The sequence below is a fragment of the Melospiza georgiana genome, chromosome 7, assembly GCF_028018845.1.
Source record: "Melospiza georgiana isolate bMelGeo1 chromosome 7, bMelGeo1.pri, whole genome shotgun sequence".
NCBI classification, from domain to species: domain Eukaryota; kingdom Metazoa; phylum Chordata; class Aves; order Passeriformes; family Passerellidae; genus Melospiza; species Melospiza georgiana.
In genome coordinates, this window is record NC_080436.1 from 20,289,597 (window position 1) to 20,407,697 (window position 118,101).

Genomic DNA, 118,101 nt, shown 5'->3' on the forward strand with positions numbered 1-118,101 from the left:
CAAGAAAAATAAAGAAATATACAATATGCTGAACAAGAACGTACAGTTCAAACCAAGGCTGCAATTTATATTTACTTTCCAGCATCATTTACTCCTTTTTTTTTTCAGCAATTGCAGACCGTAGCACACGAAACTGTAACAAAGCAGGGAACTGTAACAAAAGGCATCAGAGGAGCCGAGGACCAGGAGGAAACCCTTCACATTTTTGTCGTGTAAGAATGTTTCCTGCACCTCCAGCTATACTGTACCATATTAGATAGATCTAATTCCCTAGCTAAAGCACTACTTAAATAATTTCAACGTAAATTTATCTACATCAATAAATAGCACTGCTGGTCTGTGCTATCAGAATTTCTGTCCAAACCAGACTTTCATTTAGGGCGAAAGTAAAAGGGGTGTGGGGAAACCTAGGGTCATTAGGAGCAATTAATGTACCTGAAAGGATTTTTTCCTATTTAATGGACATTTTTGAATTGCATTTTCTCTCTTGATTGTTTAGTTTAAGGAAACCTGGGAAGTGTTGAGATTGTTAGCTCAGTCTCCCATGCTTGCTCTCCACACTGGGCCATGGCCTCTCCCAGATTCCCTGGGCTGAGCACAGTGCAGTCACCAAGCTGTGACTGTGTGTCACCAGAACAGCCTCTCTGGCTCTCAGCAGCGCACACACATCGCCTCCAAGTAAACCACAGGCCATTAACTCTACACAGGGCCTCAGAACTCAGATCCACCCTAGCTGCTGCTTCACTTTACAACATTTCTACTTCAGGACACTTAGCATTTGCTCTCATAAGGTTCCTTATACCCAGGTTTCTCTTGTGACAGATGTGAAGGAACCTCATTCTCACCAACAATGGCTGAAAAATACCTGTGCTTCCAGAAAGGCTGTCAAACAAAGCATAACCTCCCTCATCTCACCAGTGGTGGGAGCTGGCAGCAGCTGCTGAATGATCTTTGCAATGAAAAGCAACTACAAGACAGGTTCTCTCCCCACTTTTTATTTTTGATGCTCCATGTCCCAAAAGCACACTAATCCAGCATTGCAGAGCTCAGTACAACTACAGGTAAAAGCACTAGCAACAGTACCCTGGCCTGACATCTCCAGTACCTCTTCTGGCTGCAGCAACTGTTTTCTGAGGGAAAAGGTCAACATGTTTAGGTTTGTAAGTGGTTTGCCATTTACAAAATCCACGTCTTCTTGCACGTTATACAACAAGCTGTGACTCACTGGGAGGGGCAAGGGAGCTCCAGCAAGGCCAGCTGTTGCACAGGTATCAGGGAACTCCAAGTTATGGCAGGAAAAACATTTCCTTGTGGATCTCAATATGTAAAAAGCAGAATGTGGTTTCTGTACAGGGGAAAACAGAAGCTACATTTCAGCAGTCAGGCTTAATTAGCAAGTTAGTTAAGCCTGACATCAGCCAAACTGTTCATCTCATTCATAACTTTTCTTCAGAACTGGAAAGAAAAATAGAAATCAAAAGCTAGACATGAGATTTCAGAAACTAGAAAAACAGATGGGGATAAAACCAATGGTACTTAAGAGACTACCATACTCTCAACTCCCATGCATCAGCTACAATGTAAAATATACTAACTAGCGAGTATGCCAAAGAAATAGTGCATATTATACTTACTACTGAGTATGTCAAATAAATAAACTATCTCTGTTTGCAAGGAGAAAGGGTGTGTGTCTTCTGCCTGTGCTACACACACCTGTGCTGTAGGTACCCAGAAAAAAAAAAAAAAGTAAAATTCCTTGCTGTGGGTAAGTCTGCCTGTCTTGATGAAAATTAATTGCACTCACATTAAGAACATTCAAGTGTTAATTATTTTCCAAAGCAGGCTTTAGCTATGTTAGTGAATGGGGTTTTGGTCTTACAACTACAGGAAAAGTGACTTGTTTGAGAGCACACCAGCAGGTTTTGACAGAACCCTGTATCTGTATTGTGTAATGGGCACATAGATATCCTACACACAGGTATGTTTTTATTTACTGGAGGTGCTTTTCAGAGCTTTGTAATACCAATGCTGTTCTCTAGCCACACCAACTATTTAAAAACTGGAAGTTACTTCTCCCGGAAAAAATCTAGGATTACATCAAAGCATTTCAGTTCCTCACAACAAAACTCTGTGCTTGGTTTCCAATACTAAAATTGTAACATCACAACTTTTTCATAAGAATTAAATGGAAAGAGAAATAAAGGGGGAAGAAAAAGCTTTAGAGTGTTAACTCTCCACGGCAGGAGGAAGCCAGCATGGGCATTGAGCTCAGCACACTCATTCCCTTCTCCCTGCTGAAAGGGACACAAAAAGAACTCTGGCTAAGCATTTATTTTTCTGCTAATGTGAAAGTTTTCTTTTAAAGAGGAAGCAGATTGAACAGAGCACGAGAAAAGAATTTGACTCTGGCTTATTTCCAAAGGGTTTTTTTTTCCTGATGATTCACTGTTATCACTTGTATTCACATTACAACTAGCCTCAAAAAGAAATACCCAAAACCAAAACCAACCCCCCAACACACCCAACAACAAAAAAAAATACACAGCACAAAAGCACTAAGAAATAGAGTCTTTCCTACTGCTAAATTCTGCTAATAAGCTATATAAGAAGAGGATCATGTAAGATAAGAGTGCCTGTGTTCATTCACATTTGAGTAGGAACATTGCTAAGCCCCTATATCTGGAACTTTAGGGCACATCTAAAAATGGTGAACTTCCAAGGTGTTAAACAAAATGGTGGACACTGATTTGACTTATTTTACTTCAGCTATATAATAAAGGAGAAACCATCTAAATTTCTCCCAAGTCTAAAATGTTTAAATATTCATTATAGTCTTACCAGTCTTTCATTACTTTCAAACAGTTTGACTGGATATCCAGAGAGGAGACATAACTGCTAATTCCCTGAAAACATGAACAATAACAATTTTTATTCTTGGGAGACCTCTCACCCTCACTCCTAATGTCAGTCAATTGTGAAGCTTATATAGCAATTCACAAACACACCATTTTTACATGGATATTCAAGCTAAAAGGAGGTAAGGGAAAGCCAAAAGGAGTGCTGGAGTGCTGGTAGGGTTGCTTTGTTATTGTGTATGTGATTAAAAGAGAGTGAGGATGGTTGCCATAAGCTTCTGTTATCTACACCTCTTGACATAACCTAGCACATAATTTCATTCTCTGTGCCTGCAGTTACATTAAGAGACAGGAAAGAATATAATGCTAGTTTGAGTCCAAACACAAATGTATAATTTCAGTAACATTTTATATCTGCTTTCAGGAGTAGATATAAGTTTTGCCTGTGGATATATTCCAAGGGAAAGACTGTACCAGTAGGTTTCAACACAGCTGGAGCTACACTTCAACTGACTTTTTTTCTAGCCCAAGTGATCAGTACAAAAACCACTAAAGTACTACTAATAGAGACAGGTGCAATGCCTTCTTACTCCATCCTGACCATACCATGACTTCTGGTTTATTTTTTTCACATAACAGAATTTTCTGCCCTCCTTGCAAGAGCTAGATCAATTCTAGCTGGAAGAAAGCTTGTACCAAACAGCAACAAGAGCTGTTTAAATATGACAACATCTCTATGCTCTACACATATTTTCATATAGATTCAATATCCACAACTTCTTGTAAGTATCAGTCACAATAGGATTCCTAGTTCCCCTCTCATCTTCTATTTCCAGGACTTCTACCTCTAGCACTGATCATTACATTTTTGAGTTTAAACATACAATTCCCCTACCATTTTCCAGGTCCAAAGGGCTTGTGGGGTCTTTAGGAGACCCAGGCTTATTCTTTGGAAGAACACTGAGACACAATCATGCAGGTGCAGTGCTGTCCTCTCTCTTTGGCATTTGCAGCCCACACACTCACGTGTATCTACAATGAAGCTCAGCATTATCTGGGTGCTGGTGTTCAGGATCCCACAGACTGGCCAGCCTCTATTTGACAGTTCTATCTTTTTACTCACTTGCTTTAGAGGTCAAGAACCTCAAAGAACAGTAGGCAGTGTTTCCAAATCCCCCCACTAGCTCACTCCATTAGCCATGCAACAGCTGCACTCACAAAAGGCTAAGAGAACAAACTGGATGATGCCAGCAGAGGTCAGTGGGTGACTCTTGGCAAAAGTTTCAGATCCCAGTGTATTACAGATGGTTTCAAAGTCAGCTGAGTTCCCTCACCCTGAAACACTTTGAGTAATTCTTTAACCAAACGCCACCATTTTGCTGTTTTTCATTTCATTTGCCTTCCTAAGCAAATGATGATGATGCTTTGGTATGTTGTCACCATCTCTGTGCTTTTCTCTTCAAAATGTTTTTTTTAGGTTGCTGGCAGTCAAAATAAAGGTATATCAGCACATGAAGCAAGGGAGGTACTTTCCAAAGTTACTATTCCAATCCCTACACTAATATAACTGGTTAAGTAGCCAGGCATGCTGCTCTGCCATGTTTACTGTCTGCTTCAGCCTGTGAAGCAACACTGCCATGCTGGGCTTTTAACTTACATATAATGCAAAAAAGTTTAGTTGTTAAGGAAGATGACAAGTTTTTTCTCAAAATTTGAAGAGACCTAATGTTTCAATGTTTGACTTAATTAAAAAGCAAGTGGAATGGGGGAAAAGCAAACAACATATATATTAGTATATACCAGCCTAAAAAAAACCTTCTGGTAATAAGGAATTTACTACCAATTTAATCAGTATGTATAATATAAAGTCATTCTAAATTGTTATATATCAGGTTAAAAAAGTTTTCAGACCTATGCACAAGATGCCCTGGCTCTATAAAGCTGAGCAGTGAGGGAATGTCAACTCATGCAGCCTTTGTCAATTATAAATCAGTAGTCATTCTACCTCACATGAGCTTCATTCTTTTGTTCTTCCTTACACAGCGATACTTTATTTCCATGCATCTTTGGTTTTTAAAGCTGACAGGACCTTTTCCTCTCCAGTTTCCTAAATTGCTGCTCATTCGCTGCACTTATAAATTGTGAGCTCGTTAAAACTGTATTTCAGGTCCACATCAACAGCACTTAAGTAACTGTGGTAGAGGGGCCTGGGGAAAGTGGGGTATTGAGACAGCTCAAAGTCATCACAGTAGACAAACTAACATCCTCCACAATTCATAAATATGAATTTATTCTCACATCACGAGCAGTGTGATGACAGGCACATCTAAAGACAGCTTTTAGGTGAGAGTAACAGGTGAGGATTTTACCAGTAAAGAGTATCTGGGACAGTCACTCTGCTGGATCACTTCTTTCCTATTTCCTCTCACTACAGAAGGTTACAGCTTTTTGTGTAACCTTCTGCCACAGCCTCATGCAACTCCTGTCTAGACCCAGGGCACAAAAGCAGCACAAGTGTCTCCATTATCAGCATGCAATCAAGGCCCCTCAGGTAATTCTCTGCTCCAGAAAAGAGCTCCTGAGAGGCTATTTAAGAGCTTGTTTGTAAAAGAATAAATAAATAAATAAATAAATTTAAATGGCACACACATTACTCCAACTCATGTCCAAAATTTGATGCTCATCCTTGTCAACTCAGGATGTAGACATCTGGTTTAAAAACAAGTAGAGAAAAAGCAGAAGAGTAAAGCAGACAGCACATCAACCTAGAGCCTCTGTTAAGCCTGAACTAAGCACTCTGTATTCTGACCATCACCATTTAGTCACCAGGTACTGAAAAATTCACTCCAAGCAGCATGAGTATCAGAGCAAGCCTGATTCAGGAACACAGAGCCAGAGACAATAAGATGGCAGAGTCCAACTGATCCCCCAGGTATGATGGGAACAACCAAATCCTTTACTTTGCAGTATAAGTTCACCTGAAAGTGGTAAAAGAGAAGTACAGCTCTAACAGGCTTTTAAAATCCAGTTCAGAGACAAAAATATTCTAAAATTGAAAATTTTTATTTTCAAAATAAAGAATTTTGTACAGAACAGTGTAGATCTGAGGAAATCTAAATACAGCAGTCTCTGTAATATAACACAAGGGTCTGCTTTTAGCACAGTACTTTCACACTCTAGCAATCAGAAGGCAAGCCAAGCAATTAGGAGGAAAAAAAAAACCCAACCACTTTTATCTGTCAGAACATGTATTTCTAAAATGAGTTCCTTCTTCACAAAATGTACCTAGAGGGAAGAGCACTCTCCACACCTCAGATTGCACAGCTATTCACACTATAAAAACAGACAAAGAGAGGACAAGAGATTTTCAATAGGAGAGATGATTTATGAAACAGAACTGCAAGTCTGAGACATAAATATCTGTTGTTTCTAAATTCCTCTCTCCTCCCCTCCCACAAACACTGATGCAATTCCCAGAAAGGTACAAACTGTGGATCATTTTGTGCACACACAGTGCAAATACTGCACAGGCACAGAAGTTAAACCCATGGTGATTCTTCTACTGCTCAACTGTACATTATTTATAGCATTACATTCTAAACCTTATACAAAGCTTACACAGTAGTTTCCATAACAAAACTAAGCACATTTACACACTTTATGGTTCTCTGGATGCAACTTTCATGGCACCTTCTTTTTCACAACAGAGTAGAGGAGACCCCTATGTGCTCAGCATATCAGAATTCTTCAGCTCTGTTTCTGCTGTACTTACATTTCACAAATGTCATGTGAAAGAACCTTCCACAATCACAAAGAGCCAGATACAGAAACATTCATTGCCTGTTTTCCTGATAACCAAACTAAACAAGTTACCACCTTTCATCCACTCAAAGATGGCCAACAGCCACAAAAACTGTCACCCCCTACTTGACCTAGCCCTGGCCTGGAGGTATCCCTCCTCCCCAGGACCACTGCTGACTCTGCAAAGCAGTTCTGCAGCAGGAACAGGGAAAAGAGAGTCCACCAAAACAGTAGTTTACCACATGGAACATTCTGTTTTAGACAGTGGTCACTACACAATGTATACCAGTACATTCCCATCACTGTCACCAGTAGGCAATGCTAGTGCTGTGGAAACTTTCAGCAGTGACCTTCTCTCATCTGAGCACACAAAATGCCACATCAAACAGCATCTACTGCATTTTTAAATTCATACAATCTCCCTTGAAATGGCCAGTGTGAACTTTTAGTACTCTATAAAACCAAATACTAGTGCTTGGAGACTGCTCAGCTGCAACTTACAGAGCTTCCTTTTTGAACTTAAGAACATGCTGTTGCTTCAGAGAATTCTACAATTCCATTTGATCATGAAGTGGCTGTATTGCAGAAGTTGGGTGCTTTGTTCTGTGGAGAAAACCACCCCAAGTTTTCAGAACATCTCAATCTTTTTGTAACCAATTTTGGAGGATAAGTAAACCTGCAGCATAGATTGCTGCATGAGTGAAACTGATGGCTTAAAGCCCCATCTCCTTTCAGGAAGAAAAAAAAGAAGTTACTATCATGAATAAAAGGATTGATCCTATCTGATTTGCAAAGTTGTCTGAAGAGAAAACGATGGCCTGTGGGTGAAGACCTGCACTAAACAGCTTTCCCAAGTATGATTTATACTGAAATAAATGAAAGGTTTTTATCCTTTTTTACCCAAAAGGAAAAGGAAGCAGAGAAGGCACTTTGTAATCTCATTTGATTAAACAATTCATTGCAGGCAATAATATTATGTTGGTGAAAGAATATGTAATTTAAAGGCAGTCACAGCTTCAGTCTTCCATTCCAAGTTCTTGTTTCAGACTGAAAGGCAAGTAAAAACATGAGTCAGCTTGCAGCAAAACACTGAAAACTCTTTGAACCAATTAGTGGAAGCCCTGACAATACATATTGAGGTGGAGAGCTAAAAGGCAGAGTGAATATATCACTCGTTTCAGGTAAAATTCAGTGTTATCAGAAAAATCATAGGGCAAAATCTCAGATTCTGGAGGCAACACAGAGTAATCTTGAGATTTGACAAACTAGGATGTGTACATCTTTTCCCTCCCACTTCTGAGATGCTTATCCCACTTAATGCAACCGTATCACTGACACAATGGCACACTCACCTCTTTAAGTAGGCATGGACATTGTCAAAGCCGTGGTACTTGGCCAGATAGACCAGGACACCGGTGGCACATCGGCCATCTCTCTGTCTGCAGAAGCTACAGTTGCAGATTCCACGACATGGGGGGCACCTCCATGTCTACACAGAGGAGAGACAACAAGAAGCCCTTTCAGCTGAGATGCTATGCCAGATTAACTCATACTCACTTAGGAGAATGCCCTGCTCCACACAGAGTTCTGCAGTGAACATCAGCACTGCATAAAGGTGTCTAAACCAGTACAAGAGTACAAATTCCTCAGTCTGCAGAGGATTAAGCTCTCCATTGCCTGCCTTGCACATAACCACAGGAAGTATTCCACTCTGTTTTAACTCCTACATCACAGCCCACAGCAGCAGCACTTTGTCCACAATACAGTTCTTTTCCCTAGGGCATTAAGCACTAATGCAGAGATAAAGAGAACACTATTTTGATGCTCAAACACAAGAATATTTTGGCTGCTGCTCTGTTCTCATACTTTACTCCTGCAACTAAAACTACAGAAGTAGTAAATACAACAAGTTCTACACAACACAGTTGTGTGATTCAGGGTGAATCACACATGATGTAGTGCATGATGTACTACAGCACTGTAAGCAGTTGTTAAAACCACTGCTGCCAGTGACCAACAGCCCTGTCTGTGGAAGTCAAGCACCAAAAGCCAGCCCTGAGCATGTCCTACCGGGTCCAGCAGCGCTGCTCTGACATCCTCCCCGTATCTGTTGCGCAGGCAGGGCCCGCAGAACTGGCCCCGCACTCCCACGCACTCAGGGTTACGACAATTTGTCTTGGTGTCTATGGTTTTCTGGCGGCACTGATGGCAGGTGGATCCCTAGAACACAAAAAAAACAAACGAGACATTTAAGATGGCATTTTAGATAGGGGGAAAAAAGCATTGAACAAAATCTCTTTGGCAGCTAGCAGTGCTTATCCCAAAACAGAAAGCCACCTTGCAAGTTTGAACCCAGATTGTTTTGACACTGCATCTTCAGTGTATGGTAGTCACTTAGGTATTACAGTTGTTCCAGCACAAAACCAAGCTAATTGGCTTGGTAAGGGCCATTCTACAAATTCAGGCAAAAATAAGAAGGGACACTTCAAGATCTCAGACATATTTCTCCCAAAAATGACATCCTCTCTGTCCGTGAGAGGCAGTGTACCCCATTTGATGCTAAAACACAAACACAGAATAACAAAAAAAATTACTTTGCTAAGTACACATTTCACAAAGCTGGAATATACTTACCAAGGCCCTGTTATATACTTTTTCACTCGCAGATCCACAGATGTTATCCAGCTCTTCTTCTGTTATGTCCTCAACCGGGCGCACGACATGTGGAAAAGCCATGGCACCACGGTGACCCCTCCTGGGAGTACGGGCTTCATGCTGAATAGCAAAGACACAATACTCGCACTACTAGTTTCAGCAAAAACTCTACCAAAGCAAAGATCTTCACAGCAATGCTGAAGTCTCAAACACCTATCATATATTTAACCAAGACATAACAGAACTTTGTACCAATGAATGATATGGATGCAGCTTTAGCACCTTTACTTGAGCTGTCCCCCTCAGGGTGCAGTGGTGCTACTGATCCTGCTTCACTCCTGCTGGGGTGCAAGAGGAAGTGGTTTTTCAAGGACAAGGAAGGGGAAATGGAGAGCACATATAAAATGCCTTTTTGTTTCTTTTTTTTTTTTTTTTAAATTCTTGTAAGGCCATGGCATAGTGATAAACCTCATCAACTCTCTATGAATCGCTATTTTCTTGAAGGGAAACCTTCATACAAAACCACCCTCACAACCTTCAACAGGAGAACTAGATCTTCATCATACCTCCAGGTATTCATCAGACATCTTTCTTCTTCTCACCAAGATGTATGGGTCATCTTCTTCCTCTTCTGGTACAACAGTAGGAGGGCCTTCAATCAAGGACCTGGACCTTGTGTGAGGCCGAGAACTCCGGTCTGGGTTCCTCCTCAAGGCACACTGGGGCAGTGAACGCCTTGGAAGTCGCTTTGGAGCCTGCTAATGTTTAAAAGCCCCTAATTAAACAGATGAAAACACAGATAGCTCCTGACCCTACACTGAATTTCCCCCCTAAAGATGCCTTCCTCTCATCTTTTCCAAAGACATGTCTATCCCTGTCCCAGTCAGAAAACCAAAGGTAAGAAGATCCTAAGCTAGTTCATGTCAGGGATTCTGCTAGTCACTGAGAAAGAGCCAAAAGCAGCAGAAGCCGTGTCTTGAGGAGCTGCGATTTTCAGCGGTGTTCTAATCTTCACCCAAATTACAAATACATCAGCAGTGAAATTCATTACACTGCTGATTCACAACCCAACCTTCTTAAAAGTTGGGCTAAATGCCAGGTGTTTTTCAAGGCTCCAAACTCAGAGAATATTCAGGTCTGAGCTACCCTCCCTTATCTCCAGTCTTTGTATAAACACATATTTACACAGCACCTCATTTGGTTTTACTGGCCTGTGGAGACACTTAACCTTTATAAATTAATCTGTTCTGCTTTGTACCATGGCAAATCAAAAGAGAATTACACAATGAGGATACCCATTTTAGGAAGCAATAAAATTCTAACTGGACTTTGATTTGCACAGTTTATTACGTTTTTACATTGAGAATCCTGCTTTGTAATGTCAGAATTTGACTCTTAGAAATCTGAATGCAAATCCACTAAGTTTATACTCACATGACTGACAGCTGGCAACGATTTTCTCCCACCAAAGATACCAGAAACATTTTGCAACTCAGCCATTAGTTTTGCAAGCTAACGAGAGAAAAATGAAGCAGAGCTTTAAAAGGGTATTTATGTGCTATTACAGACTACTAGGGCAATTGGCTAAAAGTACAATTACTTATAGGAAATGCAGTCATTCTTCAACTCTTTGCATTTATGTCTTATTTATGTTTTAGTGACTGCAAGTAATTTGGAAATGTTCAAAACTTATTATGTCATTAGGCTTGCAGCCTATGGATTTTCATATGCCAGTAAATATAAAGTATCAGATTTATATTTTAGGAATGCAAATTCATCTTAATGCATTCACATAATTCCCATTACAGTGAATTTAAACAGAGGTCCCCCAAGAGTCGAAAGGGGGGGGTGGGAAAGGGCCAGTCCACATGAAGACATAGAGTACTTGCCATTGCTTTGTTTTCCTTTATGTTTAAAGCTCTTTTTTCTAAAAACATAGCACCATTTTCTTCAGTGTCAGAGTCAGAATCTAGAGCAGGCATTGGTGTTTCAGGAACAGGTTCCATGCCACCCTTCCTCCTCTCTGATCGTCGAGGTGGAAACTTCATGACTACTTTCAGAGGAACAGAGCATTTCTGCCCTCTCTGATCGATCTCACTTTCAGCACTTGCATCATTCTCATCTGAATCTGATTCCAATTTCTGTTAACAAACCAAAATGGAAGCATGTAAATCCAGGAGAGTTGCTCTGCAGTTAAATACAGTGGACAACATTTTGTCTTGGAGTAGTTTAAGAGGCTACCTTGCTGAAATCCAGACACCTAGTCCTAGTGTATTTTAGAGTGGGAGGAAAGGAGAGAGGATACAGGGAGAAAAAACCTCAGGGAGACCCACATGGTTGGCCAAACACACCAGAAAATGGAGTGCAGTATTTGCAGCAGTTGCAGCAGTCTTAGCTCTCACTTGTAGGTCTAATAGCAAAACCAGTTTGTGTGCACGGCATGAGAAAGAGAACTGCCTTTAAAGGGCTCCATTTTGCTACATCTAGCATTTGGCTGAAAAAAAAGCCACTCTGCAGTTGTCTGCACAAGGTAAAACCCAATTCTGTAAGCTGTCAACAACAGTCATCTCAACATATCAATGATAAAAAAGGACACTTCCTTCTAGAGCCAACCAATGAAATAATTATGAATAAAATCCCAGTATTTTCTGATCTTCAAATTCTGATGTCTTGCTTACAAATTTCCCACGAACCAATGGCTCAGTGAGTACATAATTTAGTTAAAAGCTCATTATGCAATAGGCTTTGATTTTTCTTTTTAGACACAAGACAGTCTTACTTTGATCAGCAGTAAGAATGGACATCAAATGGCCATTTTTATTTACACAGGGGTTTTTATTAAGCAGGTATGTGACTCTGGTTGTGCATTATGTGTAGTTACTGACTTCTTGTCTATTTATCTATTCCAGCTTTGTCTCCTACTTACTCTCTTAATGATTGTGTTTTAAACTCAGATGTAATTTCTTCCAATTAACCATTTTTCTTTTCTAGTCAACTTCAGCACATGCTGAGAAATATGACGAACCTGGTTTTGCCGAATGTGGTACTACTTCAGTTTCTCTTCTGAATATCAACCTGATTGATATTCAGAAGAGAATTATTACTGATCTTTTTAAGCAATAAAACAGATGTCAAAAAAAGCAGGAAGGCAGATTTCACCACCTATGACTATTTCTCTACTGCTGACAGATGCACAGCGCTCCCTGTCACACTGCCAGAGCGGAGGTCTCACTGCATGTCAAGACACACAGGAATTTTTCTGAGGCTTGCTGGAGTCCATGGGCTAGCCTAGTACTTCATATTGAGGAAACTGGTAGTGTTAGGCTCCAACAGAGCAACATCCAGCAAGGACAGGTTTAAGAGGTATTTCAAAATACATATGGAAGATTTTTAAAGCTCCATATCTTGAGTGCTTTTCATGGAGACAAAAAGAAAACTAAACTCTGGCGACTTGGACTGCTTACTAAATGAAATTATGCTTACTTCTGAAACAGTGAACTTCAAGCTGAAGCTGGCATTATTCTCCTATTAAAAATGTGTAAGAATTTAAATAGTAGCAAACAAAAATCAACTGTCTTACCAATGCATCTTGAACCTCATTTTCTGAAAAACCACAGAAAGATTCATCATCAGAGGCTTCATGAAATATTTTTGCCAGTTCTTCTTTAATATCCGACCTAAATTTGCTTTTCTACAAAAAGAAAATATCCTTTAATTTAAGTTGTACAGAAATTTTTATACATTTATGCATGCAGTACAAGCAAATAGCTTTTTAATAAAGAAAAAAAAAGTTAAGACATTTCACAAGGGGTTTTAGAACCACAGCTGTAAATTACCAGGTACATCAGGTTAGGTAACATATCAAAGGCCAGAATTGACAGCTAATCTATTTCCAACAATTACCACCTAAAAGCACATGTAAAGAGTGAAGTGAAATGACAGCATATAGCACAGGTTTATAACTACTATACAAAAACATAAGCAGAGCAAGTAGTCTTACATTATTAGCTTCACATTTTTGCAATCTTTACTAGTCCAGCACACATGATCTTATTTGTTCTTGTACTGTACTTACTGTATTTGCAAAATTATCAGAACCAAAACTGTCACAACTGTCATCAGAGGATGAGGATGTTTCCATGGGAATCAGTTTCGTATTTCGAAAGGTTGTGAAGTTTCTCCTTGCTGAACGACGCTACAAAAGGACAACAGCAACACCATTAAGAAGAGACCTACTGCAGCACAGTACCTTTGAAGAATATCTTTGTACTGAAGCTTAGGAATTTTGAACATTTTAGGGTGTTTAGCAACATTTAATGCAAGTCAGAAAACAAACATCAGCTTTGAAATAAATCTCTAAGTTAGGAATGACAATAGCTTTTACTCTGATACAGTTCTGATCATTGTTACAGATAAATTTCATTCAGTATTCAAGAACACTTTTTTAATGCAAACAGGCAAGTGGAAATAAGCACATAAATCATGCTATTCTCCAGTCCTCACAGCCAGTGATGAAAAAAAGTGCAAGTACGCGAAAAGTACCTAGAAATCTACTTTGATTCACTTATTACTTGCAGTTTGAGGCAAACACCAAATACTCTGCAGCTCTTAAGGAAGGGCCAAAGAATCCTACCCACAGATTGGAAACAACCGTTCTACACAAAGCAGCTTGCTGGTTTGTTCATTTTGCCACTGATTTAGAAGACTTTATTTTGTGGGCTTCAGGTTTTCCTCTCCCAGGAGATGTTTCTAGTGGCAGTGACCCATTTTATCCCCCGGGCTGGCTGGCAGCGAGGCCGGGGGGCAGCACCCACACTGAAGGGGTGCTCGGTTATGAGCGGGGGTGCTTCACGGGCCCACCGGCCGGGCCGAACGCCGGGCACACGGGCCTTGAGCAGCAGCTGCCCGGGCCAACCAGGAGCCCTCCGTCCCCTCCTCAGCACCGCTCCGCTTGCGGCTTTCCGCCCCACAGTTCCGCCAAGCACCGCAGCGCGGCCCGGCCGCCCCACACACAAAAGGGGCGGGTTTTGGTGCCGCCCGCCGCGGCCGAGGGCGGGCAGCCGGGGCCAGTGAGCGGCCCGGCCGCTCCCGGGGGGCCTCAGGCGCGGAGCGGCCCGGCCCGGGTGACCCGGGCTAGCCAGGGGCGGCAAACGCGCCCGTCCCGGCCAGCGCCGCTCCCGCCTCCCGCTAAAATGGTGCCGCCCCGCACACACGCGGCCGGGCCGACCCCTGTGCTCCTTCCGCCCGTCCCGTCCGTGCCGCGCGGGGCCGCTCCCCACAACACCGCCCCACCACCGGCCCGCGCCCTCGGCGAGGCGGGGGCGATGGGCGCATGGCTCCGGGCCGCCAGCCCCCGCCGAGTTCCCCACTCCAGTAAGGCGGGCAAGGGCAGCGCCATGCACGTGGGACCCGAGCACCGCGGCGGGGCAGGGGACCCGGAGCTGCGGGTCCGAGGCGTGGGGCTCCCCCGACGTCGCTCTCCCTGGGGCGCCCAAACTAAAGACCTCCTCCCCCCCACCCGACCCCACCGGCCTTCCGCAGCGCGGCTCAGTCCGGCTTGCCCAGGTTCGCAAGACCCCGGAGCGCCACGGGAGCGGCGGCGAGCACCACAGCCTCCCCCCTCTCCGCAGCAGCAGCGACCTCTCCCGCGGCCTTACGGCGAGCCCGGCGGGCAGCGCTCACCTGCGGGCGCGGCGGGGCCATGCTGGCGGCGGCGGCGAGAGCTGGAACTGAAGGTTCGCGCCAAAGCGGAGGGACCGCGGGGGGCGGGGCCGGCGGCGCCTTTCCCGCGTTGCCGCCCGCGTCCTGGCAGATGCAGCGCACACCCCGCGGGGTCCGGCACCAGGTGGGCTCCCCTGCGCCCGCCCGCCTCTGCTAAGGAGCTCGTCAGGTCTCCCGCGATGTCCCCGAAGGGGCCACTGCGGAGGTCCCCTTTTTCTTTTTCTATTCGCGGTGTAGGCTTTGTGGAGCTGCAAGGGCCTGGCCCTGTGGCGCGAAAAGCTCCCGGGCGGAACGTGGCGGGAATCGGCTGCAGAAGGGGGGCGGGGAGCGGGGGCCGCTCGTGCCTAGCCAGGGCCAGCTGGGAAGCTTCCGTTGTTTCTAGCTCTCCTTTTTTTTTTTTTTTGTTTGAAATACTTTTATATGCCAAATAAAATAAACTGAAATAAACTCCCTAAACCTGCCAGTTTTCAAGGGCAGTGTGGCTTCTCCACGAAATAAAGCCGAGGGTCTGTGTGCTGGCTGCCCCCAGCAGTGCCCGCACCCAGAAGCGCCCGCCGAGCAGCGTGGTACGAGCCCGCAGCGCGCAGGCTGCCCAGAGCCCCCCGGAGAGTGGGAGATCACTCACCAGGGCCCCACGGATCAGCGTCAGCAGTGAGACTCTGGGTGACGCTTCTGCTCCTCGAGTAACAGCAGTTCACCAGAATTTCACAAAGAAGTTGGCTGCCTTGCCCTCTGCAATCACAATACTATTTGAAGACAGGCCAGGAGAAAATAGATCAGTCATTTTAAACCATTTTTGGTAACATGTATAATAGTACATTAAATCAAGTACAGCCGTTAAACACAGCAAAATAACTGCTACGTGGTGTTTGGCAGCAGTAGGAACGGGAGAAGCCCTGAAGAAGCTGTACGGGATTTGTGGCCCTGGTGTTTGCTATAATCCTCTGCTTGCGCTGCGGTTTGAGCAGGGTGACCCCAGTGCAACTGTTGCAGCTCAGCATTTCCAGGTGCCTCCCTGGCAGCAGCGGGTGCCGCTGCAATCAGCAGGAGGGAGGCGGCCGCGGCCCGTGCAAACCTGTGCCCCTGTAAGGCAAACCAGGAATCATCTCTGAGCCAAAGCCTGTAAATAGCCCCCGGCACAATAGGGTACAAGAGCCCTCACGGAGGTGTTCTATTTTCTGTGGGCATTATTCTTCCTGCACGTGCTGCAATCTGTTCTGTAAAAGAATCTCCATTTTAAATAAGCCCATAATTACATACTTACCTGCACTGCTGGCTTCTCAGCACACACAAAAGCAGATGAACTAAACCAGTTCTCCAGAGACCAGACCAAACTCCATTCCTCTAAATCCACATTAGTGGAGGATTGCCACCCACCTGGCTTCCAGACAAGACAGCTTGTTTTTTGAATTTTGATGTACTTTTACTTCTTTCAGAAAAAGAAATCTACAAACACTAGTTTACTTACATGGAGGAAGAGATTCAGTTTATGAACAGTAAAAGCCCTTAATATCTTGAATCACAATTATCAGAATTTTACTAGAGAAGTAGCCAACCTTCACAGCTTTCAAGAGCATCACATGAAATGTTATGGAGTGCTGATGGCACTAGCTAAAGCAGAACTTCAGACTGCAGTTACTTGTCCATTTAATGCTTAATGCATTTTTCGAATCTTCAAACTACATATGTAGTCAAATGGCTTTCAGATTAATAGGCCAGAGCAGAGACTTTGTGGGGAATCCAGACAGGACATTTTGTGAACTGTATTGTCAGGGTTTTTTTAATATGGGGAAAATAATTATTTTATTGAAAATTGTCTATATCAGCTCACATATTTTACAGATGACTGGGGAGAAGAGCTCAGGACAGGGAAAAGAGAAATAGGATGTATGTGAAGTGCAGAGGCTTCCCTTCCTACAGCACACAGCAAGGGTACCAGAAAATGAAGGTCTGTAACTCAGGAGATGGTTGTTGTGACCTGCAACACTGTGATTTCCCCTGTTTTCACCTTTAAGGCCTGCATGCTCCTGCTCTGCCTTGCAGGGCCCAGGTGCCCTGGGTGGATGGACACAACAAACTTACCAACTGGTTTGCCATGATGGAAAAGGTTTTTCTGTGTTTGTCAAGACATAGGCAGCACCACTGTCCTACATCTATTCAGTACTACTATTAACAGTAGCTGAAGACATGCAAAGCTGAACACTGCATTTTCAGACACACTTAAATAGGGCTAATGTGAGTGGAGGAAAACATCTCTGCCTGTTCAGTCCCCCAGTCAGGGTCCTGCATAGCCTGTCCAGTGCTACCAGCAAGCTCTTCCCTCAGAGCTCACATGTCAGCAGTGGTCATCTGGAGTATTTTATCAGGTGTTTTCAAGAAAATAATCTGTTAAGGTCTTGTCTGTTTTTGAAATGAGTTGTGACTATGTGGTAGCAGCCCTTGGAAGACCTGCTAGGGGAATAGGCTGGAATCATGGAGGCACATGCAGTAGATTGAGCATGCAACATTTTCTGCATTTATCTGGGGGGAAGCAAAGTTGTTTACATGTTAGGAGCTTCAAGCAGCAGCAAGAACATGGACCTCCAACAACAGCTCCATTGTCAGAAACAATAGATGTGACCTTTGATCTGCTGGGACAAAGGACAAGTGCTGTCCTTTGTGTCACCCTACGGATTTCGGCTGTTGGCATTGTTACACAGCTTTTCTCTCTGGAGGCAGGACTCCTGCTGCCCTGTCCCTGGCTCTCCTACACACTTCCTATCTTAACTACACTCAACACTCTTTATGCTCCTTTCCCTCCTTTTTTTTTTTAAATTGAAGTAATACATTTTTATCTGCTGTCGTGAATGAGTGTTTTAGGACACCCAAAGAATCCCTGGCAAAGGTATCAGGTATGTTTAATATAAAAAGCATGACAAAGTTCATTGGCAAGTTCACTCTACTACTTACTAGATGGTTAAAGAACACAGAGAAAAATTTTTTGTAAGTCTAAAATGAATCTAAAACCAAAATCAACCAAAAATTATCTACATGGGAAAAGGGTAAGGCTGAGAAAGAGTAAGGATAAAAAAAAGAATAAGGGAGACCCTCCCATTGAGTCACAAGGTTCAGAATGGACTTCCTTGCCAAACTTAGCCCCACACTTGAAAAATGGCTTAGGCCTAAAAGTTTTAATGGCACTTAAACTTAACAACACTTAATGGACAGCTTAATGTAAGCAATTTAACAAAAGATTCTTATAGAATATACTGTAGCACAACAGTAACTCAGTAACAGGCCTAATTTACAAATCTAAAGTACTTAAGAATCTAGGAGAGCAACATTCATAGTATATTTGCTATAGCATGCTCACACACAGACCCAAAGGACTACATACAAGGTATATACATTTGAAAAATTCCCTTTGAATTCATCAAAGCACTCACATCAGATGCCTTTCTCATCTTTCCCTCTGCATCTTCTCAATGGGCAAAGGGTTGAGTCTGGAGGAATGGGGGTAGCCCAGGCTCCGCTGTTGGTGATCAGCAGTGGTGCCCCAGGTATGGAAACATGAGTTGGCTCTGAGAGGCCCCACTCAGGGCGAGGTGCTGCTCACAGCCTGCTGCAGCCCAGCAGGGCTCCAAGGCTCTCAGGACTGCTCTTTAGAGGGTCACTAAAGAGTTGGCTTTACTCATAGTAATCTTCCATCCTGGACACAATTTGGGTTGGTAATTTTCTTTAAAAGTGTGGTGACAAAAAATCTTGTTCCACTTGGGTTTTTATTCAGGCAAGAACAATCAGTTTTCAAGGCTGTTTGTTAAAAAACAGCCCTGCTAGAAAGCATAAGCTCCTGCAAGCAGGCAGTGCTTCTGATAAGCTCAAGAGCTTAGCCCAGGTGGTGCTTGTCAAGGCCAAGGCTTAATGAGAATTTCTGAAATCACAGTATGGCCCAAGGGTGGGGATGTACCACCACACCTGCCTAAAATAGCATGTCAATACATTAGTTATGTTTGTGTGATGCTAGTATTTATTGTGATGAGACTTGCACAGTGACATGTTTACAGATGCAAACATTTAGGAGGAAAGGGAGAGTTTGGATTCTTGTGGCCACAGAGTACCCACAGTACAATGCAGTAACACATATCTTAGGTCCATAGAAAAAAAATATTGCAGCCATTAATGACAGTAATTAAAAATTTCTGTAAGAGCTGTCCAATCACCTCTTCGTCTGAGAAAATTATAGTGTGTTATTGAACCATTAATGCAATAAAATGAAGCTAAAAATATTTTGCATTAAAATAATCAGACATTGATTTATGATGTAAATTGAAAATCGGTAACCTATAACACACGCTAATTGTTTTTCTCTCCTGTAAGGTGTGTTTCTGGAAAAGATCTGATCAAGCATATCTATTTGTTCACATGTCACCCTCCAGTGGCTCACACTACTGTATAAGACATAATAAGGTGTATAATCAGGTAACCTGCTATTGATTGCAATCCAGAAAGGACACACTTGCTCTTACGCAGAAGAAGGAGGATAGCCACTTTTGGAGATTTAATTACAGCTAGATCTCTACATGTTTGCTGTACATGAATTTATATGGAATACTTTTGTGATGTAAATACTTCAACACTATGCTCTGATAGGCAGAATCAGATTTTGTAAAGTAAATAAAAGTTTAAATATATAACATGTACAATCAGTTTCTATTAAGACCAACTGTACCAGCTCCATAAAATACCTCCACAATGCAATTAGAATCTTTTTCTTTTTTTCTGTCTCCAAGGAGAAATAGATTTTCTCCTTTTAATTTAACAGGTTTGTATCTCCTTGTGCTTTGCTGTGATTTTCTTGTTAGTAAAGGCTGGGTGCCAATGCATCCTGCACGTTGAATTGAAGGTGGTCATGTCCAATCCTATCTGATACCGTGTTTCTTTGACACAAATTGGCAAGACCACAAAAAATGAAAGAATGAGAAAAGAAAAACCAAAGGAATAATACAAGTCAGAGTCAGAAAAAGTGCAATTGATACTACATTTATCAGTGCACTAAGAGAATGGCTGAAATGTGGTCATTTTTGATAGAAACCTTAATGGTTATTCCAAAGGTATAGTAGATAATTTGGAGCCCAGAGCATTATGATGCACATTATGGGAATGCAATTACAATGCTCATTTGGTTACCCTGTAGCCATTCCACAAAATGCATAGCAAAAAATGTTGATCAAAAGTAGCTGGTTTTGATATGCAGCAGCCACTTTCAAAAGTGCAAGATCCCAGCTCTTTCATTGTTGGGCTTTGATTTTTATTTTCCTTTGAAAACACAAATTACATTTAGTCACATCATAAAGAAATCACTTACAAAATATTCTGCAAATGTATAGCTGTGGGAAACAGAAGGCTATCAGGAAGTAACCAAAATACTTACTGTAGTCTGTTTTTTTGCCCTCTTCTATAAGCTTTGCCACTGCCTTTTTGCAAGTGTTGATTTGCATTGCTTCCAGCAGCCTTCAGCAAGCTGTGGTTGCTGGGAGAGGATGAGGGTGAGAGGAGAGGTGGTGGCATAACCTCCTCCCCAGGGATCTCTCTCCCCAGGCAGCTCTCTCAGCAGGGAGGGAGGGAGGGGAACAAGTAGAAAGCCTCCCTCGGGGCTCGCTAGTGCCCGCCCGGGGTCCCCAGGGCACATCTCAACTTTTCAAGCCCTTGGGATTTTTCCACAGCATGAGGGAAATGTCTTTTTTTGCTGCAGGGAGCCCTCACCTTGCTTGCTAAGGCAGGGAAGGGAATGCGTGTGAGGAGCCCCGGGTACACTGTGCTTTCTACACTGCACCATGTCCGTGTCTCCGCCCGCCGGCCCCTGCCAAAGAGCGCCGGAGGTGGCCGGGACGTGTCCCAGAGGTGTCCCGGAGGTGGCCGGGACGTGTCCCAGAGGTGTCCCAGAGGTGTCCCAGAGGTGTCCCGGAGGTGTCCCAGAGGTGTCCCGGAGGTGGCCGGGACGTGTCCCAGAGGTGGCCGGGACGTGTCCCGGAGGTGTCCCGGAGGTGGCCGGGACGTGTCCCGGAGGTGTCCCGGAGGTGGCCGGGAGGTGTCCCGGAGGTGTCCCGGAGGAGGCTCCGGCCCCGGGCCGGGGCTCTGGGAGCGCGGGAGGTGCAGCAGGGAAGGGCTGCACGCTGCAGCCCCAGCTCGCCTTCCTCCCAGGGGGACACTGCCTGCCGGCGCCATTCCTCTGTCCTCTGAGTTGTTAATCTCAAATGCCCTGAATTTACATTCACTCAAACGTGATCTTGGCAGACCCTTATTAGTGTTATTGCCTTAATAGACTTCTCCTCTCTAACCTCTAAATTTTTGCAACAAACTGGCTTGAACTTCTAGGCATGGCAATTCATTAAATAAGAATATTATGTAAAAACCTTTCTATGGTGGACACATATACAGAAAATAATTCTGTCAGATGTAATTTTCAGAGGTAGCACAGCTATTTGATTCCATTTAGTGACGTGAGGTGCCAGGAGGTCTCTCAGTTTGGGGTTTTTCCACAGTTATATAAGTCACTGCCCATCTTTCCCAGTCTAAAGTAATAATAATTATTATTATTATTGCTATGTCAAAGTGCATTCTCTAGCACAATCAAAAAAATCAATTGCATATATTTGATGTACAGTCCAATGTTCTTGGCAGCAAGTCTGCAAGTTACAGAAAGTCTTAAAATACATGGGGTTTGATCCTGAGCAGCATCAACTGAACGAAAAGCAGGACAGAGGTGAGGGGTGCCATGGCTGGGGGCTGTTGTTCCCCGTGAGGCAACCTCTGCTCAGTAAATCAGCTCAGCAGGTTGCCAGATTCTGGTCAGCATGCTGTCATACATGGCCAACTGCTAGAAAATAATCCGTGGAAGCAGATAAGATAGAGAAAAACTGCAGTAGCCAGTTTTTTCTTTAAAAAGTAAACCATGTCCAAAACCACCCATCCCCATTTCACAGCAAGAAAGCAGGTTCTCACGGGGCAGTCCCTCAGTCATGGCAGAGCTGGGGGAGGCACAAATGGCACTCTCCCCTCCCAGCTGAACTGGGACTTGTCCTGGCTGCATGCAAACAAAAGCAGCCCGTGTCTGCAGGCCAGGGCAGTGTTTTTGCTCCAGGGAGTCTCACATTCAGTGCTGCCCTGCTAAGGAGCAGGGTTTCACAGGCACTTGAATGCCAGCTGGTTCACAGCACAGCAGCACACCTCTGGCCTCTGACCTGCAGGACACAGGGGACAAGCTCCTGGAGAGTGCAGTGCCACCCTGAGCTGCTGCTCTGGCTGTCACTCCCTCTATGGAGCAGCTCCCCAGGACACTCCTCTCTGACAGCCAGTCCTGTAGCAGTGCCAGGTACCCCTGTGCTCTTAAGAAGCCAATATACAACAGGGTCAGACCCAGCTCTGGGCCACCAAGCTAAAGAAGAATGATTGCTACCCTCAGTGGTGACTGCTCTTCATTCTCCTGTTCTTTCCCATTTTTTAAGACATTCCTAGGTTTATGGGAAGGACAAAAAAACAAAAACAAAAACAAGAAAACCACATTGAAAAATCTGAACCACATATCTTATTGGCAGAAAAGAAGTCTTTTTGCTCATGATATGAAGACATCAGCAGTGGAGGTAAAGCTGTAAAATTTGAGAAAACCGAGGACCGTGATGCTGAGGTTAACCTGCTCTTCCAATCTGAACTGAGCACTGCTTCCTCCCTCACAACCCACCCACAGGGTCAAGAACCAATTGCCGGGGAAATATGCTGCTGTTTACCCTGAAACTTTCCTGCTGATGTCTGGCATCCAGAGAGAGCGAGGCAGCTCTTGTCATTCCCACAAGATCCAGAGTAAAATGCTGCTGAATGAACAGATAAAATGCTGCTGAATGAACAGAAAGATTCTGTGTAAGCTCTGGCAGCAAGTCTCACATTAAAAAAAAAAAAAAAAAAAAAAAAAAAAAGAAAAGAAAATCTGATTTTGTAAATATTCTCTCAATAGGATGAAAATACTCACTCACTTTGGACGTCCAGTTCTGAATCTGCCTTCATGAGCTCTTTGCTGTTTTTCATCATCCACTCCAGCAGGCATCTCAGAGCTCGCTTCTTACAATTCAGAGCATTTTAAACCCTGGAAGGGGAAAATGCAAGTACCTTTTGGGGATTAAGAAAATGTCAACATCCAAGCATGGAGATATGAAGCCCAAGAGAAAGAAAAGCCAAGAAACCAAGGGGCAGCTCTACAGCAGTGGTATTTTGTGCCCCTTGGAGAGTCAGCCATGGAGGGAGGGTCTGGCAGCTGCAGCACTGCCAAGGATATATGTGTGGAGGGAGGATAGTGTGTCCAGCTCCTCGCATGCAAACCTAGACATACTGGTACTTCAATATGGTTGCCTTTAACAGATTTGTAAGAAAATTCTAAATGAACATAACATGGCTCCTTTCCAAAGAGCATTTCCTGAGGCGTAGTTGCCCAAGACAGTCTGATTTTACACATTGCTGTGCATGGTCTTCTAGCTGCATGTTAGTAAAACATGACAAAAAAAGGTTCAGCTTTGTAAAGTACTGGGGGTATGTGTAAAAATGTAAACACATTTTTATTTATAATGAATTATCATCAAGATAGGGAGTAACCACATTAAAAGTGACAAAAAACAAGATAGAAAACTAAATCTTGCTAAAATTTTTTTTCACAAGTTCATTCAGTGTTGCTTTAAGCAGCAATGCTGGTACAGCAAAAGGATTTCTAATCAGTCACTGATGCATGATTGTTTAATTTTAATGGGCATGATCAATACCATCCGCTCCTTCTTTAAATGCTAATGAACACTTTAATACAACAGATGTGGACAAACAGTACATTGCAGATTAAAATTAGGCACGCCATTAAATAGCTTACAAACAGCAGAGGAATCCTGCTGGACATCTTGACGAACAACCACAGACAGCTGATAAATCTTGAGCTGCCACCACCAACCCACAGCATCTCAGGCTTGTACAACTGCACCGCCATCCTGATCACCCTAGAAGAGAAAGGTGACCTTCCAAACTCTTGCAATCCCTTTCTTAGGATTTGTACAGGCCCAACTGTGATTCCTGAGATGCATATCCAAATTTTAGTAACACAAGCACATTCTGAGCAACTACTCTCAGTTGGTATTCTCCAGTCCATTTTGGTCATGGCAAGAAATGTCAGGGAAGGATCTCCAACCTAGACAAAATCCCAGTCCCCTGCTTGTGACAGAGAAACATCCAGTGCTGGATTGTCCATGTCCCTCAAGTTAGTTGTCAGGCTCAGTAAACCAGAGTCAGAAGCTGGGTTACTAACTAGCTTTCAGCCAGTTTGAAGCCAACAAGAAAATGGCAAACTTTGATACCAAAGGGCATCACATGCAGCTGAATTCTCTTCAAGGTAAAGCTTATATTTTTTCTGCTCTAAACTGTTGTCAGAGGAAAAGGCACTTGAGTGACAGAAATCCAAATCCTGATACCTGGTGTCATTTGTGTCTTGCTCCATTGTTTTTGGTGGATCTGTCCTGAATTCATGAAATGTGAGTCCCAGTCCGCTCTGGTGGGTAATGGAAACTCACCCCAGGGCTCAGCCCTCACTGGGGCCGGTGGCAATCAGAGAAAGGAGAGCTGCAAGTACCCACAGGAGTGGCCTTTGTGTGGAGCAGGGACTTTACATGTCCTTTGGACCATCCAGTGACAGGGCTGTGGTGAAACCCCCTCACCCTGAGCAGGTGACGTGCCTGCAGCTCTGCTGGCATCACTCACCATGGTGTGCCAGCAAGGGATGGGTGCTGTGCAGCACCCTGTTCAAAGCATCTCTAATTTACAGTTCCTGGGCTTTCAGAGGGTACCAAGCAATGCTTTGGGTTCAGCTTCCTTTATCTGTTTCTTCCTTTTTTTCTCTCTTGCATCTTGTGAAACCCAAACTTTTTTTTCTCCTTTTTAATTGTGTAAAATCAACTTGGAGTGAAAAGGCCACGAAGAAACTTTCTGACGCCAACTGAGTCTAAGCTGTGTCTTTGTTCTCAGCAGAGCTAAAGACCACATTAATCAGAAACTTTGCTGACCTTGTCTTTACTACCTGAATACTGAAAGACAAAAGCGACACAGTCTGGCCACATTTAAAAATTCAATTAAAAAATACCAGCTGTACAGGGATACATATTATTATAGACCTCAGTGGGGTTAGTTGTAACTATGATAAAGGCAATGCCTTCTTCTCATTCTATTTTAATTTTTTTCCCCCAAAAGATAAAAGCCTAGTTTTTGATTCTCCTTCTGATTAAGACAACTGTGTACGTGACAGAGTGTGCTCAGTGGTGTTGGGTAACTAATGTTGGGGCTTTTAATAAGGAACAAAGTAAGAAATTCCTGAGAAGGAGAAGTGGAGAAGTTAAGCTACTGAAGTGGACCTGAAGAAAAATGTCCTTGTGTCCCTTTTTTTCAGACTATGCTGAAATACATACCTCTTCCTATAGCCCTGGCAGAAGCAGACTAGACAAGGGGTGAGAAGACCCTGCTTAGAGCTGGATTCAACACCTAGAAGCAAAGTGAGGTGAGGAGAGAGGTAACAGCACAACTCTCCCAAGGATGAAACTGAGAGCCTTTCACTGTGGCACCTGGTTGTGCCTTACGGATTTTATTTTTGACATATTATGCAAATGAGTGGATGTCCAGTCAGCTGAGAACATGAGCAGCCAAACAGAGGGGAGAAAACCAAACTGAATTCCTTGGTGCCGACAGTGACCCCAGGAGAGGTGGCAGCTCTCCCTGTCCGCCGGCAGGCCCCAGCCAGGCGGGTACCAGCTTCGGTGCAGCAAATTGAACAGGAGCAGGCAAATCTTCTCTAGGTTGAACGTTCAGTTAAATAAAGGGCCAAATTCCTCTCAGAACGTCCTCCGGCCCCGCCAGCTCCCCCTGGCTCTCTCCTTTCCAGGCTTGCCGGCGGCCTGCCGGTGGGGTTTCCTTGCGTGCTGCACCTTTATCCACCCGCCCTCGCTGGCTCTGCTCTCCCCTTCGCCCCTCCTGGGCTCGCCGTCACCCTGCGGGGGCATGCCAGGGATGGCCGCGGGCTGCGGAGGGGCGCGGGGGTACCTGCGGTGCTGGGAGGCCGCGGGGCCCGCGGGCAGAGCAGTCCTGCCGGGCCTTGCCGAGGGCCGCGGCGGCGCCGGGGAGCCGGTGCCGCTGCGCCGCCCGCCCGACGAGCTGCGGGAGGCAGCGCCGTGCGAGGCCGTCCTGCCTTGGCCGCCGGACCTGTCCCTCTCGGAAGGGGTGTCAGAGGCCGTGCTGGAGGCGCTGCTGCCTTTTGAGTTCAAGTGCAGATTGGAAAGGTTTCTCATCAAGCTGTGCGACAGGGGAGAGGAGTTCCTCGAGTGGCTGATGGACGTGAGCTGCTGGCTGACGGGAGCGCGCGTCCTCCGCACGGCCGCGGCGTACGAGTCCTGGCTGCGCAGGTAGGGCAGGTACTGCGTGACCGTGCTCGGGCTGTGCGGGTGGCCGTGCTGCAGCGAAATGGCCTTGGCCAGCTGCTGCATGCGCAGTGTCTGCATCCACTGACTGTCCGTGCCTGCCGAGGGAAGGGAAACAGAGTCAGCTTTCTGTGAATCGATGGAAAACCGCTCTCAGGTTTACCGAAGGTGTGAGGTTACGTACCGGGGTTTCTCTTGGAAGAACCTCAAACCACCCTTCCCCTCCCAGCCTTGCAGCAAATAGTCCTAGATTTGAGTATGTTCAGTGTTATGGTTGAACATAATGTTGGGCTTTTAAAAGAGCAAGTGATACAAATATTTCTGATGCCACTGCAGATTACGGAGCTTAGACTAGAAACCAGTTACTGAGCCATCCACCTGGCTCTTCAGGTGGGTTCCCACCCCCAGGTGACTTCTGGTCATTTGAACCCCGCCTGGTTTTAAGCATGCCCTGTGATGCTCTTGGCAACCTCAGCAGATTTCTACACAGCTTTCATTAGAACAGAGCCTGGAGACCTCTGGAACCGACACAGAGGTGACCCCAGGGTACCAGTACTGCTGTAACATTGCCTTCCAGCTGCACCTCTCCCAGCTGGTACAGTCGTGCTGTTCGCAGCCCAGCACAGAGAGGAAGCAGTGCAGAGCCAGTGCAAATCCCAGCTGCGGCAGCCACATTCATCTCCTCTGCCTCCAATTTCTTTTCAAACTGCTACACACCATAAAAACCAGAGCTACTTTAGTTGCTGTTGCTACTACAAATTTAGAATTCAATCTACTTTGCATCCAGCTTCATGCAGAAAACTGACTCTGTATGTAGAAAAGTCAGTGAGGCATTAGGCTTCAGGCAGGCTGGCTCAGACAGTGCTTAACTGAGAGCAACTCAGGGTATTACAGTTCCCTCTACACCTACTGTCACAGCCCTGGGGTTGTAACAAAAGTTGTAGCTTTCAGAGATCACACTGAAGTGGTTTTGAAAGTCAGTCCTGTGGTTTCCATGAAAGCCTTTAGCAAATACAATAGCTGTAAATTTTCCATTTGAACTGCAAAGGCTGCCTGGTTTGCTACTTTGTGGGTAGAGCAGAGAACAGGAATTCCTCTTATCTGAGGCCACAGGTCTGGCCAAAGACTCATGGGGAGCAGCTAAAATAATTTTGTTCTAGAGAGATTTGAATTATTTGTCCTAAAGATTGCTAATATCATTCCAACAAGAAAGCATAACCCTCTCTGCCTCTCGCTGGAACTCTTCATTGACCATGGGGAGTTTTGTGGGAGCTGGATAGCAGCTCTGTCCTCATTAGGATTTCTCCTGTTAAAATGTAATGGATGATCTCTTCCACTCCTCTTTTCCCCAGACTTTGTTTGAATCCAAAGAGATTTAAATCACTTCAACTTATTGTCAAGTATGTCAAAAGGAAACTGTCTTCCCTGTCATAGTGTGTATGACACTGACACAGCAGATAGCTCCACCTGCGCTTAGAGGTGAACCTTCTTTCACAGAAAGACAGATGGGAATTGCCTCCTCTGCTTCTCAACCTCCTTGAAAGTCTTGGTTTCAAAAGAAACATGCATGCCACCATGTACTTGCTAGACACTATTGCCTCTGCCATTCCCCCATGCCCTCCAACCAAGGCTGTGGATGTAAATCACAGACCTCATAAACCTGGAAACAGCAGGCTCAGGACTCAAGTTTGGATCTTCATTTGTTATCAACACTCAGGTGGCCATCACACGTGCCATGGGACTAGTGCTGATCTCCCTGAACAAGGGGCTTCCTTCAGGCTGCTCAGTCCTGGCTCCTTACAGCCAACAGCAGCTGCCAGCCCAGGATCCAGCTGCCCAGCAAGGATCTCCAGTGTGCCCTCTGGGGCTGGGAGAAGGGGCTTCTCATGCCTCTCATGGGCTGGGGGGCTTCTCCCTCACGTGGTCTCTGAGCCACCAGCTCTGTGCACTGAGCTCTGTGTGGTAGCCCATAGAGGTAGTTATTTTAGCCTATTAGACAGGTATTACCCTTACCTTTGTGCTTGGATTTGGTGGTCTTTTAAACCTGGGATAGGTGGTCTGGTAAAGAAGACAGGCCAGAAGGTTTGCTAGAGCTGAGGCACAGCTTTCATGCTGGCTGGTAACCCACCTCCTTTGAACAGTGCCTATTCAATTGGCTGCTGACAAAACATTAGTGCTTCCATGTAACTCCTCCAGTGTGCCAAAGGGACAGACAAGCTCTCCCACCACTCACTGAAAAAAAAGCAACCATTTGGGTTTACAGCAGCTGAGCCAACCTGTGAAGATACACACCACACTTGGTATGGCTGCAGGGCTCATCACCCCAAAACCAGGGTAACCTCTATCTGCAAAGCTAATCTGGAGTAAAGATGTATCTTTTAGGACATGTTCTAGATTTCATTTGCATTATAAAACATGTTGCAAATGGATCACAATTGCTTAGGAATAAGCACACTCATGTTAGATGTGTCTGCAGTCCAAACCCAGCACCTCTCAATTCACAGGGCCATTCTTTTACAGTTGCTAGTAGTGTAAAAAATTGAGAAATTCCTCCTCTGCTCACTGGTGTCTTGTTCCAGCTCCTGTACTGCCCCTCAGGTGTCCCAACCCAAGCATTTCTGCAGTCCTACCGTGAACTCAAAGTGAAAAACAGCTTGGCTAACAAACATCTTTACAAAAACAACAGCAGGTCTTAAAGGCAGAACTGTGCTAGAGTCAACTGAGATGAGAGTGAATCTGTCAGCAGCATAAATGTATTAGGAAATGAAAACTGCATTGTAGAGCCCACTGCATTATTAAACGTACCTCGCTGACCAAATTAAGCCCCAGAAGCCATAACAAACACCATTCCAGAGGTCAGACAATGATGAGCCAGGGCTGGCTCAAATGGGCAAGCTGAGCTGTGGAGGAAGAATGCTGTGGGAAGATTTCCACAATTCCTCAGAGAGGAGCAGGATGTCAGGAGCACTTGTGCCTGCCAGGCTGGCAGGACTGTACTTGTCAAACTGTGCATCATCCTCAGGGCACTTTTTGTCTCTGAGGCTACAGCCTCAGTATGTGTATCCCCCTGCAAGAGCCCTGGCCAGAGCAAGAGCACCCACACATCTCTAACAGGAGGTGCCCTTTGTCCAAGCACCACATCTGTGCAAGGCTGTGTGCTGGGTGGCTAAGGGTGGGAGGGAAGAGTGGGCTAAAGCACTCCAGTTGAGTGTGAGCTTCTCACCATGGACTCCTTCCACCCTGCTTCCTACAGGAGCATACAGGGCATTCCCCCTTACCCTTCAGAGACAGGCAACAGGCAGCTCTGCCAGAGGGAAAAATGGATCTGATGGTCACCAATGTAAGCAAGTTAATCAGGGACATCAAGACTGGAGGCAGCCTGTGCTGCAATGATCATGCATTGGAAGTGTTTGCAGTCCTGAGGGACATGGGTTGGGTAGTTAGGCTCATGAATTTTAGGAAAACGGACTTCCAGTCCTCAAGGACATAAGGAAAGGATCCCCTGGGGACAAGGGAGTGGAATAGAGCTGACAGATCTTTAAGGAAGTCTTTCATAGAGTGCAAGAGCTCTTCAGGAGCAAGAAACTGGGCAAATAAGGTAAGAGACTGGTGTGTCTGAGTAGGGAAGTGCTGGTAAAAGTAAGGGGGGAAAAGCAAATGCACAGGAAGTGGAAACAAGGACAGGTAGCCTGGGAAGAGTATAGACATGAAGTCTGGTTGTATAGGGATGTAGTGAGGAAGGGCAAAACAAAGCTGAAACTGAACCTAGCAAGGGATGCAAAGAATAACAAGAAGGTTTTCAGCTATGTTAACAAAATAAGAAGTTCAAAGAAGAGGTACCACCCTGATAAACAGCACTGGAAAACTGGTAACAACAGATGGGGAGAAGACTTTGTCTCAATCTTCAATGTCAGCCCCTCTTCCCACACCTATCAAGTCAATGGACAGCAGGATGAGGACTGGGGGAACTTCCTGATCTTAGCATCAGTGGACAAGGGAAGAGCTACAGATGTCATTTATGTGGACTTCTCTAAGGCCTTTGACATGATCCTCCCAGCATCCTTCTCTCTAAATTGGACAAAGATGGATTTGATGGGTGGATGTTAGGATAAGGAATTGGCTGAATGGTTGCATCCTGAGGTCAACAGCTCAGAGTCCTGGTGTTCATCAGGGACAAGTAGTGTCCCTGAGGGTCCATACTGGGACCAGTGCTATTTATAATCTTCATCACTGACATACAGAGGGATTGAGTGCACCCTCAGCACACCTGCAGGTGACACCAAGCTGAGTGGGTGACATGCATTGACTTTTTGCTGTCCTCCCCATACATGCCCTGCCCATGTCAGCAGTAAAGTTCACATGTGTTGACTTACCCGAGTCAGATCTGCTCCGTGAATTCCCCTCCGAACTGGGCAGCGAGGTCTGGATCAGGAGCTGCACTGCCTCAACCTCATCCTGTGCTTTCAGCTTGCTCCAGCAGATAGCCTGGATGTGCCTCGTGCTTTTGGGAGCTCTAACATCACTCTGCTCAGGAAGGACACAACAAGTGTGAGGATATAACAACAAACACACAACACACTAAACTCCCCTAGGAGGGAACTTCCACTAGTGCCTGGGTGGCAGCAGTTGTTTCAATATAGAGCCTGTTTTGCAAAACCACTTAGCTAGTTCTCAAATATTTTTAGACTCTAGATAATTTTGGCTGGTACTTGTGATTATGCTAAAAATGTGGTAGTGAATAACTGCTTCAATTCTCGTACCCTGCGGAGGAAAGATCTGAAGGCCTTCCTCTAAAACACAAAAATACATTTTACTTGTTCTGTTAATGAGGATCAAATGTGCACTACTTTCTGCTAAAAGAGGTAGGACTAAGGTATTTTTGCAGAGGGACCCCCAACAAAATTTTCCTGGAGTATCCTTCAGTTTGCTGTTAAGGACCTATGACTCCTGAGAGAAACTTCAGCCTGAAAGAAAACTACTTTTTTACTTCTGGCAAAAGCAAGCAAGGTCCAGGATTTCCCCATTGCTCCATCACTGCCTGAATGCTTGGTCAGGACAGAGCTGGAATCTCATTTATTAACCTTCTTCTGACATACAGAGTTAGTTTTTAAAAAATCAGTATTGCAAATCAGAAACTGCAAACTTTTTTTACAAAACTAATTTCTATCACATCAAATTGTATTCTGGGTTTTATTTTATCTTATTCTTATTTCTCTCTCTTTTTTTTTTCCTATTTCATCTCTGCTCTCCTAATTAGCACATCACTGAAAAGAGAAAAACCAGCCTCTTTAAAAAATGCAAGCAACACTGACCATTACACTTCAAGCAAAAGGAGCTTTCATCCTTGGGAAGAAGAATCATCCCAGGCAGCAGTCTGAGGCCATTGTCTCTGTAAACTTCATTCAGCTTTTGCTCTGAACTTGATACTTTACAACTAATTACAGGCTGCTGAGAACTTGATTATAGGATATAACAAAGCCAGAGGATGTTATTTCCACACCTCCTGTGTAGGTTTTGTCCTGGATCAACTATTTTATTTGTTTCTTAGAGCTTACCTCATACGTAACAACACATTCTACAGACTGGTGCTCTTCTATGCCCACAATCCATTTCTCCATTACAAACGGTGGCTGGAAGAAACATGGTGGGAGTTTTATAAGGTGCTCTTCATCTCCCAACTTGTTTCTAAATCACCCAGAAGGGATTTACATTGGCCTCTTTTCATTTATTCCTATATTGCTAACATCAATAGTTTCCTTAAAATTCTGTGAGACAAAGCAGTATAATTTTGAAATTTTTACTTCCTGGTTTACAAAAGGAAACTGAGAAGAGATTTCCTTACAAAACACACAGCAGATGAGACAACATGGAATATTTTCAGGGGGGCATGAACCTTTTTCAGTTTTGTGCATGTACACTTTTTCTTCTGCTAGATTTACAGAGGAAAGCAAGAACAAATATCTAGAGATTCTCAAAGATATTTCTTGACAAATATAAAAATGTTGAAGTATGTGAAAAGTTAATGTTACTGTATCTAGTTGTTAGTTTATTTAACTTCATGCCTTTTTTAAAGCAAAAATTGAAATGTCCAAGATTAAAATTAGACAGAAAAATAATGATAGTAATAAGAACAGTAATAATAACAAAAAAAAAAAAAATCACAAGTGTTGTTCCAGAAATCACTAACCATAAAAATAGTGTTAGCATTGATTAAATATTAGAATCTTTTTTGGCAAATACACCTATGTCACATTTTCCTTAAAATTCTGACTGTTGACAATCTGTTTTACATTTTTTCCTTTAGAAAAAATGACTAAAAGTTCCCCCCCCAATTTTGCCACAAAAATTCACAGTTAAAAGCACTCAAGAGTTTGGGTGTTTTTACCAGTGCACATTAGAGCAGCATTCTAATTGGCAATCAAGCTGTATATTTTTTCAGTTAGAAATTTATTTTGTTAGCTATTATCAAGTGGAGCATATTAATAAAAACAAACAATTAAAATAATAGCTAACAAAATGCCCTCTGCATCAACAAAACTTCTGTTCCTTAGGGAAAAGCAGTCTAAATGCTTATTGGTAAATATTTACAGGCAGGTTCTGACACAGGGTAAAATGCTCAGTGACAATGAATTGCAGATGTTCAGTGCTGCACTGTCTGCGATGGATTTCAGTCTTTGCAATTCACTGGTGCATGAAAGAGAGAGTTTTAGAACCAGATAAAAGTTCTAAAACCACAAAAAAAAAAAAAAAAAAAAAAAAAAAAAGAGAGAGAGAGAGAGAGAAGAAAAAAGAAAGAGAGAAAAAAAAAAAAAACTCAACAAAACCCCCCAGACAAATCGCATGATGTTTCTGGAACATTTAAATTGGTTTCTTCTCTTGAAAAATAAATCAATTTTTGCAACATTCTTTTCATTAAAATGGGTAATAAATTCAGAGGATATAACATGGAATTAAAACAAGAAAATATAAATTAGTTCCTTCTCTTATTTGTCTATTGTAAACATTATTGTCAGCTTAAAGGAGAACCAAAATACCTAACTCCTATTATGATACAATTCTATTTAAAATGTGCATTTTATTTAAAAGCTGTCAAGAGATTGAGCTTCTGCAAGCACAAAAGTCGACTGCTGTGGTATTTTAATGTCTTTGTTTGAGATCTGTGAATTCCTGAAAGCTTTAAGGCTGTAAATACCTTTGTCATCTTTAAAATCTCTACATCAGGTAGGTTAGTGTTGAATGTCACATCTTTTATGTAGGTTATTGCAATTTCATCCCCGTCCATCTCCATGTACATTTTCCATTTACAATCCTATGAATAATAAAAAAAAGAGTGCTGGATTGTTAGAATACAAATAGGAAAAGAAAACCCAACAACAAAACCCAAAATGAAACAAAACTGAAAGCCGAAACAACTGATATCTAATCCTCAATATATGAAGGGAAGAAATAACCCAGTGAGAAAGTTAAGGGGCATGTACACATTTTATACATGTTTGCAGTACGGTGTTGATAATGGAAAACTCTCATTGTCTTGTTCCCTCTTCTCTCAGCTCACCCTGTGAGGCAGCTGCCACCTTGATAGGTCTGGATATCTTCTCAGGTGTGGTGTCCCTGAATGGCCTCAGCTGGACAGACAGCCTGCTGGAGCATGTGCCTTGGGAGCTCTGCACACCCCAGGGCAGTGGAGGGACAGGGCAGTGATGGGAGCCACCACCTGGGGTCACAGCCAGAGCTGACAGCCAGGCACAAGGACATTGTCCCAGTGAACCCAGCAATGAACGGAAAAAGTCTGTGCAGCACCTTCAAGACAATCACTCAAATAATGGGCAAAAGGATGAGCTTGTTATCACAGCCCAGTTATTTCAGATACTGAGAGCCCAGTGAGGCACTGAGCATCTCAACTTCTGCTTGCCTCCAACTGCATTTTAATGATAAAGAAGCTCAACTGAGAAAATAATCACAGTGAGTCTAATAAACCACAGCAATAAAAGATATCCTTAAACAATCCCCTGATCTGAACAGTGACAACTGGCAGCATCCTGCAGGACATGCCATATGGACTGAGTGCTGGAGCTGGGGTTTGTGTCTGTGGCCAGGGAGGCTCTCGCTGGGGACCAGAGACTGCCTGTCCATGGTGCAAACCAGCCAACATTTGCTGACTGCCTGACAGGTGCTTTGGGGATGAGATACTGTGCAGTGCACTGAGCTCCTCCAAAAATCAGTCCCCTGAAGGACCACTCTGCCACTGAAGCAAAGTGTCTCCACCTCCATACAGGGAGGAGGGAATCTTCCCTTCACAATGCAAGAAGCTCCTCCAGATGTGCCAGAGGTTCAGGGGTCTGTGTCTGCCACATGCCACCTGTAAGGCAGGTGTGGGCTCAGCGCTTGCAGAAGGCAGTTTTCACCTTGGTTTTGCTCAGAAAAACTTTCAGTGGGGACACAGGTGGACACTTAGGGCCATGGGCTTCTGTAAGCAGTTATTTGCACAGACAAACGTGCAGCAGCCTAAAAGTCACCCATTTGCACAGGTGGTGCAAATCTGTGGTGTCTGCACGTGTGTCTCTCATAAGTGTAACACAGGAGCTCAGCCCTCAGAAAGCTCAAAGCTTTCGATCACATATTGAATTGGCAATTCCAAATTAAAAGAAAACTGAAATACAATCATTTCAATAAACTGCAACAAGAAATTATGTTTATGACAGCATTTGGCTGTGTGTGTCCATCTGTCTGCTTTGAAAGCTTCCACATTTTACAAGCAGAGAGGCCGTGCGAGATGGTTTTTGCACTGCCCTGGTGCGAGTTTGAGCTATGGGAACTGCAGTTCAGTGGTCAGGGCACCAACCAAAACTCAGAGGCACCAAGTTCAGTTTCCAGTTCTGCTACTGGCTTCCTCTGCAACCTGTTCAGGTGCTGAAATCACCCTGTGCCTCCATTTCCTTATCACAGACTGTATCTCCTTGCACGTCTCTGTTCTGTCCTGTTTTTCACACTTGTGAGCTGACCCATGGAAATGCCTGTCCTGTCCCAGGCAGGTCCAGCACTGTGCACTGGCTCTGACATGAGGAGGGCACCTGCTTTGAAACAGAACAGCAACAGCAAAGTGAATTGTCTCTGACTCCTTCTCATCTCTCAAACTGTGCTCCTCTCCCTGCCCAATGTTCTTGTTGCCAGACTTTTTTGCAGGAGATTCATGGTAGTGCAAATCAAACCTGAGGTTACAGACAAGATGCTTGATGACATTTTTAAGTGTTACAAAAACACCAGAGCCAAGAAAAGAAAAAAATATCAACATAAAGTACTATCCTCCAGTTAGTTCAGCACATCTCCTGCCATCTCTGAGTCATACCAGTGCCAAGCACTTGAGAGCTAGAGCTGCACCTTGTGCCAGGGCTCCCATGCCCTCTTGACTCAGGATTTTGTGCTGTGCACTCACATTTCCCTGCAGACTAGATCTGACAAATATGATCTCATTTTAACAAACAAAATAAATCAATAATAATACCATTATTATCAATAATGTCACTAATATCAATAATAATCAATAAATCATCCAGGGTCTGGCAGGGGGTGGGCACTGCCACTGCCCGTCCCCTTGCCAGGTTGGCTGCACAGGCAGCATCCCTCTCCATGCAGTCATGGACCAAAGTGCCCCGTGCAGGGGTGGATGCCTGAGGCCTGCACAAACACTGCCTTCCCCACCTCTGAACTGCATCTTCACACTAACACACACTCTCCTGTCCCTCAAATCCAGCCCCCGAACCTTTAGGTCCTCTTTGGAGCCCTTTCCAGCCAGACTGTGCAGATACCAAGATACCATAACAGGATACCAGGGGAGAGGAGGGGAAGGGAAGGGAAGGGAAGGGAAGGGAAGGGAAGGGAAGGGAAGGGAAGGGAAGGGAAGGGAAGGGAAGGGAAGGGAAGGGAAGGGAAGGGAAGGGAAGGGAAGGGAAGGGAAGGGAAGGGAAGGGAAGGGAAGGGAAGGGAAGGGAAGGGAAGGGAAGGGAAGGGAAGGGAAGGGAAGGGAAGGGAAGGGAAGGGGCAGCAGGCAGGTGACTTTAGAATCAAGGCACTTAGCAAATATCTAAGATCAGTAGGTGATTACTTGTCCTACAAACCTAGTAACCATTCTGTTCAACCAAACAGTAAATAGTGCAAGATTTGTGTGCTGTAGAAAGGAAGGGACATATTTCCCTGTTTTCTAACGGAGTTCCAGATTCTTATAATAGGAGATGCTCATCCATTTAAGCAAAAATTTGGCTAGAAAAACCAAGCATATGAATTTCAATTCTTTGATGAGCTGTAGCCATATGACTTCTTAGATCAAAACTACATTTAGTGCCAGGAATATGTGGGAAAATAACTTGGAAATGGCTTGTTCAATGTGTCTGGTTGATAGATATGCTTACATAAGTCCTTCAAAGAGACTTCCCTGGATATCTTGTCATTCAAGCATTAAAATACCTCCCAATATCTACCTGCTTGATTTTGATCTAAATAAAAAAATCAGCTTTTTGTTTTACAAAATTATCTAGTTCCAGAACTGAAAGGCACAACGTGCAAAACTTTGTATGAAAACATTTCCAAATAACACTTTGACAAAGCAAATAAATCAACAGCCTCTGAAAATTACTGTAGAAAACAAAAGCAAATCACACATGTATTTGAGCTGCTTCTTTCTCTTTGAAACAGGAAGTAAGAACACTTTAAAAATTAAGTCTCCAGCTTACTGTGGTGACAATACTCCTTTAACCCCATATGCGTTTATGTCTGCAAAAAAAACCTGAAAGGAAAATGAAAAAGATCAGGCACAGGCTCTAAACAGCAAACACATATCCTGCAACAACAGCTTAAAACCTTTTCTAGGGAGGCACTTCATTTTTCAAGGGGGCCCAAATCATGGATTCATTTTAAAATCAGTGGTTGCAATAAACTTTTTTGTTTTTTAAAGATTGAAATAAAAATGGAAATGGCATTGCAGCAGATAACTGGATATTAGAAGAAAAGTAAGATGTAGCGCAGGATGAAACAAATAAGAAAAAAAATGTTGGCCATGCTGATCCTAAAAGTAGTTGCATGTTGATGATTTAGGTCCCCAGAAGCTCCTTTACATTCTTAGCTATTATCTATCTCAGCTGCTGAAACCTGCTGTTTTAAAGGCATTAGAGTTGAACATCTAGTGACAGCACTTGGGTTATTTATCATTATGTATCACCCTGCTACACTATATTTTATTATACTGGATTTAAAGGAAGATAACACAATTATGGTTAATTTGCTTCTCTTCTTTATATGTATAGTGTCATGACCCACCACAGCTTTGTCCCATGAGATATTTTTAACCAAAAAGAAATCCACAAGAAACTCTCCCTAAAAATTCCATTAATAACCTCTTGTAGCATGTATAGGTTGCAGGGTCTGGAACTAAGAATGTTTTAATCTCTTCAGCAAAACAATGTCTCATAATGATGTACAGGACTATTGCTGCACTGATGAAGAATCATACATAATTCAGCACCTTTCACTTGGCACCACTGTGATATCCTCATTAGCAGTGGCTCACAGTGGCTGTCAGATGGTGTCCATGCGAATGCAGGCATTATATTGTCTTTGAGATGTGCAGCTGCTTCCATGACACTGCCAGTATATAAAAACATGACGCCAGTTTGTTTTATTTAGTGCTAAACCTTCCAGTTTGTAAAAACAAGGCTGACACAGAGCCTGACATGAGGCAGTGAAAATAATTAGCTCTCATTTTCTCAGCCTCCTATTTCCTTCTCCCCGCTGTGTTCTCTTTCCACTAAACCACCACATGTCAGTCGAAATGGGAGGCAATTAGTGGGCTCATTTCAGTCCCCACAACTGTGCTGAAAAGAAAGTATTTATGATGGCACAATGAACAGCTGAAAGATTAAATAACATTTGCCTTTTGAAAAGAAAATGACTTCTAGCTAAATGGGCAATTTTTGATTATTCTCAAACAAGCTTAGAGTAGTTGGTTTTTAAAATACAAGAAAGGAAAATGAGTCATTTTTAGGTGAAAGAATCAAATAAAACTTGACACAGTAATGCAAATAACTGATGTTTTATTGCAAAATATGTAAATGTGTTATACCCTTAACAATGGCTGGTGTCTCAGGTCAGGGCAGGCTGCTGCCAGCCAGGCTCCAGCAAGAGAAAGTGGCTCCACCGCTGGTTTTGTTTCAGCTGTGCAGGCAGAAAAAAAGAGGGGCGGAGGGGAGGCCTTGCAAGAGAGATGGTCTTAAAATGTACAGAAACAAAGCAAGAGGAAGATATATTTATGTTATCAGTTGCCTGGGTGCCTCCTCCGAGCTGGAGCCCTTACTCCCCTGCACGGCAGCAGGCACTGACTGGCTGCAGCTTCGCCTGGAGAAGCAGAGGCCCCTTAACAGTTACACAGAGCAGCCAGCACTACCAAAAATATCTGTCCCCTGGCAGTGCCCTTCTTCAGCGTCCAGGGCTGTGGAGCTCTGTGCACAACAGAGTGGCACATAATGGCGGCTACCAGGCACTGCTGCGGGTGCCCTGAGAACAGGGGCTTGCAGCAGGCAAGGCAAGAGCTCAGTGACACCCCAGCATTTACCAAGAGCTGCCCCTGCCATGGGATCAGAAGCAAACGGGAGTGTTATAGTCACAGGCATCATCCACATGAGCAGCCTCCTTGCAACAGTGGGATGGTAAAGGTGGAAGCATGAGAACCAGTCCCTTCCCTGAGGGCTGCATGGGTGCCCTCCTGTCCTGTCCTGCAGTGGTATTCCCTGTGAACAACTCGTGGGGACAACGAGCTGGAGCCGTGCAGACACCATGTCCCCAGTGCAGCACGTGAGTGACTGCTCACACTCTGGGGACTTGCAGCTCTGCAGGACATTGGCTGAGGGAACAAGGGTGCTCAGGAGCTCAGGAAAGGCATGGCAGGGCCACTGTTCTGCTGGGAACAAAGGCTTCTCTTCCAGGCTTTTGTCTGGATAGCACATGCCAAGCCTACAGATCACCTGTCTGTGCTTCTGCAGACCTGTCTGCAGTATGTAAGAGATAACGTGTAGAAGGTAGCAAGTTAATTCAGTGGCCAAGGTATAAAAATAAATCTTTAGGTTAAAAAGTCCATAAAGTCAAGTGAACAAAATACCTACCTGAAAAGTCTATGTCTTTTCAGGGCTATGGAATAATTTCTAACAGGAATCCCTGGTCTAGCATTGCCTACACAAGGATTTTTAAAGGTCTTGGCTTGAGTTTGACTTCAGTTACACATGGATGCTACAGCTCCTGGAGCAATCCCAGTGGAGATGATGGAGTTATACCAGCTCCACCTGATGCAAAAACAGTATATGGTCCCGAAAAGAGTCTTTGGAAGATAAAACTAGGAGCTCAGATCACCTGCACTGATCCACCCTCTTAGCAGACTACAATATTCTGTTCTCAATGGTGGTGGCAATATTTTAATGTGGCTGTGGTTTTATTTTACAGCTTAGGTAATCTTTTGTGTCCCCTCACTGAGTACTTGATAGAATAGGAACAAATTTATGAAAATAGCACCTGAACACAGCTACTCTGATTCTTGCATTAACTATTAGTCTTTAGTACTGAAAGCATTGTGCTTTGAAATGGAATTAAAGAGGGAGGATTTAGAAGATGAGGTTTTGAGATAAGGACAAATAGCCCCATGTTAGAAAGTCAAGGTACCTGTGATTATTTTGCAAAGGGAGGATTAGATAAAACCAATTCCTCCTCCATTTTTACTTAGTGAAGTGGGTTAAAATACCTACAGAGCATGGAGAATAAAAAAGACTGAAAAACTGCAGAGCTGAAATTTCAAATGTTATACCTTGGCTCTTGCTTTATTTTTAAGAAAGTAAAGAAAGAATTTATGAGCGTTGATATAGTGGGAGGGTGGGGAGGAACAAGCAGCAGAAATGGTCTCAAGCACTTGTGAAACCACATTCCAGTTACAACTATTTCAGTACTGATTTTTTGTACTGCCTGCATTTTGCTGGCCTGGGTTTCTCCACATGAAGAGTTGGTCACAATGTCGCTTTAAAGTAGCCTTAATAGTATATCACCTTTGCCACTACACATTTAAATAATAGCATTAAAATACATCTCAGTTTGGATATTCAAGGCTAGAAAATAGTTCACACAGTTAGCAGATGGCTTTGAAGAGGCTCTGCTCCTTACCTTGTCAAATGGAGGGAGAGGGAAGTGGGGAAAAATCAGGCGAAATGGTGAGCCAACTTCAAGGCTTTGTGTTTGGATATAGGTCAAATTGTGCCACTCTCGGTAAAAAATGAAAACATTCAATGGCATAGTGAAATCTGCCCTTTTGAGGACCAAAACTAAAGAATGCATCAATAGAAGGCAAAAAGACTGTAAGGCATCCTTCTCAAGGGGTTTGGTGATTCATCAGTGTGGAGCCGACATAGCTCAGGCACCTTTCCCTGATTGGGAAATTTTAATGAGCCATCTAGGATGAGAAAGCCATTGAAAATTCCCCCTGCAGTCCTGCAAATCAGCTCAAGCCACAACTGCCAGGGTTTGTTGTTTTACTCTCCGTCTTGGACTTAATTGGTGGTCCCCTGCCTTTTTTTTTTTTTTTTATTTGTGGGGGAGAAAAAAGTCTAAATCTATCACCTTTCAGCTCATTGGGAACTGTGTACAGAAAGGTCATGAAAAGGCAGTGAATGGAAGTAACCACATAACTTGAACTACAAGACTTGGAAAAGAAACCTCTAAAAACCAGGTTAGCTTTGCAGTGCTCACTCCTGATGCATTCAGAGAGCACAAAGGTCAACTGAGCTTTTATAGCCTCCAAAGATGCAGCTAAAAAAGGAAGGAAACTGTAATGAAATGACTGCATCTGTCAGCTGGTGGAAACCAACATAATCCCACTACAAGATGCAGTTTAAATTAGATAAAAAACATGGGGCTGGTAAAGCTGTTTACTGGGATGTCAATGTTTCATTCAGCATACAAAAAAGGCTGAACATTCAAATGCTGTCCTGAAGCATATCCAGCAGGATCCTTGCTAAAAGGCACTGCCATTCCTAAGGCCTTAATTTTCTGCCTGCTGATGAAGAAAGGTGTGCTGGCAGTGCTGATGGGGCACAGTGCCCAGGAGGGGACACCTGTGTCCTGAGGAACCATCCTCACATCACAGATGGTGCTGGGCTCTTACCAGCCAAACACACCCAAATTAACCAGCACCCCTGAAACGGCTTCTGGGTCCTGGACCAGCTTCTCCAGCACTTTTATATCTGGTGGTATTGCTGTATGTCATGATGCACTCCCCAGCTTTCGTTTGGACCAGGAGGCTTTTGTCCTATGTGTCCATCCTGTCCCAAGCTTGGACAGAGCCACCTCCAGTGACATGGATGCCTTGGTTCCAGGTGCAACTAGACCAGAAGATGCACTACAATAACTAAAGGGACGTGGACTCAGAGACCAGCACAGAGCCAGCCTGGTGTAAAACCTCCCAGCATGACCTGTTCTCCTTACAGAGCCCTTCCTGCTGCACTGCACCACCTCCCAGCTGAGCCTAATAACCTCTCTCAGTGTACTCAAGTCTAGCAGCCATCATACCAGCCAGGGAACACACATCCTCAATGTCTAACCCAAATTTGAGGTTATTGCCTCTTTTTCCTCATGATTAAAACAGGAGAAATGCTTCTTAGTTAGGTAGCTGGTTATAGGGACTGATTAGGGTAAAGTTCCTTTGAGAAATTTATTTTTAAACTGATGTAGGCCAGCTTTTTAGCTACAAAGATGGTGGAAGGTGTGATCCCAAGTGCTTCTGCTGACCCAGTTTTACAGGAACAGGCACCACTCTTTTACAAAAATGGGACAATAAAAGAAGTTTAAACCCTTCAATCCTGGTTTTCACCCTTTTCCCAGTTCATTTTGGAACAAATCTAGATGGCAGCTCAAAGCAGCCTCTAGGGGAGCCAGAAGATTGTATGCATGGGTATTCAAAGAAGCAAGCTAGCCAAATTTCCTATACAGTTTATACCACACCAGTCTTTGTTAATGTTATGTTTAATGCAAACTACTTGCCCATGTTGGCCCTAGCACCCTGCCCAAAAACTCAAACAACCTGCTCCTTCCAATTCACTTTTTCAAACTGGCTCTGCTGCAATATCTTTAAAGGCAGGTACAAGTTAATGTGCAGATCTCAGACAGATGTTCCAGCCCAGACATATTCAGGTGACAAATTGTGCATTCCCTGGAATGGCACCACTGAGCACACAGGGTGCTGCAGCAGGGCAGCTGACAGGGAAGGCATGCCTGGCATGCAACCACAGCTTCAGAGGGAATGGCTTTCTTAGAAAAGGACCCAACAGCACACAGAGCACACAGGACCAATTAGGAGCTCACAGGGAAGGCAGGACCAAATAAAAAAGGTTGTCAGAAGCCTGCAGAGGTTATGACAACACTACACAGGCCCATTGAACTAGCTCTGCCCTTTCATAACAATTCAGCTTCTGTTCCATAGACTTTGCATACAGTCTCATTTGCACGTTTTGCTGTCATGGCTAAAACATCTACTCATCTTCAAACTTATGGAGGCATTAGTACAACATGAATTTCTCTCCAGTGCTCAGAGGTCTATTTCCTCCTTCTTCTGCTCTTTCCTGCAGGTGGTTGCCCAACTCCCTGTACTATGGCTCACAGCCCATATTGGAAATGGAAGGGAGATATGAGTACTTTTAGTTCCTTCAAGAGTTAGTTGCACATGGGAGAGAAAAATGCACACCTACAAAAAAGCAGCTGTACAGCTGCATAAGCAACATGCATTCAAGAACACTGAGACAGTCTAAGTAATTCACATAGTGATAAAGAAGATTTTTATAGGAAAAAGAAGTACTCAAGAGAAAAGAAACAAACTAAAAAAAGAAATCTCCAGACAAAAGCTTTTTTCAAATTGAAGAAATTATTTCAGTATGAATACAAGTTCCTACTAAGTTCAAACCTAAATGCTTTCTCTGCAAGCACCACCAAGTACAGAAATCAAGAGACTTCTGCAAACAATATGCCCTGAAAGCAAAGCAGCCAGATAACACAAGATGAAAGTCAGCCTCCCAGAAGTTTAGGGTGGACACACATTGCAGATTTATCAAATACAAAAGGAAATAAATCCTGCTGTCACAACCCCTGACTCTAGCTCAGAAATGCTTTGCACACCATTTCCACATAGATGATTAATTCTAAAACCCTTGACTTCAGAGTCCATGGCAATCTGGACAAAGCAAACAAAAAGCATGGGACAAACCTCACTCTTGAGAGAAAACAATGTGGTAGAAATCCTTTGCTGGAACATCTGGAGTCATCAACGCTCCTGTTACACAGGGTGTAACGAGAGATCCTTGAAGCAGCTCTGCCTGGAGCTGAGGGCTGATTAGCATGTGGCACGCTGGCAATTGCTGGAGCACAGCAGTTCTGTGCAGTGTGCTCCAACCACCCCTCCCTCCTTCCCCAGGACCATGGGGGCACACAGTCTCCACCAGGACCAGTCCTGCCCAGCCAGCAGCCATGCACACCATATATTTCCCAAACTCCTCTTGGTTGCATAAAACAGTATCTCCTTTTTGCTGAGACAAAAGGAAGTCTGCCCACCAACATCAGACATATGCCACTGCTCAACTTGTCAGTGGGTTTTTTTGAATAAATGGATTACTATTTCACACTCACTGAGATAAAAGGAACAAAATGAAATCCCAAATTATAAAAATTAAATCTAAAAAATAGTTCAAAAGGAAACAAAAGCTTTCAGCCAAGACTTTCTGTGCCACTCTTCTTCCTTGCCTGTTCTGGGGGAACATCATCATCACTGATGCAGCCCCATTTGCTTCCTTGACATTCAGCCAGCACTTTCCAAAACAAGAGAATTCTCATGCAGATTTATCTTTTGTGTCCAGAAGATATTGGACCCTCTGGGTAGAGACTCTTAACCAAACCAACTGATCTAGCACTCCGAGCTTACCTTTGGACCGTTTCCCGGCTTCAAGTGATAACCAAACACAAGTTCAAGATTCACTACTTTCTCTATGCTTTCTTCAGCTCCACCTGCAGAATCCTGCCAAAAAAACCAGGCAAAGGTGAGAATTCACATCTACCACAACCCACTGGGAGACAGCAGCACACCCTTTGGTGGCAGAAAGGATTTGCCTTTCAGGTGTTAGAAGTCTGGTAGGCAGCAGAAAGGAGATATCACACTCCAAGAGGGGCAAAGGCTTCTGCATGGGTTTAGAGCTGGTAGTGGGAGATGCTGCACATTTCCTGCTCCTGCTGAGCTACTCTGGCACAGTGCAGTGTCCCTGCAAGCACTGTGACAGCCTCTGCCACTGGAATTGCAGCTGGCACAGCAAAGCAAAGCAGCAATGCTCTGACTTTCATTTTCCCCTCCAGGGAACAGAGTTTTGCTATATGAATTTTTTTTTTATGTGGATTTTGCTCTATTGATATGCAATAAATTGTGACTAAAAAAGCTACTTCAGGATTTGGGGTCTAGAATTCCTTGGTTAGTTTACTGAATTAAATCAGGCAAATATCTGCTCTAGCAATACCAAGGTTCCCAAACACTCCCTCCCTTTTGCATGGGTCTTATTACTGATTATCAGAAAACGAATGGGTTAACGTCAGGGTGGCAGGACACTAAATCATTCTGTCACCCTTCTCTCCTATAACATTAGCAAACTGGGGAATTATGGGCTTATTCTGGGCCAGGGGTCTGCTTCTTCAGTGGTGACCAGTTGGTGGCAGCAGTTTGGAGGAATGGCTCTTCAAAGTAGTTTCTGATTAATGACAACAAGCAAATTGCAACCAGTTGTCATTTAATTTAATTCTACTGGCTCCATGATACAAAAGGTATAAAGTACTCAAACTGAGAACTTCCCTGAAAACAATTTATATTATTCTATTATTTGTTCTTATGTGATCCATTGCTGCTGTTGACTCTCCACATTTGTTACAACCCTCTGTAGGAACTGCAACCTTGCCCTCCCCTGAATGGGGGAAAGTTGAGACATGAGAACAGGGAAATATTCATACCAGCACGAGAAGCATGTCTTATATCAACAATGAGACTTACCTTAATTAATGGTGGAAAATGAAATAGATTTAGGTAGTCATGTGTCAACTTCTCAATAGCAGTCTAGAAAAAAAAAATCAACAAAACCAGATGGGAGTTATTTAGTATCTCATCCTGCAAATACCAGCATGAAAAACAGCATAACCCACATGCCCTGTTTTCCACTGTGGATACATTAGGGCATGTGAGAAGAGTTTAAAATATAGCTCTGTTCTGGAAACTGTTGTGGTAGATTGGCCCTGATTTATGTTCAGAATCAGATCTGCTTAATCAGAAAAAGAGATGTTCAGGGAACTCGGTTTTGTTGTTTTTATTTATGCTTAAATCAACCCAGGAAACTGAGATCTTTCATTTTTGACATTATTGACTTTATTAAGTTTCAATAATTTTCCCTGTAGGAAATGTAAATTAAATATATCAGTAATGGTGTGTAGGCATGGAAAAAATGGCTGATGAGCAAAAGGGGAATAAATTTGTGTGACTTACAAAGCTAAATTTGCAGGACTAGCAATTACAATACAAGTATCTCTTTACTAGCAAATTGGGATCTAAAATGATTGAGACTCAACAGAATTATAGACACTGCTTTTATAGAATCTCTTTTCCAAAGCTGACTGCCAGAAAACTCTCCTGTGGATACAGTACTAATACCATTACTGCTGTCATGATCACATTTTCCAGATCGTGATTTTTTAACTCATTACAAACATTAGACATTTAAAACACTGTTTAAAAGCAAAGTTCTAAGAGCAAAGAAATCTGTCTGTCAATCAGCTTTAAAGTTGTCCAACTGAGTTTTGTTAGGCTAAATATGCTTTATGCTATAAATGAGATGTGGAAATTGAGAAGCTGAGATTTCAGTTCAAAAAACTGTTTTGTATCTGTTTCTCCTTCAGCTAAAGAGAGTTCTCTCTGAAGATTCCCAAGCTTTTCTGCTGGGAGAATGGCCCTCCTAGATGAAGCTGCAGCAGTACTGCCATCAAGCTCACAAGAAAACTAAGAACTACAGAGAAGTATAAAGACCACAGCACATTTTCATGCCTCATAAAATTCTCTGGTTGCCTTGAGTTCTAGATCCATATGAAGCTATAATTCTGTTTATTTTAGATACCAAATATGTTCTCTATTTAGCTTTGTAACTTTTTTTGCTGCTAATACTACTGAAGCTCCATAGACTCTGTAATACTCACACTATAACCTACTGCACCATTCAATATATGCCGATAATACCTTCAAATGGATGATGTGTCCTCTGGAAACAATTCCCATGTCCTTTAAATCTTCTTCTTCTAGAAGAAGCAATTGCTTCCCAGTGATATGATGTTCCTTAAACAAGCTAGCATAGACACTCATTTCACCAGAAGCATCGCCTTAAGATAAAAGAGGTTATTCAGAAATCCACATGGCACTTTATTGGAGGGGGGAAAATGAATAAATGTGTATTAATTCATAAATGTGAGCGTGAAAGGACGTATGAATAGCTTTTACCTTTTCTAGTAAGTTGTTGCATCCAGAAAAACTGCAAAAAAGAGGAATCAATCTTGAAGTTCAAATTATCAAAGTCTTGTATTACAGTTATTTGGAGTTCACAAGTAATCATCCTTTTTTAAAACAAAATTTAAAAATATTTCTCACTTTGGGATAAAGGACTCATGATTCACCAATGCAAGTGAATACTTCTATTTAGCTTTTCCAAACTGCCTTCCAGTTTGCACCCACCTTTCTCAGTTTATTGTCATGAAGAACTGAAATGACCAAAGCAACTGAGAAGTGTCATGTGCTAAAAGGGCTGAAGGGAAGGAGCCAGGGCTTTCCAGACAGTCCTTTGGTAAATGTCAGCCAAACAACCCCATGATGCATAAGACACAAAGGCAGTGCTTGATAGGACATTAAAATAATTTTGACACATCACTGTGTCAGAGATAAATCACTAATCTGTATTGTTTAGACTTTTAACTGAATAAAAAAGTATAAAGTACTCAATGCCATTATTTTATATCAAAGAGAGGTTCCACACCCCTAAAAAGCTCTAAACTTTTTTTCAGTTAATTGCCATCCAGGTGGCACACAGTGGGATAAAACCTTTGAACTCATTTTGTCCTGTCCAGGGTTAGGTCATTGGGCACTTCCACATTCCTTGAACGAGGACCCAGGAGTGCCCTCCTGACTGCTGGCAGTTCCCAGCTCCCACTATTTTCTGGACACTGGAGAATGTGTCTGTTTTATGAAGGTAACTCAAATTTACTCCTGGTCATGTTCAAGCTTTTCTGGGACACAAGCTTTACCAAACAGCAGTAAGATCTCACCTAGATGTTCTGATCCAGCCTTCCCTCCCACCACGCCTGCTGTAATTTGTCAGAGAGCTCCAGCATCAGGACCTTGGCCACATTAACACAGAATACTCACCACATCTTCCTCGGTCCATGCACAAATATCAAAGGAGGGCAGCAACTGTGTGAGAGATACGAATTGAAAAGAAAACCATCCGACCATTTTTCTCCCCTCCACCCAAATTTTACTCTGGTGGCTGATACTATTCTGCTCCTTTTTCCCTGCAAAGTGCAGGAGTTAAGCTGCAACTCATACTGATGTCCTAAACCACTGCATTCACACTGATTGTGGGCTGGCTCCAACAGCATGTTGGCAGTGTTAAATCGATCCTGTTCCTCTCTGCAGATAAAATTACCAGCACATCTCCAACAAAAACAACTTAGGAAGCAAAAGTAAATCTTCTGATGGCAAGGGACTCTATCTGCCTCTCCTCTTGGTTCTGACACTACAGGAAGGCTTTTGCTATGGCTTTGGTCTTCAATGAAAATAATTCTGGGAATATGACTCCCTCCCAAAGGATGGATATTTTCTGCAAAAGGAAGGAAAACTTTCACTGGACAGCAGTGAAAACAGAATTTGGAGTCTGGCCACTGCAGACTGTCTTCCAACCCATGTCCAGACAAGTCTCTCTTGGTTTCTGCCACGGCTTTGTAACAACTCCTGTAAGGCTGGAGGAGTGCAGCACTTCCCAGCCTCCTCCTACACTTTGTTGGATACAAGATGATGTTAGCTCTTGAAGCACTAGGAAACCACAGAGGAATGGCTGCATTAAATAAAATTCTGGGATGATGTGAAAACTGACAGAGGAGAAGATGTCACTGAAACAGTGATTGCCATTTTTATACTCATTCAAATATATGGTATCCAAAATGTCATCTTCTTGGCATTTTTATTCAGCTTAAAGGATTACCATTAATTGTTGTAGATCTGTATTTGGACAGTCAGTGTCGCCTAGAAGCTCAATATCATGATGTAGTTGCAAACTTTTTGATGTAGAGAACAGTGATTTATGAGAGACTCAGCTCGGTTACCCCCGCCCCTCCATGGCTTTGTCACCTCCTTCAGAGGACCCTGCCACCCCCAGGGTCCCCAGGCTCCACCCACAGGCCAAGCAGGTCCCCACGGCATCCCAGCACCTCCAGCTGCACACTAAGTGACCTGCAGCCTGGGCAGAACACTGGGACAAAAGTAGTGCTGGGGGCAACACTAAAGGACAAGGAAGGGCAAGTGGCAATCATGAACCCCCTCAGGAGGCTGAGTTGTGCCTTTTGTAGGTACTTAGAGTAAAAATGGCTGGTGCTGCAGCAGCAGCCTGGTAAAATGACTTGTACAACTGAATAATTTACTGCAGAAGTCCAATAACGCATTTTTAGATGTACAGTGAGTTTTTTCTGCTTTCTTCTGGTTTAAATATAACCAGTGGCAGAATAGTTCTGTATTATTTATCTTTTTTTTTCTTCTTCTTCTTAATGGGAGAATAAAGGAGAAATGTCACATAGTAATACAGAAAAATGACTTAAACCAGTAGACAATAAGGAACCTCTTGGAACTCCAGCATTTTACACAGTCACACAAATGCATAAAATTTACTGTCAAAATGTTTATTGCAAAATAGAAGTTTGGAACAAAAGAGAAGCAAGGGAAAAGTTCACACCAAAAGAAAGTTTATGACACCAATTGAGGAAATTGAATACATTGTATGATTTCTTTTTGTTTGTTTGCTTTGGTTTTACACTGGAAAATCGAATCCACAGTGTGAATAAAACAAGACATGGTATGTCAAGTGCAATAAAGAGAATAACTGACACTGCAAGATTTTACCACACACAAGTGTAACATTGCATGTTCCACACAAATGATATATTCAGTTTACAGCACAAGAGTCTTGGCATAGGCATTGCGCTCAGCTTTGCTTTTTCAGAAGGGAAAATGAAGTTTTCTAACACTGTGAAAATATTTTCTATTTGAATTCCATCAGTTCAAACCTGAAGTGTAAGTAGCATCGACTCCTACTATTCAGTACAAAACTTCTTCAGTAGTGCAAAAGCAAGAAATGCAGTGGACTATATCTGACTTTTAAAGGCATATGAGTATTTAGCACACAATATAAAATGTTAAAAGAAAATCATTGGTTCTACAGTTTTAAAATTAAATCTTCACACATCAGAAATCTCTGTGCAGATTTTACAGTATACACTAAGTTGAAGCCTGGGGGAAAGGGGAAAGGTCTCTCCTCCAGATTTCTACCAGTGCATTTTAAGGGCTGTGAAAATTACTAAATGAACTTACTTTTTCTACCTGAACATTCTAACTAGGACTGTAGTCAAAGCCTCTGTCAAGTCAGAGGTCTTATTAAAAACCTGTAAAAGCTGTCTGATTACAGATAAAGGAAGTACACCACTAAAGACACACAGTAACACTGCTCAGTACTTAACAGCTATATGCACACTACAGATCCATTGCTACTGCTGAGAGCAATACCCATCATTACTGCATCAGATATTTTAACTCAGAATAAACACTTTAAAACCCAGAAGGGAATCAACATCTAAGAAAAGCTCTGGAATGATAAGCAAATGACAAGCCATGAACATGACTGTTTGACAAGAGGCCATGCCAGACCTCACCTCCAGAAAGCCCTTCCAGTCCAGAGGGGACAAGCTCCATGTCAGGGAGCACACAATGGCTGGCAACGCAGCACACCCACACCGTACCCTAAGGCACTTGCTACTCCAAGAAATTAGTGATGACATTGTCACAAAAGTGACTAGATCAAAAGTGTTCCTCCTTTAAGTCCCATTCCCATATTTTTTGACCACTGCTGAAGAAAAGGAGTTGGGAGTTGGATATCCTGTCTTGGTCCCAGCTGACCATTAAGCAAGCCAAAAGTCGATCTTCCCCGTTCTTCTCTGAGGCCATTTACCCACCTAAGTTCATGTCTGCAGTACAGCAGCCTGGTAAATATGCCAAGTTCAGGCCTGGTTCTTACCTTTCCCCTCCATCAAATGCAGTGATATTATTTTACTGCAAACACCTTCAGGCTTTATGGAAGGCAGAGGAAACTGGAACCCAAAAAGCCTGGCAGGGCCTAGTGAGCTGAGAGGTGTACAAGGCACAGGAAGGCTTTTGGTGGTTTGTTCTGGCTTTGGCCCAGAGCAGCCAGAGAAATGCCTTCTGGGTTTGGTTAATGCTTGCATTAGCTGACACAAGATGTGGCTCTGTTGTGGAGATTTGTATAACCTGATGATGAGACAGGTAGAAGATGGACTCAGATACACTGCAGAGCAAAATCAGGCATGGAAGATTAAATACTCTGCCCTCCTCCAACCACCATACCTGCCCACCAGAGCCATTTTCAAAGCCTTTATCTAGTGAGAAGCATTTCAGAGGCAGAAAACACAGCTTGATTCTCACATATGATAACTGGCTTGCAAACTGGAGACACCTGGTGTGAAACTCATCACAGAAAAGTAAAAATGCAATTAATACCACTGCTTTTTTAGTAAGCACAGCCAAAATCCTAAGTGTAATACTATATCTCAACTGCATCAGCAGAGTTTGGCACGTTATCACCTTATCTACAATTCAGAGGTCACCTTTGCTACTTTAAATGCATGGGGAAGTTTTAGAAGAGCTTAAACTTTTCCTTAATATAGTTTAATTTGCTTTGAGAAACAACATGGGGAAAAAAGGTGAAGGGGAAAAAATCCATCTTGCTTCATTAAAAAATACTGAAACAAGTAGGCAGAAATTACTACAAGCACATTACCACATTCTGATGATATTTGCTGATATAGGTTACACACCTGGGTAAGAACAAAACCTTGAAGACAGACTTAAACCTTGTGATGTTGCAACTATGAAAATCTGTGTCATACTACTTAAAAACTATTTTTATTTCTGTAAAGATTAAGGAGTTAATTTACAAATTCACTTAAAACCCATACAAACATAAATGTGCATGAAGTGCTCTAAGATTGTCAAACACCAAAAAAGTGCAAAATATCAATGCTAGGAACAGATTTTTTTGGGTTTTTGAAGTAGAAATGTACTGAACCAAATTTTGTTTTCAGTTGTACATCCCTACACTGCTTATATGGTACAGTAATTTATGCACAATGATACACACCTTAAGATCTAAAGTGCACATATTACATTACACAAATCCATCACAATTTTGCTGAGTGCAAAGTGGCAGTTACAAAAATAGTATCATTGCTGTGGGTGTTAGCAGACGTAGACTTACAAAAATAGTACAAATCTATACTGGAAAAGGCTATTTGTTCTTATTTCCATTTCACTATTTGCCCTTTCAATTCTCTTTTTCTCCCTAAAATCAGGTTTCTTTGATGGACCTAAGAAGCCATCCCCACGTGAGCCAAAAGAGTTTCTCCTTGGGATACTTTGAACATTTACTGCATCATTTAAATGATAATTTCATCATGAGAATAGCTTCCAGATACAAGAGGGAAGTTCAAGTCAAGAAGTTTGGGAGTGTCTGGAAGAGGGTTAAATGACATCCTGCAGGAACTATGATCCCATGCAGAGCAAATGGAGCAGGCCAGCCTGAGCACAGCACTTGTGCCTTGCCGGTGACTGGATCAGTGCTGACGCTTAAGGATGAAACAATTCTTTCTTTCTCACAACCCAAAGAGGTGTCCACTCTAGAAAAACTTTTTGAAGAACTTTGTTTTGTTGAGTGAACAGATAATGATTTCAAGCTTGCTGTTATCTAATGTATCCATTTTTCTTTAAGCTATCCACAAAACACCATAACATATAGGTTAGAGCTGTGTAACAGGCAAGCCTATAATTAAAGAAGCCACTCAAAAACACAAGTTTTATAAAAGAAACCCTTCCAGTAATTGAGAATGGAATTTTGATGGCTTATTCCCACTACTGCTGAACTATACAGTAACATTTTTCTTTTGAAATGCTGCCCTTCTTCCTTGGCAAATATTTTACATCATCTTCCTTTCTAACCTGCATCTGTGTTCGCACTGGTTTCCCTCCCTCCTTCTGCATCACCACTAAAGGGGTCATCAGGAGAAACATCCTCACTGCTCTCAACATAAGTGCCTGGCAGGCAATTATTGCAGCAGATTGTTAGACACTGAGTTTTATGGTAAGCTGTAACAGCAGTGACAATACTTTAAAAGTAATGTAGCTGCAAAAAACAGTTATGCAGAGTCTAGTAAATATTTCTGACATTACTGCCAGATTCTAATATGGAGAATTTCACACAAGCCACAGTAGTAGGGCACAAGCTGAAATGTCACAGTGGCTTCTCTTTGTCCTTTCCCAAGGATGGCACACGCTGTTTAGCAGATACAACAGAATCAAAATTTACAAACACCAATTTTTGCTCTCAGGTACAAGAATAAGTCCATCAAAGTTAATGAGGCTTCATGGATTCACATCAACATAACTGAAAATTAGCTTCCAGATCACAATATCTGATAATAGATGCAGAGGTCTGATTGCAGTTTACTTTGATAGGGTGAATTATACACACATGCACATACACGTGAGGGGGGAAAAAAAAGCACATTTATAGAAATCATCTACTAATAGGGATTATTTGAGTTCTGATGCTATTCCATTTTTAAACTATCTATTTAACTAACCCCTCTTCCTTCCCAAGCTTCTCTGTTCCTAGAAACTTATCTGTGACTTCCCCCAATGCTGCCTTGAAAATGGCTTTAAATTAAGAAACACAGCAAACCCCTTCACTACAACAGGAAGAAAGAATGGATGTAGAAAATAGCAAATCTGGAAGTACAAGCATATGCATATGACCGACAATTAAAGGGGTAAGGGAAATGACAAAAAACACAAAAGAAAAATTTGAAGTACATTAATGGCATTAATGACATTGAAGTTTCTCCCAGTGTTTCCAGATCTTAAATTTATCAAGCCATAGTTTCTGTAATCAGGCACTAGAAATTATAGATATAATAATGAAATAATAATAATCTCAATTAGTTTGGAAAGTTTAGTTCCAAATTTCATCAAAGCAGAAATAAGCCAGCACAATTGAAACAGAAACAATATATCTTTCAACATACAAATATGCTCAGCCTGGTAAATATCTTTTTTTGTTGGTGTTTGTTCGCTTTTTGTTCTTTTACAGGATTTAAACAGACCAAACTGACAGGATTCTTGTTCTAAAACTTTATTGTTTTGCTTTGCTAAAACGATTTCAGGGTTAACTCTACAACTTATTTCATTCGCTGCTATCATCTGTGTCATCAAAATCATCATCATCATCATCGTCATCTGACCAGTCGAATTCACTGAAACCCAAAGCCATGTTGATTTTCTTCCCTTTTCTCATAGAAGTGGTTTTAGAAGAATTCTTTTTGGCTTGCATGTTTATCTGCATTCCAGAATGCAGGACAGATCCTGCTTTGTTCAGAGAGAAGATATCCCCAAAGCCCGTCATCATCAAGGCCTTCAGGCTTTGGTTCATGCCAGCTACCTCCCCGTTACTTGTTGCTGTGATCTGACATGACATCTCTGCACTGTTTGACTCCTCTGTTTTAGATTCAAAGTAAGACTCCTGAGACATTCTTGCAGCAAGAGGTAAGAAAAACTATTTAAAAGGAGGAAAGGACAGAGCAAAAGTGAAAGTTAGAACCAATTTAAAAATCAAGGAAAAAGACACCACCAGATTAGTCAGCAATCAACAGAGAGCATACGATTAGTGAATCTAAACATGGAGGTCAAGTAAGAATTCATTAAAACAGATAGCATCCTTCTGGGGTCATTGTTCTTAAACCAAAATCACTGAGTGGCATGGCAAGAACCACAGGCAACAGAGCTTTCATGACAAAAGAAGGTTCAAACTCTTCAATCCTTCATTTTGTATGGCACAAAACAGAATATGACATTTCCCAATCAGGTGGACTGGTTCCAAGGCAATTGGAGCTGCTTAATTCAACCTTTCAGGATTGAAGAATAAATTGGGTTAAGACTTGAGAAGCCAAACAAGCTCTGCATTTGATGCAGAAGCAGCAGCCCCTAAATATCAGAAATGAAAGCAGCAGCAGACTGGTTTTGAGTGTATGCTCAAAAGGAGAGAAAGGGTCATCCTGCAACAGCCACAATCAGAAATGAGTCTCTCACCAATGCAAAGGACAGGAGAACTGGCCTCCAGTCTGCACCAGCACCACACCTCCAGAAGCCATCCCAGGGACAAGCAGGCAGGGGAAGAGGGGTGGTTTTGGTCAGCTTGTCAGCTTCTTCAGCTTTTTTTTTTTTCTTTAGTGGTATCAAGAGACATCTGTCAATTGCTTGTACATCATATTAAATTTCCGCTAATCTTCACCTACAGATAATGGCATTCACCTGACCCAGACTGTTTGTAGTAACAAATGAAGTATGCCCTCTTCAGGTTAATGATTAATGCCTCTTCAGAGTGGCCAGGCTAGTAACCTCTGTGACATACAAGAGGTTACTTATTTGCCTGTGCTTCACAGGGAATAAAAACTCAGGAGTTTCACCCTAAATTAAACTACCTACTTGTCTTGGAGTGCCAAACTGAGGCACTACTCAAACAACAGCAAAGGAGCTGTGTGGTGCACTAGCACCTGCACTAGCATTTCTTTCCAAAGCATTTGTAAAACTGCCTACCCAAAATTCACGGGTTTTCATATATTTTTTAACCTAATCAGAAAACTGACTGAAGAGCAATGGCAGTTGATCAAAATAAGTTACAGGGGTGATTATGGTGATGCTCTGCTTTTGTAACACAAGAGGCTTCACAGCCAGGGTTGCTCAAAGAGTGCCCATTTCTTGGTAAAACCACTGAAATTGACTAATTTTCTATCATTAAAAAAGACAGCATCTGTCTTCTGTTCCACTTGAGATTTCCCTGCTTACAAAGACTTACTATTTGCATTGTGTTAAAGTAAAGTTAGTGATCAGGGTTTAAGAAAGAAAAATAAAAAGAAGAAGTTGGCATGATGCGGTGTCCTAAACAGCCCTCATGCATCCTACTGCTGTGTGATGAAAGAACCTGCAGCTAAGCTTCTGTACACCTGGCTCTACAAAAACCTCCAGCTACACCATCAACAATGTGCTAGCTGGATCAAGCTCTTCCTGATAAAAAGAAGGAACCTTTCAAAAACAAGACCTAGCACACACACTTCATTGCCAGGTAGTTATAGTTACTTTAGATCCACAGAACAGCATCCCCGACATGGGAAGAATTCCCAACAAAAATCAACAAAGCTGCAAATCAGCTCTCCACTTGAAACACCTTTCTGGGTCATTGACTGTTCAATGTCTGAGCGTGGGTAAGCTGTGAATGGCTCATTTTGCAAGTTATAATCACATTACTTCCTCCATATTTTGCCATCTCGTTATCTGGAGAATTTAAAGAGTTTGTCGGGACAGGACATGCCTTCAGTGACACACTGCATACGATGACTATCAGAATAGACCCTTAGAAATGGCTAGGATCCACCAGGCTCTCTAAGTTCCATGGTTAAATGACCACCTGCAGGTACAGGGCATCACAGGTGATATATGGATTTCATGTCCTGCTTACTGTCTTCCTCTAATAAGTTGTTCATCTTAGCTACATCCACTACCATCACAAAGTCAAATCCTCTTTCAAGAGAAGTCTCCCATTCCATGGCAGCTATGGATATATTTTACTCCACCAAAATGCTCCTGATTCCCTTGTGCTAGAGGCTTTTGGAGATGCACACAAAGGAATTTGCAGAGATCAGACTCAAAGCAGCTTGTTGTATAAGATGCAGCAGAAAAAGGGTCAAAACAAGAGCAGGGAGAAATGCACAGAAGCATTTCTAAATATTGGCCTCAGTATTGGCCTCATCCTTCCCTCATGCTGAAGTGTGTGAAGCTATACTTTACTCATTGGAGCAGAAGCAGCCTGCCACTCACAGTTACCTACCACGCAGGATGAAGCTTCTACCAATCCTACAACACTGGAGAATCAAGTGGCAGAGACAGCTTCACTGCTCTCCTGTCACTTGGTTTAAGACTCTATTCCTGCACACCACTGCTGGCCTCTGGTCTTTGCTGCAGAGACAAGTGAAAAGGTGACTGCAGAACACAGAGCAGGGACAAGAGTACCAGCTAAGACACCACAAGGCCTGGTTTTGGCTAAGAACCAGGTTTATGCCTAGTGGGAACTCTAAGATGTGTCACAGTTCTAGCTGCCATATCTTTTCTCCTGCTTTTATAGTCAAGGTAGTTTAAAGCATTGCAACTCCCCGTTGTAACCCTCTAGTTTGATGCTGCTGAGCAGACACTGCCTGAACTAATGGAGGAAGACAGATGCTTGACTCCCAACGATTACAGCTTGCAAACAGAACGCCCAAAGATATTTTGCAAATGACTTACAGCTATGAATTTACAATATACTTGTATGTGTAACCAGTGCTACGAAAAACCCCAATCCTGCTTGAATAAGCCCTTTTTTTTGCCAGTATATCCAATTTTTTCCAATAAAATGGCTCTTTAAAAAATATGTTCTGTGTAAGTTCACTTAAAATGTATGGAAAAAACAATCCTGTATTTGTCTATTAGAAAAAATCGCACCTAAATGCAATAGGACAGTTGGGTTAACGCTATGCAGAAAGACAGTTCATGCTTAGCACAATAGGCCTTAGCACAATGCTTTATTCTTGCAGCAATGCCAGCTCTAAGTGAAAAGTACAAGTCATAAGCAAGTACAGCATAAAAAACCCTAGGGCCTTGCTGGTGAAAAGGTTTGCTCATTAAGGCAGTGTCTCATGCTGTGCTCAGGATAGAGGATGGCCCACAGCTCAGTTACTGGAATATGGCAAGTGTTAAAGCAGGCATAGAGATATCTACTGAAAACACACAGAATCTGCACATAGGAAAACATTTATCCTCTGTGATTTCATTGCTGCATGTTCGCAGCTGGAACATAAATGCAACTTCATTCAAAGAACAGCAATAAGCTATGCCTTAAAAACAAGTCATATGTAAATGGGTCTGGCTGGAATCAAGGTTATTAGTATGATAAAATTGTGCATAAGAAAAATCATATGCTACTGCAATCTCAATTTGGTATTTGTCTTAGCTAGTGCTTTAAAAACAAGGAGGTATCACAGTAATTTTTTTAGCAACTCTGTTGTAATGTCTCGCCATGCACTAACCCTGTGGTCCTCCCTCTGCCAATCAGTGGTTGAAGAGCATAGTATTTCATCAAGAAATTCAAGATAATGCAAGGAAGTTTTTTGTTCAATTTACTAACAGAAATGTGAGAATTCTACCAGCTGGTAACTGGCCAGTCAAAGTTATGTTAGCTATAATTATGAACAAAACCTTAAATTAATACTTTGAATTTTGACCCCCTTTTCACAGAATGGGAATTTGCTACTTCTCAAAGAAAAAGAACAGAATCAAAAAAATCTGCATAAGTTTCACAACATGTCTTCTGGAAGATACAAATTATTCTTACATTTAAGACCAAATCCTGCACCCCATAAAGTCTACAACTTTCTACTTGAAAACAGAATTTATTGAATGTAAACAATTTTTAAAGCTGAGAACTCTAAATAAATCAATGGACACTACTTAAAATGCCCATGTCACACTATGAACTATCAGTAATATGTGCTACCTAATGCATTAGGTGAAATTTTAAAAAAATATTGCTATCTAGAGTGATGCAATAAAATTGGCCCAAAGGAACAACTAAAAACAGGAGCACTACTTCCTTAGTATGTCTTGAGATTTATATAGACAAAGCTCCAAATCCTTCTGACACAAGATGAAAGGTTGAATTATTGTCTACTTACAGGAGTATTTGATTGTTCAGTTAACTTCTGCTCCCACATCTTCAAACGTCTCTCCCGTTCCTTTAGTTCCTGCTCTTTAAAGCTCAGATCACGCTCCAGTTTCTTTAGTCTCTCTAAGGTTGCCTCAATTTCACATCTGCACGGAGACAATTTGTTACGTCTTGTCTTTTCCTGACAGATATAAATTGTTCATAATTTCCACTTGAATGTTAATTAAATGTGAAAGGCTGAAAAGTACAATACTAACTCAAGCAGTTCATTTAATTACCAAATGCAAAGTCTTTCACGGCTTTAGGAAGAAATGGTAATGTTTATACATCAGACCATAATACCTTCAGTTGAAGAAAAATAACATTTAAAAGAGTAAAATACCATATAACAAAAACATTTTTAAAATGAAAATGCCTTCTTTCCCCCCAACATCATGAAACATGATCTGATCCGTAAAGATAAGAACTGGTAATGCGACAAGCATTAACAATACAATACAGGCAGTCCAAGAAGTCCATTTGTCTGGGTTTATAACTTGACTATGAATACTACTTGGACTTACACTCAAAATGCACAGAAGCATTTTGTGGGGGAATGTTTTCCCCACTTACCTTTCTGTTTTTTTAGGTGAAGATACAAAAGCAAAAATGCAAACTGTGATATGAGTCAGCCCCGCAAATGGTTACAAATACAAGCTTCTCAAGTTTGGAACAGTTGCGAAAAGGATTTGGTTGACTTCTCTCCAGTTCCCACCATACTTGCAAAGTTATGAAAAGTAGGAAGGGCAGGAAATGAAGGCAGTACTCTAAAGAAGTTGCAGATACCAGCTGTATTTGGTTTCACTGCATGTACCTCCCTTAACAAAGTAGTTTCCTTTGACATACTTTCTGATGGATGGTGTATTTTAAACACATGTACTGAACTGCTCTTGGAAAAGAGTTTAACAAGTTTTGCACTACACAAATACACAGAAGGTGAACAACAATTCTGTCACCAAATTCAGACGTATATTTTGCTTGTGGGGTAAGAAAAGAAAAATCTCCTATTAATGCACTTAACATTTCTGTGCCTGTTTGGGAGACTGTGCACTGTATCCTGACAGTTGTGGGAAGAGTCAATCACAGTGTCTCGTTTTTCTCCTTGAAAAAGTGAGCTCCTAAGAAGATAAGAAATCCTAAAGAGAGCTCCAAAGATAGCTATCTGGACTCTGCAAGGTTAAACATTCTGCTCAAATTTCCACATTATTTTTCTTGTGTTAACATGCTGTGAACAAAATATGCTCCTTCTCATGTTTTAAAAAAGAAAGTAGAAGGACTAACAGAGTTAGCTGTCATTTCTGTTTGGGGTGGAGAAAGAGAATTACTTGTTTCTGTAAATCTTGTGTCCTGGCATGGAATGATTAAACTCTTCTTGACTAAAATAGTTCAGCCTCTCAATGTAGGAAAATAGCATACCCAAAGAGTCTAAGCAAATAAAATAATATGAATTTTCCAAATTCTACGAATTTCTCATTTTGATAAGACATCTCTGTCAGAGAGCATTGCTTAAAAAGTACAGTGAAAGGATTCAGAGCTCAAATAACCAGAAAACCCTACTGCAAACTTTACCACCATGCTTAATTCTACTGCAGAAATCAGCCACCTGGGGGCAAAGGCATTTATCACACTTGAGTCCTGCTGAGTGAGCTGTTCTACGTGGTGGTCAGAACAAATGCCCCTCATAATTATCATGCTTAAGATTTCAAGAAAAATTCTCTATCATATTTAGGCATGCATAAATTAAGACTGATCCCTGAGCTGGGTAGAAAGTGGTCAGACATCATAATAAAGAGACAACAAGGGAACAAACTAAAAGGCCCTGGACCAAAGGTCAGAAAGTGACTCATCCCCAGACACCCATATCCCTCATAAACCCCTTTTGTCAGGTAAAACACATACTATGCTATCTACTGTGGAAACTACAGAGCAATTTGAGGGCAGTTGCACTGCTTTTCTTAGTTTGTCTCTCATCATCGCTGCTACTTACATACAACTCTATAATTTTTTAAATATGTAAATTACATTCTCTTTTAAAATAATATTATGCGCTAGGGGAGTCCTGGTAACAATAGTTTTCTCTGTGTCAAAAGTCTATTTTGTACTGTAATTATCTCTCTTCATTAGACAGAAACTTCTCTTAAAATAAAAGGTTAGTCTGCAAAAACAGTTGTATTCTGAAAAATAATTCCACTGCATAATGAAATTGTGTAATTAAAGAGAAAGCTACTGTACATTGCCCAGTTAATGAGTCTTATTAAATGAAGCAGCTTGAAACATTATACATGGTAGGACATGTGGATTTGTTTGCTTCTGTAGTTCTGCAGTGTGAATTTACTGGATTTTCTAGAATAGTTTCATTCTGTGACACTGAAGAACAAATACTAATACATTATTGTATTGTATTGTATTGTACATAATGATCAAATGACATTCACAGATTAAACACAATGACTGGCATTTCTTTATATGCCTTGAATTGCTACTAATACACTAATGTAAGTATCACTAATAAACTATTTTAATCATTGGAGCAGCCACTCGTGGGGAGAGGATGGAAGGAGAGATGCAGTTAGTATATATGACTAAATGCAGACAAATGGGATTTCTCACTGAATTGGAACATCATTACTTCTACAGTAATTTTTTTTGACTGTAATACAAGTGACTTCAGAAAGGGCTCCAAAAAGATCACAGAATATGAACTTAAACATAGGGCCTATGCAACTAGACCTATGCAACTCAGGCATAAGGTAGTGCCCCTATTTTATTAATAACAAAAACGTGCTGAACATGTGTGGAACAGTTAGGAAAAAAGACACTGAATTATTTTAGGGAAATACAGCACAAGCAAATAATAATGTGATATTAATATAAAAATGAATACCAGAAAATGTTGCAAATAAGACTGCATTATATAGATAAGTCAAAGCATCGTTCGTGTTATCAACTCCAGCAGTCATGTATAGGCTCAGCCCACTCTCCGTGTTCATGCCAGCCAGTCAGTGATACTGAAGACTCCAGTTACTTGCTGCTGCAGATACAATTTTGGCATGTCTATATAAAAAGGACCTCAGCTTGCCTTTTTTTAAGAGTGGGGAAAAACACAATCCAGTTTGTCTGAGCTTTGCTTTGCTAAGTGCAGCATGCTGGTGAAAGTGCAGTATCTGGATCATTAATTCAGAGGTCCCTCAAAGGAACAAGCATAATTTTTGCCTCTCCCAAGCCCACCCTTCTCCAGTGCTCGGATATCCAGGCTTCATTAAAATTCCCTATTTTGTGGTAATATATCTCATACTTTCCCTACTGCTGGTTTCACTATCTCTTTGCAAATCACTATGGGATAAAAAACCATGGGGAAAAAAAAATCAGTAAAAGCAAAGATTTTTCAATACAGAAGTTAAAATACATTAAACTAATGTGCAGTTGTTTTTAGTAACAAACTTAAGACTCTTTTAGTTTATCCTTTGGGACCACTTTACGCATCTTTTATCTATTTCAGGTGGCATTTTTTTGCATACATTCTGTTTATTTGACTAAGCATTCACGAAAGCTTCCATTCTAACATGGCTTTCACATCAGGGCAGGAAGCTGTTACCAGAATTTGGATAGGAAAGCACCCTTCCAGCTTCCAAACAAGTGCCCACATGATTTGTGCTCTTTCTGAACGTTGTGTTTTCATTTCAGCTCAAATCATCTTTGCTTTCAGGCAAATCATGTCCCATCTTGAATTTTTATTTTCTCTCTCATATTTCCTTGTCTCTAAGCCATTTATTCTTCCAGAAAAAATGTCACATTTCTTTTTAACACAAGTCTCCATGGTAAAAAGTTTTTTCATTACTTGATAGTACCAAAGAGTTCTTTGTTGCTACACGGCTTTTCATTAACACCTTTTCAGACATTCCTCATCTGAGAAATTTAGCAACAAATGTGCAAGAAATACTTGGGCCACTTGAGTCACACTTCAAGAAATAAACCGATTAAGTAAAACAACGTTTGTCACCAAATGTCAACTAGTACAGCTTTTATTTTGCTATATTGGCAAGATTTAAGTAGCTATTCACCTTTCCTAAAGGCAATTGAGTATCTGCTCATCTTTCAAACATTTTTAATATAAAAAACCCCTCAGTAGGATGTACTTTTTTCCCAACCCTCCTTGTTCCATCTACTGTCAAACCCATGATATGATGCTCAGAGTCTGCATAAACAACAGTGCCATGCAGTTGGGGTACTTTAAACACTGCCTGGAGCGCTCAGCACTGGGATCCGGGCGCAGGGCCCAGCGGTGCCCGCAGCAGCAGAAGCAGCGGTGCGGGGCAGGCCCAGCGGTGCCCGCAGCAGCAGCAGCAGCAGCAGTGCGGGGCAGGCCCAGCGGTGCCCGCAGCAGCAGCAGCAGCAGCAGTGCGGGGCAGGGCCCAGCGGTGCCCGCAGCAGCAGCAGCAGCAGTGCGGGGCAGGCCCAGCGGTGCCCGCAGCAGCAGCAGCAGCAGTGCGGGGCAGGCCCAGCGGTGCCCGCAGCAGCAGCAGCAGCAGCAGTGTGGGGCAGGCCCAGCGGTGCCCGCAGCAGCAGCAGCAGCGCGGGGCAGGCCCAGCGGTGCCCGCAGCAGCAGCAGCAGCAGTGCGGGGCAGGCCCAGCGGTGCCCGCAGCAGCAGCAGCAGCAGTGCGGGGCAGGCCCAGCGGTGCCCGCAGCAGCAGCAGCAGCAGCAGTGCGGGGCAGGCCCAGCGGTGCCCGCAGCAGCAGCAGCAGCGCGGGGCAGGCCCAGCGGTGCCCGCAGCAGCAGCAGCGCGGGGCAGGCCCAGCGGTGCCCGCAGCAGCAGCAGTGCGGGGCAGGCCCAGCAGGCGCTGCGGGGCGGCCTCGCGGGCGGCGCGGCGGGCGCAGTGCGGCGCTGCCGCCAGCAGATGGCGCGCAGCCCCCGCCGCCCGGCCGGGTCCGGGGCCGCCGGCGGCGCGGCCGAGCCGGGGCGGGCCCGGGCCGGGCTATTTATACCCCGCCGTGTGACCGGGGGCGTCCCAGCGACAGCTCAGTTTTTCCACTCGCCCCATTAAAAATCTATGTCTTGCTTTTCCTTGGAAGGCAGCGGAAGAAATGCGGGATTGCCGGGCTTGACACAAGCCCCATCCTCCACCTCGTCCCGGTTTCTTCGATGCAGGGAATCTTTTGGTATTTGTGCTCGCTGCTTATTCGGCATAGAGCCAACGCTTCTTAATATAGAGTGAGGCACGATCATCTGCAAAAATCATCTCCCTGTGCAGATCTGTTTTCAATATTCCATCTCAAACAGAAGGATTTACTGGGAAGCAGAAAGTTCTCTAACACACAAATAAGCTTCAGGGACAGGTTTTTGAAGTTTTGGCACATTCCAAAAAAGAGGCTGAAAGCTTTACTGCAAAACTGTAATGTAATAAAATTGCCTCAAATCTCATTTCCATTTCTAATCACTTATGAATAACAATTACAATCAGCAATAACTAAAATCATATGCTCAAGCAATGCTGGAACACTGTAAAAAATGGGACTGGCATGGGCATGTGCTGGATGTGTGAACACACAGCTGACAAAGGAGAGAACACATAAAAAATGGTAGAGTGCATTCAAGTGAGTACAACCCTGACTCGGAAGGTAGGGGTTTTAGGCCCCTTATCCTTCTTTGATTTTAATATTAACATCACTGATGCACTTTCTATGAAAATTGCATCAAACCTGTATGTTATCTGACTTCTTTTGCCCCCACACTATTGACTGAATCCCTGTAATTGGTTTTAAGATGTGAATCACAAAACCATAAATATCATGATGCCTAAACCACTGTAATAATAAATACAGGGTACAGCTAAGTGCATTGGCTCCTAATACAAGTTTCGCAACATTCTGGGCATTCCTGAAAAACAACAAGGTAAGTTATGTTCTAAAAATACTTCAAGCACACATATTTTCTACCAGTACATCACTGGAGTCTGATGTCTTTCTGAAAAAAGCCACTCATACCATTTCAATGTAAAACCTCATCATATCATCTTGGAAGGAAGAAAACTTACCTCCACTCTGCCTTGTTATGCAGGAATGAGTTACACTGGTCTGGAAGGTTGCTGTCATTTGACATAGATTCCAGGATTGAAATAATCTGCTTGAAAGATGGTCTTTTCTGAAGAAAAAAGAAAACCAAAACAGAGCATTTGCATTCATATAAAACTACTAGAACTACCTGCAGGAAATTTTCAACTGAAACCCCACAATTAAAAGGAACTGCCACACTTCTTTCTGACCACAGCATCCTACAAGAGGACTGTAAATCTGTAAATGGTTTCTTTTTGTTCTTCCATTAAAGGAAAGTTTGAGAAGAGTTGCACAGGCTAGTAGGACTCAAGCCTTAGCTTATTCTGCCATGTCTACTAGTAAAACAGGATTAAACATTAGAATCATCAATCATCTAGATTCTTAATTTGAAAGAATAATTTTTCTCAAGCTATGAGAGAAAATGCTTCCAAATAGAGAAGGCTGGACCATCAGCAACTGGTAATTATATAGATGGCCTTTTACAGGTATTAATATAAACTCTGGTGTGTGAAAAAGCCATTTAGCTGCCTATCAAAAATAAGTTTCTGGCTGCAGTTCCCCTCTTGCAGAGGAGATACTTTCAGAAAAACTCTCACTTAGCTACTTCAGGAGCAGCCAGGGAAGAAGTGAAGACTGCAGTTAGGGAAGGATGTCTTGCCTGGCAGCTAAGCTCATGTTAGTGGACTCTGTGCTCTTCTGTCCTGGGCTCATTTACTGAACTTTGTTCCAGGGCTCTCCATGACCCATTGTGCTCACAAGTGAGAAAGACCAGGTTAAATTTCTCGGGGTTTTTTTGGTTGTTTTTTTTTTTTTTTTTTCACTTTTCCCTTAGTCCCAAAGGGAAGCTATGAAGTAGGATAATAACTGAAAACTGAAAAAGCCAGTTAAATGTGTTTCTTGAAAGAGCACTGACTCTGTTAGTCTGTTTGACAGACCCCAGACAAGGTTGAGACAAAAGGTTGAAACAAAATGTAGATACATAATAAGGGGATGATGCACATTCTCTCTCTGCTGTGCCTTTAATTATACCATTTCTGCTAAAATTACAGATGCTGCAATTAAAACGTGCATTTTAATTTGGGAGCACAAAAACAATTAGGAACAATGCTGAGGTGTCTCTCTTGGGAAGATCCAAGTGATTTCCACATTATAAAAGACAGACAATTTCTTTATTTTAAATGTCAAACAGCATGAAAAAGTGTCAAATGCATAACAAAAAGAGAGACAAGCTCTCTTATACTGTAATGCTGCACTCTTCAGCTGTAACTGGAGGCTTTGTCTGTCATTTTTTGGTGCACCTCCATGATTTCATGCAATGGGCAGTTCAGTGAGCTACACACATTTTCTCTGCCACAGACATGCTTGCCCCAGCACAAGTGCTTATGCAATTTTCTCCCCAGCCCAGCATGCAGAGAGGGGCAGGCTGGGCACCCAGAGCTCACAGCAACAGGTACCAGTTAAGCAGCAGGTCATTGCTTGCACTGGTGACACAGTCCCTTGTATGGAGACCCGACAGGGTCACCCTGCCCTTACAGGGGCTGGGGAGGCAGCTGTGCTCCCCTCCACATGCATGATGGTGCTGGACCTGCCCCAGCTGAACAGATACCCTGAACACACCCTGGGAAGAGCCCAAACTTGCTGGCCAGGAGTGGGCTGCACTGGGGGCACGGAGCACACAGTCCATCCCTGGTACCACCACCACTGACTCCAGTGCAGTTTTGGGGCAGAAGAACCTTTGACCAGCCTTCACACCCATTTTGTTCCTATGGCTGCATCTCTTGTGACCACACCAGTGGATGTGAACTGTTGAAGGGATTCAAGGGCCTCCCAAATGGTGAGAAGCTTCAGGTGGCTCCCTGAAGGGTACTGCAACTGCTACGCATTGTCCCACAGACTGGCAGGTACATAATGTGCCTATACAAAACAAATTCTATTTTCAGGAAGACACCAAGGGCAAACATTCCCATGCTGCATTATCTACAATATTTTATGGACTATTCAGGATAATTTACAAACACATCTATGAGTTTGGCTTGCTCCTTTTTTCTCAGGTGTTTAGAGGAAAGTATAGGGCAGGGCTGACACTAAGTGAGCACAGTTAGCTCTGCTATCAGGCTTGCCTGGAGTAACCAGAGTGAAGACAATGACAGAGAACAGGGCTTTTACTAAGGGCAGGCAAAAGGATCAATCAAGTGATTTGGGAGAAGCAGCAACAATCATGTGATGGGTCCTGCACTACAGGCAAAGGGGCTGCAGAGTTGGTGCAACTGGAGCTGGAACAAATGCAGACACAGTCACACAGTAATGTCAAAGTACTGTACATCTCTGGCTGTGCAAATTCTGTAAACAGCCAGCACTTACCCTGCCAGCATTGCAGCTGCCAGATTTACAGGCAGCAGCTTTGCATGGAGACAAACCTGACAGGAAGGCACAAGCCTACACTGTCACATGGCTTTTCATGGTTTCTTGCCCCTAGGAAAGGATAATTTCAGATTTAATAAATGCATTCTAAATGCAGAGTGGTACCTTGGCTAAAACTGGCAAGAAGTGATTTGGGAAACTGGGAGCCTGAGCTGAGAAACTCCAAAAAAAAAAAAAAAATCTTCTTTTCAGTAGATAACTGCTTAGCACTTTCTAGAAAGCCCTTATAAGGGATTCTTAAAATATCAAGGCATGAGTCGCCTTTGAAAACTGTTCTGTTTCCCTTTATATCTGTGATGTCTCATACTGAAATCTTTAAAATATATGCCCCTCTAGAAATAATTCTGGCTAATGTTTTCATTGTTTCCTTCCACTCAGTATTTCTTACTGAATAGGTCTCCATAAAATCAGGATATTTAATCCATATGTCTTTCATTTTTTGTTTCTTCTCTGTTCCCAGTTTTCTGATTTCCATTAAAATACTCTGTAATTTATAAACATCTTTGATGTGGAAAGAAACTGAAGGAACAGATGAAATGAGAAAGAATTATTCACCTACAACTCAAAAACAAGTAACCCCAGTAAACAAAGACACCAGTGATGAGCAACCTTGTTTCTACAATTACCTAATACCCAAGCAAAAAGCAACTTGTTCGGTAGAAATTGTAAGGTACGAACTCTTTGTTTCAACTAGCAGTTTAAACTGCATAAAGACTACCATTCCAAGTATCACATGGAGCACTACAGGTATTTTTCTCCATGTGTGAAGAAATTCTTAAGAATTCAAAGCAATATTAATAACTATGTCTGAAGAAATTATGGTGTGAGCAGTGTCTGACACTCCAGCTTCTCTGCAGCAGCTCTCCAAGTGTATTCCTTTGCCCCACCATAAATGCATATCCCTCATTTCTCAGGGGTAAGCCACCAAAAGTTACCTCATGAATTCTGTGGGCTAGAAGTATGCACCTTAGCAACTGCTTTTGAGCAGCTGACATACTCAAGCTCACCCCTGCTTGACCCTCAGTAACTTGTTCATGCATCAACGATCTGATTTTCTAAAGCTAATCCTGGCAAAAAGGGAATGCTGCACAGAGCACTATTTCAGAGGAGCGTGCTCCATCTTTTGGCTCAAGCAGGCCACACAGCCCTTTATCAAAGCACTTGGAGAGCTGTGAGTAGCGACCCTTTCCCAGCACGTGACTGAATAAGTCAGTCACATGTCCAAATTGTGACCACAGATTACTCCATTTCAGTCATGTGAACAAAGCTGTAATTGCCTAACAGAAGAAGAGCTGCACGAAAAAACTAGCGAAGAGCAGACTGTCAGAAAAACCCCACCTCACAGGAGATTCATAGTTTGCATGAATTCTGGGAACAATATTCCCCAGGAACCAGTGCACACCCAGATAAATTACTCTATCAGACAGAACTCAGCCTGATGGTTAAGCATCATTCTTTTATAACATGCAAATCCCTCCCTCTCCTTGAGAAACAGCAACAGTCTTTTGGACACTTATGGATGTGGTTCAAACAAGGCAAAGTTAGCTGATCTAGTATGTGACAATTACAGAAAAGAAGCTCCAATAATTCTTATTCTGAGGCCTTTGGTAGTGATGCTGCCACTTGGGAGCAGTTAGTAAAGATAAGCAGTCAGCACTGAAAGTCTTCTTCAGTAATTACTGACCTAGAACTTAAGCAGCCTACCTGTAGATTCAAAAACTTGAAGCATTTTTCTCCCCTCTCCCCCCCTCTGTGGATACAAGGAGGGTATTAAAAGAATGGCAATTATATGTGTGTTCATGTGGAAATCACATGTCGATGAATCTCAGTCTTCCAGATCCATTCTGCAGGAAAGCAACGTCTTGCTTTTAAAAGAGAGACCAATAATGCATATTTCCTTTCTCATATTATTCTTCTATGGCTACTCTTTGGTGATAAATTCTAGTTTAGAGCACCTATATGCTCTCATTTCTCTTGGAATTAATCTTGGTCTCCTTGAAGTAGTTGCTAACTTTCTCCTGAGTTTAAAGAAATTAAGTACTTCCTGGTGCCTTTACTTGAGAAAAAGAGCACAATTTCCTTTGCTTAACTATTCTTCAATGTCTCAAATATTTTTATAGGCAAAGGAAATAGATGTTTATCCATCCTTGGTACTAAAGCTAGTATGCCCACAGGCTCTTTTCAGCCAGTTTTATGTGCAATAGGATGGTCACAAAGTCCATTTAAAGAAGGTAACTCTCATAATCTACACAAGCTTTTACTGTCTAAATACTTATTCAATCCCTTCCTTGTAACAGCAGATTAATAGTAACAATGGTGCAGCTCTTTTAACTTTTTATTCTGTTCTCATGGTTAAACAGCACTGCTATTATCATATTATTACAGTACAGTCATTATAAAGCTCACTATTCAAGCCCTAAGGGAACAGATTAGGAAAGGTTTAATGTTAATTTAGAATGTGTTGCTGCTGTTCCTACCCATGTTTTATGGATTAATTTATTCTTTACTTATACTTGCATTGTTTTCAACACCAGTAGGGCACAGAATTGGACCTTGAAATTTTTATTTTATAATGTGATGCTTACATACATCCAAGAGGGATTAAGTATTAACCTTTGAAAGAAAATATAAAACCCACAATTTTCCCACTTGCTCCAAAACAGCTACATTTTTGCCATCCTACCACATTCCCTGTCATTGTCTTTAATAGTTACAAAGTTAGCAGCATAGCAACTCTTGATCAAAAGGGAGAGAGAGTTATTTAGGTATAAATATACACACACACTAAAAAAAAGTCCTGGGTATCATTGTCAAGAAATGTGTCAATGGTGTCAGCTCAGACTTCTCCCCCAAAGAAATGCTAATGCACTTCGCAAAACAAGGCTGGGGTGGTGGTGCAGAAATCAAACACACATTTAATTACCTTTGAATCAGCATCCCAACATTGGTGCATCAGTTCTGCAAAACTTCTGGGACAACTGCTTGGAATGGTTAATCTCTAATGGAAAGAAAATGTATCAGTTACTGGAAGCGTTTCCCTTTAAGCTGCTACTAAGCAATTTCCTATGATACCAATAGACTTCAAAGAAATAAAATACACTCTCTCTTTTAAATACAATATAAAAATGTGGAGACATATTAGAAAGAAAAATCAAAATTACTAACACTAGCAAGAAGCACAAATAATTTTTAATAGACCTATAAGAGAGTAACATATCAAATGCACAAATGGGGTTCCTTAAGAAAGCTCAGAGAGAAGAAGCAAAACCAAGACAAACAGGTTTTAATACTAAAACATAATCATTTGTGGAGGTTACTGCATAGTATTTTAAGTTGCTTGTCAGATAGGCATAATGTACAGCCTGCCTTAATTCCTTTCTCCCACATAAATGATCTAGCTGTTCAATACTATAATCACTTTTGACACACAAATAGCTGAAATATAGATTACATTAAGTGAGTTAAAAAGAGTTAAGTGAAGCTCTACATGACACAAGAGACGTTTCATGAGCCTGTGGTCAGAAGGATTAATGAGGACATGCAGATCTCAGAAAGCACTCACAGAGCACAGTGAACTCATAAATATTTCCTAATGACTGAAGACAAGGAGTTGCTGGTTATAGCCAGGACCACTGACTACTATAGTTTGCAGCTATAGTTTGGTTTCATTTGCTGAGAGTTTTAAATTAGAAGATTTTTGCATTAACAGCCTGCCTCCAGACTGGAAAGCCTAAAAGCAAATCCTTTCTCACATACACAGATACGGAAGCCTCTCCAGCTGATTGCACATGCTTCCAACATTACAACTGAAGGAGAACCCCCTGCTCTCACTAAAGCTGTTAACTGACTTCAGATGTTTCACATTATATAAATAATTTTTAAAAAGTTAGATAGAAAACCAGTTTCTCAGTGAAAGTGAGTCCAAATGTAAGAAGGGTCAAGCTGGAAAAAGGGTACTTGTCCTCTAAGAGGCGAGAGCCAGGAATTACATTCCTGTTCACACTATCCTCTCAGGAAGACCCTTTCATCTGCCCTACTATTGCCATTTCAGAAGCAAAGCAGAGCAAGTTATGTCACTCTGTACTATTACATTACTGCAGTGTGACCTGCAAAGCCTTACAAGACACAGCAGCCAAAAGTAAGAGTTAAATCCTGTTCCAAAAGCATTTGAACCCTGAAAGAACTGGAAACATGAGAGACAGAGGCCAGGCACTGCAGAAGTCTGATTATCAATGTCATAACTTAATGTGCAAGGGTTTCTGTGGAAGAAATACACAGAAATTTGTACAAGGCACAAATAAGTTGCACTGGTGCCTGATGTCTAATTGAGTCACTGGCCTAAAAATACACTGGCTAGTCTTGCTGCAGTATTGTCTGTAACCCTCGGTGTTCCAGGAGGTGGACAAGCAGTAGCAATCACCACTTGTCTCACTTGTGAAGAATGTCGCCTATATCATATGTAACAGAGAGGTAGCAGGATCCAAATGTCATAATAAAGAACACATTTCTCAGTGGCAATGTATTATGAGATCATGTCTAGCATAACCTGAACTCTCATGCTTTGCTCTTCTTTAAAAAATGGCTTTAAAAAATCTCTACCAGAATAAAAATAACACTGTGAAATTATGCATGGTGTCAAAAGAGATCCATACAGACACATTAGAATCTACTCCATTTGCTAGCCTCAGACTTTACAAAGGGGATTTTTCACCTTATGCAATTATGCTTTGGCCTCAATCCCTCATTGATTTTATCAAAAGACTTGCAATCCAAAAACTGGAGGAGCGGCTGTTGTGGACTGGAACCATGCAACCCTGCTGATATCAAGAGGCTGAACTGAGAGCAGAACCTGACCCTTACACTTGTTTTGGGACACAGAAAACTAAGAAAAGTAGCACAAGCTGACTTTTCAAGGCCTATGCTGGACATATTACCCATGTCATGGCCAGAAAAAATTAAAAGTATGCAATGCCCTCTAAGCTCCCTCACAGCCCCCTAAGAAAAGTGGTAGCAACAGGCTAGTGGTACCTGACAGACAAAGACCTGGCTCTGAGAATGCACCCCTTAGGTTTCTCCAGCCATTAGTAAAATAGTCATATCTACATTTAGTTCATACTGGATTTTACACAATTCCTTGCTCTGGAAAACTGCAGAGAAATGTGTCTTGTGCTCTCAGACATGTTTCAGCATGTGACTGCATGTCTTTACAACATTCCCAATGCCATTCTTACCCCTTACATAAAACTGCATGTGGTAGGCACAAGAGCCAAATACTGTTGATGGAAAGCTTTAAGGTTCCTCCTTCAAAATGATGCGTGAGGCTTTTCCTGGACTAGAAGAAAGAGTGTCTTTGTGCCCCCTGCTCTCATAAATGCAGTAGAAGACCACATTCACAATCTTCACACTGTTAGTGTAGCATTTCCAACTAATTGGTATATCACACTGGAATTAATCCAGTCCTCAAAAAGAAGAAAAAAAGAGAGAGGGAAAAAAACACCAACAAAAAACATTAAACTAAGAGGAGGAAACCTAACTCCTCTGTTTAACTCTAAAGCATTTTGAGAAACAGTTTATGTAGAATAATAGAAATCTGTATTGTACAGCCGGTGCCTCGCCATTGTAATGTTTCCCAAGCTTCCGCTGTGTCTAGATAGAGGAGGTTTCATCTTTGTGGAGGATTTCCATGCTTGTCTGTGTGTGGTACAGTCACAACTTTAAATGTTTTTTAAATGTAGTTACTGTCTTTGATATCAAGGGACTATGTGTTCAGATATACGCTCACATGTCCAACTAACTGAAAGCCTCAATTTGTGAGGAGAAGAAAAGCGAGGCTGGGGACACTGTACAAACGGTGTTTACACCACTGAAGTGCTTTTGAAATGGAAAGACTCTGCATGAGGAGGCTTGCAGCTATGCCACAGCCTTGCCGATACCAGTGAGGAGCTCATCTTCAATGTAGTGTTGAACGTAGGTGGCAAAACTGTAATTTCTCTCTTTTTTTAAAACTATTTTTTCTTCTTTTATTTTTGAAATTTTCATCTAAGCGGCAGTTTCTTGTACTATAGTGACTCCTGCTGGGAGAGTTAAGTTGAAGTAGCTGAAGGTCTCTTACAGATATATCAACTCCCGGCCAGTAAAAAGATGTCCTAAACGCAGGAGATGGAGTTAAACTGTTCCCCTACCTTGGACGCAATGGCTTCTTTCATCACTAAGAACAAACCCCTAGGTTTTACAATTGAGACTGAGAAACTAGTACAGTACTTGTACAATTTTTGATCTACAGCATCACGACGTGAAGCTGCAACAATTAGATGTAAAGGGTCCATTCATGAGGAATAACATCACTTTGACCCTTTGTGTTAGCTCCTACTGCTAATCTTTCCATACGCGTGAACTTACTTTCAATTTGAAGAAGATGAAAAAGTCTTTTGCAAAACCCCAATACTGTTTTCTGATCTATGTACCTGAATGTAGAAACGTAGTCTTACCTCGTTTTTTTCCACTACAAGCCAAGCTACTTGTAATCCTTCCAAGCCTTTAAAGGGGACCTCCCTTGTTAGCATCTCCCAGAGAACCTGGAAGAGAAAAAAAGAAAAGAATTTTTATTTCTGTACTTTGTATTTTAAATACATTATTAAACCTTGATACAGCACTATTCTGTATCCAATTACCAGGCAACCAGTTTTCATTTGCAGGAACTTGGACTGGTGTTTGTGTGCAAGATCCTCTCACAAAATTAATTTGAATGTTTCTGCTTTTTCCTCTACAGAAAAGCTAAGATGAAAAACTGGGTTGCTTTTTTACTATCTTTGTACACTATAAAGTTCACATTTGGCAACTGGGTCTTGGGAGACAATGCTCTTCCTCTCCTTCTCAGCTCCAACTAGACATTGCTGTGCAGTAATTTTTCATTTAAAAATATTTCCATGCGACTGCAACCAGTGAATATGAACCAAAAGGTATTTAGCTCCCTTGATATGCCTACAAAAATACAATTTTGCAATCAAAACTGTAATTGTTTATCTCCAAGTATGTGATCATATTAAACTAAGCAATATACAGCATATAAAAAAATCACTTCTTCTCCTTGAGTTTTTATAGACATACTGTCCTTAGCTAGAGAAAGATCTCCTAGTTTTGCATGTTTTTAGCCTTTTGATAACACAGTACCCAAGAATCTAAGCTACTCTGTAGAAAAGAGTTTGGCATCATCAAAAAGGCTTCAAGTCAATGAATCCAACGTGTTTTTCTGCCATTGGGACAACATATTGGAATTCAACCAAATTAATAGCACTTTGTACCTCTACTTGTTTATGTCCCCCTTTTTTTTTAAGCAAAACTTTCATAGACACATCTGGTTGAAAATATCTACAAACTTTTTCTTCTGCTCATTTATCAAGTATAACAACAACAACAAAGAATCTTTAATGCAGGATTTGCCAAAATGCATTAAGATCCTTATACAAGTCTCTATATCCTCAGTGTTTGGGTTAGTGCCCAGGTTTATTCCAGCTGCATCATTTTGAATGGACTGTGGATAGCTATGAAGATAATGAAAAAGCAAATGGAACAATATTGACAGATGGGGGTCAAGCAAAAAAATGCATTGAAGCAGAGTTGGGCCTTTATTCAAGTGAACAGGGAACTCCAACAATAGACCTATTTCAATAATTCTGCTTGAGTCAGAAGACTGATTAGTAAAGGTAAGGGTATCTTGGAAAAATAAGAACAGTTTTTCTGAGAATAAGAAATATATGGGGAGAACTATCACAGATCTATTCAATTATCCTGTTAGCTTCAGTTCAATCCTTTCAGAAGGAAAAAAAGGCACCTCAGTTGTAACTCAAATTATCACTTCTCTACTGGTCGAGAAGGAAATTTAATTGTGAGAGAAGGAAAAAAAAATTACCAGTCCCATGTACTTCAGACAAAAAAAGCAGTGTATAAAAGCAGTGTATAAAAAGTCAGTTTAAAACAAAGGTTCCTGGACCAAATCAAACATGTGGTTGAGCAGCCTTGCAGAACCACCTCATCTGTTGGGACTGTACCATAACACTACAGAGGAAAAAACTCAAGTTTGCACATCAGATAGAGCAGTATCTAAATAACCTTCCAGTAAAGAACATAATGAAATACATGTTAAATGTCTTCAAGAGCCTTGAGTTGGAAAACTACTGCTGGGCTATCTTTCTTTCAGAAGACTGTAAATTTTAAGAGCTGTCTTGTTTCATTCATGCACATATGGTTGTGCAGAACATTTTGCACCGAATTCCTTTATCATGACACCTTTAGTGTTTATTTCCACTGCTCCAACAGATCACTGCCTCCCTAAAGCAACAGTGCTAGCTAAAAATTTGTCCAAGACTGCACACAGTTGAAGAGAAAAACAGCAATTTGACGCAATAGGAAGGATTTTTCATGATGCCTTCATTTTACTAACAAATGAAAGTAAAAAATACGGAAGTGGGATGCTGGAAATCCTTGCATTTACTTACACAGGTTTAGAAAATATTTTAACAACAAAGCAATTTTCATATTCAGGCCAAATATACAGAGAAAGCCTTTCCTTCCAACGGTGACGTGTCTCTATTTTCAGTTTTACAGGAGTTTCCACCCTTTCCCATGGACTAGCTACCCTGAATCATCAGCTAAGGTGAATAACTGCATCAGCAGTCTTTTAAAAAGCAGCAAATGGGTACTGTCTGCATTCTCACTTGCCTCTTGCTCTCCCCAGGGTGATTCAGCAACAGACAAGGACCTCAGCCTAACTTACCCCAGCCTCTTCATTGTGAGGTACACTCTGTTCATTTTCAGAACTGGCTCGCTTCATATGGAAATTATTTTATCTTTACTGGATCACTTCATATGGAAATTATTTTATCTTTACTGGATCACTTCATATGGCAATTATTTTATCTTTCCTTTCTGGTCTACAATCTAATTGAGACTGACGTGGTTCATTTTCCCTCCCACATGTAATGGTGAGGATCCCCTCCTTTCCCAATCACATCACATCTCTGTGATGATGGACAGCACAAGCTCACAGAGAAAACAGCCAAGCTAGAAACAATGATGAAAAATAAAGCAAGGCCATTTAATATAGTGCAGTAAGCTGCAGCCTCTGAAGATGCTGGACTCATCTTTGCATATAGAGGAAGAGAAAGGAGAGATAAATGTATGAATGTTCACCCTATACACAAACCTGACTATAAGAAATAGGTGGTCTTCAGAAAAAGCTCACACATTTACTTCTGTCAGCTCAGCTGTGCATTTCAATTCCTATCCTCTCAATTATGTGACAACAACCCAAAGGAAAAACTAAATCCACAACACCTCTACCCCATACCCTGTCCCCACACTGGTGCAAAGCCAACAAAGATTCAAAGTGCCATGTGGATAGGAGAACATCCAAGTTAGTAATCTGAGGAAAAGAAAACACTCTGAACACCTTCGCTGAAAAAACTATGCTTTGTCTGGTAGGAAAGTGTTCACAGCCAATGGTCAGGAGCCACAGTTAGCAGAGGTACAGCAAAAGCATTAGCATTGCACTCACAGAGGTGCTGCCCTTAGGCATGAAAATTAGGTCTGTCTTCTCTGCATTGATCCAACTGCAGTTAAAGATCGCATCATTCTTTTCAAAAAGAGTAAGGGATAACCCCTGGAGCTGGCCAACATTCCCTCTATAAATAACATATGTTCTCATAACTAAAGCAGTGTTTGAACAGCTGCTACATTTAATGGCAGTCTCTAGGCCACCAATAGCCAGTTAATGGTTTTACTTATTTGTTCTTGTAAATGATAAAATAATTCAACTATATTGGATAAGCTTTCTGCGATTAAATACATTTATACTGATACACAAACACACACTGTGGTCACTACAAACAGTTCTGCCAGGATAATATATTCTGAGCATATGTCTTCATGATTTTGAACAGCTTTTAGAGTGATACTGTCATTCCACATACACTTTCCTATCTGGCAGAGACAGCAAGGAATGACAGAGATGGCAAGGAATCATTTTTGAGCAACATACGGTGACATACAAGTCAGTTTCAGGGTTGATCACTTGTAACACTTGGTTTTAGTTGTTTAGAGTACAGACTTGGAAATGGATCAGAAAGAGGAACTACAGCATGGCTGAAGGAAAGTGTAAGATCTCTCTTTGTGTGGTAATAAATTCTCCTTGAAAATTTCGCTTTAGCATTTCGTGACAGTATTATAAATTATTGACTATGTATCTCGGAGAATACATAGGCCTGTTTAACCATCCATGAAGGGCAGGACAAGCTAATCTAAATATTAGCTATAAACATGCATACAACTGTTCACAAAAAGGAAAATTCATTTCAGCTGAGAAGCAGCTCAGACCTATGAGGCTGCAGAAAGGCTTCAACACTTCATGGAAAAGAGCTCTCGCACAGCTTAAGCAGAACATTTAAAATCACAGATGGGTTTGAAGAAAGAAAAGACTGTCAGATAAAAAAATAAAAGAAAGGAAATTAAAGAAAACCATGGGAAAGATGACAAATATTGCAATTGAAACATCTATTCCTAGCATCTTACTAGTTTACATTTTAAAGGATTCTGTTCTTTGTTAAGAGGACTTTAACTGAAGTAAAGCAGATTTGTCTCTCTAGCACAAAAGCTGCTGGCAAGTGTTATGCTTCAAAAAGAGATTCTTTACATTTTGTTTTTATAGATAACAATAACTTAAAGAGACAAAAACACCCTTTCTCAGATTTCTTCTTTTCAGACCCCTAGCTACTTCTCTGGTAGTTATAACACTCATTATAGCGAGATTCCAACTTTCAATGTTATATTCAGGCCATTTCTTGCTGGTATAACCCCCTAATATCAGTTATTTCAGAAACAGAGAACTTGGGCCACTGTCATTCTTCATTTCTACCCATCTATCTCCTCTGAAAATAATGTTGTTCCAAGACTAGAGATATAAAAAGAATAATTACACCTAAGTGCTTATGAATTCATAAGATTCTACTCACAGTAGAACACATTAATTTAAAAATAATGCATTTAAAAATTGTGGGTCATTACTAGACATTCTAAAGTAGCACTACACACCCATAACAATGCTAAAATATTCTGGTAACATGGAACTGTTTTCATAACGAGGATAGTTCAGTTTTACCTCCAAGCACAGAACTGTCAAAGGAACCTGACTTTTTCAATGAGGTCAAATAAACTTTTCACAACATACTGTTCCCAAGGCACTGTTAATACTTGACATGATAAGATACTAAACAATTTCTTACCTTCTCCCACTTTAAAAACATTACTAAAGTCAATTCAAACTAGGATGACTATGTGAGAAGTTTGAACTATAACACCAGTTTGGAATTTTTCCTCTAATATTGTTGTTCTGTTTTGAAACTGGAATGTTTCCCTTCAGTGGACAATATGTGATTGCTTCCAGTAACAGTTTACATTAATATTTATATTTGTTAGCTTATGTTCTCTTACTCTTTGTGACCTAGTTCAGTTAAGCAAGCAAGGATTTTGAGTCTGACCATATAGGATCCTTGCAAACTTTCGAACTTTCACTGGTAAGTGATGTCACATCATGTCTCAAAAATTTTTCTCACTATAAACAACTGTTTGGCAAAAAGTTTAAGTCACTCTCCACTGAGACATCAGCTTAGACGTGTACAGCCATAGGTGCTAGCTTAAAATCACAGTCCCTCCCTCACATCTACCTCCTCCCATTCCTCAAAGAGAGAGACACAACATTTGGCAGGTAGTGAAGAATTTCTCACTCTGCCACCCACTGTTGAATCCAAACAGAAAAATGGTTAATGCACCAATATGCATAGAAACTACAGCCCCACTTCCTTTCATTTTGCCCCAAATACTCTTTATTGTCCTCTGCCAGAGGAAGGCTATGGGCTTAGGCACACAACTGATGTGACCAGTAGGGCTATTTCTAGCCTGCTTTGTATTGCAGAGCAAAACTAAATTAGAGTTTAACTGCTGACAGAGTAAAGTAATTCACATTACTGAATCTGAAAACATGACATTCTTATGAACTATAACTGATTCCTCACCCTTCAGCAAAGCAGTGCTGGGCTTCTGTATTTTCAGATGGGGTCTATTCTCACAGATAGTGATAGCAGTGTCTTTTAAACAATTGAGCATAGAGGAGCTGCTTTTTAATAAAAATCAGTGACACTCTATTTTGGGGAAAGTGGAATGCTAATGTTACCCCCCGTTACAAGACAAGCTTTTTCTCTTTAGTGCCACAAAAAAAGCCCCACAAGCAGAGATTCATGACGCTTTCAGTAGCTCCTGAAAGCCTTTGGACATATATGCTGAATAATTGTGGAACTTCCTACACTGGCATGCTGCTAATCTAATGAGATGCTACCAAACATGCAAGATACTATGCTCTTCCTATCATTTTCAAGCATATAATTATAAATAATGGGTCATTCACAGAAGGAACTGTGGCATTTCTTGTTGTTCTTATTTAAAACTACTGCAGTTGCAGCACATGAATTCTGTCTCACTGCCACAATGCACAGTGAGATGAGACACTCACCACCCCGTACGAGTACGTGTCACATGTTTCAGACACTGGAAGACTCTGAATAACTTCTGGGGCCATCCATGGGAAAGTGCCCACTAATGACATGTGTGTCGTATGGGAGTGGAATCTTGAGGCACCAAAATCACAGATCTGGCAAAAATAAATAAAATATTAAACTGGTATTGTGAGTATTGACCTCATTCATCAGACATAGAAACATCCAGTCAAGCAGCAGCATCTCTCAACAAATAATTAAAGTGTTCATACCTTTAACACACCATCAGCAGCTATAACAACTGAAAATGAAAAAACAAAAGGTTACAAGAATGCAAAAAGCAAGTCTAATACATTTTTACAGCAAAATACTTCATTTTTCAATAAGACAAATGACCCTAAGGTGAGCCAGCATCTGAATGTGCACATCTGTCCTGGTTTCATTGGGAAGCTGACAGAATATCTGCTGAATATCTGCAAGCCTCTGAACAAATGCAATTCCTTTCAGGCCTTACTGAGTTAAAGGACAGCAACACAGATGAACTTCATTCTCCCCAGTACAGTTAGTTTAACAAGAAGCTCTCTGAAGAGTCATTAATAAGAGGAGAAAACCTAAAACCGAGGTGAGACCTACATGTTTCTTAACTATTATACATCATTGAAATCTGTGCCTCTCCTATCCCACCAGTAGAATTTTCATCTAAAAGGCAATGTTCAGCAAATTTCAGAAATGACTGTCAACTGCTAAGTACAGACTCCACACTGAACGTGTATGACTCAAAAGCCTGAGTATCTGTCAAACCTCAGAAAAAGCCACAACAAAGACATGATTTTCTGATAAGAAGTAATAGGCCTTATCCAGTCTATTGTGTCTGGTGTCTGCCAGCCTTTCCTGGTACTCAACCTTTCCAAATAGAAAAAAGAAGTAAGGAGTGCCCAGGCAGTATCTGAAAGCTTAATCAGCTTTCTTGGCCAATCATGACCAGCAAGACACAAGTTGAAAGAGTCCTCCACAGTGTTCTAGATGATGCCAGGTCGGTAATGAACTTCAGACAGGCTCAGGATGGGGAGGAGGGAACAAGACAACTTTTCTGTGCCTCAACAAGTGCAGCTTTGATGACAACCATGGCATTCTGCTTGTTCACAAAACTCAGGCACAGATTTAAATGCCACATTAATGGGTAACAGTAAATGCAGATCGTTTCAGCGTATTGCTACTTTACCATTCCTGGACTTCAGGTCCCTGTGGATAACTTTGACTGGAGCTTCCATGTGTAAATAGTGCATTCCTACACAAAACAAAGGAACAATCTAGTTAGACAGGCTGAGCAGGGCCATCCCATTTCTGCAGTCATGATTCCTGGTTCCCACTAGTTGTACTCATTGCAAGTTGCCATACCTGTGTGCCATACTGACGTGCTGAAGGAGAACCAAAGCTTCCCACAATCTACTTTGAGTAAAAAGCACTAACCAAAGCTCACTTATCTCTCAAAGCATCTATCTGGATATGCTAATGGGTTTTAACATCATATGTAGTTATTTTCTCTAACTATATAGTTAAGGAGGTGTCTACACAATTAAGCCAGATATGAATTTACTTTTTTTTTCATTAGTTTACACTAATTCTTGTGTGGTCAGTCACAGAGAACAAAAAGGATGGAACAGATTATTCTACATTATTATATGAAGAGTTTCAGTATGTTTGCTGAGAATAAGTCCTTAGCTTCCTTAAATGCCCCAAATCAAATCAAATGTAAGGGCAATTATGCACTTTACCTCATAATTACACTACATCAGCAAATTATCCTCTTGGGACTTAAGGGCACACCAGAACTGGCTCACAGAAGCCATTTTCACTCCAGAATATTTCTGGATTCATAATAAACAAGGAATATATTGAAAAGAACAGTGAATGGGTTTTGCTTTTTTCATTTATATATGTTTGATTGGTTTTCTTACCATCTCAATAAGGAAGATTAGGAAAGCTTTCCTGACTAAGGAAGCTGTACATTTGCTGGCTGTGTAGGGCAGTATATGTCACTCTTCTTGCTTACCTTTAGCTATGTCAGTGGCCCAGGTCATGATATGATCCATATCCATCTCTTCACTTTTGTTACTATTAATGTAATCAAACAGTGAGCCAGCAGAAGCATACTCTGTTAAAAAAAACCAAACAAACCAAGATATTTAAAAACATTGCACCTAGCTTGAAAGACATAATAGAAACTCTACCAGTTCCAGAAAGCAGTCCTCTGGCTTCATGACAAAGAATTTGGGTTCAACAGCCTAATATTATTACCAGTACAGTAAGAGAGTTTATCTGATTGTCCCAATGCAGACATAAGCTACTACTAACAAAAAATGAAAAAAAAAACAAATTAAAAAGTGTAATCATACAGAAAAACAGGCATTAAAATGAAAAGGCATTAGAAAGGCCTGGCATCAAGAAAGATCAGGCAAAGCAGTTCAAATTCTAGAGTAAAAGGTTGTGCAAGCTCCTTGTTCAGGACAAGCAGAGGTTTCTCTTAGTTTCCCATAACTATACCTACAGAATCCCGCAGCAGAATTCTGGGGTACAAACAAGGGCATTTGGGGCCCACTAATGTTTGGAACGGTGGCAGATGGAATCCAGTCTGACTGTCAGAGTTGTGGGGCTTAAAGCAGGAATAACAAGCTAGTCAGCCCTACACATATTTAGGTGTGAAACTGGAGACAACTCAAATCTCTACAGTACCCCTTTCATATAACCTAAAATTCTTACTTTTTTAAACAGTGAATTAACCACATTTAATCAAAGAACAATTAACAGATGAGTTTGGTAGTATCAGATTCATTTTATTGTTTCCAAAATCAGAGGATACTCCCCACTGTAAGCAGTACTGTGTATAAATTATGCCCCATAACAAAACATTATTTTTAATTTCTTTTTTTAAGTAAAGCCACATGCTAAATATATAACGTTTTGTTACAAAGAAACAGTTTGCAAGTAGAAAGTTTCCTATTTCCCCATGGAGAAACAAAACAGCAGATCAAATAACTTGTTCATGAAAAAACAGAAGGATGAAAGAAGAAGGCTAACCCTGTGATAAGCAGGACAGATTTTCTTGTGCTGCAGGTCATCTACAGCAGTTTAAAGCCTGTAGCTCTTCTGCTCAGTATTTATTAATATGAAATATTAATAGAAATAAGTTTTATCTTATTTAGAATTTGTTTCACCAAAAACACAACAGGAGGTTCATAAGATGAAACAGCTGATACATTTTCTTTTATCTGCTTGCAATGACAGGGCAGGCAGATGCCACCCAGTGCAGGGGGATACAAGGAGCAACTTAAGCCTTTTGTCCCTCTCTCCCAAGGCTATTCAATGTGCTTCTCAGGCAGAATTTAGAATCTATCTAGAAGACTCTCAAAATCTTCATTTTATTTCAAAGCAGCCACAAAATCATTGCCTTTAAGACTACATCAAATGTATCTGATTTTTTAAAATAATATTATTAATCAATGATTGATACATGATAGTGTAAATGCATACAAAAATTTCCATTGTTCCTAACCAAAAAAATAAAAAACACTGGGAGATCACTGCGTGGGGAAAGACACTGAGACCAAACTGAATCTGCAGCCTACAATGAGGCAGGTCAGATGGGAAGACTCCAGTGCTAAATGAAAGAGGGAGAAAATAGCAAGTCCTGTGAAAGTAAACACTCAAGTGGCAAGTGAGCTTTGGATCCCTGCTGTACAGCCTCCCACTGAAAGGACAGACATGTTGCTTCTGATGTCACCGACAGAGGAGTAAGCTGCTGACCCGCACATTTCCACAATTAAAACAGAAGCTTTTTTTACCCATGATGTCATCATCTGTCTTATAAATGGATTCTTCAGGAACAGGTTGGCTGCATGCTTTGCATGCCTTTACAATGCATAATTCAACCCATCAGGGTCAGGGGACAGCTCAGCTCCTTCAGCCCTTTGCCACTTTGTGTGAACAGAGGCAAGTAAGCTTCAATCAACAAAGCCCCACTATTAGTATTTCTTCCATATACTTACTGTGCCACAGATATTTACTAGGAGCTTGTGGATTTGGAAAGCCTATTGCAAGGACAATGTTTTGCAACTAATGGAAAAGAAATATTTGCTTTAGAAAGAAAAGCTCTGATTGCCTTACTGGGCCCACCCTGTGATGCTGTGGCAGACATATGGTTCTGTGCACTGGGGGCACAAGCTCTGAGAACCTTTTGGGATGAGGCAGCTGTGGCCAAAAGCCATATCTGAAAGCCACATATTGAGATTGCTGCTGACAGAGATGGCCAGTAACATCTAGATCCATGACAGCAGCTCACCAGGCAGCAGGATGAGCTGGAACACTGACATACATCCTAGGAGGAAAACATTTTTTTAACTCCAGCTGTTGCCCTTCTCAGAGAACTCTTTAACAATCCTACATGAGACATTACATGCAGGTAATGTTCAGTACATGCCAGTACTTGGCTGAATGCTCTCATCTCCATCACTCTGAAGAAACATTAACTTCTCAGGATATCTTCTTATTTGGGATTTTCTCTCTCAAGAAACAAATCTCTAACTAAACACAGGATTGTCTGCAACACTGAAGGCCATCCAGAAGACCACAAAGTGAAAATCCATCTAAAAGACATTTGAAGTGTAATCAACATTTCTTTTATCAGTAACCATTCTCTCTGATTTGAAAATGGTGTAGGGAAAGGGAGTCTTGCCTCCATTCCAATCCACAGGACTCCAGTCTCCTTAGAAGTTGCACGGAGAATCAACAGTTTGCTAAAAAATCCCCAAACTTCTTTCTTTTTCAAGCAGGTGTGATCAAAGTTCCCTGTGGAACAAAGCTGTTGAACTACACACTGTAGTCTCTATCTCACAGGCAGTTAAAGAGTCCCCCTTCTCAACAGCACAGTGAATTACTTTAGTTGCTGTCTGCCCTGTGACTGGTAAGCAGTCATACGTCCTCCAAACCCTGATCTTTGTGAGATCAAGCTGAGGTCTTCTGATCTAGACATCATCCCAGGTCATTGATTACACCTCACCTTTACTACTCTGCTTGCTGGTTTACAATTATATTAAAAAGGATAGTAAAATTACATTGTTTGATTTATTAGCTTTCTATTAATTTTATTGCTTCCAGAAGGAATTCAAATTCCTGTCTATATGACATCATCAGTGCATTTCTAAGTGGTGCAGACTGTGGTCACCCCATGCACCTCTGGAATGCTGTCTGCCACACCATGACCTGCAGTAGGCTGATACTCCTGGAGTAAGCAAAGCTCCCCACGCCCTGAAACATGCTGCATTTCAGATTACACTGCCACCTGCTGTGATAAGCAGAAGTCTAAGAGGCAGGTAGAAATAACTGAATTTTCATGAGTTCTGACCACCAACCAACAAAAACCTGACCAGCAGTGACTCCAATTGGTGTTAGATTGTGCCACATGCAAAAGACTACTCTTCACACTGAGTTTTGAAAGTTACAGACATGCCAAAACATGCCTCCCAATCCACACTTTCATGAGTTTTATCTCTTCAAACATTTGTTTGAGCAGTTGGGAAATTTCTTTGCTTTCGGTTTACTTTTTACTTCTATCTTATGTAGTTTGTCTCATACAGGAAAGGGAGAAAATTCTGTATCTGGACCATCTCCCAAGGTAAGAGCAGGAAGCTTAAAATGGTGACAGAAAAAAAACAACCACCAACAAAATACCTCAACAATACCACAAAAAGCAACTTCTGCATAATTCTAGGAATATCAAAACAAACAAAAACCTAGTTTTCCATGTACAAAGGGAGTTGTCTTACAATGCCTTATTAACCCTTGACTCTATTTCAAACTCCTCCCATTGTGAACCTCACAATGCAAATTCTCCTACTTTCAGTGCAGGCAGAACTCATGGGGCAGCTTTGCTCTGAGCAGACACCCAGCCCACCTTCCTTCCAGAACAGAACCAGCCAGAACTTCGTATCATGAAAACCTCTATTTTTGTGACACACCAATTAGGATGGGAAAGCAATTCTCCAAACAGGGCACAAGAACGCAATGAAAGGTACTGTTAAAAGGAGTCCTGTATTTGTGCACTAAGAACACCCTAGGCCTCACCTGCCTCATGCTGCCTCCAGCTATGCTCCCAGCCTGGTTCCCACCTCCAGCACTCCCAATTACATTGAGGCAGGTAGTGCCAAGCACTCTTAACATTTAAAAAAGACAAGAACAATTAGCAAAACACTGTAATTGGGTAACACTGGAGATAACCTTGTAACATTGTAGCTTTACAGAGTCGAGAAAAAGGTCAGACAAAAATCCTTACCTGTAACAATGCCATAGTTTGGAGGTTCAATGACAGCTCCATAGAACTGAATGATGTTTTTGTGACTGAGCACACTGAGTATTTCTGCCTGTTGAAAACAAACAAATAAACAAACAAGTTAGACAATTCAGAAGGGTCATTTATCATAATAACTTATTTCATACCCCACTGGGTATACACACATACAGCATATAATATATATATATATATATATATATATATAAGCACACACATATCTAGGAAAGACTGCTCACAAATCCTTGGCATTTGAAAACCTAGTGAGAGTTTGGCAGATGAATGCTTTGTATGTTTGGGGGGGTGGGAAGGTGGGAAAAATAAATTTGAGACTATTCTTTCATGGCCAAGGCACTGATGTAGGAAGTTAAGTCTTTGGAAAAATTGAAGATCTTGGAAAACTTTGTTCCAAGAAAGATCTGGGATTTTTGGCAGAGCAGCAGCAGTCCAATCCAGAATTGGTGTTTATGCACAAAGTACCATGGGTTCAGCGAGTCCAGCACTCCAGGCTGTTACAGCATTCCATGCACACGCACAGCTCCATCCAATGTTTACTGGAAATGAGGAATTTCTAGGCATGCGCTCTGGAGTCTGATTAAATACACAGAGCAAGCGTGCTTGAGATTGCCAAATACCCAGCAAAGCTCCTGGGTAAAACTGCTCCTCAAAGCAGACTACAGATGTTTGGCAATTCTGGAAAAATGTACAAAACCTTCAAATTCCACTTGAAGAATGCTACTGGGTTTGAGCAAGAGACTGCAAGACACTGAGACTGTATCCACAGAAATTAACACATATAAGCCCTGTAGTTTTTGAGAAAAAAGATCCGGTATTTCTGGGAAGGTGTCTCAACTGTTTTACCACTGCAGTGTATGAAAACAAATATATAACAGATTTTAGACACATGTTTTTATACAAATATAGATATTATGCAAATACAGATATGTACTACTTTATATTTTTCTTCACAGTAATGCTTTAAGATTATGAGATTATGTTAACTCTGTACCAGGCAGGAGCATCTAACAAAAACAAGATCACAATTAATGCCTCAGAACTTATCAAAAGTATCTGACAGATCCCTTTAAAGATCCCTTGACTTGTGGTGGGAGTGTTGCTGTTCGCCCCCAGGTGAGTCTTCACACATGTTCTCAGAAAGCTGCCAATTAATTTATTTTGTGGACTTGTAGGTAAGTCAGTCTGCAGTATGATTTGCTGAAAACAGCATACATTTTAAAAGTTAATTTTCTGGTATTGTGATAAAATGATTACTCACTTGATGGTAATACTGTTTTTCTTGCTGAGCAGGCTAAGCAGCATGAAGAGTTAGTGTAACCCAAGTTAAGTTCAAAGCTATAGTTAAGATTTAATCGCGTATGTGTAAATGTCTGAGCATTAGCTAAAGGTCTTCAGAACTGTGTTGAAGTTACTCAAAAAAGTCCTTAAGCAACAACAACAGCAAAAAATTGAGTCATCTAATGCCTTTATCTGTAATTATGCACATAAGCACATGTATCATGGTACCATCTATAAAACACAGGCCAAATAAATACTGGTTTGCTATAGCTCTAAATTTATTAGAATAGCAGTAGCTGATGTACTATGGGTTTCTGCATAAAAACTGCTATAGTCTTCCTGTTTTCAGTGAATCCAGAAGGTCACAAAATAAATTAAATGGCAGATATCTAAGCAAATGTGAAAAGATTGGCCTGCAGGTAAACAGCAACACTCAAGACTCAGCCAGTCAGGGGATCTGCCAGCAGAAGGAGCTCTGCCCCACAACTGCAGCCCCACCAATCTCCCAAGACAAGGAACTCCTGCAGCAGCAGAAGCAGGAGTTGTACCTCCAGCCTCCTTCCCTAGGCTGGAGGATGCAGGTGACCACTGAGTCGTTCAAATCTCCATATCAGAAACTTTTGTATTATCTTTGTATATTCCTTAGGAAATATTCAGTTGGGCATTCAATTCTCTAATTCCTACCAGCATTACTGCCAGATTACCAGGAGACCTCACTCTCCTTGACTGCCTAGCTGAATGTTCCGATACGGGACAGGAATAATACAAACAGTTACAAAAACTATCTAAACCACCTTTTCCTTAAAACCTTTGTAAGAAGGAATGGAATAAAACCATCTTCTTGTGAAGTACTTAAAACACACCATGTCTTCAAAGTTATGAGCACACCATCTGCTGTGGTTTTTACAACACAAGTACTTCAACAGGTCATTTGAATTAAATTGATGGGTCTCATATTCCATTTTCTAATAGCATAATATATTTAGGTCCTGGCTATAAAACAAGTACTTGGTGAATCTTTTCAGAGAATGATTAAAAATGCCCGTGATTAACAAATCCAAGTTCCATAGCTCCCTATCCCACCACAACTATGTGCAGAACCCAGTGACTGTTCTCCATCTCATACAAGATGCTGCTGGATCCAGTAAAAGTCCATCAGAGTCCATGGACAACAGGAGGGGCTGCACTGCAGCAAACCCCAGACCAACCAATCACCCAGTGCTACCATGACAGGGACTGCAATCAAAATATGAGTGTCAGGCCAAGAAGATGAGTACTTCACTGCCACAGGCACAGACACATGGTGCTTTTATCACTTGGAAATGCAATAAAATATTTTTAAGGTTATCTTATTTATGTTGTATACACAAAGATCACATTGCAGAATCACAAAAAAATGCTGTATTGACCACAGCTAATACCATCACCTTCACATTGATGTTCATACTCTAATCTGGGATTTAATAGATACCAAAGCAAGCTTCCATCTAAGAAATCCAGAGAAGCACCTTCTAATTGCCCACAAATATGACAATGAAGAATTGTGGGGTAAAAAAATTTCTAACTTTTCCAAAGGACCATTATATCACAAAGAAATCCTCCCTAAATACTTTTAATCACTATGCTGTTGTTCGCACTAGCGATTCTAGACTATTCCTTTCATGTTTTGTTCTCTTCTGTTGCTGTGATCAGCTGTGAACTGTATTAGCCAATTTAGACTCTTATTCCTTACAGTGAGAACCACATGCAAGCCAGTCCATATCTTTGAAGCTTTTGTACTACCTTTGACAAGAAGGTGCCGTATTTCAATGAAAATTACTTTCAGATAGCAAATTACAAAGTGGTGGGTAAAGACCGGTATTTCAAAGGTCTCTTAGACACTAACAAGAATATTTAGAATCACCTTTAAGCATCAAAACTGTATTTTAATCCAAAATTCCTAAATGCTTGGAAGAAAATTGTGTCATCCATCTACCTATCTACAGCTGTTGAAGAAGCCAGCCCTCGCTGGCTTGGGCATGACACTCTTCCCCTCAGTAAAGCTGCTATCTATCTTATGCAAGCTAAATGAGCACCAATTCCTAAATAGTGATGACAAGCAACAAATATTCAACTACTTCATTGCATTAGTTTTTTGTGTGAAAGACAGAATTTTTTTTTCTGGACTGAAGCAGAACTAGTAGAGTTCAGCTGAATGAAAGACATCCAAATACATAAATACAAACACCTTGGACATAGCACAGAGACACAGAGACACAAGGTAACTGCAACAGAGTTGAATATTATGCTTAGTACCATGATAAACTTATTAACAGCATGTTACTGACCATCAAACTATGCTAAAATTGTTCATACTGCACTTACATCACAGGTATGGATGAAATTATGTTCCTCTCTTGAGTCCTGCTGAAGGGATTACAGACTACACACCATTTCTTGAAGGCAAAGGGATTCAGATTTCTAAACAAACCTAATCCACTGCTTACATAATTCAAATACCACAAAATTCAAGGTCAGAACAAATTACATTAAAAACTTTTTCATTTAATTCTCACTTACTGGCTTACTGTAAATCAAGCCAATTCATAAAACAATCACAGTGTAAGAGTTTGTAATTCAGGTAATTCCTAAGTGTACAAACAGTGTAATTGTGTCCTCTGAACCGTGGTATGGATCACAGTGTTTAACAGGTAATTTGGTTTTATGCCTGTTTAATCTCTACTTACTGACCTTTGTGAAAATGACAGTTACATCATCCAAGACTGACATCACCCTAGAGCTGCTTGTAGACCCACTAGTACTGCTCTTAACCTTGTAGTACAAACAACCATGCATGAATAACCATATCTTCAGGTGCTTCAGCAGGTAAAAACAAAGTCCTCCTCCAGGTCTTGTCTGTGTTCAGCAACAGCTGCACAGAAATCACAAACACAAATTCTAATCACAGCCAGCAGCAGATGAGGGGACAAAGCAAGCTGCCTGGACAGCATGGTCTCGTCATGAGACCCACAAGGCTGAGCTCACCAGGATGACCCAAGCCCTCCCTTGTTTTTGCTCTGCCTTGTACCAGTGCAGCAAAGGCAGCAAGTGCAGCTCAGCTCTGATGAGGTCTTCAAGGTCGGGTGCTGACTGCAGATGTGGGCAGTGGCCACCTGATGCTGAGCTGGCATTACTTGGGAATCAGACAAGGCCCCATCGTCAGATCTTTAATTGCAGCCGCAAAGACGGCAAGGATGTGGACGGAGGCACTTTGCAACAGCTGTGTTGGTGCTTGCCAGCTACTCAGAGCAGCTGCAGCTGCTCTTGTTAGAGCTCCCTATCCCAAGGCAGTTAAAGTTAGCAAAGACCAAACAACTCAGCATATTTTAGTTACTCAGGTTCTCCTTGGAAATATATTAGAAATTTGTTACTCTCACACTTGTAGTCAAGAGAAGTGATCAAGGGTTTGGGCAGTCTGCTACAGCAGCACAGCTGGAACTGTAAAAGGACATCTGTTCACAGAGTTCTTCAGTATCAAAAGGCTTTTTTTGCATGGGTCCAGACAAACTGAGCCCACAGCAACTGAACCACCACTTCTTCCAGGTGTCTTTGGAGCAGCTGACTGGAAAGTAAAGTATCTTTCCACCCTGGTCTGAGCACACTGGTTTAGGATTAACACAGGAAATAGCTGCAGCCCCTTGTGAGACCATTGCATCACCTGTTAGTAAATCAGGGAACCACACAGCAAGTGGCACCTTCACTCCATGCAAAATTACAGAGCTGTACATGGTTAGCTATTTAATCTGATTAATACAACCTCCTTAACTGCCTTATAATATATATTATTACACTGTGCAAAAGTTTGGCTGTTTAATTTTCCAGAGAACTGTTTGCCATGTTTATTAAGGAGGTATTTAGACACACTTAAGGCAGCTTTGGAAAGATATTTTTTTCCTAAGTCTTGTAGCATTTTAAAGGCTTTGACCTTTGTCATGTTCTTGGGAGAGCTGCAACTTAGCTACTCTCAGGGGATTTTACAGTCCAATGCAAGGGCAGCTGGAAGAGGCCGGCTGATGCTTCAGTAAAATAATTTCTATTAGTGAAAACCACATACAAAAAAGATACAGAATGCTAACACATATAAATCCCACACCTTTATTTCTAGACTCCTGCTCAGAAATATATCCAGTCTATGTCCATTTCCAGTGTCTCATTAATCCTTTCCTCTGAATTTACTGATGTCTAATAAAGGATGACACCTCTTATATTATCAGTTTCTCTAGGTGAACAAGCCCAAAATATCATTTAACAGATGAAATAAAAACACAGCATCTGTCATAACTAACAAATTATCTTCTCAATATGCAATACAGGGATACTTAGAGAATTTCAGAAACATAAAATTATTACCAAGAATTATATAGCAGTGATGTTAAGTAATTATTATAGTTTTGAACACAGAAAAGAAAATTATGCAGCTACAAAATAGAAATTTAGGACTTTGCCTACTGATTTGTCTGTTGTCATTAAGTTTTCTACAGAAAAAAATTATAAACAAGAATTTTGTGCTGTGGGGGCCCAAATAACAGGCAAAGGTTACTGATTGTCCAGTTCAGAGAATTTTTGTATAACCTATTAAACAGTCTTTAATACTAACAATGCGAGAGGAAAATCACATGGACATGGCAAAGCCAAAGAGTCCTCAATGAGATTTTTTACCCGCAAATAAGCAGTTACCAAGTGCTTCAATGGGCACATTCCCAGCATACATGTGCTACCACCTCTTCCCACAGGCAATCATTGTTTTAAAACTATGGTTGGCATGGCACTTAAAACTGTATGAGATTGGGCTTCTTTTCCAGTATTCATTTAGATGATAACTTATCCCAAAAAAAGTTGGTTTCTACAGGCCATTTACATGTTAAAACTGTCAGCATTTGTGCCTTACAACACAGCCTCTACACTCAGGCTCTATTAGGAAACAGTATCCTGTTTCTTAAACCACAGAGAAAAGAGTTAAATTACATTCTCAGATTGATGTCACCAGCATTTCTGTAAACACCAGAATTAAATTCTCATAAGTACGTCTACAATGATGTACAAAATTTGTAGTTGGAAGCATTTTGATTGAGCAAATATTTCACAGCACCAAATCTGCATCCAAAATTATGTCCTACAGTGTTACAAATCCCAGAGAATAGAAGTGGAAATGTACAGGAAACTAATAAATTTCTCTTACTGTATAATCATTTTACCATTATTTTAAATCCACTGGTGTATATCACCAAAAAAAATCTCACTTTTGGAGATACTGTGATAGAAACACACACTTTAAATACCTTGTATTAATTCTAAGGTTACAATCTTGACGAAAGAAAAAGCGCATTACCAAGAGAGCTCATTTCTGTTAAACTATCATAATATACCACAGATAAGGAATATGGACATAAATTTATTTTATTCTGTTCTAGACTCATCCCATCTTATGAAATTTACTTAAAAAATGAATTTGCATCATGCAATACCATAGGATTTGTTAGTACTGAAATGTATTGGATATTGACCATTTGAAAAGAAAACTGAGTTTTATACTCTAGTATGGTTCTTTATAGCAGCCTTGGCACAGAACTTGGTATGTTATGGATAATTTGAAGGCTAGAGGATTAAAAGTACTAGCTAGCAAATTCAGAATGTGTCTGTCAAAACACTGCAATGGCTTGCTCAGCCCATGAAAAGCAGGCTGGTCCCTCTAAAAATCACAGGGGCTTTGTCCTTGTGATGTGGCAGCAGACCCTCTGCCTTGTGCAGTAAGAGGGAATGAGATCAAGCTAACTGGCTCAATCCTCCCTCTGACCTCCAATGACCACGTGGAGCCCATGCAGCACTAACTAAGAAATTGCAGGATCGTGGTGTTTTGCTCATGAGGAGGGTTAAAAATGTGCTGTGAGAGAAGAGGCTGCTAACAGACTGACAAAACTAAGCAGAGGCACTTTCTGCAGAAAATCCTTAGAGAATGGTTAGTAAGCTTGAAAAAATTCTGTTACATTTATACTGCCATTTACAAAAAAATCCAAACAAACAAAATACGTAAATAAAATTTATGGAAAAATAACTCATTTTTCAGACAAATTTCAAGTGGAAATACACCCAAAGGACTGTTACATTTTGCAGCATACAATGTGAGGTTGTATGAGCATTTAATAAAAGGTATCTGATAAAGGCAGATCTGTCAAGAACAAGTTTAGTCTGGATTTCACTACTGTTATTCACATAAAGCAAAACCATTCAAAACATGCATAAACTATGTATTTGTACCGGTGTAAGAGTTTAGAAATGAGCAATATCTACAATATTTGTAATTTTTAATTCAGGCAGATTTGGAGTACTGACCTGCCTCCAAGCTGCAAAGCAACACCAGCAACTGAGTAGAAACAATAGATGAGTGGACTAAACAGCAGGGCTGAAATACCTGAGCTCCCGTAGAGCTCTTTATTTTCAGCAATCATCATTTCTCTTTTCAATGTTGGGAAATTTTCCAAGTTACTCACAATCACTTTGAAGACAAACTGGCTTTGACTATGGAGAACAGTAACAAAATCCTCAACATTCCTAAAATACAACAGAGTAACAAAACTTGAAACTTTGACTCCTGGCATACTCCCTAGGTGAGACGATATCATCGCTAATATGCAACACAGGGATCATTCCATACCCAAGAAAGGGAAAAATATCCAAGGAAATTATTTCTGAGATCAAAGTCACTGTAGGTTTCGAGAGCACCTTGTTGGAATGGCATTTTGGTATGAAAGTGACAGGCAAAACGAATCCACCCTCAAGGAGCCATGGCCATACATGTGTAAGTAGAGCAGTGATTTTCCTGAGCTCGGCAGGGTGTCTGTAAGGAATCTTGATAAGACAACCTAGAACAAATCAAATCTCATTGTACAGTGCCTTTGCTGAACAATTAGCATAGACTGCAACAGAGACAGCAACAGCTGTACTTATGCATCCTGATCCACTCCTCTAAAGCAGCTATGATCTTTACAATGAAGTATTTTTCCATCTTAACCATGAAAACTGTAATTTAACCACGGGAAAAAAACCCCAGCATGTACTCAGTGAACACTCACTTAAAGCCTGTCTTGGAATGGATAAATCAATCCTACTATAGATAATGACAGGGACAACACTTGTTGGGAATCTCTCTTATTGGAATTCTAGTAAATGTTATAATTCTTGAAAATGTAACTCAACCAGGCAGTTTGAGCTCACCCTTATAAAAAAAAAAACCACTTCACAAGATGTTATATGTTAACAGCACACCACAAGGTTTTGTTTTCCACGTGGGCTGCTAGAGCTCTGCTCAAGGCTCTCCCCAGCTGTCGCTCAAAACTGAGCTGCCCCTGCTGAAAAGGCAGGAATAGTTCCCTACCTGGAGTACACCTAACTTAAACAAGCTTTCAAAACAGAAATTACAGCTGTGACCAGCAGCCATAAAAAGGAAGCTAAGTAGCTGCCAACTACAGATGTTGGCACTCTGCTGAAGTGAATGAGAGTCTTCCACACATAAGAGGCATTTTTCTGTGACTTTTACCGATCCCAAAGCACAACTTCACAAATCTGAGAATTTCAGCAAAATGAGCTGTCACCATTATCTGAATGACACACATCATGGTTTTATGTGAAACTGTCCAAAAGATCCAGCATGAATCATGGTGAATTCTACCTGCTTTTCAGACAAGTCACTCTCCTTTGTCAAAGACTGAAAATTGTATCTTACTTGAAACTTGGTTCAAATGCTACTTGTACTGGGTAGCAATGGTCAAAAAAAAACCCACCACCACCAACAGCAAAACTAGACAAAACTCATCAAATTTTAAGCTTTAATCTTCATGAAACATGGACTAAATGTTTATTTTTTCTTGGGATTCTTCATGCTGCCTTTGTGGTAGCTCAATCTTTTTTCCATTAGAACTAAAAAAATTCAAGTAAAACAATGGCTAAGATAAAAAACTTAGAGAAAATCCAGTAATATTCTAAAAGTGTTGTTAGTGTCATACATCAACATTTATTAGTATTACTTTACTACATATTTTTGACATGTAACTTCAGCTTTTCCCTTACTCTTCTGTGATGAATTTCTTGTACACAGAACTCCCTATCTTATCTGTCTTTATAGCTCTCAGCTTACACAGATAAGGCAGTAACAACCATTTCATTTCTAATCCTTGCTATACAGAAATACAAATAGGTAGCCTCAAAATACATTTTTAGGAAGTTAATAACTTGAATACCAGTATCTCTGAAATCTGCAGAAAGTGGAAATCCAGAAGAACCTATCTAGAAGAGTGAGACTACAGACTGACCTATAAAGGCAGTCGCTTTGAGTCCTGCAGACCTGCAAGAACAGAGAACTCCCAGGGGTCTTGTACCACTACAGGATATCAAATTAAGTCAAAAGTCTCTTTTTCTCATTGCTCTTCTCCATTGAAACCACAATATCTCTAGCCAATTCCTTCCCCAAATTAGGGAAGAACATCCAGAGGTACTGTAACCACCACCCACGTCTGTACTAATATGAGAGGAACATCACACATACTTAATGGGGAATGAATAACATGTAAAAGGCCAGTTACAAAATGAAGATCATCTATTCTGTGGTTACAAAACCACTGACCTGCACTAACTCCTCCATCGCCTCGCACTGTGCTTGCCGAGGACCTGCCATAAATGAAGCAAAGAGGAAGCAGAACTGTATATACATGGGACCACAGGAACTTTCAGGACCAGGGTCACACACAGAGTTCAACAAACCTCTCTCCTGGGCTGTACCTAAAGAGCTGAAAAGAAGGCATTATGCTGCAGCTAATGACAATTCCAATCTGAATCTGAGAGCAGCAGAGAGAATTTGCATCTCTTCCTATTCCAGCAATGCCTGTAGTCTTTGCATAACTACTAACTGATTTATGCTCCAAGCATGACAAGGATTAGATTAGCAAAGTTCAGTACAATGAACTGAGCTCACAAGCTGGATCCAGGGCCCAGAACTCCCTGATGTTTTGGTGGCACAAAGTACATTTAAATCTGCAATAGGTCCTTTGGTATAGAAGAGCAACAGCATCACATATACCACAGCTTCCCATTTTCCAGTGCCAGACATACCCAAACCCTTGCCTGAGAAACTGACTCTTACCAAGAATCAGACACAAGCACATGTAATTTTCCATGCCACTTTCAGGTCAAGCAAGGCTGGAATGACTTCAAGCATTCTTCTTCAACTAAGAAAACCATCCTCTGCCAGTTTTGCTGCCTGAGACACAAGTCTCTAGAAGTCACAGCAAGAACTCTTTCCCACCCTGTCACAGCTATATGGCTATGCAACATTTCCCTTCCCTTTCTAGATGTGCTGCTACTGTGCTGAGCATTTTGCTTGCAACACCACTGGCCTCCTGAGGGTATTTACTTCTAGGAGATAATTCCCTTATTCCAGGTAAAGTCCTTCCTTCTACCTGGGAAGAGAGGAAGAAAAACAAAACAGTACTGGCAGGAGAAAAAGGACCTAGAGAAACATTCCTCTTCTCTTCAAGAAGAGTTAGCAGTATCTCATGACTGGCAGTGTTATTATAAAAAAGGGTTTGGCTAATTCCGTATATGCAGAAGGCTGCCATAATCCTCCTGCCTTTTTTCCTTCTTGAGTTTGAATTGTTGCACTTTGAAGAGTTTTTAGATCTCTCCTCAAGGTTGATTTTATCAATTATCTCTGTCTATCCAAATCTGTATATAATTACTGTAGTTAGCTCTGAGGGGAGAATGAGACCATTTTGAGGTCACTATTGTGCAGAGCAAGTGTGATGGTCTTGTATATTACTGCAAACCTTGCAAATATTATTTTTAAATATTTAAACCATTAATTAGTCCATATTGTATCCTCAGGGGCAGTGCAAGAGATCTTAAGCCTTTAGAAGTGTCCTGCATCTTTTCATGTGTCCTTACTGTTTAGTTTAGACTAACATACCTTTATTATTGTGTATGTACAAAAAGAAACCACAAGGTGTAATAGTCTTTTGAAAATATTGCTTTTTTGTTCAAAGTCTCAACTGAATTCAGAATTTTGATGGATTGAAGTAAATGGTGGTGCTAGAATAATACTAAAGGCTTAGAATTCAGATTGCAATTCTTCCAAATGTATATTTTAAGATACACAGTTTCTTTAAAATGTGAAGAAGCAAAATTCCTCATAAAAGCTGTGTACACGGAGGGGTTTTCACAACAATGAACAGCCTAATCAGGGTGAAGAATCCTCAACTGAAAGCTCACAAAGAAATCCCTCTATCCTTTCTCCATTTTTTCAATTCTACTTTTCTCGATAGGGGTGTCTCACCAGAGAACCTGAAGAGTGAAAGATTTAAGTATAGGACAGAAATCCATCAAACCCAGGCTTGTGGTCCAAACCCAAGCAGCTGTCAAACCCAGAGACAGGAATGTATGCTCACTTCTGCCTAATAAAATTTGAATCAAACACTTTGCATCTGATTCTCCATGTGAGCTTTTATGCAAACTTCTAAAGTGCAAGGAATCCTGGGGTGGAAGAGCTATTCTGAGAGCTTTCACATAGTTCACGTAATTAGGGAAACCACTTCCTTTGATTGTAAGTGTTCAAAACAGCTGAATTTCTCCTTTCAAAGGACTCTGTGATTTGGGTCATCTCTTTTACTTGCTCTTTTATGTTTCTCAAGATGAGAGGTGAGACTGTAAAGCACATTATTTAGAAAAAAAAAGATTCCACTTTTTGTTTTAGGGATTGAACTCTGACTATTCAAACGCTTGTCATTTGGAAATCTATCTTTCTTTCCCTCCCCCTGTTTCCTTCTTTTTCTGATAAGCTCTTCAGTGGCTCAAGCGAGCATAGCCCAAAACGCCAATTTAAACCTAAGGGAAAGCTGAAATACGGTACATAAAGGAAAAGGGACTCTCATTTCCCTTTGTGTGGCTGGGCTTGAATATGTAATTATAGAGGAGCTCTAGCTGCAGGATCTCAGTCCCCATGTCACATTTACTTTTTAAATGGTTCTAAACATTGACCAAGCAAAAAGGCAGAAATACAGATTTTTAAAAGGCAAACAAAGCAGCTGCCCTGGTCTTTGAAGTGGGCTTGCAGGTTCTTCATTTCTCAAAAAGGGAGCTCGGGTCACAGTTTCAAGGCAATGACCATGTCACCAGAGCTAACAGCTGATGCCAATGTTGCTACAGAATCAAGTGTCACTCGGCCTGAATTTCTTGAGTCAGGCACCCTGTTAGTGCTGTTACTTCACATTCATCTCACTAACAGCTGTAACAGGCAGTGAATATCCTCCTTCTCACAGTATAGCGCAGAATCACACAAGTGAAAAGGCAGGAGATTTCTTAATGCAGGTTTCAAATTTATCAAGTAAAAACAGAACGCTTGTTGATCCTAGGAGGACTGAACTTTATTCCCAGTCAGTGAAAAATTGCAGGACTCCTTCCAGAATTATAGCATTTACAGGGAATTGGTCTGCAATGGGAACAGAGTAAACCACTCGGAGCACAGTGCCAGAAACCACAGTACTGCCAACTTCTGCACAGGACAGATGAGACACTGGCTTGGAGAGATGACTTTACAATAAAGACTTTGGTACAAATACAAAAACAACTGAGGACCCAAAAGTTAAGAGCAGAACTCCAAAATGCTTGGTCCTTTTGAGTGGGATCTGGATCCTGCATTTGCCTTTAGGGCTCTCACAAACTCTTACAGGGGTAACAGCAAGGCAACATCCAAAAGAAAGAGGAATTCAACATCTCCAAATTGTAGCCATCTGTTGCTGCATACTTATACCACACACAGCACCCTCAGCACAGAGACATATCACAGGGAAGTCAAAAAGCCTTTTCCTTTGTTTAGGAGATTAAAAGTACACAGTTCACAAAGATGGAAACCCACCAATCACTACTTATAAGCCTTCATGCTTCAAAGGTTTGCCTCAAATGCATCTAACATTACTAAAATTAGAGCTGTTACAAGATTAGACAAGAAGTGATTTCTGCACCTTCTCCCCCCTCTAATTTCACATGGGTATGCATGACACTTTCTCAGCTGTACAATCCTTCCAAGAGGAAAAGATAACCTCTCAGTAAATGTCACTCATCTGCTCAAAGGTGCAACTACTAGTTGATTTTAGCAAGTTTCCAGAACTATCTGCTCATCTCTCCTATGCTACCTCTGCCAGATAACAATTTGCAGAGTGCCCCAGCTTTCACTAAAAGGCTGCCACGTGCCCAGCCTGCACGCCTGTCTTTTGGTTATCCCACCTTCCAAGAGCAACTTGGTACAAGCAACTGCATCTCATCTTCTGCTGTCTACCAAGAGCTTCCTCACTTCTCCTACAACAGCTCAAGGGATTTTACCACCCATGCTTATTTTTAATGTGGCTGCTGGAAAATCAGGTGCCCAATACACAAAACCCACAGCTATTTGGTCAGTCATGTATATCATAACACAATTTTTTTTCTCCCTTGCCTCCACCATTTAGCCACTAGGAACCTCAATTTTCGGGAGTTTTGGAGTAAAAAAAATAAGCAACCAGAGGCAGAAGATAAGTGGGTAAGTGTGTGGCACTGTTCCCCTTCAATGACACCCGAGGGCCAGGCCCTGTTTTGCCAAAGAGGTACACCCATAGGGGGCCCCTCCTGTGTGCAAGACACCCAGTTTCCCCGTGGAGCTGGTTCTCTTAAATAGAAATTACACAGAATGCAGGTTCTCCAAACATTAGTCTAATAAACAAGCATGTATTTGCAACTAGGATTCTTCCCCAGTGGCTGAATTGCAACAGATGAAACATTTAAAAATATAAACAGGGCACTTTGGAGGCAGTTGGGTCAGAAGCACAGCTCTGTGTTTGCCCTTGCTGGCCTCATCTCCCTGGTGTGTGAGCACAATTAACTGAGTACAAGAGAAAGAGTTAATGCTGAAGCTGTTCTCTGGGCTCCTCTGCAGCCTCCAGCTAACATAAACACATCTGAATATTTCCCTGTGACTGTTTATACTGTCCTCTTAAAAAGGAAACTTTCTCTATCAGCACCTTAGTGAGTGGAAATAGGTAAATATGAAATAACTTTTAAAGTCTTAGTTGTTTAATTACAATTAAAAAGACTGATTTTGATGCTTGCATCCAAGTTAAGATATATTTTCCCTTTTCTTCAACTCTGTTTTCAGAGAAATCTTGTTCTCCAGACCTTTACACAACTCACAGGCAGCCAGTTTAAAATTAAGGACTAAGAAACAACAACAAAAAAAAAAGGAAAGTAAAGTAGGGCCTATGTAGTTCTATAGAGCATTTTATTGCCCTCTTAAAAGCACAAAACACATTGCTCCAAATTCCATTGCCTCCATGAGTGTGCCTGGTAGTTTGGGGACCCGGCCAGAGACTGCAGCCCCCAAGCTCAGCTTTGAACAGTCCTGTGGAAAACAGCCTCCAGGAGATGAATGGTCCCAGACTCAGATCACATCAACTCCAGCACAGGTCTCTGACTTCATCTGAACCATCAACTCAGAAATCCTGTCAGATTGAAACAGTACTTCCTCTCACCTCAAGAGCTACTCTGGGATCATCAGAAACAATTTGTCACTCTGTATGCTGCAAGTCAGTGCAAGCTATTTAATCAGCATCCCCAGGAATTGCAACACCAACAGATTTCCATGTGGGTCATGTAAATTGTCAGCTGTCCCTTCAAAGTACATAAAACTCAAACATACAATTGCTTATCATCTCTCAAATTACCACTCACCTGTCATTGTGATTTTCTACTTGTAACACTGTTTTAAGAAAACCATATAGTTAAATAAATGTCTACGTAAGTCTAACTTGAACCAATCCTCAATTGCTTGAGCCTGCAACAGCCTAAAACAGCACTTTGAGAAAAAAGGATTTCTTCTGTATCCATGAGATTTCCACAGCAAAGCTTCAGGACAGCTTAAATACCCAAAAATACCATTTTGCAGTTAATCACTTCAACAGAAGCTCAGGGTCAGAAAAGGTCGTGGGAGGGGAAACAGAAGAGCTGCCATTTGATGTCAAGGGTTGCTGGCATAAAAAAATAAGCAACACAACCTCTCTTCCAAATTATAAGTTACAACTGAGTGCGTGCAAAAAGAAGACTGAAACAGAAGAAACATATCTAGAGAAAAATTAAAAATAAAATTTAAAAAAAAGGCAAAAAACCCACACAGAAAAATCCCAAAATAAAGAAACAAGCAAGCAAACAAAATAAATCACCCTAGGAAAAATGCCCTTAATTGCAACTAAATATCTACTGGTAATGTGAACAGCCCACTGTCAAACAAAAACCTGCAACTGACAGAATAATTTTATGACAATATGCAATGGAATTAAAATAATTACAAAAGTAAAGAATATTAAATAATATTCTAATGTTGTGGACATATCCTGCACATCGTGGACAGAAAAGAGGATAAGAAAGAGTATTTTCTAAACAATCAGATATTTTCTCCTTATTCTAAACAACATTTATTCATAATTTATAGGAAACCAGCATAAAAACTTGTTCACTTGCAAATACTGCACCTTCTGAAAAAAACAATCCCAAAACAAACAAACCACTGAAATTGAAGACCAACTGGAGATAACTGAGATAAAAGGGTCCAAGAGATATCCTAGAGATATTCCTAACCCAGGTCAGGCAGACAGTAATTTCCTGTGACTCAACCAAGCTAGGGAAGCTGTACCTATATTCCTAACAAGCAGCACATGCAAGGTAATTTCAATTTTCCCTTACAAAGTTTAAGGCAATTCAAAACACAAGCAAAAGGAAGCAACAGACATACCTGGTGCATCTTAGCTTAACAATTTATCTGTTAATCAAATTTGTTTCTGTAGCAGCTGTTCAACACTGGCCACCAGCCAAGAGGACATGTGCACTTGCCCCTTTACAATTGTAGTACAAAATCCAGTGGTCTGCACCACTGACAGTTATGTCTCAACTGATTCAAAATAACTTTTGAAGTCACATACTGCCAGTGTGGGCCCTGACAAACCAGTTTCACTGAAGCTGATGTCCATATCAAATTAACCCCAAAGCTGGCTTGATTTAAAAAACCATATATATACAAACCAGTGTAAGAATCTCAAATTAAGTTAGTCAAAAAAAAGCACTAAACCACACAACTTGTACTACAAATACTCACTATTTATATGAGGCAACTCACAAGTTGTTACTCATTTAATGAAAAACTAGGTATAAAAATGTTTAAATTCATGAGTAAAAAAATCCACTACAATAAAATGTAGCAAAATACTGACAAATTCCTTTCTATCTCTGATTCCTGTGTTTCCAAGATTGTTTTAGAAGTGAGAGACACAGGAATGAAGTTTCTTAAAACAGACAAAATGAAACTAAAGCCTGCTCTGGGCAAGAATAATTGTATTCTGGCATCTTTCATTATACTGGTGTCTCCCAAATATGGGGTTTAGACAATGTTTTGGTTGCAACACATATGCCATGACACAACACAGTCATATCCAAAGCATCCACTAACAAAATCTCATACAGTGACTTTCTTGATTCCTGGAAATATAACATTCATTTAGAAAATAAAGTCCTCCAGAAAATTACCTCTTGAATGAAAGCCAAGAATAGGCAAATAAAGAATCAGTCAGATTCATTGCAGAAGTCTGTCCTATCCAAAATGATTTATTCTGCAAGATACAGAATACAGAACAGCTGGAGCATCTGAAGCAATTTTGACAACTTCCAGTCTATAAAGGGTGCTAAGTATCCTCTTGATACCTTTTGAGAATACCCTAGTCAGCACCAAGAGGAGTGCTCTAAGCCAATTCCTTCACCAAAATATATTTTAAAAATCTAAACAGAAAACCTTGCAAAATAACCACTCTGTAAAACAGAAACTAAGACATTTTAAGACATTCCTCTGGTATAGTAAATACAGTTTTATCTCCTTTTAGCAGCTAACACTACATAGCAGTAAACCTGAAAAGAGGTTGTAGCCAGGTGAGGGTCAGTCTCTTCTCCCAGCAATTAGCAACAGGACAAGAGGACAGAGACTTAAACTGCACCAGGGAAGATTTAAGCTGGACATCAGGAAGAAGTTTTTCACAGGAAGGGTGACTGAGCACAGGAAGGGTGACTGAGCTTACCACCCATGGAGGTGATGGAATCACCACCCCTGGAGGTATTTCAGGAAACACCAGATGCGGAGTCAATGCCACGGTCTAGGTGACAAGGTGGTGTTAGGTCACACACTGGATTCGATGATTTAAAAGGTCCCATCTAATCTAGTTGATTCTGTGATTCTGTTTTTCTTTCATTGAATATGGGGCTGGATGGATTCCTATGAGACCAGTTATTGTGAACTTTGTAATTTTTCAGTAGAGGTGCAGATATCCCTGGAAAGTTCATATATTAGATTCCTACACCCTGCAATAATTTCATACAGCACACACTCTAAGTCCTCTCTCAGTGTTCATTACTCTCAATACTTGCTGACTCAGACCTGAGAGAGGTAAGGGAGTAGAAGCTCCTAGAAAGAGCTAATAAAATATTAATAGAGCAACAAAATTTCCCCTCCTTACAGCCAAGACCCAGTGTGGAGAGTCATTCTAGGCTGGCACCAGAGCACCCATACCAGCTAGAAACTACAAAGAAAAAGAACATCTACTATTTTTAGTCCTGTCAGGGCTAAAGTATCAATTTCAGTTTGTTTTGTTTTGCTTTTACTCTGTTGTTTTTCTCCTGTTGCTGTTGCAAATCATTGCCAGTCCTTACTCTCATGACCCATATAAAAATTATCACATGCTCTCTTTTAGCACTACAAACATGAATGAGGTAAGTCCAGTGACATGCATGTGATTATACTTAACTCATCCCCTTCAGAAGGTACAAGCCCAATCTACGCCTTCTGGACAGCCCATTCCAGAAGTGAATCATAAAAATCAAAAAAGTGAACAAGCTGCATTATATGCCATATGAAAATTTTTATAAAGCATTAAAATATCCCCTAAAGCTTACAACACACATATTACATACAAGAAACCCTGACAATATAAAATTAACTTCCATGGCAGTCAGACTCCAGGCAATACAGCAACAAAAACAGAGAAAGCATGTCTTTATTTTTGAGTCTCACACAAGTTAGTTCTGTTAGTTCACCAGAAATATTTAAGTATTGCCCAGTAAGATTACAACTACGTTTTACTGGATTTTTTTCCACCACTCTCCTGCAGTTTGCACAGACCACTGCCAGCATTTTGAAGAAGTCCAGGAACATATGTTCTGCATGAAATCAAGAAATCTTGTACCCAAGTACTCTGGTTGTAAAAGCTGAAGCAATACTGCTGCCCATCAATAGCAAGGAGACAGCTTATGGACCATGGAGTACTTTCAAAGACCTGTGGTATTAAAATTAAATTCAAATTTCAGGTGAAATTCCAGGAGTAATAAACCTCCTGGTGAAGAACCACACCAAGAAGAACCAGCTGCCAACAAATTGCCCTCAAAAGCAATGACAAATAACAGGTAAACTTCAAAGATGGGCAATCAAAGGAGGTGAGTGCTCTTCAGTGAAAAGCAGTCGTGGCAAGGCATAAAACAACATTTGTAACACTTCAATCCAGCAGTTATCTGCTCAAGATAATGGAGTCAAAAGAACTGCTAGCAATTTGCAGAATAAGGCCCCTGGCCTCAGTCTCTCCCATTCATTTCAGTGGGAGCCAAATTATGGGTTTACCTAATAATTCATATAAATCCCCCACAAAAATACCAAATAACTTCTGGAGTGGTAGATGTGCAATTTTCTTCAATGAGTGGACACAATTATCACTCAGGACAAAAGGACTGATCCTGCTACAGGAGGCATTTCTACTCTGCCACATGCATCATAAACATCACTCTGACAGCTTAATTTTCTATAAAACAATTCACTAGGAACTCCTGTTTCCTACTTTAAACCTATAACCACTGTAGTGGTTGTACTAGATAGTAAAATGGCAACTTAATTTTCGTTTTGCTGCTATTTAATCACTCAGGCTACATTCCTATGTTGTACTTAATCAGCACAATTCTTGCCCAGTATCACATCCGATATTCTAACCAAGACTTTGTAGCATATATATATATTTCCTACCAGACTTGTTCAGGTGTATTTTTTCACATATACACATATCTCTTCCCATACAGTTGTGTTTTACTGCCTGCATAAAAAAGTGAATGCCTTGCAGAAGTATTTCTCAGATTTCAAAGAGTTTCAAAGCAATCTGTTTAAGCAACACTCTTCCAAGTATTTTTTAGTTTTTCTAAGCACACATTCTAATATGCGATGCTGGAACAAACCTTGCTTTGCTTCACATGTTAGAACTTGATAGTCCCTGGGCTAATATAAAACCTCCACGATCTTTACTGGTTGTGATTGGCTTGTTTAATAAAATGACACATAGATACAACATATTTGCAGAATGATACCATAGCTCTATTGACTTGGCTTGCTCCCTTGGACTTGGCTAGCATGAAATGCCTCTGAGCAAGTTTTTCACAACTCTCCCATATTTTCCCTTTAATCAGTTGTTATGGATTATTGGCAGCAGTTAACAGAAATACAAGACATGCAGTCATGGAGATAAAAGGACACTTCCTTCCAAATAAACTAGAAAGAGTAGAATCTCAGATTATGCCAAGCTAGAAGGGACCCACAAAGATCATCAAATCCGACTCTCAGGCTCACACAGGACCATCCCCAAGAGTGCCTGAGAGCACTGTCCAAATGCACAGAATAATTAGTTTTCTGGACTAAATGCATCCAAACACCTACTAAAAACAGATACACAAGAGTTGCAGCAAGTTATTTTTGTATTGATATCAGAAGAGTCATTAAGTCACCATGACTTCAGTGTAGTCCAGCCACAGAGATTCATTATTGCCATCACTACAGATGAAGATGCTACATATGTAAACATGTGAGGGCCATTAGGGTCAGAAGACCTTTTGGCCACCAAGTTGGCCTCTGGTACAGCACAGGCCACTATACTTCAGCAAAATGCTCCTGTGTTGAGCTCAACAACTTGACAAAAACAATTGTCTAAAAAGACATCTCAATGAGAAGACAGATGAATAGGATCTTCCATCTTCACTGCTTTCATTTGTAGTCTGTGCCAAGTGTTACTCATCCTCATGCCTGATAATTTGTGATTTTCTTTCCATTCTAATTTTTCTGGCTACAGATTCCAAGCACTAGTTCCTGCAATAACTTTATGCACTAGATTAAACTATCCCATCATTTTCTCCATATGAAAATGCAATGTTTGTATATAAGCTCTCACTTTTTAATTCTCTAAGGTTGTTGACAGAAAAGTTCTGCCAAAGCTTGTCAGAGTTATTTAAGGCATCACCACTTGCCTCTCCACTGCCTTTACAGAAAACTTTCAAGAGAAAGTGCCCATACCAATGTTCCCATAACCTGTCTGATTTAGTTTAAGTTGCAAATTATAACCAGTCCAAAGAAAAATAAACAAATTTGTGATGGAAGGCACTTGCTCCCCTTCTGTCAACTCATCCTGATGGATGATATTCATCCCTCTTGATACCCCCACATTCACCAACATTCCACTTGGTGTTTTGCAGATTCCCTTGGGCAGCTCTTACAGTTCATTGACACTCTTTTAAACAGAACAGAACCACATATGCCTAACAACAATTTTCCCAGTGCTACATAACAAGATAAAGCACGCCTGGTTGTTACAAATTACCCTGATTTGCATATGCCAAACAATTAACCAAATTTGCCTAACTGAACCATGATATGAGCTCTTACTGAGCTGCAAGTCTTCATTAATCCCTAAATAAATCCTTACACTATAATAAGCTCTTTCTGGCATATGGGTTTTTTTCCTACTATACAACCTGTGCCCCTTGCTACTCCAAGCTGAACTTTGTGTTGCACTGTCTTAAAAAAAATGTATTTCTGCTGAATGGTCCAACTGTGTCACGTAATACACAGGATTTTTCTTCCTCCATCCTTTCCCATTCCATTAAGTTTTATGCCATCACAGAACATAGTAATATTGTTCTTAAATTTACTTTCAAAAAATGTTTTAAGTACAGAACAACAGGTCTAGCACACATGCAGGTGTAACTCCTTCAGAAACACACATGTTCAATAAAGGTATTTCACTGACCCTGACTGAGATCTGCCAGCCAGGTTATTTTTAAGGAGCACATTACTGATACTGCATAGCTCAAATTTTACTTTTCATTTCTCTTTTGATATTAGCAAATAGTAGAAATAAAGAGAACACCACAAACTGACATTGGACAGAATGTATAGATCTTCCACTGTCCTAGAAAAATCTTGAGATCCTTTTACATTATTTTAGACAGCAACATGCTTAATCAGGATCAAACATGCTAATTACATCACCAAGCATGACACAATCATGGCAGCTCAGCTGCTGCCGCAGTGGATGAACTTAGGTGTCTGATTACTTACTACGTCTATTATGCCTAGCACTGCTCTGCTGTTCTCCAGCTTGTAACTGTCTTCCTACAGTCTGAGGGATTGTATACAAGTTGCACATAGTCATGATGGAACAACAGCCCAGTAACTCTGCTGTCCATCACTACAATGGGCTGTGCTCACTGCTCCATCACTGGCGCTGACCAGCAGGCAGACTGGAGCACTGTGAGGACCACATACACCACACCTCTGCTGAAACTGTACAAAGCTGAGGGGTCAAAAGGACTTTCAGGCAAATTTAAAATGCTTTGAAAAAAAAAAAAACAAACAACAAACCAACCTTAGCTGGTAAAGGTGCCCTTAGTTAATTCTGCCTTTTCCCCCAGGATTGCCAAGGACTCATCCGCCCTTCCAGGTCACAAGAAGCCCCAAGGGAAGGAGACTGGTAGAACAGTGAGGGTTAAAACTACCTCATTGCAAAACAAAGCTACGACTATGTGGCTATGACTAACTAGGAGTTAGTGGAGCCCTAGATCAAAATCTTCATCAGGCAGGGAAGAGACAACTCTAAGCCTGTAGTGAACATAAGATATGTGAACCACAGAACAGACGTCAAGAGGACAAAATGGAATCAGGTAATGACAGGGACACTTCCTATCTAGCAACATGCTGGTAGTATCAACAGGAAATTAGTAGCTCCACAGGTGCAGCAAGCTCTCCTCAGGGCCAGGTAGAGGAGAATTGCAAAACAAAAAAAGTGGGCAACAAGAGTGAAGGGTTGGACTGCTCATTATGTTCTTACTGCAGCATCATCGCTTACAGAGTTTTGTAATTAAACAAACAAAAATCTCAATGTAGTTTGCCTGCACTACCTAGAGGATTAAAAACACTAGAAAAGAATTTCTGTTGTTAGCACAGCAGACAAAGTGAATGAAAAGTAAACTTTTACCTCTTTTTCTATTTTGAGCAGCTTCTTTACTGCCACCTCCTTGTCCTGAGAAATCCATCGGGCTCGGTAGACACTCCCAAAACTCCCTCCGCCGCAGTTCTCAAAAAACTGCAAGTCATCAAATTTAATTTGCACAAATGAAGCACTGGTAGACGACATCTCATAATGACAAAATATACCACAGCAAAACCTGTGAAGAGAAAAGTTTTTATTAATGCACCTGCTCCAAGGATTTATGGACTTTCTTACCCATGTTCAGTCACCCCAAAATCAGCATCACAAGCACACTACAGTAACATCCACAGGCCACAGGAGGAAAAGAGACTGAGAACATGCATTCCAACAGGGAATGCTAAAGTCTGCATAATTTGCACAATCTATTAGGAGGAGCTGGGGTACAGAAACAACTAACAGTATTCCTTGGAGCAAGCCTGACGTTTCCCGAGCACCTAGGAAGCAGCTGTGCAAAAGGCAGGCGCGTGGCTGCCTTCTCCGCGGACAGACAGGAAGCGTGCTCCCGGCTCCCGGCCGCCTGCCCGCTGCGGCACGCCGGGCACGCCGGCCTGCGGCCGCGATGGCCGAGCACGGGCACGGGGACAGGGACAAGCACGGGCACGGACACAGGGACAAGCACGGGCACACGCACGGGCACACGCACGGGGCAGCCCGGCCGGACAGCGAGCAGCGGCACCTCGGCACACACCGTGCGCCCTGGGCCAGGCCGGAGCACTTGGTGCAAGGATGTGGAAAAACCTGGCCATGGTAAATCTCTCTTCCTGAGTGACTCAGATCTGTTTGCACGTTGTAACAAAGCGCAAGTACAGGGTAATTCATCTGGGTTACAATACGTGAAATTCTGCAGCCTGTGCCAAGACTGGTGTTGGCAGTTTCAGGAGATGATCCCAAATCTGCTGACGGAGGAACAGAATGTCCTCCTCGGAGATTTCATGGCGATAAAGCTTATGGCTGTAGCGAATTTCAAGAAACATTATCACCTAAATGCATGAACAATGACTAATTTTAGGTTTCTTTTTTTAACGATATAAGATCAGAAAGCTCAGGTCTTTAGTGGGACTGCAGGACACGGCATACTCCAGAATCATTTGCAAGTCTGCTGCGGGTTCAGTTCAGATGCACCAGCCTAGACAAAGTAGGTTTAATTACCAGCAAAAGTTACTATACTTGCAATTAATGACAGTAAATTTATCAGCATAAAATGAGAGATCAGTTTTAATAAAACAAGCAAAAAAAGAACCAGAGATTTTGGGTTGATGGTGAAAACAACACATCCAATTTCACTGGTAAATTACAGTATCAAAATATATTATGTCTTCTGGGAGCTTCCATTCCATAGGGCTTTTTGAGATAAAACGTTATGTGGTGTTAAAACACAAGTGTGTTAACTCCTTGTACTGCTGACTGCCACAATCTCTTTATGCCAGTCCCTTCTGTAACAAATACAAAGGCATTATTTGTCCCCTGTCTCTCCTGATTGTGTAGCTATTCTGATTAAAATTTTAAAATATCATTAGATCAGGAATTTCTGGCACTATTTGATTGCAGCTATTTTCCAAATGAGAGATGATGATATCAACACTTTTGTACACACAACATAACAGAGCCTTCTCTGAAACTGCCTGCTTCATTTTATACCTCTTGACCACCCATAAAGATAAATGGTGACCAGACCATGACAACTTTACTATGTGTACTGAAGGCTTTTTAGCAAGGAGCCAGCTTCAAGCCTTTCACTGACAGCCAGCCTGCAGAGCTCCCGAAGAGGGAATATGAATGCTCTCTCCCCAGAGTTGCAAGTCAGAGCAGGGGTTACCACCAGGATATGAAATAAAGTCCCTTCTTCCAACGCTCTGCAGCCTCTTCCCTAATACAAGTGCCTGAACTGTCCTGCGGACCTTCTGTTCTTGTTTTAACCTTGTTGCTGTTGTAATTTCCTGTCATCCCATAGTCATCTTCTGCACAGCCTGCACACGTTTTCTTTAGAGAAAGCTCAAAGGAAATTGGTCAATCCTACAAACCAAGAGAAGTTTCAATGTTTTGCTCCTTGCCATTGCTGCTTAATTAGCAGATCTTCAGAAACAGAAGTTCATTTGCATTATTTACTCCAGCAGTTTCTCCGAGTTCATGCTCCGTACATGGTGTCTCAAGCATATGGGACACTTTACAGACAAATAAACCAGATTGACTTCCCAACTCAAAAACCTCGCAATTTAAGGCCACAGCCCTGCACATATTTATGCACACAGGTAATCACACTCAAGTGAACAATTTCCTTACTGACAACAGAATTAGCTAGAAGAGTGATGTTACTCACAGGCAAAAGCATATGCACTGACTAGACCATAAATTTAACAGGAAGGTGGGAACAGCTGAAAAAAGATCATTTTATTTGGGATGGCAGAAGGAAAAGGAAACCAAGTGAAAAGAAAAACACACCCCAGGAAAGAAATTTCTGGGCTTCACTATCTGAATTCAATAGCTTTGAAGAGCTGTCAAATTATTTAACGTTATTGTTCACCCAGAACCACCAAATCAACCATACAAACTAGTAAATTATTTGATTTCTGAAAATTACACTAGCAGAGAATAACATGCACACCAGACATCTGACAAATACAAATAAGTACTTTTCTGATGGGTCCTCCTTACTGCTTTAAACTTTATCTCAATTTCCATGCACTCACAATGCAGTGCCTGACACACAAGCACTTGCAGAAGCTACCATTCATTCTTTAAACACTTCAGTTTCAAATTTACCTACAGCAATAAACCAGCTGCAGATCACAGGATCACACAATGAATCAGGTGGCAAGGCCTGAGATACTGAGTCCAATCTAAGACTGAATACTCTCATCTCAACTAGACCATTGCACCGAGTGCTACATTCAGTCTTTCCTTAAACACCTCCAGGGACACGGACTCCACCACCTCCCTGGGCAGCCCATTCCAATGTTTAGTCAGCCTTGCTGTAAAGAAATTTCTCCTCATGTCCAGCCTAAACCTCCCCTGATACATCTTAAGACCATGTCTTCCTGTCCTGTCACTGGCTGTCAGGGAGAAGGGGCTCACCCCTGCCTGACCACAACCTCTTTTTCGGTAGTTGTAAAGACACTATAGGGCACCAGCATACAGTAAGTTAATGTTATTTAAAGAATGATTCATTGGTTGGCATCAGGTTGTTCCAGATGCTTTTTTTCCAGAGAAAGTACAGGAGATTTACAAGACACACTCTTTATTTAGAGATCTGTAATTAAAACCAGGCTGCATTCGTTTTCTTTTTCTAGATGAGACAACAGGCCTGTTGAAACATTACTCCACGGTTTTGGATTCAAGGTAGGTAATCCTCAATTAGAAAGATCAATCTCTATGTTATGTTTGAGAAAACAACTGTTTAGATTGAAAATTGTATGTGACAAATCCACACACAGTTATTAACTTGTCATCCTGTTTTAAATATATTTAACAATCTGAGTTTATAAAACTGGTTAAAAGAAAAAAAAAATCAGGTATTTCATTAAACTCTATAATTTTCCACTTGCATCTGAAACAAGCACAGCATTCCAACAATGCACTTTTTTGCATCTTACACTTCTGCAGACAGGAGAGGAGCTTGCTGGAACACAGCCTCCAGGCCTGGGGCCTTGCAGCAACTCGCTGCACACAGCTCAGGAGGGTTTGGCACCCGCAGCCTCTTTCCCCACTCATGGTTTGGGGTGTGGAAGTGCCATCCCCGTGCAGCAGGGAAACACTGCATTGACTGACTTTGCTGCTTGCTCTCAATCAAATGAAAACATGACAATTCAGAAACAGTGAATGACAGGTATTTCAGGAAATAATTAAACTGCTGGTTATTTCAATTATTCCTATGGGATCTTCCTGGGGGTAAAAGAATTTTCGTCTTTTTCTGTTTTATTTCTAGTAGTTAGCATGAGCTTGTAATCTTGCAGCAACATCTGCAAGATCTTCTTCTGGCTCTTTGTTTTCCACATAGTAATTTATATTTGAGCGTGCTGTTGGAACCTCTTCATTTCATACCAAAAAGTAAGAGATCTGAGTTGCATTTGGCAGTGTTTAACATTTGAAATTATTATTTAACAATAATATGCAACATGTCGGGACTATTATACAGAGTCACTTCGCAGCAAGCCAAGTCACCGCATTATGTCACCCCAAGCTCAGTTCAGTACACCAGTGATGCAGGTGTAGGAAACCATCCACCATCACTCGCTTCTTGTGATTACAGCACATAAGGGGATTAACCCATGTGAGGGTCCTGGCCCTGCAAAGGTCCCACATTTGCTGCTTCCTCTAGATCCCCCCCAAGGTGAGGGAACACAGGCACACAGGACCCTGCTGCAGGCTGCCCTGCATCTTGGCACAGCAACACTGGAAGAACTCAGCACATTCACTTCCACCTCCCAGCTCCCTACAAACTGCAATGCAGGGGAAGTGCTGCCATGCCCAACACCGCTTTATTCCACATACAAAACAGAAGACCCTTCCGTTTGTCATTCAGCTACTGCTCCCAGAGTACAGACAGCTTCCACTTGAGGGACTTAGAGAGACGAGAGGGGAAATAATTTACAAATTGCACAGTAACTGCAACTCATACTTTGTTTAGTGCGTGGCTGCAAAACGAAAATTGCATCTCTCATCTTGCACGTGCACCTGACGCTGCTCAAGTATTCAATTACTGCAGGAACAGCCTTTGTAATTTATTATGGGAAACAACCATGCAACTCCCTGCCCCTCGCTTTACTGTGTGGTACCACAAAGTAGGATTCAGTGCTTCTTACAAGAAGGCACACTGCCAACATATTGCCAATAAAGTAGTAGCACACCACACTTGTGCTATCTTAAAATACACAGCTGAATGTGCCAAGTTTCCTTATTTGGCAAAACAGCTCATTTGCTTTCAGGATCTTTGACCATCCATTTTTAGACCCAAATCATCCTTTGTATCCAACAAGGCCTGCAATCCTTGAGCATACCAACCTGGATTTTTTCAGCAGTATATTTATACAGTCTAAAAAATATATATTAAAAAAAAATTAAAGTGTCCAACAAAAAAACCCCACTCTCAAACACCAAAACATGGTTAACCACTGTCTTGTCCAAATGGAAAACAAAAAAGGAGTTAGTGACATTGAGCTACAAAACATGCTGCAGAAAAAAAGTTTTTATAAATAAAAAAAAACCTTAATCATATCATGAACTGTTGATCGATAAGATGTAAACAAACTCCAAGCACAAATCCAAATTAAATATATTGTAATCTTCTAATCTCCCAATGACTTAAAATAAAGCCAACAACCCCTTCAACTCCTAAACTTTCTTAATCAGACTGAGTAGCAGTCCTGCAGATGGTGAGACTGGAGGCATGGCTCTACCTACCTTAGTTACAGACTCAACAACATTTGAGCCTGTCCTTTGTCAGAACCTAAGAATTCTGCATAACTTCCATTAATAACATTTCTAATTTTGTTTTAATTTATGTAACCATTGCAACAAAAAAAGGCTCAACTCCACCTAAACAGTTTGAGTACTGAGGAAAAGAATCACTTACAAGCCAAGCTGTGTCAGCGGCAGAGACTGAAGGCTATAAAGACTTCACACTGAATAAAAAACATTTTCTCTCAGAAAACCCCTAAAGTGGTCACTTCACTTACACTATACCTTGTAAGTGATGCTGCCAGTAGTACACACGCAACAGCTCTCAAGAAAGACAAGGCAGCTAAGGCTGCACCCAGGCCCATCGTGCCGCTTGGTCCTGGCACAGGCCAGACTGCAGGACCTGGGCCTCACTTTTGTCCATGTTCCTGTCTTCCCCTCACAGTGAGCCAGGTTCTCCAGGGTTACCATTATTAGCACAATGCCACCGGTATGCAAAGCACATTACGGATAGATAAAATAAGTCAGTTTCAGAGGACTTACAATTCCAGGACAAAGTCCTGAAAACATCTAACCACATGCCTCCTGCAGAAAGCTATGATGTTTTCGGGCAGTGACCCAGTTAATCCAGTGCTTTCAAATTATTTCTGCTTCTGGAACTTAGAAAAAGTAATGATCCATGGCTTTCCCGATGGCTCTGTCGCTAAAACTCCCAGCAGAGCATGCTGGATACAGGGTAATAGATAGCTCACACACGCGAGCTTAATAAAAGACCATACTGCTGGAAACGAGCTAACTTAAGCAAACGCAGCAAAACCAAACAACGACAGCTTACTTTAAAAAAAGGAGGAAAACGGAGGGAATAAAATCCCAACCCGACGGATTTTATGCCCGAAACAACAGCAAAATGCAGCAGGTGCGCCGCATTTGAAAGACATTCTAAGGAGCGCAGGGGTGGCCAGGCGCAGCGCCGGACGCCGGCTGCCCGTGTCCCGCTGCCCGTCCTCAGGGGCGGCCGCGGCCGGCAGCGCCTTTCTCGCGCGGGGCCGTGCTGCCCGGCTGTCGCTCGGCGGACACCGCTGCGCTCTGCCCTGTCCTGCCCTCCCGGCGGGTCACGGCTCGTCTCTCGACCCCCGTCCCACTGCGCGGCCGAGCGTGGGCGCCGCCGACCACGGGGGCGTTCGGCCGGCGCGGCGAGACCAAGGCGACGCAAGGTCAGGTCGTGTGCTCGGCCAGCCGCCTCCCTTCACAGGGCTTCTGAAGTTGCTTCAGCACGGGGAACGTCAAACCCGGAGAGGACACCCATGGCCCGGCCCGCTGCCCGCCGCCTCCCTCCGCCCAGCCGAATGCGCGCCCACCGCGCCGCCGCCCCAAGCGCTGCCTCCGCGGGAGGCGCTTCGCCGTCCTCACCTTTCCCGAGGGGCTCCGGGCTGGCGGGACCCGAGCGGCGCCGATCCCGGAGCCGGCGAGGCAGGCTACAACCGGCGCGACCGCGTCTCCCGCTCCGTCCCCCGCGCTTCCGGTTGGTGCCGGGAGCCGAAGCCGCCGCCGCCCCCGCACCGCCTCGCAGCGGCGCCACCCCGCGCTCCGCGCCGGGCCCCGCGGGGAGGCGCGGCCGCCGCCGGCTCGGGGGTCCGGGCGGCGCGGTGCCCTGCCTGTAGGGGGCGCGGTGGGGGGGCAGGGCGGGCGGTGCCGGCCCCTCGGGCTGCGGGGTCGGCGGGCGGAGGCCCCTGTGGCCCCCCGGCCTGGGACAGGAGCGTTGTCGTACGGCCCCTCACGGCCTGCGCACCCTCACCCACACCGTGAGCGCTGTGGTGGGGCTGGCGTGAGGCGAGCGGGACGGAGCGTCAGCTTCTCAGAATCACACAATCGCAGGCTATACTAAGTTGGAAGGGACCCACAAAGACCATGAAGTCCCACTCCTCGCCTTGGACAGGACAGCCCCAAGAACCACACCATGTGCCTGAGAGTAGTGTCCAAACGCTTGTTGGACTCTGTCAGGCTTGGTGCTGTGACCACTTCCCTGAGGAGCCTGTTCCAGTGCCCAACCCCACACTATGTGAAGAGCCTTTTAATAATATCCAATGTAAATCTTTCCTGACACAACCTCAGGCCATTCCCTTGGGTCCTGTCGCTGGTCACCACAGAGTGGTGAGTGTCTGTCCTTCTGCTTCCCCTCATGAGGAAGTTGTATCTTCAATGAGGTCTCCTCTCAGTCTCCTCTCCAGGACGTACAGACCCAGTGCCTTCAGCCTCTCCTCACACAGCTTCCCCTCAAGGCCCTTCACCATCGCTGTTGGCTTACTTTGGACACCCTCTAAGAGCTTTATATCTTTCTCATATTGTGGTGCCCAAAACTGCCCTCAGAACTCGAGGTGAGGCTGCACAAGTGCTGAGCAGAGTGGGACAATCATATCCCTTGCCTGGCTGCCGATGCTCTGCCTTGATGTACCCCAGGACAGGGTTGGTTCTCCTGGCTTGTACTGCCCAGGGAGGTCAGCGTCTGGCAGAGTGGCTGTTGGCTTGCTGGTCTGCTGTGCCAAACTTGGGAAGAGCCTCTGGACTGAGCAGGGCCTGTTCTCTCGAGTGTTTCCACTGGACAGGTGCAGCCCAACCACTGCAGGTGGAGGGAGTCCAGGCATGGGATTGCATTGCCATGGCCACAGCTTTGGAAGCACAAGCTTTTCCTTCCAGGGTTCCTGCTTCCGTGACAAGTAGTATGGCTAAATTTTTTACCAAAATGACCAGATGAAAGTAACAAAAAACCCCTGCACGTTTTCTTGTCCCATGGGGGCTGGGATGGTGTTTTCCCAAGAAGCAGCATATTTAAGTCCTGGGTGTCATTTGGGATTGCCATGATGCTGTGGGTGAGGATTTGGAGATTCCAAGGAATAGGAAGGCAGCAGGTTTGCTCCTACAGCCAGTCCTCCTTTCAGGAGTATAGAAGAAGAGGAGGACTTGACTGGCAATTGTAGCCACCCCCCCCCAATCCCTCGTACATACTCCCTGGCTGCCCAGGTCAGAAACAAAACAGCCATACAGACTGCTTCTTATCCAAACATTTTAATGGCATTGAGGTATTCTGCTGTTGCAGAAAACTTTTTGCAAATAGAACCATCTTATTACTGTTTCAATAAGACAACTTACTGTTGTCACACTTAAAGGATGAGACTCAAAAGACTTGGGGAGCAAACAATTTTTCTGTTGAGGTAAGAACATGGCGTGGCTGGGACAGCACATCTTCTGTATGATACAATTTATCGTGCAAGGCTCAGTGCCTAGCACTGCTTTACTCTGAACTCCCCAGGTCATCTGCTGCTGACTGTACATTGAGATTTTATATTCTTTGGAAAACTGCAGCTCCTTGCTGTCTCTCATATTTTACTGTTGTTACACGCATGTGTAGAACTGCCATATAACACCATTTGTGTTGCACGATTCACAGAGCTGTGCAAGCATCCCGCTGAACCATATCCATTAATTGTACATCTCAAAGATGTATGGTATCAAGGTGAATCATGGAAGAACACTTTACTGATTAATGAAATATAATTATTTAATGGATATCAGAGGTTTCCCCATGTTGTATTAGTTCAGCACAGCTAATACAACATGGGAGAAAGCCTCTGATACCCATTAAATACTAATATCTGTTAGAAGTACTAATACTTTCTGTGCTTAAAATAAAACATTTCACTGAACTATAAAAGTAGGAGTAAAGTTCAGCAAGACCTGAAGCACTCAGTGCAGAAAGCATGTAAAGACAGTAAGAAAATCAAAAAGCAGGCCCTGGTGACCCCCCTTTGCCTGCCAGATAGGTTCAATATTGGCAGGACAAGCAGTGAGGGAGGTCAGCA

The 118,101-nt window shown here is 41.8% G+C and overlaps 2 protein-coding genes across 4 annotated transcripts; both read right to left on the reverse strand.

Moving 5' to 3' along the window:
• Window positions 1-5,902: 5,902 nt before the first annotated feature.
• CDCA7 (cell division cycle associated 7) lies at window positions 5,903-15,075 on the reverse strand. Of its 2 annotated transcripts, none has more exons than XM_058028081.1 (10): window positions 14,994-15,075; window positions 13,387-13,506; window positions 12,892-13,002; window positions 11,201-11,452; window positions 10,746-10,823; window positions 9,878-10,066; window positions 9,291-9,431; window positions 8,727-8,876; window positions 8,009-8,145; window positions 5,903-7,703 (listed from the first exon to the last, which is right to left on the reverse strand). In XM_058028081.1, exons 1-10 carry the CDS (start codon window positions 15,012-15,014, stop codon window positions 7,673-7,675), a joined length of 1,230 nt encoding a protein of 409 aa, XP_057884064.1. In that variant the 5' UTR covers window positions 15,015-15,075; the 3' UTR covers window positions 5,903-7,672. The 2 variants fall into 2 exon arrangements, with proteins under 2 accessions (XP_057884064.1, XP_057884062.1); XM_058028079.1 differs by having other exon boundaries at window positions 9,878-10,069.
• Window positions 15,076-24,914: 9,839 nt separating this feature from the next.
• On the reverse strand, window positions 24,915-115,760 carry MAP3K20 (mitogen-activated protein kinase kinase kinase 20). 2 transcript variants are annotated; one of them, XM_058027648.1, is made up of 19 exons: window positions 108,836-109,024; window positions 86,100-86,187; window positions 81,825-81,926; window positions 80,994-81,059; window positions 80,044-80,072; window positions 79,789-79,926; window positions 73,718-73,804; window positions 70,153-70,227; window positions 64,790-64,896; window positions 58,727-58,862; window positions 48,000-48,044; window positions 47,082-47,112; window positions 46,824-46,963; window positions 45,594-45,656; window positions 44,487-44,579; window positions 33,690-33,806; window positions 32,053-32,127; window positions 30,871-31,021; window positions 24,915-26,595 (listed from the first exon to the last, which is right to left on the reverse strand). In XM_058027648.1, the coding sequence occupies exons 1-19, from the start codon at window positions 108,992-108,994 to the stop codon at window positions 25,916-25,918; spliced, it is 2,382 nt and encodes a 793-aa protein (XP_057883631.1). In that variant the 5' UTR covers window positions 108,995-109,024; the 3' UTR covers window positions 24,915-25,915. The 2 variants fall into 2 exon arrangements, with proteins under 2 accessions (XP_057883631.1, XP_057883630.1); XM_058027647.1 differs by lacking the exons at window positions 24,915-26,595; window positions 30,871-31,021; window positions 32,053-32,127; ... (4 more) ...; window positions 47,082-47,112; window positions 48,000-48,044 and adding exons at window positions 49,510-54,519; window positions 115,655-115,760 and having other exon boundaries at window positions 108,836-109,025.
• Between the last annotated feature and the right edge of the window lie 2,341 nt (window positions 115,761-118,101).

Coding starts and splice junctions, on each gene's coding strand:
- CDCA7 (XM_058028079.1), bottom strand. CDS start 15,014: ATGGCCCCGCCGCGCCCGCAG. Junction 10,070..10,745: donor CGTTGCCAGCTGTCAGTCAT/GTGAGTATAAAC, acceptor TTTAAACATTAG/CAGGCTCCAAAGCGACTTCC. Junction 8,877..9,290: donor AAGTATATAACAGGGCCTTG/GTAAGTATATTC, acceptor TTTGTGTTCTAG/GGATCCACCTGCCATCAGTG.
- MAP3K20 (XM_058027648.1), bottom strand. CDS start 108,994: ATGTCGTCTACCAGTGCTTCATTTGTGCAAATTAAATTTGATGACTTG. Junction 79,927..80,043: donor CTGCTGATGGTGTGTTAAAG/GTATGAACACTT, acceptor TATTTTTGCCAG/ATCTGTGATTTTGGTGCCTC. Junction 48,045..58,726: donor CTGAACAATCAAATACTCCT/GTAAGTAGACAA, acceptor TCTCTCACACAG/TTGCTGCCCTCCTTTGATAT.